The 144,179-nt window shown below is 34.1% G+C and overlaps 7 protein-coding genes, 1 non-coding gene and 1 pseudogene across 8 annotated transcripts in view; 4 read left to right on the top strand and 5 right to left on the bottom strand.

The window, feature by feature from the left end:
- Positions 1 to 1,070: 1,070 nt before the first annotated feature.
- On the bottom strand, positions 1,071 to 16,619 carry LOC123678901 (EF-hand domain-containing protein 1-like). The gene is made up of 10 exons (XM_045616167.1): positions 16,472 to 16,619; positions 13,716 to 14,069; positions 10,917 to 11,072; positions 10,165 to 10,328; positions 8,261 to 8,426; positions 7,243 to 7,607; positions 5,478 to 5,602; positions 4,448 to 4,753; positions 3,236 to 3,469; positions 1,071 to 1,406 (listed from the first exon to the last, which is right to left on the bottom strand). The coding sequence occupies exons 1-10, from the start codon at positions 16,517 to 16,519 to the stop codon at positions 1,081 to 1,083; spliced, it is 2,244 nt and encodes a 747-aa protein (XP_045472123.1). The 5' UTR covers positions 16,520 to 16,619; the 3' UTR covers positions 1,071 to 1,080.
- Positions 16,620 to 20,297: 3,678 nt separating this feature from the next.
- Positions 20,298 to 72,308, top strand: LOC123678902 (CD109 antigen). The gene is made up of 19 exons (XM_045616168.1): positions 20,298 to 20,703; positions 26,331 to 26,523; positions 26,936 to 27,169; positions 27,479 to 27,729; positions 28,289 to 28,619; positions 28,774 to 28,959; positions 29,055 to 29,276; positions 29,694 to 29,828; positions 29,887 to 30,159; positions 31,192 to 31,246; positions 31,302 to 31,512; positions 33,071 to 33,375; positions 34,619 to 34,779; positions 34,861 to 35,258; positions 39,356 to 39,575; positions 42,851 to 43,375; positions 45,875 to 46,050; positions 71,262 to 71,551; positions 71,611 to 72,308. The coding sequence occupies exons 1-19, from the start codon at positions 20,648 to 20,650 to the stop codon at positions 71,814 to 71,816; spliced, it is 4,428 nt and encodes a 1,475-aa protein (XP_045472124.1). The 5' UTR covers positions 20,298 to 20,647; the 3' UTR covers positions 71,817 to 72,308.
- A 13,726-nt stretch (positions 72,309 to 86,034) lies between these two features.
- On the bottom strand, positions 86,035 to 95,688 carry LOC123678903 (protein I'm not dead yet-like). The gene is made up of 5 exons (XM_045616169.1): positions 95,192 to 95,688; positions 93,991 to 94,180; positions 93,345 to 93,820; positions 90,168 to 90,548; positions 86,035 to 86,422 (listed from the first exon to the last, which is right to left on the bottom strand). The coding sequence occupies exons 1-5, from the start codon at positions 95,546 to 95,548 to the stop codon at positions 86,138 to 86,140; spliced, it is 1,689 nt and encodes a 562-aa protein (XP_045472125.1). The 5' UTR covers positions 95,549 to 95,688; the 3' UTR covers positions 86,035 to 86,137.
- Positions 95,689 to 98,855: 3,167 nt separating this feature from the next.
- Positions 98,856 to 111,151, bottom strand: LOC123677440 (Golgi apparatus protein 1). The gene is made up of 8 exons (XM_045613948.1): positions 109,705 to 111,151; positions 108,548 to 108,894; positions 105,164 to 105,890; positions 104,048 to 104,233; positions 103,478 to 103,738; positions 100,580 to 100,850; positions 99,544 to 99,650; positions 98,856 to 99,450 (listed from the first exon to the last, which is right to left on the bottom strand). Exons 1-8 carry the CDS (start codon positions 110,866 to 110,868, stop codon positions 99,286 to 99,288), a joined length of 3,228 nt encoding a protein of 1,075 aa, XP_045469904.1. The 5' UTR covers positions 110,869 to 111,151; the 3' UTR covers positions 98,856 to 99,285.
- On the top strand, positions 106,083 to 106,153 carry Trnaa-agc. Its single transcript has one exon. It is a non-coding gene; the product is annotated as a tRNA-Ala (tRNA).
- A 724-nt stretch (positions 111,152 to 111,875) lies between the features above and the next one.
- LOC123677442 (inosine triphosphate pyrophosphatase) lies at positions 111,876 to 112,670 on the top strand. The gene is made up of 2 exons (XM_045613951.1): positions 111,876 to 112,364; positions 112,420 to 112,670. Exons 1-2 carry the CDS (start codon positions 112,013 to 112,015, stop codon positions 112,647 to 112,649), a joined length of 582 nt encoding a protein of 193 aa, XP_045469907.1. The 5' UTR covers positions 111,876 to 112,012; the 3' UTR covers positions 112,650 to 112,670.
- A 7,193-nt stretch (positions 112,671 to 119,863) lies between these two features.
- On the bottom strand, positions 119,864 to 121,369 carry LOC123677441 (ankyrin repeat domain-containing protein 18B-like). Its single transcript, XM_045613950.1, has one exon. It carries the CDS (start codon positions 121,253 to 121,255, stop codon positions 120,101 to 120,103), a length of 1,155 nt encoding a protein of 384 aa, XP_045469906.1. The 5' UTR covers positions 121,256 to 121,369; the 3' UTR covers positions 119,864 to 120,100.
- A 9,469-nt stretch (positions 121,370 to 130,838) lies between these two features.
- LOC123677937 lies at positions 130,839 to 133,307 on the top strand (annotated as a pseudogene).
- A 2,515-nt stretch (positions 133,308 to 135,822) lies between these two features.
- Positions 135,823 to 144,179, bottom strand: part of LOC123678180 (ankyrin repeat domain-containing protein 18B-like) — a 9,187-nt gene continuing 830 nt past the window's right edge. The window contains exon 2 of the mRNA XM_045615048.1: positions 135,823 to 137,333. Coding sequence (XP_045471004.1) covers positions 136,120 to 137,333 — 1,214 coding nt within the window. The 3' untranslated portion in view covers positions 135,823 to 136,119. The remainder of the gene's footprint in view (positions 137,334 to 144,179) is intronic.

A 144,179-nucleotide genomic window follows, 5' to 3' on the forward strand; every position in this document is an offset into this window, starting at 1 on the left:
TTGCTATGTGTTTGGTGGGATTGGCTGGAAATTATTCACTATGAGCAATATTGTTAACTCATAATTGTACTGTCAACAATTGGACCTTCTAAAGGAAGCAATCGTCCAGAAGCGGCCGGCTTCAGCCAATACGAGATTAATTCTGTTATATCAGGACAACGCCAGGCCGCACACATCGATATTGACACGCCAGAAGCTCCTTGGACTTAGTTGGGAAGTTATTTTACACCCACCTTATAGTCCGAACCTGGCAGCAAGTGATTACCATTGCGGCGTCCATGGCGAACAATTCTTCTTGTGACAATCAACTGCCTCAATTTTTTACCAATGAGAACGAGGACTTCTATGAGAGAGACACAATGTATTACATTCAAAATGACATCAAGTTATCGAATCACTCTAATTATGGTAATTAAAGATTTAAAGCCTTGTTTTTCATGCAAAAATAATTGTGGGTTGTGTTCCTCATACGGTGACTATCAAGTAGTTCACGGCCATGGAATTTAGGGAAATAAAAGAACGGGATAAAAATACGTATTCAATTTATTTCAACCCACTAAAAGAGTTTGAAGAAGATGATCATTTGTCTAATCGATTCTTAGGGTCGCTGGACACTTGGGTCGTTGTGGCTCGGTCGCAGGTAGTTTTTCGCCGGTCGTGAACAGATGTGAAAATCTTTAATCTTCTTGTTGTCGGTGCAAGTGTGGAACATATGTGGAAGTTGTAGTTTCCCGTAGTCTGGTCTGAACTCAATTGAATTATTCGCCCTGAAATGCCGAGTTTAATGGGCATTCAGGCTGTTTTCCATTCGACCGTTCGCAACGCCTTTCTACGGATCCCTAAGGGGTGTGGCTTTGATTATTCCAAGTTTTTACACCGAGTTCTTCTGTTTTAGGATTTTCGTTCTCGGACGGAATATTTTCGAGAGAATCGATAGATTCCCTACATAATGGATTTATTTTCAATACACCTTGTATATATCGATTTTTAAATAACAGAATAACAGAAATAAAATAACTGAGTAAATATATTTATGTAAAACATGAATAAATGAAATAAAACAAAATTAATTTCCAAAATTCAATTTTTTTTGTAATCACTACAGTCGCAAGTGGTCTTTTCTCTTTTCAAATCACAAAGATCCTCACTATCTCTAACACAACGATCCATATCGACATTAAACCTGACTTTCCTAATATTGCACGGATGAGGAGGCAATTCTGGAGGATTGACCATCAAGGGACCTGTCCTTGGAGGTCTTTCGTTGCTTTCTATATCTTTAGGTTCTTGACATTCTATTTGTCCACTCTTTTTACAAATATTATGGTGTTTCTTCAGAATATTAGAATAATATTTTTCCAATTTTTCTTCGGGCGTGTCGATGTGTTTTGGCGTGTAAACTTCTCCTGAAAAAATACCATATCAATTAGTTTTTATCATTTCTGAAAAATATCTTGAAGATGAACAAGGTATTTTCTTATCTTTAAATTATTCCAAATAATTTTGAATCCAAATAACTTCTATACCATGTTTTTCTCAGTATTGTGGTAAGGTTTGAAATATAAGGTGTATAACTTTGCGTCCGCTGTTTTGCAATAGATGGCTGACGCGGTAAGTGGTAATCGAAATAAATATGACGTAGATGTCGTACAATAAGCTTAGGTATTTGTAAACATAACGACATCGAAATATTAGTCGATTTGTATTATAAAATTATTCTTGATAGAACATGTCAGCTTACCAGCCAAATTCTAGTCCTTTGCGCGAGGTTTTAATTTTCTGCTTTAATATAAAAAAATCTGCGGCTGAGGCTCATCAAATGCTCTCAAATACCTATGGTGAGGCCGCTATTAGTGAAAGAACGTGTCGAGAGTGGTTTCAACGCTTCGAGTACGGTGATTTCGACGCCGAAGAACAGTATGGCGGTATGGTAGAGTGAAGGTTTTCGAAAATGCAGAATTTGAGGGATTGCTTGATCAAGATGCGTGTCAAACCCAACAAGAATTGGCAGGATCATTGGGAGCGACGCAACAAGCCATTTCAAAACGCCTTAAAGTCATGGGAATGATTCAGAAATAAGGCAATTGCCTTATTTCTTTATTTACGGTACCCAATTGGGTACCGTACAAGTTGACGCCGAGAGATGTTGAACGACGTTTGTTTGCTTGTGAACCAGCTGCTTGCAAGGCAGAGACGGAAGGGATTTCTGCATCGCATTGTGACTAGATACGAAAAATATGTTCATTACGATAATCCCAAGCACAGAAAAATCATGGAGATATTCCGGCCATGCTTCCACGTCGTCGGCCAAATCGAATATTCACGGTTCCAAGGTCATGCTCAGTATTTGGTAGGACCAGCTCGGTGCAGTGTATTCTGAGTTGTTGAAACTGACTGAAACAATCACAGACGATCGTTATCGAACACAATCAATGCGTTTGAGCTAAGCATTGAAAGACAAACGGCGGCAATACAACGAGAGGCATGATAAAGTGATTTGACAGCATGACAATGCACGATCCCATGTTGCGAAAAAGGTCAAGACATACTTGGAAACGTTGAAATGGGAAGTCTTACCCCACCCGCCGTATTCTCCAGACGTTGCTCCTTCGGACTATTATTTGTTTCGATCAATGGCAAACGGCCTGGTAGCAGTTTCATGAAGAAGTAAAAAATTGGATAGATTCGTGGATCGCTTCAAAAGATGACCAGTTTTTTCAACGCGGGATTCGTACGCTGCCCGAAAGATGAGTGAAAGTAGTGGCCAGCGATGGTCAATTCTTTGAATTATAAATGTATAACCAGTTTTTTACAATAAAGCCTCTAATTTCTGAAAAAAAAACGGCGGAGGCAAAGTTGTACGCCTATGTAGTATATGTAGTAAAAAAAACCCTTCTCTGATTGGCCCCTATCGTTATAAAAATTGATGTATCTTAGTAACCTCCGTATCCAAAGCAAGGATTTCTACCTTACAATGCTCATAGCAGAAGAATAGGGTCGCATACATGGTTATTCAATCACTATAGGCGTTTCAGAAGAATCAAATAGAATTGAGTTCTGAGATGGCAGACGGTTTTGGCACGAACTTTCAGACTGAAATATTTTCATCCTGATACAACAGATGCAACACCATATAGGTATATTTTGTATGAATAAGGTTCCCTGATCTAATCTTACCTTGTATATTCTTTTCCTTTTTGAGTAGCCTATGAATTCACTACCAGGAATTACTCACCTTCTGCAGATTCTTCACATATTTCTTCTTCTATCTTTCCTATGTTCACGTCGATTTTACATGGTTTTTCAGTTGTCATAATGCCATGTGGTGGAACCCTATAAGTGTGTTCCAGGCTCCTTTCATAAGCTTCTGCCAGTTCCGCTTTTTTCCGTTGTTCGTAGTCTACATCTACTGGCGATTTTATTCCATAGCACACTTCCATACTTGTCTTTTGTTCTTCCATTTCTTTTCCTGTGTGTAGTTGGAAGGTTTTAATGAATATGTTAATGATAATTATCCTTCTATACAGATAGAATAGATCTAACATAATCTGACTAGACAGATCGCTCTACCATTTCGTCACAATATCTGTAATGTTTAGGTTTGAGATGAAGCATTGTGCGAAATTCCAAGCTGATCACATCATCAGAATCATACAAATATAAGAAGAATTTTGGAAATAAAATTCTTAATATTTCTGTGTAGAATTTCATGCTGTGATGAGGAAAGCTCTAAAGTGAAGATTCTGAACGCTCGTTATTCATACGCCAATTGCATTCTTGGAGATCACACAACTGTATATTAGTAAATGTGTAGGTACATCCCAATAGGCACAGGTACGTTAATGTAATGTCGTGAAATAGTTGTGTAATCAACCGTTTATTATCAGTAACGTTCATTTGCTCGAAGTATTATATCAATATTTAACGTTGTTTTTAAACGTCCAACTACGGTTTTATGACGATATCAACAGAAACGTTGATCGAACACTAAAATATAGAGATTATTTTTTGAGATCATTGATAGGATCCTCAGTTTCTATAGTGGAGGACTTTGTCTGAAGTAAATAAACTCGAAGCTTATAGCACGCGGGGTTCTTTAGAGGTAACCCATCCAAGTTCTAATCACGCTCGGCGATGCTTGGTATTCTAACGTGAACAGACAATTTCAGTGTGTTATGGGTGACTTTGCTGGACTAGCAAAGAGTCACTACAAGTGTCTTTATGTAGAAATGAACGAAAGCTCGGAATCTTCTGACTTCACGTTAGTGCCTGCTCCCCTTCTGAAAGAATTTTGAAGAATTATTGAAACTTTTTCAGTGAGAATTTTTGGATGACGATCTGCAAGCTTCAAGAAGAACACTTTGAAGATGTGGAGGATTGAAATGTGTTGCCTTGAATGGCCATGTTTTATCATTGAAAATAATCGATAGTTTGAAAAGAAACGTACCTATGGCATCTCTTTCTTCTTTCTTTTCTTGCTCAAGACTCTCTTGGATTTGATCCTTGATATCTTCCTTCAAGTAACCTTTACTGAACATGTAATTTCTCATATTCTCTATCACACAACAAGGGAACTTTTCGGGGTTTCCTTGCATATATCTATAAACATATAAATCTGCACCAGTAATGACGAATCTCTGTTGAAACACGGTAATGACTGCTCCAATGTAAAAATCTCCTGGTGTGTAAAAAGCTGGGTCGAGAGGATCGGTTCCTGGCTTTACCAGATGGGTCGCTCTGAGGTATTTTCCTCCTGTAATGTTTAACAATCACTTGAAATAAGGTTGAAAAAATCCAAAAAAGGATGAAATATGAGTTGAGCGTTGAGCCAATTGAATTTTTTCGAAAATATAGATTTCTTGACTATTAGAATTGCTGAAATTTTTTTTCCTCGAAAAAGTTAGCAGATACAAACAAATTCACAGGAAAACAAAAAGTGAACGACTAAATTGTTTATATTGGGAAATTTCGTTTTTTTTGTGGATTTGTTATAGGGCTTTGATTTTATTATTTTCTTCTCTTTTCCCTTTTTTGTAGTTATTGCACCGCTTCTCACTTTGGTTCCTGCATCTCTTCAGTATTATTTTGTATGAGTTTTTTTCCTATATAAATAAATGTATATATAATATAAATTTTATAAATATTGTGAATATTTTGGATTGAGATTAACTCATTATATTATAGTGCATTTATTTTGGATCGAACCACATAACATAAGCCTAGCTTGGGTGTTTGGTCCAGATAGATTTGTATATTTATTTTGTATAGGCTTTCCTGAGTAAATATCGAAATCGAACGCTTTTTTGTCGTTTTTTTAAATGACCAAGGGTGCAATAACGAAAAAAAAACGTTATACGCACTAATGTTTATTAAACTTTTTTCATCGTCTGTCCCTCCAATCTAGGAATACCCTGAATTTTGAATGAGATTCATAAATCATTGTGAAAATTGCTGTGAGAAATACATGATAAACTTACCAATGATGCCTGAGTTATGTATTGGAGGCTCGTGAATCTTACAAGTTCCATCTCCCAATGAGTAAAGAAGTAAGAACTTACGAATAGTGTCTTCAGGATGAATATTTTCCATCACCATTTGATACCTATGTTGAAAAAACATGTTATCATCATCAGTAGATTAATATGCTCAAGCCAGTATGTGCAAGCCAAATTCGGCTATTGTCTGAGTTCACACGTTTAATTTAACTTGAGCAAGTCAAATCGAAGGGATTCCACAAGAGTCTCGTCAGATGTAAGTTGTGAAAAGTAGTTTCATTGGTGTGGGAGAAGTCAACCAGAAGAAAGATCTACGCAGAAGACATATCCAAGAGATAACTCGATTGCGTGAAGACGTCACACGCCAGTATCAAGTTGGATCGATCTTCACGATCAATCCTAAATCATCATGAGAATCGACACTTGACAGGATAACTTCGGTAACTGTAGATACACCGAAATCGAGTAATTGATATACCGATATGTACCACAACATATTTTTCAATGTCCAGCGGAAGTAACCAGCTACAATACTAGCTCAAATTTTTGCGTCATCAAAGAAGAAAGAACTCGGCGATTTAAAGATGAAAGGTATCCATATGGAGGTATAAACACTAAAAACAGCGACGGACCAAGTATGGACCTCTTGGGCACACTACTCAAAACGGACCAAGCGGAAGAATCCATCCACACATCTATCTTCAGCAACCGCTGCTATTATGTTTGTAATTACCCATCGACCAGGGACGAAACCATGTTGCTCTTCAGGTATTACCTTGTAGTCGAGCAAACATTTGGTCATGGTTTTACCTACTACGTATTGCCTACAACAAGCCAGGATGAAAACAACACATCGTCCTGCATAGACGTTGTCATTATCTTGTTAAAAGGGACAGCCTCGAAAAAGCTGCAGCCTAAGGAAGTATGTTATGTAATGTGTAAATATTAAATACAAAGTGAAATGAAGCCGTATTATCTAAAAAAGAACCCAGACGTGCACTATTGCGGATGAACATGATACCTAAGTGATATATGAGTCAAATAAAAACTATTTTGTCAACATTCTAGATAGCACAATACTTTACTCATCTTAGAACTCAATTTAAATCTTCATCTATAGTCCAGTCAATTGCTCTGCATTTTCCTCTACTACTACTGAACCTGTTGAAAGGTTTGGAATTACTATTGTGCTGCAGCTTCTGTTGGTAGTAGCGATGCCATATTGAATGTATTTATTTATATGCTAAGTTTTTGAATCATGCATACCTTTATTCGTTTAAAGGCATGTTTTTCTTACTCTTCTCATTATTGTGACCGTATAGTTCAAGAAGAAAGCAATCTCCAGTTTTTGCAATGATCTCTGGATGTTTAAATGCTTAAAAAACCTCGTAGGAATTTGGATTTTTTCGGAGTATGGTGTGGAAATGAGTTTTGATGCCAAAACACATATTGAAGTATACTCTCCTACTCCAAAACTATTGAATTCCCAAAAAAAGTGTGGATACATAATTTGTAGGAAATATGCTCCAGTTTGATATTGTATGTTCATTAGTCATTACCATTACTGTTTTTATCATAAAATGGAAAGGAGATATCAACGCGAAACTGATTTTGTGAGCCATTTTTCCCAAGATGACAGCACGAGTTTGAAAAAAAAATTCAAAATGAAAACCACCAAATGACTGGACTACTATAGTTGATTTGGGTAAATGAATCATTACGTCGAAATATTAAGACATAAACTCACCTCAAAAATTTGTTCGCATTCGATATTTGCCTAATAACGTCTTTCTTAGGTGGTTTCGGCAGGAAACTCAAAGTATTCTGCAAGGAGTCTTCAAGACCTCCGATACCGTTATGAGGTGGCATAGGCTTCTCCAAAGGCTTAGGCTTTTCTTTTTCGATCGGCACTGCTGCTTTCTGTTCGATGCAGAGCGCTTGTCTGTAATAGTTTCTGGTGTAAGGATCGCAGTCGTAGAGTAACATCTTCCGCCCAAGGATGAAAATGGTGTCCCCTACTTTGAGATCTACAGGTTGATAGAACTCGGTCACCTCGGCGTCAGATAGCTCCAGATATAGGGCTGGATAGTTAATTGGTATATCTGTGTATATCTGGAATTGAGGTCGAGAAATCAGAATCCTTTTTATAAAGGTTGAGTCAACATCGAAATATTGAATATTTTGGGGATGTCTTTTCAGCTAATATTTATGGTACGAACTCGGCCGGAGAATTACGGTATTTCATTACAGGACTCTGCATCTTCAATAAGGCAAGTTAATGACCCCTGCCTTATACACCTCACACCTGTATAGAAGATCATTTTGACTTTGCCTGTGAACGGTTTGATATAAATAATGTACATAAAGTAAGGAATAAGTTCATTATCTGAAAAAGGAAAAGCTTTTTCTTGAAAGCTTTTCGAAAAAATCCATAAAATAAATTCATTATCTAGAAAAGATTCTATAGATGATGAATTTATTCCTTAAAAATATGTACACACTGTATATTCCGAGCAGAGCAGTTCTTCCTAGTATAAAGCATTGTATGGTGCCATTCTACGGTTCACAAAGCACCTCTTTGTTTTTTGTTTACAAGCTCTTAAAGACCTAATTCGACATGACAATAACTTTACTTCCAGTGTGGCTCTGAATTGATTAATTGGATTCCTGCTAGAAGGTTTTGTATCAATAAGGGTGAAGCATCCAAAAGACCTAGTTCCTTATAAATATTTCAGCAAATAAACACCCAAAGTTTTTTTAATTACCTTAGGTATTTTTGTTCTTCTCAACAGCAGAGGAAATGGGTCTCTACCATCATTTTTGTTATGAAGTTCCTTGACACAAATAGTGTCATCAGCCAAGAAGTACAAAATGTCAAACTTTCTCAACTCCCCGTGTTCACTATCTCTGTCATCCCAAACAGCATTAAATCTGCAAAGTTTGAACTCATTTTTAGGTAAATGTGTATTCAGATCGAATGAGATTTGAAAATCATAAAAAGAGCTTTCTGGTTCAGATAGAAAATGCACTTCCGGAGCTTGTTCAATGTTTTGCATCTCAAACTTTAGAGCGAACACCCCCACGTGGCTGCTTAGTTCAAAACAAAATTAGAGATCTTTCTTCTTACAAATCACTGATTTTTATGGGATTTTCACATAATTCCTTGAACAATAATCTACATGGAAGAAAGTGAATATTTTTAATTTGCGAATGAAAAATAAAGAAAAATTTTTGGTGATTTCGTTTTTCGCAAAAAAATTGGTGATATGTACTTTGTACAAAGCACTGATATATTTTTGAAATATTCGTGAAAAAAACCTACCAAAATCATAAAATTATAATTTCGTGTAGGTCGTCGTACAGTGCTACCTTCTGATTATTTACTTAAAAAAAATAAATGAAGGGAAAAGATGAAGGGAATATAGAACTTCGTACACCGTACAAACAAAGTTTAGTCATCGCAGGAGCGCCAACGGGGAAATGAATGGGTACCAAAGTTTAAGGATGGGACGGTATTTCAAAACCGCGATTTTGGAACGGTATTTTTGAGTAACGTAGTCGCGCGTTCCCCAAAAGTAAAGTAACCGGTTCCAAAGTAACGATAGTTACGGCGTACCGGCACCGGACTTCGAATAATAACATCGAAAAAAATAGTACGCCAGTGCCTTTTACAAAACTAAATTCATTTATGATCACCCAAAAACTCCTGCTGTCAGTGCTTTTATTTTTTTTTCATTCATTTGCGCCATGTTCAACGAGGAGAAATTACTTTACCTTCCTGTTACTTCGTAAAAATCGTTTTTGCCATTGTGTTTTCAGTGCCTAATGGAATATATTTGATTTCCACATTTTTTTCCAGAATAAGAACTAAACAATTCGATTAATGATTTCAATATTTTCGATGTTTTTTTTCAAATATTTTTTGATTATTTCTTCGATAAAAATTGGTTGTAGCAAATGTTAATTAGTTAGTCCGAGATTACTTTCAACAATTGAACCTTATTCTCAATCGGAAATGCAGATATACTTAAAAATTCTCTGTAAAATAACGGTAAACAAAAAATCGATTCTAGATATTACTATATGTGAAATAAGTTTCTATCAATTTGTAATAATCAATTTGCCAATGAAATTCCAGATATAATTTCTTTCACGTAATACCTAGATAACCCGATGATGGTATATTTCCACTGGAGTTTACACCATCTGTTTTTAATGAGGTGCCCTTCGAAGATTCTAACCTTTGTTGTTATTCTGAGCCACCAAAACATTTTTATAGTTTTATGATTTTGTTATGCTTGCATACGTTCTTCTAAAATTACGTAGAAACTCAATAAACAATGAATTATTATTCAACAAGACAGTCCACAAATAGTCTAGGTCTCGTTTCCTTCGTTCCTCCGTCGCTGGTACTCAACTTAGTTGCAATCGCCTACGGTTTTGTTACCTATAACCACAGTTACAAAATCGCGGTATTTTGGAGCGGTATTTTTCTGGAGCGATCGCGAATGTAACGCGACTGGTGAGTAACCGGTATTCCCATCCCTACCAAAGTTTGACTGATACACGTGGTGGTAATCCCTCTTAAGAACCCCGCCTTAAAACCAGTTACATTTCATTTTGTATATTCACTCAACATATCATCTTAATTTTATTCATTCATACTCACTTCAAAATCTGTCTATCATACTCCAAAAATCTTCGGAGCTTGTTGTCTGCAGGTGGTGTCTTTGTTGTGGTTATGGGTTTCTTCAAGATTCTTTCCATTGTATATGGATCGAAAGGCATTTCTTCAGGATCGTCCATAATCAAACCTTGACTTGCTAAATATTCCTAAAAATTCAGAAAACAATTATGATTCTTCCTTAGGGGTTGTCCATTAATCACGTGATATTTTTTTAGCATTTTTTTAACTCCCCCTCCCCCATTGGTGATACGTAGTGAGGTTTAAGACCACCCCCCCTCCCCCTTCTCAACATCACGTGTATTTTTAGTACCTACAACGAATCTTAAAATTTTCTGAATATTATCTTAATTTAAATACAGGTATAAACTATAATCTTTCTTCTGAAATTAAGGACCATAATAAAAATGTCTACACCAGGTTGCAAGTTTTTTTTGATTGCCATAACAATAATAATAAACGAAGAGTGTAATCATAGGAAAAACATGTATTGTACTAGTACATGAATATATTTAATGTAGTCAAGGTCACTACACGCCGCGCCGTGCCGCTTAATATTTGTTTAAAAATCGCGCGTTTGACGAAAAAATAAATACACGTGATATCTTACTACACCCCCCTCCCCCTTGTGTGATATTTTCGTGATTTTTATCAAACCCCTCCCCCCCCCTTTCAAGCCTCACGTGATTAATGGACAACCCCTTAATGACATCAATGTCTATAAATTACTATTTCACCTTCGTGAAAACATCACAGTCTACGGTATGGTACACAATGCCGTGTATTGCTATGTCTTTTCCTATTCCTAGATCCTTCCAAGTCCAGTAATCCCCTCTATCATTCTTCAGTATTCTTGCTCTCCTTACTAATTTCCCTTGGTCCATACCAGCATTCTAGAAAATAAGTCATATATTGTCGGTAGAAATACATCTTGGTATGGTAATATCAGGCCAATTGAAAAGTCCTCGGTCTAATGCATATATAGCGGCGCTAGTATTAAATTCATATGATTTGTAGTTAGTACCAACCTTCAAACAATACGTCTCAAAAGTTGACAGTAGTCCTACCATTAGTTTGTGAGATATTGTGTTGTGAGTGTAGCTACTTTTGTTATTTAAAAAAAGATAAAAGAAAAAGAATTTGGTGTACTGATAAAATATTGCTTTTTGAAGGAAAAAAATACAGTTGAAGCAATATCTTGGCTTGATGAAGAGATTCCGAGGTCTGCACCAGGAAAATCAACCATTATTGATTAGTATGCTAAGTTTAACGTGGTGAAATGAGCACCGAAGACGGAGAACGCAGTGGGCGCCGAAAAGAGGTTGTCACCGACGAAAAAATCAAAAAAGTTCACAAAATAATTTTGAATTATCGTAAAGGGAAGTTGATCGAGATAGCAGATATTGTGAAGATATCATCTGAACGTGTACGTCATATCATTCACGAATATCTGCACATGAGAAAGATGTGTGCAAAATGGGTGCCGCGGGAGCTCACAATCTATCAAAAGCAACAACGTGTTAATGATTCTGAGTAGTGTTTGATACTGTTTAAGTGCAATAAAACTGAATTTTTGCGTCGATATTTTATTTTCTTAGAAGCGGCTTTTTTGACTGGAGCCTTCTTCGCTACTTTCTTCTTCTGTGCAGCACGTCTCTCTAATAAAGCGGCTGTCTTTGAAACAGCATGATCAGCAGGCAAGGGGGTATCACGTTTCTCTGCAAGAATCTGCTCCCTCTGTCTCTTTTGGGCTGAAAGAATAGCCTCACGTTTCAGCACAGCACTGTAAGGATTAAGCTTCAACATAGCCTTAGTGTTCTTCAGTGGATTGAGACGACCTACTCTACGATTGATCTTCTTTTGTGGAGCATGCAAGACCTTCTTGATTTCCTCAGCTTTCAGAAGCCTTGAAAGATCAGTATTGGCCATTTTAGGTTGGGGTAAGGTGAAACCTTTCTTCTCTCCAGATGGAGTTTTGTATGTACCGAAAATTTTGTCCAAACGTTTGAAAGAGGACTCAGACCAGATTCCGAAACGGCCTACATGACCACCTGGTGCCAATTTCAACAGGTTCAATTTTTCAACATTGACAAGTTCTACACCAGGAATGTTACGGAACGCCTTCTTGATACCATCATCCTTCTGGTAGACGATAAGGGGTCCTTTCCTTTGGACGCGTCTACGATTACGCATCTTACCTTTTCCGGCCCTCATTCTCTGGCTCTGGTAAACCTTCTTAACATCTCCAAAAGCCTTGATATTCCTCAGAAAAGCAACAGCTTTCTTGGTTTTGGAAATTCCCTGTATATTATCGGAAACAACCAAAGGAAATTCTGGAACTTGTTCAATAATTTTGCTCATCACCAAAGCTGGTACACCACTGGCAGCAATAGCAGCTACTAGGGCATTACGTTTCTGTTTGATGTTAATCCTACGGTGCCAGCTACGCCATGGTTTAGTGGGAGCAAACATACGACCACCTCTACACATGTTTCCGAAAGCACCCTGACCGGAACGATGAGTACCACCTCCTCTAACACGAGGGATACGAGCAACAGCCCTTCCTGTTCCCCATGACTCAGCAGATGTTTGGTGACCAGCTTTCTCACTGACGCTCTAGGGTTGTCTGTGATTCATAGAAACCTGCTGATGAACAAATGAAACAATATCAGGCCTTATTGGGGCCTAAAACACTGCTGGTAAAACGACATTGGAATTTTGAATTGGCTGTGCCTTCTCATCGAAGACACTGATGAGTGGTCGCGCTGCACTCTGCGACATTATTTCAAATTGTGTTTTCTATAAGTAACTTTACTAATATGCACACACGACGGCTAACAAATCCGCCATGAAAGGATATGTGACAATGGATGAAACATGGTTCCATCATTTTACTCCGGAATCCAATCGACAGTCAGCCGAGTGGACTGCACACGATGAACCGAATTTAAAGCGAGGAAAACACAACAGTCAGCTGGCAAGGTTATGGCATTAGTATTGTGGGATGCGCAAGGTATAATATTCATTGATTACCTCCAAGAGGGCCAGACCATCAACAGCAATTATTATATAACGTTATTGGATCGTTTAAAAGTTTAAAGGATGAAATCATTAAAAACGGCCTCATGAATTGGGCTTCGAATTGCTTCTGTATCCTCCGTATTCGCCAGATCTGGCCCCCAGCGACCTTTTCCTGTTCTCAGACCTCAAAAGAATGCTCGCTGGAAAGAAATTTAGCGCCAATGAAGAAATAATCGCCGAAACTGAGGCCTATTCTGAAACGAAAGACAAATCGTACTACAAAAATGATATCATAAAGTTGGAAGATCGATATAATCACTGTATCGCCCTCGAAGGAAACTATGATGAATAATAAAATCGAATTTTGCCAAAAAAATGTGTTTCACTATGGTAGACCGGGGACATTTCAATTGGCCTGTTATTGTCGGCAGAAATACATCTTGGTATGGTAATATATGTACCAAGTTTTTCAAATTATTCCCTGAAAGTATTCCCTAGAATCTTTTTCAACTTACCGGTGTCCTTGGTTCAATTACTGTTATTGTATCATCTGACAAAAAATAGATGAGGTTCACTTGGCGGATTCTATAATGTTCGTCTGGTGATTCCACGACAGTCTGCTTGAAGAAGGCTTTAAAGGTGAGGCATTTTCCATCGTAATGTACGTAATGAGGGATGAATTGTGGCAATGCTGCTGCCCTAGTTCTTCCATAAGTCAGAGACGGGTCATATCTTACAGGGTCGGACTTTGTGAAATATTTCGCTGTGTTTATTTCTAGCTCTCGACCTCCTATACCGACGTAATCTGTTTTTGGCAGGCTGTAACCAGCACATGTATCTAAAGTATGGCTGAGCTTGAAATTTGTTATCTGTAAATCGAATTGATGTTTAAGAATCAAACCATACTTACTCCATATACACAAAAAAGTAAAGTTTTGGATTGCACCTCTGACTATACTGTTCTAAGTAATAATGTTCACCCGTCTGTCCAAATTTTTGTCATCTTACAATGATATTCAAAATCAATTTTTGCCTAGAACGAAGCGTGGATTCAGCTGAACATGAGATCACCTACACTAAAATCACATTCGTAGAGACTTAAATTGCATCTAAGGTTCATAAGAGATTGATATATTCTAACCGACCTGATCATTTGATAAGCTCACTCAAAGGGATTGTCACTAAATAAGTAGGTATAACTGTTTTTTTTATATTCACGCGTAGTTAGAGCATTTTTCTTTCTTATTCCCCTGGTATTACTCTTTTCGATTCTAAACTTATATTCGTGTAGACCTAAATTGCATCTGAGGTTCATGTATGTGATATTTTCTAACCAGAACTTGATCATTTAATAAGCTACCCCAAAGGGTAGGTTCATACTAAATAAGTTTGAAGGTATAACGATCACTAAAATATTTAGATCATCTTGACTTTGGCAGGCAGCAGGTGATAAAAATGCATGAAATTTGGACCTAATAACGACAAAATATAAAAGCTAAAATTCATAAATGGTTATCTGGATAACTACCAGAAGATGTTTTCTCAAATGACAGCCTCTTTCCATAGTGGAAACCCTTAAACAGATATCTCCAAGGTCGACAAATTTTAAGGTCAAAGTATAAAAGCTGAAATTTACATTTGTAGGTAAGCACTCGATAATTTGACTCGATAGTTTAATCCGTAAGCCAATTTAAACATACCATATGTTAAACGTTAAAGGTACCTACATAACAATAATGCAACAAACAAACTTTTCTTGAATTCATATTGCCGATTTCCATATACAGGGTGACTGGTGACGTAAGGAGCAACAGTTCAGTGGAGATAGAGGACCTCAAAGAGAATGAGGATTTAGGGTTAAAATGTCCAATAAGGATAATGGTTTCACAGATATAGGATGATTCATGAAAAAATGATGAAACTATGAACTCCTACATCTTCGTTAAAATGGCGAATTTTTCACTGATATTGAAGATTCTTACTATACCTACACATTCTCTATTAGTTCACAAACAAAATTTTAAAATGTAAGTTGCTGGCCCGTATTGAAAAAGTTCAATTTACGTGTTAGGTGAAAAATATCATTTGGTATATAAGATAGAGAAATTGAATAGGAATTTGAAAAGAGCGAAAACTATTGAGTGATGATCAGGTTTTTGTTTGAATGGTGCAAATTTTGTATGGTTCTCAGATATGTTGAAAGCGCGGTATATTACAAAATTTTCATATCCTCTTGAAGATATATTAATTTTGATAGAACATAAACATTGATTTCGAGGTACTGGAGATAAGTCTGACTCATTTGAATACCTCCCAGAACTCCTGTTCATTTTACTGAACTGAAAAATTTGGAACATTCATCCACCTGGTATGTTTTCAACAAAGTATAGTCAACAAAATAATGTGATAATTATCAAAACATATTTTTCTTGTACAGGTAAGGTGGTGATATGAATTCCTTTTTTGTTTGGGTGGTTAAACTCAAAAAAACAACATTATTTTATTCCAGAAAGAATAACAAACAAACAACAGAATAATGAAGAAATTCTTGTTGGGATGAAATAATGTTCTTTTTCTCAAGTTACTTTTTAGAGGTGTCTCGAAAATAGGAATTCGCGGCTTGACTTAATATTCAAGCTACTTGACTTGATATTCAAGCTACATGACTTGAGCTTGAATGAGCTTGGAATCATTTCAAGTTCAAGTCAAGTAATACAAGTCGAGTACTTTATAAGTAAATACTTGACTTGTCATTGGAAAACTTCTTCTTGACTTGAACTTGAGTTTATCTCAAGTCAAGCCCAAGTTAAGTAACTCGAATATCAAGTCAAGTAGCTTGAATATCAAGTCAAGCCGTGAATCCCTAGTCGAAAAGGCTGTTGATTAAAATAACACCTTTTGATAGTTGTCCAAATAACATATGAATTTCAACTTTTATACTTATGAGTTTTGACGTAATTGAGTTCCAATACATCTTTATCACTCGTTTTATCAACCAAAGCCAAAATAATCCAAATGTTTTAGTGGCCTTTTCTGATTGAAGGAATAAGCGACAGAAACTTTCAGTATTTTACTATGTTGTAAGATGAACTATACAATACACATTCGTACCTATTTGCAATTCCTTTCTTGACATAGCAGTATTTTAGGACAGTTTGTGTTTACATCTGAATATATATAGAATGTTTTCCCAGTGAAAACTACCTTCAATACCTATAAGTAGGATTTCACTTCACATCCAGAATGATGATTGAATAAAAAAGACACTTACTGTTGGGTCAGTGAAGGTAAGACCTGGTAGTTTAGGTAAACCTGTCATTTTGAAGATAAATATTTCCTTGAAATCAACAGAAACTATCAAACTTTCTGACGGATAGTGTAACTATGGAAGTGGAGGAACTGTTTGAATCGATTTAATAATTTCGGTTATAGAGCAGCCTTGATGTGTGTGTTCCTGAAACGTCAATGATGAACTGTTCGGATTTTGTGATATGTATAGCTATCATTACAACTAGGGCAATATGAATACTATATTTCCCGGCAAAGCCAAAGGAATAGGTATATAGGCAACCAAAGGAAATGTATTTATATTTCCGGTCTTGTTATCAGTTTTTCTGATTCGAACAATATTGTTCTGAAAACGAAAAAATATTGGGTAGTGAAGGCCAAACAACGCAACAAAGGGAAATTGGCTCTCAGGGAATTTGCTCAAATTTTTATATGTTGTAAAATTAGTGATGCTGATCAAATATTTTCATATCGATGCTCTAAATTCAACCATTTAGATTAAATAGGGCGCTAAAAATAACTTTTCTAAAATTTCAAATGACCACTTTGAAGAAACTTTTCCGAATATACAGCGTGCCCTACCCAACAGAGGATTTTTTTTTATTAGAACATTAGAAAATGATCAATTGGTTATGGTTACTCGCTTTTTGAACTCGATGAGTTTCCTATTCATGGATGGAAAATAATTTTGATGTAATAAATGTTGACGGCTTGACAAATCTATTATTTCAATAATAAGAACCTGACACCAGGGCCGTCGCTAGGGGGTAGGCAGGGTAGGCGTTCGCCACGGGCGACAAAATTCAAGGGCGACATTTCAAGGTTGAACTACAAAAATTACATGTGTAGAAATTCAAAAAACCAAATGAGATTTAATTCAGTCAGCAACAACATGAAGGAATACCGACAAATTTAATTAACATCAAAAACCATCAAAGGTGCCGCATTATACATTACACTCATAAATATCCAGATGTGGCGTGATCCCCTCATAGTGCTGTTTACGGGTTATTGACGCTAAAAAAATACAGACTTATCAGGCTTATCGGCGTTCGCTTTGCTTGCCGAATTTTATTGCCCATTGTGGTTCTGGATTATTTTCTTTTCAATGGTGATTCCTCAGAATGGAATGCAAAATATAAGAAAACAATTCCATTTCATCACTTCCAACTGATCCTTCTTGAAAAATATAAGAAGTTTCATTATTTCATACCACATTCCATTATTTTATTATATTCTTCATTTTTTTCTCTAGTGTTGGGCGTGGGCGCATTCGAATTAAATAATGGTTCATCCGCATCATCCGATTGTTTTACTCGATAATCTTAAAAAAAAAACAAATTTTCAAGCTTTTTCTAAAATCGAAACTGGGCTAGGAGCCTGAAACTGCAGGGCCCTCTCTAGAGGCGTGGCAAATAATTGAGGGTGGTATTATCAACTTTTTCTGGGAAATCTGGATCACTGGAAGAACTAATTAATAATAGTAGAGGGATACGGATAGGGAGACATGCTTTTGAAATTAAAATCCATGGATTCGTGGATTCCCTTTAATAATAATTAGTAAAAGAATAATGGTCTGATTGCAGTTACTCTCTAATCACAAATTAATAAATTCTTTCCTGATTTTTTAATGAAAAATGGCACAACTAATTCTACTTCTAGCCACATCGCTGAATAGGTAATCAAATTATCTTTCATTTGATGTATTATAATCCATATATTCTCATCTGAAAAAATTTAATAGAGGGGTGTGGGACGAGAAATATCAAATTAAAAAAGCATATGATGAATTACTTTTGAACTTAAAAATCGACGGGTGCGAGGATTTTCCTTAAGTCCTTAATTCTTCGTACAAGAATTATTGACGAGTTACGTTACTTTTTTGGCACCCTGTATAAACCAAATGGAGTATGCATCAATTTTTCATATAGCTAACTCCACTATAGAGAAAAATATTTCTGCACGCACAGAAGATATACCGGTTAGGGTGAGTCCAAATATATTCAAGTTCTGATTTCCAAAAAATTTAGAGATGAAAGATTTTTTGAAAATTTGGGAATAAAAAGAGAAAAGTTAATTTCATTCGAAATTAATTCATTTTGGTTGTTCCCTAAGTAATATTACCAAATCAGATTCATAATTATTTAGATTGCTTCATAATTACGATGAGCAGCCCCAAATAAAACCGTATTTGATTAGGTCATGTTCGGAAAGTACTCGTCTGATGGATGAGATTTCTTGAACAAATGGTTATCAAGCCATCAAATTGGCTTGGCGTAGAACTGTGCTATCATATAGGATAAAATGCTAGTAATTATGGTGGATTTTACTTAAGTACGGTTAGGTACTTAAGTAACATCTGGGCGCATCCACCATAAGTACGGTTAGGTACTTAAGTACCTGATGCGTTTGGGCTTAGAGTAATATGTAGGTAAATACGTTTAAAGAGAATAAAACTTTGTGAATAATGTCAAGCTTTCGAAGTCCTCATCAATCTTTGTATCATAAAACTACACAAAACTAAATGTTAGGATAAAGAAATTAAATAATTCAATATAGCTATTTTGGTATTATCCAGGATATACAAGAAAATAGAGTAGGACTTGAATCATGATCCAGCAACTGTAAGGTTTTAGGTTATACTAAATTTCATCAAAATTATAAAGGGTGTTAGCAAGTTAGTGCGACAAACTTCAGGGGATGGTTCTGTTGAAAAATAATTACAGATTGCTATTTATCTTTTCTCGAAAATGTTTCTTATTGATATTGATTTTAACGAACGACCGTAAATCGTGGAACGCAGTAGTGAAGTCAGCCAAAACCTACCCAGGTTTGTTGAGTTACAAAAGAAGAAGAAAGGTTTTTTATTTCGAAACTGATGTTTTTGTGTTGAAGTTTTACTCACTGAAAAAAATGATACGCTACTGAGATATTTCAAACTAAGATAATTTTTGAATTCCTCTTTCAATTTGTGAATAAAATCTACCACCCTAGCTAGCATCGCTACTAGATAATTTATTGAAGAAATTTTGAGATGTTCAATTTTTTTGCATAAAAATGGCGCCTCGTATGGAAAAACGAATGTTAGATTTTTTTGTCACAAATTGAACGAGAAATTCAAAAACAATTTTAGTTTGAAATATCTCAGTGAAGTATCATTAAAAAAAAGGGATTATTATTATTATTACCCGTATGCGCGCCAATGGTGAACATAAATTTCTAAATTGCATGTCAATAAATGCGCAATAACTACCTCTTGCAACCAACCAAATGTCATTTGAATATCTCGACCGGTTTCAGAACAATAAATTAATAATAAGTTAAAAAAAAATACACCTCGTATCTCGGAATACGAAGAATTTGCTAACGAAAGTTATATAGTAAAATTCCATTGTTCACTCCATGTCGCAATTATTCACTAACACCCTGTATATCCCGTCAATAGATATTTGGAAATTTAATTATTTTATTCGATTATTAACAAGTATTTGTCAAATGTTTGGCGATGAATTAAGAAGTGCCAAATTCATCATAGATACTGAAATATTCGATAGAACAATTTACCATTTCATACACCTTATAGCTTTCATCCATCAATAGGTACAATTAACTTTCTTATACATTCTTTAACATCAACTGAATTTTTGATTTGATTCTTTTCCATATATTGATTTCCAGAGTATTAGAAGGAAATTCCCTAAAGAGGAAATTGATTTTTCAACTTTCACCAATGCGAACCCATCACTTTAGTGTGAATAAATATGTTGATTCTTAAAACAATTCTCCTTATAAGTGAACAAACTCAGAACATTTGTTCCTCATAAGAGAAAGTGGATTGTTATTTTACATTGTTATGTATTTCATGTGTAGCTGCCGATATGTAAATGTAATCACCTGTATAATGGATAGAATAAGAGCCTAGGACAAAACAAACGGTACGTAGGATTCACAGAAACGTACAAGGCAAACTTGATTTCCAGCAGCTATTTCGCATTGGTGACCAATCTTCTGATACACTTAGTTTGGATTTCTACACCTCTGCTTTGATCAACATCCCACAAATCAATATGACGAAAATCAGTGAAGTTTTTAATATTTACGTAATTAGTTCATCATAGTTTTTGTCCAGAGTTTTATATGTGTGTTGTGTATTAGAAAAATGTTAAGTGTTGTTATTTTCCTGATTTTTCTTGTCGGAAATGCTTCAGCCTTTGGGTGAGTTGATTACGAATAAAAAATTCCGATTAGTTTAAAGTTGAAGTTACATTTTGTATTTGACAAGGTGAATTCGAAATTATATTTTGCATTTTATTTACGGTATCTGCCTATACCTAAGCGATTCAGGTATGAGTCATTCTGGTAATTCCAATAAGACTCCTTATTTGATTCAAGGGACAATGTTATTAGTATTCCAAAAAGTTTGATTCGATCGATTTTATAATTGTCAGTATAAAATAAAATCGAGGAAATTCGTTTCGTCATATTCTTTTCTTCCTGTAAATTTCGGGAATGAGTCTATTTGTCATGGCAATTATCATTGTTTATATTTAGAAAAAGTGAATAATTGAATTAATTCAGTGAATTAATGGATATTTCAATAGAGTATGCAATACAAACTGTTGTTACAAATCTATTCAGCAGAAAGAGCGCTTTATAATTTACAAAAATTATACCCACATCAATATTCTACTTGATTGAATACCTAATTATAGTAGTAGTGGGCTACACCTTCAAATCAACTCCAACTATCGCTCTTTGAAATTTCTATTATTACAGATAATTATCAGCAAAATATCACATTATCTATTTTCCAGAGTAAACATTTCAATTTTCAACTATAGATCCGGTTCCGAGTTAAAAACTTGCTCTGTTTTTTTTAATTTATGAGATAGAACGATCATCATAAATAGACAAATGAAGTAGGTACCAACATTCACCAGAATGGTCAATAAAGATATCATTGCAATGAAGACATACGAAATGATATAAAAATTCAAAGCATATAATGCAATCAAAATTGAATTCATTTCTCATTTCACCAATGTAATTTCACCAATATAATGCTGAAATGGAGTTAAACAATACGTATCTATGGGTTCAAAACCAAGTAAAATTGAAATGAAAAATATTAGAGACCAATATGATGAATCAACAACAGTCCAGATAAAAAGGACCATCTTATACTGAAAAATAAAAGAAGTTGATTTCGTGAACTAAACCGGCTTCTGCAAGGCCGACGCGAGTAATTTTGGCCTTCGAAGCAAAGAATTGTTTGGTGCCCCTCAAAAAGCATCAAACCGAAATGACCTACCTCGAAACCACCACCCCTCTCAAAAAAGAGCACCTGTTCTAATGACAATACAGAACTTTCTTCTTCTGATGAATAATCTTGCAATCGTGCGTATAAAAATTAAATTCTAGTCAATGAAGAATATTGAATGCCGATGAATAGGGCGCAAGTACTATATCTGATTTTCACTTCCATGGCACTGTGTACGATCGAAGAAGTGTTACCTATCTTACCACAAGATATATAGGGCGGTAGGGCATGCAAAGTTTCATTATTTCTTCGAAGCTCAATTGGGATTACAAATGTTTTCCGCTGAAAGCATTCGGTTTTTAACAATAACTAGTTTCGAATGCAAAATCAAAGGATTTTTTCATATTATGTCGAAAGTGTGAACATTGGCTTCTAAATAATTTGAAAGCTGAAATAGAAATACATGTGAGATACATAATGATATTATCCCTCTTTCAATGAGGGTAATAGAGAATTCTGTTTATATTGGTTGGGATGCCATGTGTGTACAGGCAGCTTAGTAAAGTTGGTTTGGAGATTTTGCAGGGAATGTTGACAAATGCAGCGGAGCGGAACATCTTCATGTTGTTTTTAAGAATCAAGGTTGAAATATGTAAAGGCGGCCAGCAAACTGGGCCGAATTGCCGCCTATCAAATAGGGGCGCCTGAAACGGTTGCTTCAGTGTTTCACCCTCAACGCTGGCCCTGGGCGTCTGGGAAGAAAATCTAAATTGTTACCAGACTACAAAACAGTTAACACTGATCAAACCTATATTGAACTTTGGAGATGCCTAGTAAATTAATTATAAATATTATTTGAACAGCTCAATCGAAAATTCTTCGCGCCATGACTGATGCACCATGTTATGTTACCAATGCAACACAGCATGATGATTTGAATTTACCTTAGTCAAAGACGTGATACAAAACCGATATGGTAAATAAATGAATAGTTTGAATCATATCGGTTTTTTAACCTGGGCCTCTTTGTCATTATCTCCAATTGACCTCAGATGGGGATAAAGAGGTATCTTCATTGGAGCACTCCTGACCACGCTAAATAGAGTGTCCTTTGCTAACTGATCAGCTTATAGAATATTATTTCGATTGCTAATATACTCATCTTAAAAACTCAATAAATGAAATTAAGATTCGATCTTCGAAGGTTATTATATCGAATTCATCTCCCAAAAATAATTCAAATTAATTAATTTATTCATCATTACGCAATATTTCACTATGTATACATACAATCACTTAGAGATACACATGAGCAGGATTGATTGCCAAACATTCCAGGAATTGTAGATGAATCAAATATGCCTTCTCTTCCTTAAAACAGGACAATACTGTTTGCCAATTTTCTACTATTGTTTCTCTTGTTCCTTCATTCATCATCTCAAGCGATAAATATCGACTCACTGGTGAGAATTTCAGAAGGACCTAAGAAACCTGAATTTTTCAGGGTAGGTTTGAATTTTGAATGCCGTGGTTGAGTTCGTTAATAGTCACATCCGACTAGGGGTTCCGTAAATATGGACGTTGGAAATTTTGTTATCCTGTTAACTTCAAAACTGCATATTTGAGCATGTTAAAAATTTGCATATGGGTGTAAAATAACAATTTCAAGCTCGGTGGAATGTTTTGTTGATCACTCAACCAAAAACAAAGTAAGTCGAAGATGAAATACCTAATATTTCGGTGAAAAACTACGTAGTTGATATTTTGATGAACAACAATTTCGAACTTTATGCAAAATTTCAAGATGATTATAGCAGCATAACCATCAAAAATATAAGAGGAATATTGGAATAATAATATCCAATATTTTCAAAAACAATATCCAATAACATTTTCAAGCTTCTTTCAAACTTTCGAGAGTATAGTCGGTATCAGTATTTGCGTGTATTTATACATAGACGTACAAACTTTGCTTCCGCCGTTTTTTTTCCGAAATTCGAGGCTTTATTGTAAAAACAAATGTATTGGTTATACATTTATGATTCGAAGTATTGTCCATCACTGGCCGATACTTTCTCCCATCTTCCATCTTTCGGGCAGCGTACGAATCCCGCGTTGAAAAAACTGGTCATCTCTTGAAGCGATCCACAAATTGTTCCAATTTTTCACTTCATCATAAGACCGGAAGTGCTGGTCAGCCAGGCCGTTTGCCATTGATCAAAACAAGTGATAGTCCGAAGGAGCAACGTCTGGAGAATACGGCGAGTGGGGTAAGACTTCCCATTTCAACGTTTCCAAGTTTGTCTTGAACACTTCCGGAACATGGGGTCGAGCATTGTCATACTGTGAAATCACTTTCACAAGTCTCTCGTTGTATTGCTTGTCTTTCAATGTTCGGCTCAAACGCATCAATTACGTTCGATAATGATCGCCTGTGATTGTTCAAGTCAATTTTAACAACTCATAATATACGACGCCAAGCTGGTCTCACCAAATACTGAGCAAGACCTTGGAACCGTGAATATTCAATTTGGCCGTCGACGTGGAAGCATGGACGGAATATCTCCATTTTTGTCTCCGCTTGGGATTATCGTAATGAACCCATTTTCCGTCTCCAGTCACAATGCGATGCAGAAATCCCTTCCGTCTTTGCCTTGCAACGTTCACCGTTTTTGAAACGTTGAAACCACTGTCTTTCACTGAAAGCGGCCTCACCATAGGTATTTGAGAGCATTCGATGAGCCTCAGACGCAGATTTCTTCATATTGAAGCAAAAAATTAATACCTCCCGCAAATGACGAAAATTTGGCTCGTAAGCTTACATGTTTAATCGAGCATAACTTTGTGATGACATTACTCAACTAATATTTCGATGGCGATATGTTAACAAATACCTAAGCTTATTATATGACATCTACGATCTATTTATTTCGACTACCACTTACCGCTACAACCATCTATTGCAATACGGCAGAAGCAAAGTTGTACAGGGTGGGCAAATATGCGAGGTAAGCGGCTATATCTCAGGAACCACTCATCGTAGAGACTTGCGGTAAAAATATTTACCACTAAAGTGTACAAGAAAACACACTGGAAATTGTTTTGAAGTTCATACATCTACCGCTAGGGGGCGTAGTAGCTATCGTCGAGTAGAAAAATGAATTTTACTCGAAAATGTTTCATATGAAGTTGAAGAAAAAATATCATCACTGTATCCTTGGAAAATTCTCTTTTTGAATTGTCACTTTCGATTTTACGACATCGAATAAGAGTAGGGGAAAAGGAGAAATCTGACTGATTGAAGTGCCTGTAACTTCAGTTTGGCTCAACATTTTTGAGCAAATTAGATCTCGTCAACAACAAGATCATATCTTGTTGATTGAGGACAAAATATATTCATGATAAATTTGTTTTTGCTGCTTTCGATAGGGGGCGCTTAGTCATAAGTTCATTGTTTTGTTCATTTTACTTCGAAATTTCAAACGTAATGATAGGATTTTCTTAACAAAAACAGAAATTTCATCAAATGTTCATGAAAAAACCTGCAGGTCGCAAAGGTATAGTTTCAGGCGTTCTGAAGTTATGGCCGAAAAAAGATATTCTTCAACTGATGCACGGCGAAAAACCAAATTGTGTCTTCAAGTTCTGACAGAAACAGAAATCCCATCAAATTTGTATGAAAAAACCAGAAGGTCGCAAAGCGATAGCTTTGCGTTCTGGAGTTATGGCCGAAAGAAGACACAATTTAGTTTTTCAGTGCATCATACTATCGAAAGCAGCAAGAACAAATTTATCATGAGTATATTTTGTCCTCAATCAACAAGATATTATCTCCTAGACGGGATCTAATTTGCTCAAAAATGTTTAGCCAAACTGAAGTTACAGGCATTTCAATCAGTCAGATTCCTCCCTTTCCCCTACCCTTATTTGATGTCGTAAAATCAAAAGTGACAATTCAAAAAGATAGAGAATTTTCCAAGGATTACAGTGATGATATTTTTTCAACTTCATATGAAACATTTTCGAGTAAAATTCATTTTTCTACTCGACGATAGCTTTTACGCCCCCTAGCGGTAGAGGTATGAACTTCAAAACAATTTCCAGTGTGTTTTCTTGTACACTTTAGTGATAAAATGTTTTACCGCAAGTCTCTACGATGAATGGATCCTGAGATATAGCCGCTTACCTCGCTTATTTGCCCACCCTGTACAATAATAGAATAACAATTCCAAACTACCTACAAAATTTGGCGGTAATTAGGGCGTTAGATCCATACAAAATTCAAGCAGAATACGCGTGAAATTCAGAAAAACACACACTTGAACTCAGGAGCTCATGGGAGATTCGTTTATGTGATATTAACGCCCTTGAGGCTTATATACACCTATTAAAAGTTATTAGGCTCCAAGATTGCATAAATTAAGGGGCGCTCGAAATCTCCTGACTTCACACCAATGATTTCACATTTTCTTTTGAGATTGCGAGACATGTCGATGTAAAAATATTACATATATCCTTTCATTTTGTGATTATTTTTTTGAAGTCATAATCTTCTGCTTTCTATTTCATTTTTTTCCTACAGTTACTATCAAGCAATTGGATCAAAAAATGTGAGGCCTTTAAGTGACTACCATGCCTCTGTTAGTATAGCAGAAGCACCTGGCCCTACCACAGTTAAAGCTATCATAGAAGGAGTTTCTTACAATGGTTCTCTAGTAAATATTGAAGATGAAAAGCAGATATTGCCATTTAGTTCAAAAGTATTTTCTTTAAGAGTGAGTACATAATTTACAAAGATGCAGTTATTGTATACCTAAATAATTTGATCACTAAATTAATATTTTCAAAGTTACAATACTTTTATACAGTGGCGACGCTAGGGAGGTCCATGGGGCCCTGGCCCCCCTAAAATTTTGCTGGCCCCCTAAAAATTTGACATACTAAGGCTAAAATAAGTAAAAGATTAGCTGAACTATAATTTCGCTTTACTTTGGCCCCCCGAAAAAATTCAGTTCCCCTTGGCCACCCCTGTTTTTGAAAGCTGGCATCACCACTGCTTTTATAAAAAGATAACTGATTTTATCTTTTACCATAAAAACCTTGACATTTCGGAGTACTATAGAAATTGATATATTCCATATATTTCACTCAGTTAGACCAAAGTTTGAAATAAATTCCTACTTCCAGGTTCCTCTCATTCCTCCTGGAGCTTACAGACTTCAGGTACAAGGTCGTGGAGGTATAGACTTTATTTCATATTATCCACTGAACTACCTTGAAAAAAGCTTTTCTGTATTGGTGGAAACTGATAGAGCTGTATACAATCCAGGATCAAAAGCTTCTTTCAGAGTAATAGTATTGGATTCAGAACTTAAGCCTGTTGAGGACACTCAAACAGGACTACTAACTATAGGTGTAAAGGTAAGATAATAAGATTTGGTATTCACACACAAACGTTTTTTTTTCTCTATATTCATCATTATCAACTTTCAGTTAATTCATAATAAAAAATACACCATTCTTCACTAATTTACTAGAGTGCTTCGTACAGTAAATTACTGTTTCACAATAACAAGAACATATTATTTATTACTTCATATCAATTTCACTCGACATTTTGATGAGTAGATTCATCTGAAAATATTTTTTATTATAATAATTACTTAAGTAACTGCAATGAAAACATTCTCTTTCAAATTTCGAAATTCATTATCTCTCAATCTATTACAGGACGCCGAAGGCAACAAAATAAAAATTTGGAATGATGTTCGCATCGTCAAAGGAATATTTTCCAATGAATTCAAATTATCTGACCATCCTGTGTTAGGTACTTGGAACATCACAGTGAAAATTCACGATCAGCAGTATTTCAAAAGCATAAGAGTAGCGAAATACATCATACCTGGTTTCAGAATAGACATCAATACGAAAAAACACATAACTTTTCAAGATGGTAAAATCAGAGCGACTTTAAAAACTTTGTGAGTATTATTCAGAATATATCCATTTCACATTAATATAAACATTTTTATCAAGCAAAAATTGAGGGAATCCGATAAAAACTTATAAATCTATTATCGAATGGTAATTCTGAGGTATAAAGCTTCTTTCTCTTTCTGAGAATGAAATTATATAACTCACATCGATCATATTTGAAAGATATCGATAAGATGACCTGCGAATAACATGACAGCGCTGAAGAGTCTCATAAGGTACTACTTTCTCAGACGGGCAGAGTTCCGAATTGATTTAAATTTATATTTTATTTTGAAAACTTGTGGTGGACCCATATACAGTTTTTGTCGACTTCTTCCATTATTTATGACCGGAGACCTATTATTCTAAACACTTTCAACTTTTTATCTGTTGTCAATGGTCATACATCTGTATTACAACATTTAACGAGTTTATCTGTGATAGAAGTGATCGAATAGATTCGTGGGACTGTTTACATGACATGCTTTCTGCTTTATATGAAATTTCTTGTATAGCTTCCCGCTACTTGTACCTATCTAGTTATAACTCTTTATATTTTTCCAGTTATCATCATGGGCATAAGCTTCAGGGAGAAGCTACCATTAGTGCTTTTCCAACGATTTTCTCTCGAGTAATTCAACCAATTTTCCAAAACCCAATTCGGAAAGTTGTCCCTATTGATGGTTCGGTTGAAGTAGAATTTGACATTGACAAGGATCTCAGACTAAATGATGAATATGAAAGGAATGTCATGCTTGATGTCTCGGTAGAGGAGAAATTGACCGGGCGAAGAGAAAACGCGAGTGTAAATGTTCACATACATAAATACTACCATAGAATTGATCTCATAAAGACGTCAGATTATTTCAAACCAGGACTGAAATACAGGGCATACGTAAGTCTACACTATGTGTTGATCGTAAGCAAATCATATATTCGAAAACACAATATTACTGATGAAGTTACTCACAACAACTGTAATGAAGAAGAATTTAGTTTTTGAGTATGAATCTACTTCCAAAAACATTTCTAATAGGTATGTTTTGCAGGTAAAAGTATCTAGACATGATGAGGAACCGTTTGATCATAACAAAGAAATAATTGTGCGACATGGTTTTTCTATCAGGGATGAAGTACCAGTTGAGAGAAGGTACAAACTCAACAGAAATGGATTCGTCAAATTAGAATTTTTAGCTCCCATGAATGTTTCCAATGACACGGCATTGAGAATAGAGGTAAGTAACAAAAGGTGATGGTAGAACTTTGTGGGTCATTAGATTCGAAATACTACTTAAAATAATGATGATATAAACTTTGACTGTTTACACAGGCACAATTTGGAGATTTGAAGGAAAGGATATCACCAGTTCTAGCTGCAGTATCATTCAGCAAAAATTTCCTTGATGCTTCTCTTGAAACCGATAAACCACTGAGCAATTTGGATATAGAGGTCTCTGTCACTTGCAGCGAACCTATGAATCATTTGAATTATGTTGTTATTGGAAGAGGTGATGTGATAGTTTCGAAGACTTTGCAAATTAATAATGAGAGGGTGAGAATATTTCACATTTATTATTTGACAATCACCTTCAATATACGAAAGTCTATGGAATAATAATGACTCTCATAACTATTTGAATTCAAATCAAATCCAATGCTGATACCTCTTTTTTTGAAACCCTGTTAAAATTTATAAAATCCATAAATAAAATCATAAAGGTATAACTGAAATTTGCATTGATTATCAAGAAACAGATCAATTAATTTCAGAGACTAAAAACATACAAAGAACAAAATCCTTCTCATGGACAAAAATTTTCACGCGAAATGGTAAAAAAAATGGTAAAATCTTCTGGTATATTCAACTCCACAGTGATCTCATGCAACTTTAACCATTTCATCAAATATTTTGATATTTTCTGAACAACTGCTGGCACAGTATATTCCTCATAAAAAAACACTTTTTCAGAATATTATGATAAAATTCAAAGCAGTTCACAGTATGGTGCCTCTCGCTCATTTCATAGTCTCTTATGTCACGAAAAATGGAGAACTGATAGGAGACACTCTGGACATAAGAATAGATGGAATTCTTCAAAATTTTGTGAGAAAAGTTCGCCTATAAATACGAATTTACCTTTTCAATTCATTTTTCTTTGCAGCTGGAAGTGAAACCTAGTTCAACCGAAATAGAACCAGGTGTGGCGTTAGATATTCAAATGAAAGCAAAACCATTTTCCCTTGTTGGGTTAATTGCTGTTGATCACGAAAGTTATATGCTTGGTAGCGATTACAGCTTATCCGAATCATGGCTGACAGATGAGCTTCTTGCGTATGACAGTGCATTGATATCCGAATATTACAAAATCGGAACAGAGCGAGAATCCCGAATTCCTTGGAAACCAGGTGGTAGTAATATCCACAGTGGTGTTCAGGTGAATATCATATAAACGTATATAGAATAAAGAAATACTTTTCCGCTCTTATTGCTCTCAAAATTTCAAATATTTTGAGGTGTGAAACAAAAAATTAAAAAAAGGTAAAAGAACTAGAAGTATTTATATCACCATTATTTCTCTTTCGGAGTTTCGGAGTACCATATAAGACTCTCCAGCGCTGTCAAGTTATTCACGATGATATTTTGTGTAATAAACTTTAATTTTAATTTAATTTTTTTTACATTCATGCAAAAAGCAAAACTTTATTGAACTATATTTAGTGGAAAAAGAAGTTCTTTATTGCACTAGTGCATTAAAGTTTTTATTGCACTCATCTACATTCTACTACTGTCATCATGACAAACAAATATTTCAGCCTGAAGAAAATAACGATGTACAGTTACCAAGTACTAGTACGTTTACAGCAGTAACAAATCAAGAAGTGGATTTAAAAAGTACTTCACTACGAAATATTCATATTGAAAATTGCACCAATTGTTCATTCACTTTCAACATTGAGGGTAAAAATAAAGTTTGAGTTAAATTGTTCGTAACGTATTAGTTCCTGTTTCAATGCAAATCGATATTAATAATAAAGTATTCAAGTTGCGCTTTTCAATTTCCTACACCTAGTGCCGCACCTCAATAAATCATTTTTTGCTTTCTGCATGAACGTAGAAAAAATGTTGTATGCAACTCGTGCAAAAATTGTTTATTGCACTCGACGTGTTGTCCAACTCGGCCTAACGGCTTCGTCGGACAATTTCACGTCGAGTGCAATAAACGTTCACTTTTTGCACTGTTGCATAAATAACTATTTGTGTAATTATTATTGATTCATTATTTATTATCTATCATCAATGTTTTCATATTTTTTAGCTCAACAAGTTCGGAATATTAGGTCTTTCTTTCTAACGAATATATATTTCATTTTTTTGACATTTATTTTCATAATGAATTTCAAAATATATCTACATATAGTATTGAACTGAATACTAACCTAACTTTTTATTGCATGATTTTTTTCAGGATTCTGGATGTGATTTAGTAACAAATGCCCATATTTTAAGGAAGAAGCCAACACGTAATAATAATGAAACTTTATGCATTGTACAGATATTAATTTGAGAACGTTTCAGTTGATGATATATACTTAAGACCAACAATTTACGACAGTAGTACCGTTAAACCTGACAGAGGATTTGGTATCCCCATTCACTCTGTTACTAGGCCTCCTTTAGCAGGACCTTACGCATTCAGTAGAATACCAACACCTGTATGGAATATACCGAAGGTTTACTTACGAAATGAAATTTCTGAGACTTGGTTATTTTCAAATTTCTCTACAAGGTAAAGTTTCTATTATACGTTTCTATTACACAGGCCAACACACATTTTGGTGCCTGCGATTTTTTAACTGTTCCTGAGTAATTTTTGGATGCAGAATGTAAAAAAGTTCTCAGATTATGTCTATCAGATCTAGTTTTTGAGATTTTTTAAAAAATTGTGTATATAATTTACGTTATAACTGTTATAATATATAATATTACTATTTACAGTTAAAAAAAACAAAGACACATGGATTTAAGTATTTATTGCAAAAACTTAATTTACATAATTACATTAGTCACTAATCACATAAAAATTTTCTTTTATACGATTTTCTAGAATGGATTTTACTAGGGCAGTCTCGCTGAAGGCTCCAGCAGTAGTCCGCCATCATGTGGCTATCCCATCGTCCTTGATAACGATCTTCCATAGTTTTAATATCCTGGTGGAATCTTTCCCCCTGTTCTTCACTACAATCACCTGAGTTTTCTGGAAAACGATCTAGGTGGCTGTGGAGGTAGTGAACTTTTATACTCATGTTACAGCCGAGAATATTAAAATTTGAAAGCATAGTTTCCACTAATTCTACGTAATTCTCTGCTTTATGATTGCCAAGAAAATTTTGTACTACTTGAACAAATGAACTCCAAGCGTTAGATTCAGTCTCGTTCATTGATGTGGTGAATTGTGGATCTTTAACAAGTTGCCTTATTTGAGGACCATCAAATATACCAGCTTTTAGTTTTTCCGTGCTAATGCCAGGAAATTTACGTGACAAATACCCAAAACAATTTCCATCTCGATTTAAGGCCTTCACAAATTGCTTCATTAGGCCTAGCTTGATATGCAAGGGCGGAAGTAAGATTTTTTCTCTTGAAACCAAAGGTTCGTTGATCACGTTTTGTATTCCTTGAATCATGACATCTCTTGAAGGCCAATTTTTGTTAACCCAGTGCTCATTTTTAGCTCTGCTGTCCCAAAGGCACAAAAAACAAGGATATTTTGTAAAACCACTCTGCTGTCCAAGGAGGAAGTTAACCATTTTTAAATCAACACAAAATGACCACTGATGTTCTTCGTATTCAATTTTTCTCAAAACTAATGCTATTGTTTCATATTCTTCCTTCATGGTAGTAGAATGACCAATAGGAATTGAGCCATATTTGTTACCGTTATGTAAAAGAACACATTTTAAACATTTGACGATTAAGTACATATTTATCTCTTTATTTGTTGTCCTTTATCAGAAAAAAATATATCATTTAACCTGTAACGTATATCTCAAAAACTAGAGCTGATAGAAAAAATCTGGTGGCATTTTTGGAATCAGCACATTAAAAACATCTAAAATCAGATGTTAGATTTCTGGCACCAAATTTTTTTTTTCATTTTGTTGGCCTGTGTTATTGTTCAATATACTGGCTCCAATGAACGAAAATTATTCTTAGTATGAAGGAAAATTTTGGGGAAATACAAGTTAATGATTTCGATTTGATTCTTAAGGACAAAATATCAATGTCGTTGTTATCAATTTTTAATATAACCGATTTTAAAATTTTTCATTCATCTTATGTTGTAGATACGATGGTACTATTACCACAAGACGACGAATACCAAATAAAATGACAACTTGGAGAATGACAGGTTTTTCTCTTGATCCAGTAGATGGCTTAGGCATCATGACACCAAAACTGTATCGAGCTTCAAAATCTTTTTACATTAGTCTTGATTCACCCTATTCGATTCAGAGAGGAGAAGCTATAAATATACCTGTTCACATTATTAACAACATGGATAAAGATGTGGATGTTGAAGTAACTTTCCACAACCCAGATAAAAACTTTGAGTTCACGACTATTTCCAATGAAATCACTGCCACGAAAAGTTTGTATCAAAATGAAGAAAATAATGAACTAATCATTACCAGCTTCCTAACACAGAAAACAAGGTGAATCATGGGCTATAACGTTTATTGGGTGATTTTCGTTGAACAATTTTGAAAACTTTAATGTATAAGATGTAAGATAGACGACTGACACATGAATATTTGGCATTTTCAACAGCTTCGCTATAATTTTCGCTACAATCATCATCCCATTGAAAACTATTAATTTCCATTCTAAACTTAAAATAACAACAATGTAGCGGATCATCATCACATCTAGTAAATCAGAAAAATGCTTCATTTTGAATAGTTTCACTTAATGAAATAATTATTGATTTTTTTCGAAATGCAATGTTTAAATATTTTCAAGCATCAGAGAAACTTGGCTGACTCATTGAAAACAAAGCGTCAAGTCATTTTTTCATAGAAAAATCCCCAGCTCTGATTATTAGTTGAACAATTTTTGGCAGGAGTGTCATCTCTCAAAATTTTCAAAAGAGTTTTGCGAGTCGTTCTCTATCAATTTTTAAGGAGTGCTCTCTCTAGGGGATTGAGTTGTTTCATCCCGGGACCACTGATAGAATAATCAGAATAGCATATAAATGTTCCCTGCCATATAAACCTCCATATCCATCCCGGAGCGCGGTAACTTTGCCGTAGAACGATTGAGTTTATATCCCAAGGGTTCTGGGAAATTTGCAGCGAAGATCCACCTTAAGAAAATTTAGGTTATGTGATACTTCGATCAAAAGGTTCTTTCGATTTCCTATTCATTATTTTTGTTCATTTTGAGATTCAGTCAATTTTTTTTAGATGATATTATTTTTGGAAATATCACAAATATATTTCTCCAGAATTATTGACGCTTGTATTGGCTACAGTGTTCATAACAAGATAACAATGTTAAAAGTTTTCGTATGTAATAAAAGTTATTTTCAACATTCGTTTTCAATGAGCCACTCTGTATTTTCATTATTCAGATAGGATTCGATCATTATTGCGCTTATTACTCATCCGCATTCCGAGAAAATTAAGTCCTATATGAGATTACTGCGTTTTTCCACATGAAAATTTTATACTGGCTTGATTTTCTCTTCAGATTCATTTATTGAAAATATAACCCTCAAATAGAAATAACTACATCTATTTCATGTTAATCCAATAGGAAGTCAAACTTTATTGTCAAGAATATTACTTAATTTCTTCCATCATCAGTATTGAAAAGTTCCCTTCATTCCACAGATATTGAATCATTCCAAAGAAAACGTGTATCATTGAAAAAACATCAGAATGGTACAGCTTGGTTTATGATCACACCGCTGAAAGTAGGATCGTTAGAGATGAAAGTTTCTGCAAGTAATCCTGTCAGTCAAGATGCCATTTCTGAATTTCTATCAGTAGAGGTTAGTCAGACTACTGTTTTTCATTGATGCAATTATAACAAAACAAAATCTCAAGTGTTCTTTATAAATGACTGGTTGTAGGCTGGCGGAGAAACAGAATATTACTCCAAATCAGAGCTGTTAGATTTGAGATCACAAAAATATGTGAAGAAGCAAATGAATTTCACTATACCAAAAAATACGGTTCCAGAATCCGAAAAGATCGAAGTGGCAGCTATTGGAAACATTTTCGGTCCAACTTTGAGAAATTTGGATAGTGTTATTAGGAAACCTACAGGCTGCGGAGAACAGAATTTGTTGCATATGATGACAAATTTGATCGTACTGAAATATCTTAAAACTGCAAAACAAAAAATGCCTCATATAGAAGAGAAAGCTGTTGGTTATTTGGAAGATAGCTATCAAACGCAACTGTCGTTTAAGAAAAAAGATGGAGCTTTCAGTGTCTATGGAAAGATAAATGACGAAAGCAGTGTTTGGTGAGTAATTTCTACAAAACCATTCGAATATGCCAATGCTTATGCAAATGGATGATTTATCTTCTTCAGCTACGAGTTCTTATAATTAAGAACTCATAGCTGAAGATGATAAATCATCCAGTTGATGAGATTTGGCTATTGTGTTACAAACTTTAAGTTTGTCCTAAAACTTGTCCTGTTCTTTATCTTATTAACGAATTTGCTTCTTCTATCACCACATAACGCTCAGGTATTAGTATTTATTGGCGGTTTCATATTCAGACAAGGAGTCGAAGAGCAAAACACTGCCATAAACGAAAAATTATATCCGTTTCTATTTTGATCATATCACATATCTTTTTCGCTTTCGCTTAGTTAGAAGGCAACATACCGAAGCTCTCTCAAACTGAAACAACAATTTTCCTACAACTGCTATGAAAAGTAGCGTTTTCTGCATAGTTTACTCAATTGCAAAACTATGTATTGCGCATACTGTGGGAAATATTATTCTCCAAGGCACTTTGTCCACACCTCCCTTGGTAGACCAATGAAATTGGACTTTTGAGTCGTTTCTATGGAAACGCAATAAATTAGCACATACTGTCAACGAAGGTCATTTTGATTTGAATCAAGTCCATTACTTGAATTATTGAAATTTGTGCAGTTGTAGGGAATAGTATATTATGCAATAAGTGGGGAAAGTCCAACTTTTCTCGCGAGTGTGGAAGTTTGTGGCTCGAGCCTGAAAAGCGAGTGCCGCAAACACACGAGCGAGAAAAGGACTTTCTCCACATGTTGCACACTATACTTTCCCTAAGACTGCACAAATTTCAATAATTCAAGTAATGGACTTGATTCAAATCAAAATGGCCTTCGTTGACAGTATGTGCTAATTTATTGCGTTTCCATAGAAACGACTCAAAAGCCCAATTTCATTGGTTTACCAAGCGAGGTGTGGGCAAAGTGCCGTGGGGAATAATATTTCCCACAGTATGAGCAATACATAGTTTTGAAATTGAGTGAGCTGTGAAGAATACGCTACTTTCCATAGCAGTTGTAGGAAAAGTATAGTGTGCAACATGTGGAGAAAGTCCTTTTCTCGCTCGTGTGTTTGCGGCACTCGCCTTTCGGGCTCGTGCCACAAACTTCCACACTCGCGAGAAAAGTTGGACTTTCCCCACTTATTGCACAATATACTATTTTAGCATGATAGTTTAGATTTTTGGAGATTATTATTGTGCAGTGTGATGTGAAACACATGAAATTTCTTTCTTCAAATCTGGCCTTCATTTTATGTAACGTTTCGGCACACAAAAGCTTAATACTGATTCTTTGTTCGATATTTTCATCCCTTGTAAAAATCTCAAGATGAAATGAAAGATTCAATAACGTAACTATTAAGATTAAGATTTAATTAAGGAGGTTCCATTTCACTGTGACCTAATGATCTATTGTGCCCCCCATCAGAACTATTCTCTTCATACGGTGATTAACAGCTCGCCTTCCAGTTCCAGAGTTCTAATGAACTCCAATATCAGGGATCGCTTCATGGAGGTTAATTCCTCACTTCTACGAGTTTCGTGCCCAAAGCAGGTTTTGCGTTGACTAGCGATGGCAAGGCATTCCGTCACCAGGTGATTCGAAGTTTCTTCCTCCTCCACACAGAATCTGCACTCGTCATTTTCTGTTAGACCCATTCTTATGAGGTGTTTCCTAAGGCGGCAATGCCCTGTGAGGAATCCAGTGAGAAGGTGTAGCATATTTTTACTAAGATCCAGATACTTCTTGTATCTCGTAGAGTAAAAGTTTCGAAGAAACTTTTTGGAGTTATCCAAATCAGGAAGATTTCGCCAGAGTATTTCTCTTTCGGTTTCTTCCTTCTCCTGAAACTGTATCTTGTAGGTGCCTTTGTCTACGCTACAGAAAGGTTCCGGGCCGATGAAAGAAGTTTGTGCTCCATTTCTGGCGAGAGTGTTGGCCTCTCCATTCCTTCTAATTCCCGAGTGGCCGGGAAGCCAGATTAAAAGATTATTCTTGCTCATTTTATTGAGTTTTCTTCTGCACTCCAATACCATCTTATAAATCAAATAATTTGATAACTTTGTGTCTAATCCTTCACAATAATATATCTGTATGATATATTTAGTTTATTTTTGTCTTGGAATATATTTCAATTCTAAAATTGACAAATTTAATAATCAACCAAAAGAAAATTCAAAATGACTAAAATTGTACAAATTGAGTAAACGGTTAACAAATTGAACAACTAAATTAACATAAAGACAGACGTACGTTTCGGAATTTTTGTATTCAATAATACAATTTTTCCTCATCAGTGTTTAGTTCAACGAAATTATTGAATTTACAAACTCACCACGTGTATATCCACTTCAATTCCGAAACGTACGTCTATCTTTATGTTAATTTAGTTGTTCAATTTGTTAACCGTTTACTCAATTTGTACAGTTTTAGTCATTTTGAATTTTCTTTTGGTTGATTATTAAATTTGTCAATTTTAGAATTGGAATATATTCCAAGACAAAAATAAACTAAATATATCATACAGATATATTATTGTGAAGGATTAGACACAAAGTTGTCAAATTATTTGATTCATATTAAATATCCTTCATCAAGAAGACTCATTAAACTTTTATAATTTGATGTACCTAATCATTTATTGATTAGAGAGTCAGTATCAACCAATTGATAAATTTAAAATTTCTGAAATTGTTTATTCAATTGTAAATATCGAATTGTATATGTATTTCAAAAGAATAACAAGAAAGAAATCTATGACTACCTTCAGTAATGGCTTGCTCTGTGAATTCACTAGAGCAACCGGTACGTTAAGTTAGTTTGTAGTTTCTTATTTGCAATTTTGGTGAAGTGGATATACACGTGGTGAGTTTGTAAATTCAATAATTTCGTTGAACTTTAAGGCACTGATGAGGAAAAATTGTATTATTGAATACAAAATTCCGAAACGTACGTCTGTCTTTATGTTAATTTAGTTGTTCAATTTGTTAACCGTTTACTCAATTTGTACAGCTTTAGTCATTTTGAATTTTCTTTTGGTTGATTATTAAATTTGTCAATTTTAGAATTGGAATATATTCCAAGACAAAAATAAACTAAATATGTATATCATACAGATATATTATTGTGAATGACTAGACACAAAGTTGTCAAATTATTTGATTTATATTAAATATTCTTTATCAAGAAGACTCATTAAACTTTTATAATACCATCTTAGAATCGATGATATGGGAGCTTAGTGCTTTGATTGCAGCCTGACTATCAGAATGTATAGCTACACCATATTTCTGATCTTTCTATTGCAAGTATCTCTGTCTGAAAGACACTTAGACAGCGCTCTAGCGATATTGACCATTTGGTACCAGTCCCAAATAGTCCCGCACCAGTCCCCGTCGTGGTTTTGAAACCACCTGTGTGCCATTTGATGGTATTATTTTTAAGAATTGCTCTTGTGGACTCCTTTTCCCAATCTTTTTTTCTACTTAGTATCGTAATAAAGGTTTTTTCGATGCTAATTTTCTTTATCATCCCGTCAATTAGTCAAAGAGGACCAGGCTCTCTTAGTCTCTTATACCTAATTACCTCATTGCCGGTACCCTCCCTAGATAGTCTTAGAGTGGTCTCATAGGCCACTCTCTCTATAACTAGATGAAGAGGTGTTAGATCTGTAATGATCTCTAATGCCGTAGTTGGACACGTTCTTATAGCTCCAGTGATAGAAATACAAGCTTACCTTTGTATTTTTTCAAGGGTTTTCCTCGTGTTGATTTGACTTGCTCTAGCATGTCAGACTATTACCCCATAGGTTATTATCGACCTCACAATCATGACGTACATCCATCGCAGTATTTTTGGGTTACATCCCCAAATCTTACCTGCCAAACGTCTGCACGCCATCAAGGCAACTATAAACGATAAACAATTCAAAAGACAGATCACGTTTTTACTCCAAGAATATAGAGAACAGTTGTGCCAATTCAACGACAAAAAGAACTTCAACAATGTCTCTAATCCATTTTCTTTAATGATCTATTCCCGGTACTCTCTTGACAGCAGCATGTCTATTTATTTTTCAGGATAACCGCTTATACACTGCTCGCATTCAGACAAGCATCCGAATTCATTTATATTGATGAGAATGTTATAGAAGAGGGCTACAACTGGTTGATAGAAAAACAAGGTCGAAATGGAAGTTTCTATGAAACTGGTAATGTAATCCATAATGATATGCAGGAAAGAAGTGGAAACAGTTTACCACTAACATCCTTTGTTCTAATTTCATTTCTGGAAAATCAGGTGAGTGATTGTTATGTATATTTTCAATTTTTTTTGAAAGATTGTGGAACAACTTTCAACTATAAATTAGTAAGTACTTCAGGACTTCTATCAAGATATTCATCAAAACAAATACACTGCTCAACAATTGATAGGGATCACTTACTTGTTCTAAATTTATTTCTGAAATATTCGCTCCAAGATTATAAATTTAGTCAGATATCAGAGTATTTTCAGTTGATAATATGGTTCACTTGAGAAAAGAATGAAAAAATGGAAAGTTGGAGAGAAAAAAAGACTTTATTAGGAACACTCAAAATTCTGTGTTTGAATAACATAAAAATTTAATGATGAAACCACAAGAAGGCTGAAGTTTCGGTTAAGCTAGTACCTAGTTGGTCCCCCACGAGCTCGTCTCAAGCATTCTACCCTACGAGGCATACTTTCGATCAAACGATTTATAAAATTTTGGGGCAAATTCGTCCAAATATCCCGTAAAGCGTTAGAAAGGTCCTCCAGGTTATTGATCGGTTGTTCTAAGGTTGACAATTGTCTAGACATCTCAGACCAGACATGTTCGATGCAATTCATGTCTGGAGAGCGAGCTGGTTAGTCCATCCTATCAATAGCATGAATTTCTAGCGCTTCATTAACCAGACGACTACGGTGTGGACGGGCATTATCGTCAATTAAAATGAAATTCTCGCCCACGGCAGCCGCAAACAAAACAATTATGGGTTCAATAATCATATCGTGATATCTTTGGCTGGTCATGGTGGTGTTCTGCAGAACAACCAACTCTGTGCGTTGGTTCAAACAAATGCCTCCCCATACACATATAGAACCTCCGCCAAAAGCTGTTGTGGGTACCATAAACTGTTCTGCATACCTTCGACCTCTTTCCCTCCAAGCAAGAATACGTCCATCGGAATTGACCAAACGAAATCTGGACTCATCCGTAAATAAACATCGGCTCCAATCTTCAAGTGTCCAATTGCGGTGCTCCTCAGCCCATTGTCGTCGATGAACCCGGTGTTCCCTATTCAAACGGGGATGTTGTACCCTCCTACGTGCTCTCAAACCACGAACATGTAGTCATCGTCTTACAGTCTGGTTCGAAATTAGAACTCCTGTTGTAACTCTCAGTGATCTATTGAGCCGCGACGCCGGGTAAGTGGGATTTCTCCTAGCATTGAGGATCAAAAGACGATCTTGGGCAGCTGTTGTACTGCGCTGCCGACCTCCCCCATGAACATAAGCTACTGAGTCATTTTGGATGAACCTATTCCAAGCCCGACTCACGACACTTTGCGAAACATTCAACCGCCGGGACACTTCTCGCTGGGACAAACCTTCCTGTATCCACCGTATGATTTGGTCCAGTTGCACAGGAGCCAAACGTCTGATAAGCTGATATTGTTCTCATTTCTTCAATTATTGTCACCTTATGTGTTTGGACGAGAGAAAAAAACAGATTTAATAACAAATACCACATTGCTTTTCACTCCACCTGTAACAGCCTACAGATAATAATCGATTTTGTGAACAAGAGCCGATGAAGTGAGGAAGACTTTGATATAATCAACTCAAAACATCTTACTTTTTCCTTAGAGAACATATAATGTACAGATATTCACGAGATAACTCGAAAAAAATACAAATGAAGAGAAGTTCATAAGTGATCCCTAGCAATTGTTGATCAGTGTATATAATCCATCATTTGAATAAGTGATGAAATAAATAAAATTCATTTCTTTAGTAATGTTTTCAACTGAAATTCTTTTTTAACTAATTATTGTTCATTATTTTTAATGTTACAGTCAAGAACAAAATTCTGTATTACACTCTATCTTATTCTCATACTCAAAATTTAAATCGTAAAAGGGCTGAGATTTTTAATTAATTTTTTCGAACATTTGCCGAATATTGAATTGTATACTTTCAGGCCGTTTTTTCGTGAAAAATTGAATAATTTCAATTATAAGATGAATTTTAATAAAAATTTTAGATTCTTACCACTTTGTATAGTATATAACATTACTAGCAAGGTAAGAGGGTTTTTACTGGCGAATGGAGGATATAATTGACGAGCCGCAGGCGAGTCAGTTACCTCCTTGAGCCAGTAAAACCCGTTACCTTGCGTGTATTGTTTTATATTTTATTTCTTTCTCATTTGTAAAAAGGTTAGATAAATTCCAAAAAAATCTCAATAATTTGTCTCAAATGTCGTAAGTTATCATAGATATATATTTATATAAGTCTATGTAAGCTATGGAAGCGTTGCCATGAACATGTCTATTTTTCTTTACATTTGTTTTGGCGAAAGCGAGAATGAATGTACCAAAAGAAATTATTGAGGCAGCCAGTAGTGTAGCTTCATGTTTATTACCTGCAAAATCAGCTTCAAGGTACGAGCGAGAATACGACGACTTCAAAAAGTGGCAAAACAAAAATAGTGTGATTGGGGTAACTGAAGATGTTTTGTTGGTCTGCTTGAATCAACTATCAGCTAAATTCAGCCCTAATACTTTATCGGCAAAATGATCTATGCTGAAAAGCTGCTTGGAAATGAAAGAAAATGCCCCTGTTCGCAGGTTTGTTTTCCTCAAAAATGCATTGAAAAATATGACGTTTAGTTGTCATTTGCAGATTTCAAAAGATAATAGCGTTTCTGAAACGAAAAAATGAGCGTTATACGCCAAAAAAGGCCAAGGTATTAAGTAAAGAAGAGGCTGAACAATTTCTTTTACATGCTTCTGATGACCAGTGGTTGCTGGCGAAAATTGTAACAATATTTGGGATTTTTGGATGTTGTCGATGTGACGAAATTCTCTCCTTAAACATGAATGATGTAGAAGATATGGGAAAATACGTTATATGACGATAAAACAAAATTTTCTAATGTAAATAATACTACTAACTTGTAAAAATTTTGCAAGTTAACTGTCAGTTTTACAAGTTAGTGACTTGATAAAATAAACTTTCTTGATTAATATTGTGTTTTTGGAAACTGACGTTTACAAATGAGAAACAAATAAATTTTTTTTCGATATTAACGGAGTATCTGTACTAAATTTCTTTTCATCGGAGTTTTTTCTGTAAATCTCTTTGAAGAATATTATTGAAATAGATAATCGTTGAGGTGAAATTCTTTCTTCCTTAATGTTCAATTACCTTATATCTGTAGCATCAATGTGATTGCAACGGAAGCTTTATTGAAAAGCAACAATAAAATAGCGTGAATCACAAGTATTTTTTCTTTTGTAACAATCTCATTTCTCTTGATTCATTTGCAGAAATTCACATCCAAATATAAAAACTTGATAAACAGAGGTTTGGATTATATAGCTAGAAATATAGAAGAAACCGAAGAAAGCTACTCCCTCGCTTTGTGCAGTTATGTTTTACAACTATCTGAACATCCTTCGAAACAAAGTGCATTTAATCTATTGGACAATAGAGCTAACTATACCGATAACTTGAAATGGTGGGAAAAACCTAAACAGGATAAGGACAACCCTTGGAATAATCTTCCAAGGTCCGTAGACATAGAGATGACTTCGTATGCACTACTTACTTTTCTTGAAGAAAATCTTATAGAGGATTCGATTCCGATTCTGAATTGGCTATTGAAGCAACAAAATGACATTGCTGGTTTCTCTTCGACGCAAGACACCGTGGTAGGACTACAAGCTTTGTATAAACTGGTGATGAAATTGTCAGTACCCACTAATGTCCAGATTGAATTCACTTATTCGAAGAAGGATAGTAAAGAATTCCATATAAGTCAAAATGATGCAACAATAGAACAAAGATTCGAAGTAAGTTGTTAATAACTCTAATTTAAGTACTACTGTGTCCAAAAAGTATGGGCAAATTGAGGTTGAAACAAAAAATATGAATTGTTTATTCAAATTCCAAAGTAACAAAACATTATCTGGAATTGATTTCAGTTCTAGCGTTTCTATCGACTATCTGAAAACGTTGGTCTCAAAGTAATAATTTTATTTTAAAAGGTGAGGAAACTCAGTCTGTATCATATCAAAAAAATTCAGTTGTTAGTGTGATTTGTTGAGTTTTAAAAAAAAAATTATTTAGATCGTAAAACAATGTCCATGAGTTATTTTTTCCACAAGCCGGTATCATCGGTTAAAATAATTGTTCTCAACAAGTGTGTACGTTTTCATTCGAGATATCCAAATCAAAAACCATATAGGTTCCAATATGGATCCTTGGGGAACTCCAAATTTTATATATCTCCTCCAGTCTTATTTTGCCAATGAAATTTTTGATCTCTGTCGTCGAAAAATTTCTGTATCAAGGTAAGGGTGGTTCCTCTATTCCATATGAAATGAATTTCTTCTTCTTAGTACTCACACTGTCCAATACTTCTGCCGAATCTAGTGATATGATTTCAAATATTCAATGTTGGTCTGTTACAGATATAAGATTCCTAACAACCTCAAGAAACAATGTTACTGCTGATTTTGACCTTTGGTATCCGTGTTAATTATCATCCAACATGACATTTTCTTAAAAATATTCGCACATTTTGATCTCCACCTTCATAACCCCTAACAATAGATATATCGTCATATAGAATTAATATCACCTTGATAAGTCATTCATTAAATAGTTGTATCCACATACAGGGTGGGCAAATAAGCGAGGTAAGCGGCTATATCTCAGGATCCACTCATCGTAGAGACTTGCGGTGAAAAATTTTACCACTAAAGAGAACAAGAGAACACACTGGAAATTGTTTTGAAGTTCATACCTCTACCGCTAGGGGGCGTAATAGCTACCGTCGAGTAGAAAAATGAATTTTACTCGAAAATGTTTCATATGAAGTTGAAGAAAAAATATCATTACTGCAATCCTTGGAAAATTCTCTATATTTTTTAATTATCACTTTCGATTTTACGACATCAAATAAGGGTAGGTGAAAGGGAGAAATCCGACTGATTGAAACGCCTGTAACTTCAGTTTGGCTCAACATTTTTGAGCAAATTAGATCTCGTCTGAAAGAAAATGTCTTGTCGATTGAGGACAAAATATACTCATGATAAATTTGTTTTTGCTGCTTTCGATAGGGGGCGCTAAGTCAGAAGTTCATTGTTTTGTTCATTTTACTCCGAAATTTCAAATGTAATGATAGGATTTTCTTAACAGAAACAGAAATTCCATAAAATTTTCATGAAAAAACCTCAAGGTCGCAAAGCGATCATTTCAGGCGTTCTGAAGTTATGGCCGAAAGAAGATATTCTTCAACTGATGCACTGCGAAAAACCAAATTGTGTCTTTAGGTGCTGACAGAAACAGAAATCCCATCAAATTAGTATGAAAAAACCAAAAGGTCGCAAAGCGTTAGCTTCAGGCGTTCTGGAGTTATGGCCGAAAGAAGACACAATTTAGTTTTTCAGTGCATCAGATGAAGAATATCTCTTTTCGGCCATAACTCCAGAACGCCTGAAGCTATCTGTTTGCGACCTTTTGGTTTTTTCATACAAATTTGATGGGATTTCTGTTTCTGTCAGAACCTAAAGACACAATTTGGTTTTTCGCAGTGCTTCAGTTGAAGAATATCTTCTTTCGGCCATAACTTCAGAACGCCTGAAATTATCGCCTTGCGACCTTCAGGTTTTTTCATGCAAATTTGATGGAAGTTCGATTTCTGTTAAGAAAATCCTATCATTACATTTGAAATTTCGGAGTAAAATGAACAAAACAATGAACTTGTGACTTAGCGCCCCCTATCGAAAGCAGCAAAAACAAATTTATCATGAGTATATTTTGTCCTCAATCGACAAGATATTATCTTTCAGACGAGATCTAATTTGCTCAAAAATGTTGAGCCAAACTGAAGTTACAGGCGTTTCAATCAGTCGGATTTCTCCCTTTCACCTACCCTCATTTGATGTCGTATAATTGAAAGTGATGATTTAGAAAGATAGAGAATTTTCCAAGAATTACAGTAATGATATTTTTTCTTCAACTTCAAATGAAACATTTTCGAGTAAAATTCATTTTTCTACTCGACGGTAGCTATTACGCCCCCTAGCGGTAGAGGTATGTACTTCAAAACAATTTCCAGTGTGTTCTCTTGTTCTTTTTAGTGGTAAAATTTTTCACCGCAAGTCTCTACGATGAGTGGATCCTGAGATATAGCCGCTTACCTCGCTTATTTGCCCACCCTGTACATTCAATTCGATCAACGTCCAACTTATAACCTCTGATATTCTTCGAATTCTGAAAGAAGATATTCCGTCGGCTTATAGTAGCAAACCTTATTTCTCAAAAAATATTTAATTGTGTTTCAGATCAACAAGTCTTCGAGGGAAGTTAATGTTACAGCACAGGGAGAAGGATTTGTTTTATTCAGAGTAAATTATCATTATAATAAAGATGTAACAGGTCCTTGGCCAATGTTCATTTTGGATCCACAAGTTGATAAAAATTCGAATGCCGATCACTTACAGCTCTCTATATGCATAAGGTATGAATGTTTTTCATTTCAACATTGATTCATCGGTTTGTATAAATGATACAAATGATTCGTACCTATTCTATAAATAATTAGTTCACTAAGGCAATGTTCGGATAATTTGTTTTGTAGGACATTTTTTCAAAAACATTTTCAGAAATCGACTCGATAATAATTTATTCATTTGATAGAAAAATAATAATTGATATAATAATATCATACAACTAGAGTCAAATTTACCGAGGGAGGGATATATCCACATAAAGAAATGCCATTACCACTAACACTCAAATTAGAAAAGTTTTCACTGAATTAGAATTAGCATGACAATTCAATAGAGCACATATGGTTTGAAGAACAGAAAGTTCATTCGAAAGATAAAAAATAAGGTATTCCTGGAAGAGAAAAGTTCTGGCCGTAGTCCAGCCTTCAAATGGCTGAGCTATTTGGATGGCACTTTCGTCACCTGGTCCCACAGTAAAGATAATTTAAACGTCTTCTTAAACGATCTTATTACTAAACATCGGAACATTTAATTCATTATGGAAATTGAAGAAGATCGTGGGCAACCATTTCTAGACGTCTTAATTTCAAGAATCTCGGAAGCTGAACTAGGACACAGGTTCTACAGAACCAACTCAAAAACAAGGAGTGATCAGGACACTTGTATAGAAAGATCCCGACGTATACGCGAGCCAAAATACGTCCAGGAGGAATTGAATTACTTGAGATAAACCTTCTTAGCCAATGGTTATGGTTCGAAATAAATCGAATGAGCAGTGAGACCACAACGTTAACCACATGAAATGAGGGCTCCAGAAATAATTTCCAACAAGAAAACATACTTGCTATTCCTACCATCAGTGACCGACAAAATAGGAGAACTTCTCAAAAAACATACTTATATTCAATTTACAAACTAACACAAAAAGTGCGACTAGTCTTTAAATGTTATGTTCATTAAAAACATAACACCTTATTCTGTGAACAAAAATCATCACAGATACCAAGAAACTACTACCCGTGAATGAATATCTATTGAACCCATCGAAATTCGAATAACATCAATAGATAAGAAGAAACACCAATGGTGCACACCACCTGGTTACCAGCAAAAGATCTTACACTTACTCTTACTCCTCGTCCGAGAAACCTTTGCAACGATTTTGCACGCTTCAATTCATGTTACGCTACTTGAAATTTCAAAGACGCGGTGGTTTGTCGATTCGTCGTGTGTGGTTGGTCGTCGATGAAGCGCCAACGGATGCGCGTATCTAGAGAAAGAAACAGAGAGTATTTTCTGAAAGATTTTCAATAATTATAGAGACTTCACTAAAGAATCGTACCTTGTTTAAGATTTCAGCCATTACTTGTTTAATTTGAGATTTAGAATTTCTTTATCGGCGAGAATTGTGTCGGGATTCTAGCACCTCCCGAAGAAGTACAATCTCCCTTGGGATTGAAATATCGTAATAAAGAACTTCCTTGAGATACAGAAGTTGGAATAGTACGTACGTTAAACCACTTAAGTTCCTGAAACGGAGAGAATACCTTCGTAATACCTGGCGTTATTACATCAACTTCGCTGAATGGGAATTAGAGTACTATAGCTTCCTGCTAAGATTTGGTGTTTAGAAGGCTGAAAATAATCTGTCATGAACGGGTTGGTCAGAGAATGTTGACCAATCGTTCACTTATCTCCGGTTCAGATGTTCTTTTAACCCCTGGAAGAGCGGCTTTCCAGAGGTCTCGGAGAATAATTAATTATGTAAATTCACAAAAGATTTTATACGTAAGTCCGGCCTGTCGCTTCAATGGACAGGTCTTATTAGTTGAATTTTCTTCTCTAGGGACTGGATTAATTTATTGGGTCAATGAAAATCGATTTAAATTTTAAATTAAATATAATAAAGAAAAATAAAAAATAACCAAAGTTACAATATCCCTTGAAATGTTGACTCAACGGCCAAAATTTTATAAAACAAAAAAAATGTCTCAAATAATCTGTTATTCAAACAAACGAAACAATATATCAACTTTGAATTTAGGAGAATCGGGACTACTCAAATAAACTTATTTTCATTGAAAGAAAAAAACATTCACACATCAACAAATAAACTAAAAAGTAAATAACCAAAAACTTGCCCTTATCCCACGATGCTAGGTGAGTATTTTAGGCCCTGCCTAAACCTAGTTTTAATTTTTCCAAACTGTTCACTCGAAAACGTGTAATTTCTTATATAAAACTTCACTCCCGATCCGCGAACTCCGATCTGACCTAATTTATTCCAAAGAGATTCTAAAAAAACAAATTCTAACTTTATCTCAAAAAATTCCTAGTTTTCTACTTCTGACCTAATTTAACCGTTCTTACTAAGAGACCCTAAGCGATACTTAACTTCCTTTCTCAGAGCCAAAACAATTCCTTCTTCCAAAAAACTTGAAATTCATTCAACTGTCTATCATCTACTAAATTTATTACTCTGATATTGAAAAGGAATTGTTTTGCTCTAAGTCCGGTTTCGCGACCGACGTTCTAATTCTCAACCTTTCTCAATGAGAGACCCTAAGCGATACTAACTCAAAACTCAAGCCTCATCATTCCTTCTTCATTTTTTGTCAACAGACCTTCAACCTCAGTTCAAACTAGATTTTTATGCAGACTCAGCAAGAACCATACTGCAGTGTCATATGTGACCAAAAAGCATTTACTGAACTCAGATAAGCCAAGATTTCCCCGTATCTAAATGTATTCTTCTTATCCGTGAAAGATATATCGATTTCACCAACGTAGTGTCGAGACGTCTGGAGACGGTAACTAAGAAAAGCATTGATTGGAAAACAAAACATCCTTATGCTAAGATAAGATCAGTCTAAACAAGTCGCGATCACTCTTTGAATTTAACGTATTTCCTTGGCATAATAATTCTAATAATTTCGATAATTTTCAAATATCCGCTTTACTACATCACACCCTTATCCGAAAAAGTTGTGGCATCGGATGCCATAACTTTTCCCTTACTTTCATCCTTATTAATTTAGTAGTCCTTCCTCTCCAATAATCACAATAACTGTAACTCCTATATCAAAATGATACTGACTCAAAGTAATTTAAATTTTTCATTCTTAAACTAAAACTCATCATTATCCAATATCAAACTGCTTACTAACAGATACAAAATAAAACAAAAACCTATTAACCAAACTTTTCAAACGCTAACCTTAAAGAGAAACTATATCATCTCTACCTACCCTAAGGTCTTAAAGTCTATGGTGGTATGTTTTCCGACATTATTCAATAATTCATATCAAATATTTTACTCAAATAAAATGAAAAAGATAAAATCCAAATCCTAATATGTAATAAAACAAAAAAAATCAAAAACAATCAAATCAATTCGAAATATTTTTCTCTTATGCACTTCACTAACTCCTGCATGGAGTTTGTTCACTTTTCGGGATTTCAAAATTTCACTATCGCGGCACTTTCTGGTTCCATTATACTGCTTCATTGGATTGTCTGGTGGAATGGTACTATATTTCTTCCATGGATCTCATCTTCGTCACGGAAATAACCTTTTACTTCGACATCCATCAAAGTTCTGGTGATCTGCTCTTCTTCTGCTTGATGACGATTCATTTCTCTCATAGGACTTATACTTCATAGACTGGCTAGCTTTATTTTTCCATACAAACTTTCAAATAAGGACTGTCGGTAGTATGATTCCAAAGCCATATTTAATCATACGAAATACAACGTTGAATACCATTCATAAATACTCGACTATCGGTGAGGGAGCCATTTCTCCCAAATCAAACATACTCGTCGTCCAACGACATCTACTATGCTGCTACTCATTCAGCATATTTCTACCATTTACATCTTGGTTTCAAGATTCAGGATTCTCTGAGCATCTTCTTTATCCTCAGTTCCATTGTAATCCCATCTTCTTCTTCCTCCATTTATATAATCTTCTTCAGTCAACATATCTTCTTCCTCGTCTTCTTCTCAGCTTTTCTCTAAAGCTCCTCTTTATCTAAAGCCCACTGATTGATCAACTCTCTAACCAGTTTATCGAAAAGGTGATCGTCACTTCTCAGGTAATATTCAGATGTAATCCACATTGATCTGTATTGTCTGACGTCATGATAGCATTTCAGTTTTGGACATCAACACACATAATTGGAAGTAAGGTTATTCCGTTAACTAGGATTTGATCCATCCATATTCCTGAAGATACTTCCTTCCTTGGTTGTAGACTCTTGAATTTGCAATTTTCCATAAAATATTACAAAACAAAAAAAAAATCTGTGCATTATTTCGCTCTAACTAGATATCATTATATCTCTTAAAATTTCGTAATCAATCAAAAAAAATAAAAAAAAACTCAAACCAACTAATTATATGAACATAACCACCATAAACGTTCATTGAATTTACCAAAAATGAAATAATTCCATATATTTTACTGTCAAACCCTTGGGTTGAATGTCTCCTTTATATTGTCTCAAATTATCTATTCTGATTTCCAAATAAAAAAAACTATTGCATTGAACAAATCATTAAAAATCTTTAAACAGTTACTCTCTTCTACTATTCATCTCAATCATCTGAGGAAATTGTTTGATAATAATCTTATCATTATCATAAAACTTAAAGAGCGTTCGGCTGCTGAAGGCCACTTCTATAAACTAATCGGTAATAGAAGAGGGGTGAGGATGTCGTCTCAACGATAACTATCATCACCCAGCCGAAGCCCGAACATGCCCACTCTATAGCGCTCAAAATCTCCAAATTTGAAAATTTCTGTACGCATATACAAAGTATATGCGTACTTTATTATCATTTTGAGCAATTTGTTGCCTCTAAGCCGAAAAATATAAAGCATGGTTAAGACCAATTCAAGTCATCTTGTGTCCGAGACCAAAGACACAAGAATCAGGGCATGGAAACTTTTTCTTCAGGTCGAAAAGGTTCAAAAAGACCCCATCATCCTTTTTCATACAAGACGATGTCACAATCAATAGTATTTAAGTCAAATCCAGTATATTCATCAAAAATCCGATATCCTTTACTTATATATATATATATGTCTCTCATATTATTTTTCATTTCTCATTTATAATTTCCCATCAAAATTTTAAAAAGTCTCATTATCCTCAAATCTAATATAATCAATTCATTCTTCTTACTTCATTCTATCGTCATTCCAAATTTTTAATATCCATTTACTTATTATTCCATAAAATATTACGCTATAAATCCGCCTTACTTTATTCTGTCGTTGTTCAAAATATTTAATACTCATTTACTTCTTATCTCAAAGAAAAGGTTACACTATTAATCCGCATTACTTTATTCTGTCGTCGCCGTCGTTCCAAATATGTGATACTCATTTCCAAAATAAACTGTTGAATATAACAAAAAAAAAAAATCTTTTTTTTTTTTCTAAAAGAAAAATAAAACATCCATATCCCAAAATGGGAGCCTATATCCGGTAGAGTGGCTTCCTTGGAAGAAGGAGCCACTAGAATCTCACGTTGGGCAGGGTCGACTCAATTCCCTGAGGGACCTGTGTCCCACGATACCCGCTAAATTTTGAAATTGAAAGCAAACTCTGTTTTATATCATCCACAAATTGCAAAAAAAATAATTATCTTATCTCCCGAACAGCCTACACTACACCTAACCTACAATTTTCACTTCGCTATACTTCCCCAAGTTCCCTAATCTGAAATAAAATTAATCAAATTTCACCAATATTATCAATTATCAATCATTCTACGCAATTATCAAAAGTCTCCAAAAAAAACAAAGTTTCCATAATTCGTCAAACCTAAAAAAAAATCACCAAAATTTCCATTACCTATCCAAAATGTCGAAAAATTTACCAAAATATGAATAATCTATATTACAATGGATTTATCTGTATGTACCGTTATCTATTAATCCCAACCCCATCGATCCGGTGGGCGACGTACTCTAGTCGATCTACGTAGAGGGATTTCCTCGTCCTCTATTTCCTCACTTTCTTCTTGTTCCTCATTTTCAAATTGCGCTCGGTTCCACATCGGAATCATCATTGGCGAAAATTCTCTTATCTCAGTACGCTCCTCATCTGACTCGGTATCGCTACCGTCCGTATCTACTTTCTCCGAAACGTCGGGTTCTTCTATATCCGTCTCAAATTCATTTCTAACTCTATAAAGTTTCAATCTATTTACATGAACGACTTGTTCATCTTTACCCCCGCATTTTCTTATTCTACACGTAACTGGGCCAAGAATTTCCACGATTCTATAAGGTCCTACCCAAGGTTTCGTCAATTTCTTTGATATTCCTTGTTTTATCGCTATTTCCTTCAAATAAACTAATTCTCCTACGCAAAATTGAGGGTCCACCGTATTTTCATTGAATTTCTTAACCCTATCTGTTTTCACTTTTTCTGTGGTCTGATACACCTTTCTATATACTCTTCTCAATCTTTCCGTTAATTCCGCTGCGTAATTATCGTCATAATCATACCTAACTCTATCAGATACTATGAAACTATCTGTAGGCAATACTTGTTCTCTACCATGCATGAGGAAAAAGGGACTATACCCTGTTGATGAATGAATATTTCCACGATACGCCATGACTACAAAAGGAATCCACTTGTCCCAATCTCTTTGATCACTACTTATAAAATGAGATAACATATCTTTTAATACCCTATGCATACGTTCAATTTGTCCGTTCGTAGTCGGTGCATAACTCGATGTCTGAATCTTTTTAATTCCTAAAATTTTACATACTTCTTTGAACAAACTTGAGGTGAAATTTGCACCTTTATCGGTCAATAATTTTTCTGGTGTACCATGTCTCACAATAATGTTTTCTACAAATGCCCTAGCAATCGTATCGGCTTTTTGGTCCGCTAATGGTATAGCTTCTATATATTTCGTAAAATAATCCTGAAACGTTAACAAATATCGATTTCCATTAAGAGAAGTTACAAACGGCCCTACTATATCCATAGATGTTAATTCCCAAGGTTTGGTAGTCGGTGTGAAATGTTGTAATGGCGCTTTCTTATGATGGGGAGATGTTTTTCTTTCATTACAAGTCTCGCAACTTTTACAATAATTTATTACTTCTGTTCTCATATTTGGCCAAAAAAATCTTTTCCTCAAACTACTCAATGTTTTCTGTTGTCCTTGATGACCCGCCATTGGTGAATCATGAAAATCCCGTAATACTTTTCGCACAAATTTCCGTGGTACAATTAACTTATCCCCATCTTCCTCTATTTTGTAAATTATACTATCTTTCGAAAGATAAAAATTACCGTCGATATCTTCTCCTCCTGAATTGAAATTTAATCGAACCCCTTGACAATAAGAGTCATTTTCTTGAGCTTTCCTTAATAATTCTCTGTCCCATTCCGGCTCTAAATGTTCATTTTCTTTAACATGAATAGATGACACTACCTTACTACCTGTATATATTCGCACCTGAATATCCGAATTATAAAATATAAATTTAATCATTTCCGATACTTTTTCCCATTCTAATTTATCGAGGCCGCAACCTATCATCGGCATGGCTAAATATCTATCCTCATTCTTTTCACAACTAACCTTTAAATTTCGAAGTGCATTCCATATTCCTCTATATGATGGTTTTTCGTAATAGCGATCTTTCGTTACCATATAATAAATATTTCTTTCTGGAAGATTTAACTCTGCCACTTCCCCTATATTTTTATTTTGTTGTTTAAGCATTCCTACTGAACCAAAATTTTGTTTAAATTGCAATGCGATCCCAGCCCCCATAGCCAAATCTTTAGATACACAATGGGCCAATGCCCAATTTTCTGAAACTGAAAATAAATTTCCCTCTTTGATTGAAAAATTTTTCATTTCTGGGATCGTATGTAACCGCTTATATTCTTCAAATTCATCATATTCCATATCTATAAAATTATCATCCTTACTATACATCCGACTCAACGCATCCGCATTTCCATGTAATTTTCCTTGTCGATGAATAATTGAAAAGTCATAATCAGCTAAAGTTAATGCCCATCTAGCAAGTCTAGATCCAGGATCTTTCAAAGTAAGAAGCCATCTCAACGGTCGATGGTCGGAAATTACCGTGAATTTTCTTCCGTATAAATAACATCTAAATGACTGAATTCCAAAAATTACACCAAAAAGTTCTTTCTCTGTTGTTGAATAATTTAATTCTGCCTTTTTGAAATTTCTACTTGCGAAGGCTATTGGCCTCTCATATCCGTCTCTTAGTTGACTTAATACCGCACCTACTCCTAACCCCGAAGCATCTGTTGCTACAATAAAAGGTTGACTAAAATCTGGAAAAATAAGAATTTTATCCGACGTTAAAACAGATTTCAATTTTGATATAGCATCCAAAATTTCCGAAGTAATTTCAAACTTTACATCTTTTTTCGTTAAATTCGACAAAGGAGTTATTAATTCTGCTGCATTTGGAATAAATCTTCGATACCAATTTATTAATCCTAAAAATGACCTCACTCCTTTCACTGTTTTCGGAATAGGGAAATTATGAATAGATTCTATCTTTTCTGGATCTGGAAGAACACCATTTTGTGTAATTATGTGACCTAAATATTTTACTTTTTTCAACAAAAACTGACATTTCTTCGGCTTAAGTTTCACATTCGCTTCTTTCAATCTATCGAAAACCTTCCTTATCCCATTCAAATGATCTTCCTTCCCAGTGGAATTGAAAATAATAATATCGTCTAAATAAACCATACAAATATCACCTGTAAGTCCCGATAACATAATATTCATGAACCGTTGAAACGTAGACGGTGCATTTTTCAAACCGAATGGCATCTTTGTATACTCATAGTGACCTTGAAAGGTACTGAAGCCCGTTAGAGGTATATCTTTTTCCTCCATATCAATTTGATGATAAGCTTCCGCCACGTCAATGACCGTAAACAACGCTCTCGTTCCCGACTGATAATTTTGAATTAAGTCTGAGATATTTGGCAATGGATAGTACTCAGTTTTCGTAACATTATTAAGTCCCCGATAATCAATACACATTCTTATTTTTTCTTCTCCATTCGATGATTTTTTTGTAATCAAAACTACGGGAGCAGACCATGGACTAAACGAAGGTCTAATTATTCCTGATTCTAATAATCGATCGATTTCTTTTTGTAACACTTCCCTCTGATGATAGGGAATTCTATATGGAGCTTTACAAATTGGTTGGGTCCCTGGTTCTAACGTTATACCGTGTTTCACCTTAGTAGTACTAGTCAATTTATCATTGTCGTCCAAAAAAAGTTCCTGATATTCTAAAATAAGTTTCTTAAGTTCTTTCTGTGTATCTGCACCTAAATGTCCGAAATCAAATCCGCTAAGTTCCCAACCTTTCTCTTCAAAATTTATACGACCTATTAATTGACCTTTCCGTTTTTCTTTCTCGTTCAATACTTCGCAAGACATTGCTTTAGCAAGTTTTTGTCGTTTTTCTAATGTAATTTCCTCATAAGATATATTTACTACTCGAATCCACAATTTTTCTGATTTTTTCATCAAACAATTCGCAACGTAAATGAATCCAATACCTTGCTCCAGTGGTTCACATACTAGGTCTGTCCCTTCTATATCTCTTTTCAATTTTGCTGGTACTAAAGCTTCCGTACGCGCTGGTATACTAACCCTCTTTTCCGAAATAATGTCCGTCTCCCAAAATTTATTCTCCTCATAATTTCCAATCAATTTTTCATTTTCATGAATTTTTTTCTGATCTCTTTCTGGCATTCCTATCGTTTTGTCCACTTTTATTTTTTCAATTTCCGCTATACCTTCCACTTGAATACCGATATCCCTCATCGCTAAATTTCCTTTCTCCACGTAATTTTCCGTCTGAGTACCTATATTCTTAATATTCGTCAACTTCCTATTAACCTTAAATTTTTCCAAAATATCATCTGCAAAAGTCACCCTTTTCCGCACCTTATTAACTTGTATTTCCTCTTTCTTTTCCTCCGTGTGTCGGTCCCCTATATATATACCTTCATTCAAATCTTTATTCAGAAATTTGAACTCTCTTCCCCACATAATTACCGATGGTTCGTGTTCATACTTAATATGCGCTTGATTTTCCTTAAGAAAATCCCTACCTAGTATTATATCAACGTTCCCTAATGTTTCATCATCCACTAATATAACTGTCCAATCTATCTTAAATCTTTCTGCTATTGGACTTACAGTAATATTCGCCGTACCCCAGGTACGTAAATTGTGACCCGATACGCTAGTTAGCTCGCAGTCAACACCGTATTCATTGACCTCGTCTCTTGAGATCAATCCCCTTTTTACGAGAGACACCGCTGCCCCTGTATCTATCAAACAAACACCTATATTTCCGTTGATACTTAATCTAATCAAGTGGGGTACGTCATGCATTCTTGCCGAATTTACTTCCGGAATGACCATGACCGTACGTTCCCTAAATTCTCTACTAGGTAGCCGCCCTTTTGGCGAACGCAATCCGTTCTGCCTATTTACATATTTGCAGCCTCCGTCCCGGCGGAAGGACTTTGGCCATTGGAGTTTAAATTCTTTCTTTGAGGAAAAGGTGAAAATTTTTGTTTTGGGATCGCACCCGTTGACGAACTATTATTTGACCTATTAAAATAATTATTTCCAAAAGAATATCGCTGGTCCCTTCCCTCAGCCCCTTGAGGCTTTTTACTTTCATTTTCAACACTTCTATTTTCATTTTCATCTCTTCTATTTTCATTGTTAAAATTTTGTCGTTTACTAAGCTCAACTTTTCGGGCATTTCCGGGACATTCTCTCGCCCAATGTCCCAACTTATTACACTGAAAACAAGCACTTTGAATTTGTTTCCTTGATTTATCATTATCCCTACAATCTCTCGAAAGATGGCCTAATCTGCCACACGCAAAACATCTTTTTTGAAAATTTTGTCCTCCGTTCTCCCGATTTATTTGAATACTTCTACATACTTTCGCTGAATGACCTTTCTTTTCACAAAACTGACATACTTCTTCTGATTTTATTGTCGATATTTTCATATTAGCTAATCTTCCCTGTAACATTCTATTTGTTGTCTCATGCAAAATGACCAATTCTTCCGCTTTTTCCAAATTTAAATCTTTTTCCCGTAATAACAATATTCCAATCTCCCTCATTACGTCTTTCCGTAATCCTATTTTGAACTGATTCAGAATCAAATCTTTATTTTTCTTTCGCAATCCTATTTCCTCATCCGCTTTTGCCCCGGCTAAATCTTCATTTAATAATTCTGCGCCAATGGTTTTTAATCTGGTACAAAATGAAGATACATCCTCATCTTGTCTTTGTATACATCTACTCAAATTCCACTGACATTCTCCCGGTAATTTTTGCGACGTAAATTTTTCAATTAGTCTCAATTTTAGTTCTACATAAGTTAATGAATTTAAAGTAATATCTGATTTAAAATAGCTGTATGCTTCGCCTACTAACTTTAGTTTCAATAGAGTGAGGGTTTCGTCCTCACTCCATCCTTCTAATTTTGCCCTTAGTTCCAATTTATCAAAATATCTTAAAACTTCTTTTCCTGAAAAATTTTCTAAGGTAGTCGACATCATTCCTAGCGAATAACGTTGCAAATTTACTATTGCCGGATTCACAGGTGGATTTCCGCCTGGCGCATTAACTGAAGTAGCGCTATTAACAGTACCAGGTAGAGGAGGTGTAATCGACATTTTTTTTTTTTTTTTAATTAAATTTGAATATCAAAAAATAATATAAATGATACAACCAATACAATATTTCACCTTCACCCTTATATTTGGTATCCCACGTTGATCAACTGTCTGACCTTTTCCTGAAAATCCCTAAATTTCTTTCTAACACCGAAAACTGTAAATTCCAAAACTAGCACAAACCTGACTTCAATGTCTACTTGAAACTCTTTTTCAAATTTTGAAAATTAGAGTATAAACCAAAACTTACTTAAAAGAAAATCACTTCAATTAAAACAAATGTCTCAAAACAAATACCTCTAATTAATTATGAAAATTATTTATTCACTTCTACTTATAGATTTAGAAAATTAACGTTCAACGAAATAAATTAACTAAGTATAATTCAGGCCCAACAGCTGATTTTCTCCAACTTCCTAAATAACATACCTAAATATAACAAAATCAGAATCCGACACACTCCTCCACCTCAACAAAATTAAATGTTTTCACCCCTGATAAAAACAACAATACGCTCAAAATAATTCAAATTCCAATATATTAATCATACACAAAGAATACAAGGTCTATTCATCCAAAAGTCTCCCAATTCAACAGTTTCTTTCTCAAACTTTACTCTAATACTTCAATATTATCAATCCTCAAAATTTCAACTACCAAAATTTAACTTTTTGAAAAATATCCGATCCCAGTCAAAAAAAAAATTATCTCTTAAACTATCACCAATTTGTCATATCATCCCAGAAAAATAAAAATCAACTAATATCCCTTAAGCTGTCACCAATTTGTCATGAACGGGTTGGTCAGAGAATGTTGACCAATCGTTCACTTATCTCCGGTTCAGATGTTCTTTTAACCCCTGGAAGAGCGGCTTTCCAGAGGTCTCGGAGAATAATTAATTATGTAAATTCACAAAAGATTTTATACGTAAGTCCGGCCTGTCGCTTCAATGGACAGGTCTTATTAGTTGAATTTTCTTCTCTAGGGACTGGATTAATTTATTGGGTCAATGAAAATCGATTTAAATTTTAAATTAAATATAATAAAGAAAAATAAAAAATAACCAAAGTTACAATATCCCTTGAAATGTTGACTCAACGGCCAAAATTTTATAAAACAAAAAAAATGTCTCAAATAATCTGTTATTCAAACAAACGAAACAATATATCAACTTTGAATTTAGGAGAATCGGGACTACTCAAATAAACTTATTTTCATTGAAAGAAAAAAACATTCACACATCAACAAATAAACTAAAAAGTAAATAACCAAAAACTTGCCCTTATCCCACGATGCTAGGTGAGTATTTTAGGCCCTGCCTAAACCTAGTTTTAATTTTTCCAAACTGTTCACTCGAAAACGTGTAATTTCTTATATAAAACTTCACTCCCGATCCGCGAACTCCGATCTGACCTAATTTATTCCAAAGAGATTCTAAAAAAACAAATTCTAACTTTATCTCAAAAAATTCCTAGTTTTCTACTTCTGACCTAATTTAACCGTTCTTACTAAGAGACCCTAAGCGATACTTAACTTCCTTTCTCAGAGCCAAAACAATTCCTTCTTCCAAAAAACTTGAAATTCATTCAACTGTCTATCATCTACTAAATTTATTACTCTGATATTGAAAAGGAATTGTTTTGCTCTAAGTCCGGTTTCGCGACCGACGTTCTAATTCTCAACCTTTCTCAATGAGAGACCCTAAGCGATACTAACTCAAAACTCAAGCCTCATCATTCCTTCTTCATTTTTTGTCAACAGACCTTCAACCTCAGTTCAAACTAGATTTTTATGCAGACTCAGCAAGAACCATACTGCAGTGTCATATGTGACCAAAAAGCATTTACTGAACTCAGATAAGCCAAGATTTCCCCGTATCTAAATGTATTCTTCTTATCCGTGAAAGATATATCGATTTCACCAACGTAGTGTCGAGACGTCTGGAGACGGTAACTAAGAAAAGCATTGATTGGAAAACAAAACATCCTTATGCTAAGATAAGATCAGTCTAAACAAGTCGCGATCACTCTTTGAATTTAACGTATTTCCTTGGCATAATAATTCTAATAATTTCGATAATTTTCAAATATCCGCTTTACTACATCACACCCTTATCCGAAAAAGTTGTGGCATCGGATGCCATAACTTTTCCCTTACTTTCATCCTTATTAATTTAGTAGTCCTTCCTCTCCAATAATCACAATAACTGTAACTCCTATATCAAAATGATACTGACTCAAAGTAATTTAAATTTTTCATTCTTAAACTAAAACTCATCATTATCCAATATCAAACTGCTTACTAACAGATACAAAATAAAACAAAAACCTATTAACCAAACTTTTCAAACGCTAACCTTAAAGAGAAACTATATCATCTCTACCTACCCTAAGGTCTTAAAGTCTATGGTGGTATGTTTTCCGACATTATTCAATAATTCATATCAAATATTTTACTCAAATAAAATGAAAAAGATAAAATCCAAATCCTAATATGTAATAAAACAAAAAAAATCAAAAACAATCAAATCAATTCGAAATATTTTTCTCTTATGCACTTCACTAACTCCTGCATGGAGTTTGTTCACTTTTCGGGATTTCAAAATTTCACTATCGCGGCACTTTCTGGTTCCATTATACTGCTTCATTGGATTGTCTGGTGGAATGGTACTATATTTCTTCCATGGATCTCATCTTCGTCACGGAAATAACCTTTTACTTCGACATCCATCAAAGTTCTGGTGATCTGCTCTTCTTCTGCTTGATGACGATTCATTTCTCTCATAGGACTTATACTTCATAGACTGGCTAGCTTTATTTTTCCATACAAACTTTCAAATAAGGACTGTCGGTAGTATGATTCCAAAGCCATATTTAATCATACGAAATACAACGTTGAATACCATTCATAAATACTCGACTATCGGTGAGGGAGCCATTTCTCCCAAATCAAACATACTCGTCGTCCAACGACATCTACTATGCTGCTACTCATTCAGCATATTTCTACCATTTACATCTTGGTTTCAAGATTCAGGATTCTCTGAGCATCTTCTTTATCCTCAGTTCCATTGTAATCCCATCTTCTTCTTCCTCCATTTATATAATCTTCTTCAGTCAACATATCTTCTTCCTCGTCTTCTTCTCAGCTTTTCTCTAAAGCTCCTCTTTATCTAAAGCCCACTGATTGATCAACTCTCTAACCAGTTTATCGAAAAGGTGATCGTCACTTCTCAGGTAATATTCAGATGTAATCCACATTGATCTGTATTGTCTGACGTCATGATAGCATTTCAGTTTTGGACATCAACACACATAATTGGAAGTAAGGTTATTCCGTTAACTAGGATTTGATCCATCCATATTCCTGAAGATACTTCCTTCCTTGGTTGTAGACTCTTGAATTTGCAATTTTCCATAAAATATTACAAAACAAAAAAAAAATCTGTGCATTATTTCGCTCTAACTAGATATCATTATATCTCTTAAAATTTCGTAATCAATCAAAAAAAATAAAAAAAAACTCAAACCAACTAATTATATGAACATAACCACCATAAACGTTCATTGAATTTACCAAAAATGAAATAATTCCATATATTTTACTGTCAAACCCTTGGGTTGAATGTCTCCTTTATATTGTCTCAAATTATCTATTCTGATTTCCAAATAAAAAAAACTATTGCATTGAACAAATCATTAAAAATCTTTAAACAGTTACTCTCTTCTACTATTCATCTCAATCATCTGAGGAAATTGTTTGATAATAATCTTATCATTATCATAAAACTTAAAGAGCGTTCGGCTGCTGAAGGCCACTTCTATAAACTAATCGGTAATAGAAGAGGGGTGAGGATGTCGTCTCAACGACAACTATCATCACCCAGCCGAAGCCCGAACATGCCCACTCTATAGCGCTCAAAATCTCCAAATTTGAAAATTTCTGTACGCATATACAAAGTATATGCGTACTTTATTATCATTTTGAGCAATTTGTTGCCTCTAAGCCGAAAAATATAAAGCATGGTTAAGACCAATTCAAGTCATCTTGTGTCCGAGACCAAAGACACAAGAATCAGGGCATGGAAACTTTTTCTTCAGGTCGAAAAGGTTCAAAAAGACCCCATCATCCTTTTTCATACAAGACGATGTCACAATCAATAGTATTTAAGTCAAATCCAGTATATTCATCAAAAATCCGATATCCTTTACTTATATATATATATGTCTCTCATATTATTTTTCATTTCTCATTTATAATTTCCCATCAAAATTTTAAAAAGTCTCATTATCCTCAAATCTAATATAATCAATTCATTCTTCTTACTTCATTCTATCGTCATTCCAAATTTTTAATATCCATTTACTTATTATTCCATAAAATATTACGCTATAAATCCGCCTTACTTTATTCTGTCGTTGTTCAAAATATTTAATACTCATTTACTTCTTATCTCAAAGAAAAGGTTACACTATTAATCCGCATTACTTTATTCTGTCGTCGCCGTCGTTCCAAATATGTGATACTCATTTCCAAAATAAACTGTTGAATATAACAAAAAAAAAAAATCTTTTTTTTTTTTCTAAAAGAAAAATAAAACATCCATATCCCAAAATGGGAGCCTATATCCGGTAGAGTGGCTTCCTTGGAAGAAGGAGCCACTAGAATCTCACGTTGGGCAGGGTCGACTCAATTCCCTGAGGGACCTGTGTCCCACGTTACCCGCTAAATTTTGAAATTGAAAGCAAACTCTGTTTTATATCATCCACAAATTGCAAAAAAAATAATTATCTTATCTCCCGAACAGCCTACACTACACCTAACCTACAATTTTCACTTCGCTATACTTCCCCAAGTTCCCTAATCTGAAATAAAATTAATCAAATTTCACCAATATTATCAATTATCAATCATTCTACGCAATTATCAAAAGTCTCCAAAAAAAACAAAGTTTCCATAATTCGTCAAACCTAAAAAAAAATCACCAAAATTTCCATTACCTATCCAAAATGTCGAAAAATTTACCAAAATATGAATAATCTATATTACAATGGATTTATCTGTATGTACCGTTATCTATTAATCCCAACCCCATCGATCCGGTGGGCGACGTACTCTAGTCGATCTACGTAGAGGGATTTCCTCGTCCTCTATTTCCTCACTTTCTTCTTGTTCCTCATTTTCAAATTGCGCTCGGTTCCACATCGGAATCATCATTGGCGAAAATTCTCTTATCTCAGTACGCTCCTCATCTGACTCGGTATCGCTACCGTCCGTATCTACTTTCTCCGAAACGTCGGGTTCTTCTATATCCGTCTCAAATTCATTTCTAACTCTATAAAGTTTCAATCTATTTACATGAACGACTTGTTCATCTTTACCCCCGCATTTTCTTATTCTACACGTAACTGGGCCAAGAATTTCCACGATTCTATAAGGTCCTACCCAAGGTTTCGTCAATTTCTTTGATATTCCTTGTTTTATCGCTATTTCCTTCAAATAAACTAATTCTCCTACGCAAAATTGAGGGTCCACCGTATTTTCATTGAATTTCTTAACCCTATCTGTTTTCACTTTTTCTGTGGTCTGATACACCTTTCTATATACTCTTCTCAATCTTTCCGTTAATTCCGCTGCGTAATTATCGTCATAATCATACCTAACTCTATCAGATACTATGAAACTATCTGTAGGCAATACTTGTTCTCTACCATGCATGAGGAAAAAGGGACTATACCCTGTTGATGAATGAATATTTCCACGATACGCCATGACTACAAAAGGAATCCACTTGTCCCAATCTCTTTGATCACTACTTATAAAATGAGATAACATATCTTTTAATACCCTATGCATACGTTCAATTTGTCCGTTCGTAGTCGGTGCATAACTCGATGTCTGAATCTTTTTAATTCCTAAAATTTTACATACTTCTTTGAACAAACTTGAGGTGAAATTTGCACCTTTATCGGTCAATAATTTTTCTGGTGTACCATGTCTCACAATAATGTTTTCTACAAATGCCCTAGCAATCGTATCGGCTTTTTGGTCCGCTAATGGTATAGCTTCTATATATTTCGTAAAATAATCCTGAAACGTTAACAAATATCGATTTCCATTAAGAGAAGTTACAAACGGCCCTACTATATCCATAGATGTTAATTCCCAAGGTTTGGTAGTCGGTGTGAAATGTTGTAATGGCGCTTTCTTATGATGGGGAGATGTTTTTCTTTCATTACAAGTCTCGCAACTTTTACAATAATTTATTACTTCTGTTCTCATATTTGGCCAAAAAAATCTTTTCCTCAAACTACTCAATGTTTTCTGTTGTCCTTGATGACCCGCCATTGGTGAATCATGAAAATCCCGTAATACTTTTCGCACAAATTTCCGTGGTACAATTAACTTATCCCCATCTTCCTCTATTTTGTAAATTATACTATCTTTCGAAAGATAAAAATTACCGTCGATATCTTCTCCTCCTGAATTGAAATTTAATCGAACCCCTTGACAATAAGAGTCATTTTCTTGAGCTTTCCTTAATAATTCTCTGTCCCATTCCGGCTCTAAATGTTCATTTTCTTTAACATGAATAGATGACACTACCTTACTACCTGTATATATTCGCACCTGAATATCCGAATTATAAAATATAAATTTAATCATTTCCGATACTTTTTCCCATTCTAATTTATCGAGGCCGCAACCTATCATCGGCATGGCTAAATATCTATCCTCATTCTTTTCACAACTAACCTTTAAATTTCGAAGTGCATTCCATATTCCTCTATATGATGGTTTTTCGTAATAGCGATCTTTCGTTACCATATAATAAATATTTCTTTCTGGAAGATTTAACTCTGCCACTTCCCCTATATTTTTATTTTGTTGTTTAAGCATTCCTACTGAACCAAAATTTTGTTTAAATTGCAATGCGATCCCAGCCCCCATAGCCAAATCTTTAGATACACAATGGGCCAATGCCCAATTTTCTGAAACTGAAAATAAATTTCCCTCTTTGATTGAAAAATTTTTCATTTCTGGGATCGTATGTAACCGCTTATATTCTTCAAATTCATCATATTCCATATCTATAAAATTATCATCCTTACTATACATCCGACTCAACGCATCCGCATTTCCATGTAATTTTCCTTGTCGATGAATAATTGAAAAGTCATAATCAGCTAAAGTTAATGCCCATCTAGCAAGTCTAGATCCAGGATCTTTCAAAGTAAGAAGCCATCTCAACGGTCGATGGTCGGAAATTACCGTGAATTTTCTTCCGTATAAATAACATCTAAATGACTGAATTCCAAAAATTACACCAAAAAGTTCTTTCTCTGTTGTTGAATAATTTAATTCTGCCTTTTTGAAATTTCTACTTGCGAAGGCTATTGGCCTCTCATATCCGTCTCTTAGTTGACTTAATACCGCACCTACTCCTAACCCCGAAGCATCTGTTGCTACAATAAAAGGTTGACTAAAATCTGGAAAAATAAGAATTTTATCCGACGTTAAAACAGATTTCAATTTTGATATAGCATCCAAAATTTCCGAAGTAATTTCAAACTTTACATCTTTTTTCGTTAAATTCGACAAAGGAGTTAATTCTGCTGCATTTGGAATAAATCTTCGATACCAATTTATTAATCCTAAAAATGACCTCACTCCTTTCACTGTTTTCGGAATAGGGAAATTATGAATAGATTCTATCTTTTCTGGATCTGGAAGAACACCATTTTGTGTAATTATGTGACCTAAATATTTTACTTTTTTCAACAAAAACTGACATTTCTTCGGCTTAAGTTTCACATTCGCTTCTTTCAATCTATCGAAAACCTTCCTTATCCCATTCAAATGATCTTCCTTCCCAGTGGAATTGAAAATAATAATATCGTCTAAATAAACCATACAAATATCACCTGTAAGTCCCGATAACATAATATTCATGAACCGTTGAAACGTAGACGGTGCATTTTTCAAACCGAATGGCATCTTTGTATACTCATAGTGACCTTGAAAGGTACTGAAGCCCGTTAGAGGTATATCTTTTTCCTCCATATCAATTTGATGATAAGCTTCCGCCACGTCAATGACCGTAAACAACGCTCTCGTTCCCGACTGATAATTTTGAATTAAGTCTGAGATATTTGGCAATGGATAGTACTCAGTTTTCGTAACATTATTAAGTCCCCGATAATCAATACACATTCTTATTTTTTCTTCTCCATTCGATGATTTTTTTGTAATCAAAACTACGGGAGCAGACCATGGACTAAACGAAGGTCTAATTATTCCTGATTCTAATAATCGATCGATTTCTTTTTGTAACACTTCCCTCTGATGATAGGGAATTCTATATGGAGCTTTACAAATTGGTTGGGTCCCTGGTTCTAACGTTATACCGTGTTTCACCTTAGTAGTACTAGTCAATTTATCATTGTCGTCCAAAAAAAGTTCCTGATATTCTAAAATAAGTTTCTTAAGTTCTTTCTGTGTATCTGCACCTAAATGTCCGAAATCAAATCCGCTAAGTTCCCAACCTTTCTCTTCAAAATTTATACGACCTATTAATTGACCTTTCCGTTTTTCTTTCTCGTTCAATACTTCGCAAGACATTGCTTTAGCAAGTTTTTGTCGTTTTTCTAATGTAATTTCCTCATAAGATATATTTACTACTCGAATCCACAATTTTTCTGATTTTTTCATCAAACAATTCGCAACGTAAATGAATCCAATACCTTGCTCCAGTGGTTCACATACTAGGTCTGTCCCTTCTATATCTCTTTTCAATTTTGCTGGTACTAAAGCTTCCGTACGCGCTGGTATACTAACCCTCTTTTCCGAAATAATGTCCGTCTCCCAAAATTTATTCTCCTCATAATTTCCAATCAATTTTTCATTTTCATGAATTTTTTTCTGATCTCTTTCTGGCATTCCTATCGTTTTGTCCACTTTTATTTTTTCAATTTCCGCTATACCTTCCACTTGAATACCGATATCCCTCATCGCTAAATTTCCTTTCTCCACGTAATTTTCCGTCTGAGTACCTATATTCTTAATATTCGTCAACTTCCTATTAACCTTAAATTTTTCCAAAATATCATCTGCAAAAGTCACCCTTTTCCGCACCTTATTAACTTGTATTTCCTCTTTCTTTTCCTCCGTGTGTCGGTCCCCTATATATATACCTTCATTCAAATCTTTATTCAGAAATTTGAACTCTCTTCCCCACATAATTACCGATGGTTCGTGTTCATACTTAATATGCGCTTGATTTTCCTTAAGAAAATCCCTACCTAGTATTATATCAACGTTCCCTAATGTTTCATCATCCACTAATATAACTGTCCAATCTATCTTAAATCTTTCTGCTATTGGACTTACAGTAATATTCGCCGTACCCCAGGTACGTAAATTGTGACCCGATACGCTAGTTAGCTCGCAGTCAACACCGTATTCATTGACCTCGTCTCTTGAGATCAATCCCCTTTTTACTAGAGACACCGCTGCCCCTGTATCTATCAAACAAACACCTATATTTCCGTTGATACTTAATCTAATCAAGTGGGGTACGTCATGCATTCTTGCCGAATTTACTTCCGGAATGACCATGACCGTACGTTCCCTAAATTCTCTACTAGGTAGCCGCCCTTTTGGCGAACGCAATCCGTTCTGCCTATTTACATATTTGCAGCCTCCGTCCCGGCGGAAGGACTTTGGCCATTGGAGTTTAAATTCTTTCTTTGAGGAAAAGGTGAAAATTTTTGTTTTGGGATCGCACCCGTTGACGAACTATTATTTGACCTATTAAAATAATTATTTCCAAAAGAATATCGCTGGTCCCTTCCCTCAGCCCCTTGAGGCTTTTTACTTTCATTTTCAACACTTCTATTTTCATTTTCATCTCTTCTATTTTCATTGTTAAAATTTTGTCGTTTACTAAGCTCAACTTTTCGGGCATTTCCGGGACATTCTCTCGCCCAATGTCCCAACTTATTACACTGAAAACAAGCACTTTGAATTTGTTTCCTTGATTTATCATTATCCCTACAATCTCTCGAAAGATGGCCTAATCTGCCACACGCAAAACATCTTTTTTGAAAATTTTGTCCTCCGTTCTCCCGATTTATTTGAATACTTCTACATACTTTCGCTGAATGACCTTTCTTTTCACAAAACTGACATACTTCTTCTGATTTTATTGTCGATATTTTCATATTAGCTAATCTTCCCTGTAACATTCTATTTGTTGTCTCATGCAAAATGACCAATTCTTCCGCTTTTTCCAAATTTAAATCTTTTTCCCGTAATAACAATATTCCAATCTCCCTCATTACGTCTTTCCGTAATCCTATTTTGAACTGATTCAGAATCAAATCTTTATTTTTCTTTCGCAATCCTATTTCCTCATCCGCTTTTGCCCCGGCTAAATCTTCATTTAATAATTCTGCGCCAATGGTTTTTAATCTGGTACAAAATGAAGATACATCCTCATCTTGTCTTTGTATACATCTACTCAAATTCCACTGACATTCTCCCGGTAATTTTTGCGACGTAAATTTTTCAATTAGTCTCAATTTTAGTTCTACATAAGTTAATGAATTTAAAGTAATATCTGATTTAAAATAGCTGTATGCTTCGCCTACTAACTTTAGTTTCAATAGAGTGAGGGTTTCGTCCTCACTCCATCCTTCTAATTTTGCCCTTAGTTCCAATTTATCAAAATATCTTAAAACTTCTTTTCCTGAAAAATTTTCTAAGGTAGTCGACATCATTCCTAGCGAATAACGTTGCAAATTTACTATTGCCGGATTCACAGGTGGATTTCCGCCTGGCGCATTAACTGAAGTAGCGCTATTAACAGTACCAGGTAGAGGAGGTGTAATCGACATTTTTTTTTTTTTTTTTTTTTAATTAAATTTGAATATCAAAAAATAATATAAATGATACAACCAATACAATATTTCACCTTCACCCTTATATTTGGTATCCCACGTTGATCAACTGTCTGACCTTTTCCTGAAAATCCCTAAATTTCTTTCTAACACCGAAAACTGTAAATTCCAAAACTAGCACAAACCTGACTTCAATGTCTACTTGAAACTCTTTTTCAAATTTTGAAAATTAGAGTATAAACCAAAACTTACTTAAAAGAAAATCACTTCAATTAAAACAAATGTCTCAAAACAAATACCTCTAATTAATTATGAAAATTATTTATTCACTTCTACTTATAGATTTAGAAAATTAACGTTCAACGAAATAAATTAACTAAGTATAATTCAGGCCCAACAGCTGATTTTCTCCAACTTCCTAAATAACATACCTAAATATAACAAAATCAGAATCCGACACACTCCTCCACCTCAACAAAATTAAATGTTTTCACCCCTGATAAAAACAACAATACGCTCAAAATAATTCAAATTCCAATATATTAATCATACACAAAGAATACAAGGTCTATTCATCCAAAAGTCTCCCAATTCAACAGTTTCTTTCTCAAACTTTACTCTAATACTTCAATATTATCAATCCTCAAAATTTCAACTACCAAAATTTAACTTTTTGAAAAATATCCGATCCCAGTCAAAAAAAAAATTATCTCTTAAACTATCACCAATTTGTCATATCATCCCAGAGAAATAAAAATCAACTAATATCCCTTAAGCTGTCACCAATTTGTCATGAACGGGTTGGTCAGAGAATGTTGACCAATCGTTCACTTATCTCCGGTTCAGATGTTCTTTTAACCCCTGGAAGAGCGGCTTTCCAGAGGTCTCGGAGAATAATTAATTATGTAAATTCACAAAAGATTTTATACGTAAGTCCGGCCTGTCGCTTCAATGGACAGGTCTTATTAGTTGAATTTTCTTCTCTAGGGACTGGATTAATTTATTGGGTCAATGAAAATCGATTTAAATTTTAAATTAAATATAATAAAGAAAAATAAAAAATAACCAAAGTTACAATATCCCTTGAAATGTTGACTCAACGGCCAAAATTTTATAAAACAAAAAAAATGTCTCAAATAATCTGTTATTCAAACAAACGAAACAATATATCAACTTTGAATTTAGGAGAATCGGGACTACTCAAATAAACTTATTTTCATTGAAAGAAAAAAACATTCACACATCAACAAATAAACTAAAAAGTAAATAACCAAAAACTTGCCCTTATCCCACGATGCTAGGTGAGTATTTTAGGCCCTGCCTAAACCTAGTTTTAATTTTTCCAAACTGTTCACTCGAAAACGTGTAATTTCTTATATAAAACTTCACTCCCGATCCGCGAACTCCGATCTGACCTAATTTATTCCAAAGAGATTCTAAAAAAACAAATTCTAACTTTATCTCAAAAAATTCCTAGTTTTCTACTTCTGACCTAATTTAACCGTTCTTACTAAGAGACCCTAAGCGATACTTAACTTCCTTTCTCAGAGCCAAAACAATTCCTTCTTCCAAAAAACTTGAAATTCATTCAACTGTCTATCATCTACTAAATTTATTACTCTGATATTGAAAAGGAATTGTTTTGCTCTAAGTCCGGTTTCGCGACCGACGTTCTAATTCTCAACCTTTCTCAATGAGAGACCCTAAGCGATACTAACTCAAAACTCAAGCCTCATCATTCCTTCTTCATTTTTTGTCAACAGACCTTCAACCTCAGTTCAAACTAGATTTTTATGCAGACTCAGCAAGAACCATACTTCGAATTTGCCTACAGCCTGACGGATTTTCTGCAGTGTCATATGTGACCAAAAAGCATTTACTGAACTCAGATAAGCCAAGATTTCCCCGTATCTAAATGTATTCTTCTTATCCGTGAAAGATATATCGATTTCACCAACGTAGTGTCGAGACGTCTGGAGACGGTAACTAAGAAAAGCATTGATTGGAAAACAAAACATCCTTATGCTAAGATAAGATCAGTCTAAACAAGTCGCGATCACTCTTTGAATTTAACGTATTTCCTTGGCATAATAATTCTAATAATTTCGATAATTTTCAAATATCCGCTTTACTACAAATCTACAGAAGTGGTTCCATCCTAATAGCACAGTAATTCATTAAAAACTAATTCAAGTTTAGTTTATATCTCAATATTATTTGTTCAGAGTAAAAAGAATCGATTTATATGTATATTTTAATTTTATTAAATTTGTAAAAACCTGCGTAGGAGTTTTGTTGCCAAATAAACCAAACCACCTTTAGAAATTTGTCTTAGAGTCTCATGGGCAATTTTAACTTTACACCTTTGAAGATGCTTACTGCAGTAATAAGCGATACGTCAGGTGAAAAACTGACTTCTATACGGCTAGAATAAGAAAATATCAAAATATGAATGAATCGAATTGTTGTTACACATAACTCCCATCATTAGAACTATGTCAATGCTAATGGACATCACACTGACTTTTTCTCACTGAATGTTTTATATTTGCAGATTTGTAAACGAGAAAGAAAACTCAACCGATGATGTAAGGAGCAATATGGCTGTAATGGAGGTGAATTTACCATCTGGCTACATTGTCGATATCCATTCTTTGCCTAGCTTGGAAATTAGTCAAAATGTACAAAAAGTTGAATCGAAAAACAAGTTCACCAAAGTTATCCTATACTTCAATAACATCTCTAATGTTATTGAGTTCTGCCCGACAATTTCAGCATTCAGAATATACAAAGTAGCTAATCATAGACCAGTACCAGTGGTGTTATACGATTATTACGATACTTGTAAGTATATTCTCGAAAATATATTTGTTTCCCGAGATCAACTTGACTATATTTTTCAGCAAGGAGAGCAAGAATATTCTACAAACCTCCTAAAAGTACTGTTTGCGATATTTGTACAGACATTGACTGCGAATCTAATTGTATAATTTCACCCAAACCACAAATTCGACAAGAAGAAAGCAGCCAAAGAGATGATTCAGTGTCTTTGAAATTTGCTCTAATTTCTCTATATCTGCCATTACTCATCCTTTTTCAAAACTATTAGTCAGATAAGCGATCTTTAGTCGTATTTGAAAGGGCTTATTTAGATTCAAGACTCTACATCAATATATGTTATTTCATTCGATCAATTCATCTAAAAATTAAATTCTTATCTCCAGCGGAAAGAAGTTCTTGAATTTGTACAGATATGAATAATATATTCATTATTTTCATTTAAATTTAATTTAATAAACGGAATAACAGCTACCAAGAAAATTGAACAATAAACTAAAACTGATCTCCAAAAACTTGTATGAAAACACTACAAGATGAAATTTTCAACAAATGAATTGAAATAAATGATTCATTCAGAACAATTTCTTCATTTACCATCGTATTCTTGTCATGAAGAACATAATTTAAATTCTAATTTTTACCTAGGTATTTTTTTCCAGCTAATACCATTTAACTTTGTGATAAAATGAACTATATAATATGTACTTACTAATAGATATACTGTTTTATAACTTCGTTGAAAATAAAAATATTATTTTCATCCCTTGATTAATTCTAATAAAAAGCTCCTAAGATTTTTTGAGGTAGTTATAAAGTTTTTGGAGTTTCATTTTATTTATTTCCGAAATTTGATTATGCTCATTCAAGCTACGAAAACTCAAATAGGAATTCAAGACAAGGGCGTATACAGAGGGGATAATAACAAATTATTTTCTGAAAAATGAAAGAACTCGTCCCTTTTTATTTTATTTAATGTTGCTTCTCCCACATTTCACCCTCACTACGCTTGTGGTAAGTACTCCTACTAATAATAATAATAATAAGTTTATTTACCATAAACTACATACATCCACAGAGTCATTTCGACTGTACGTGGTAGGAATTCGTTTACAGGTTGCAAACTTAAAACTAAATGATCTATTCTGACAAAACATCACTTTGTGTAAAAAAAAAAAACAAGATTTTCTATTTAAGTCGTAATCGGTTTAGAAAGTCACAATCGGTATAAAAAGTCATAATCGGTTCAACAAGTCGCAATTGGTGTAATAAAAAGTCACAATCAGTACATAAGGTCACAATCGGAACAAAACATTGAAAAAATTACATACTGCTCAGGTTAATGATTCCGTGAATAGTTTTTTTATCTGTATTCAATATCCATTGTTTAGCACTTTTTTTGAATTTCACATAGTTCTTAATTAACATGAGTTCTCCCGGAATGAGATCCATCAATCTTGGGGCAATATGTGCGTAGTACCGCTGCCCAATTTTTTTTTTGCTCCTAGGCCTGCCATATCTATTTTCTCCTCTTGTGTTGTAGTGATGCTGTAATGTATCCATGGGAAGTTTTTTCTTGTATATATCGCATACAATTTTGAGAGTGTATATTTGCCGGGCGTCCAAAACTTTTGACAATTCATATATCAGGTGGATGGGGTAAGTAATTTCTTTTTGATACATTATTTTCAAAATGCGTTTCTGCAATATGTTGACTTTTTTCAGTTGATTATCATAGAGCCCACCCCATCCCAAAATTCCATATGATATTTGCGAGCTCACCAAACCATCGTATAATATATGCAAGTTTTTTCTGTCCTCCACATATCTTGTAACATATTTAAATCTATACAGCAATCCTCTCAGTTTTCTGTTTATATATTTCACGTGCTCATCCCACTTCAAATGTCGGTCTATAACAATGCCGAGATATTTTATAGAGGCTGTTTCTGGAATAGATACTGTAGATGAAATATTCAGTTCTTTGAAATTTGGTAATCCTGGGGTGTATGACGTGAACGGCAGGTATCTGGTCTTTTCTACATTTAAAGTGAGCAAATTATATTGAAGCCATTGCATAATTTCCGAAAAGTCTACCTCGCTTATGTGTTTGAGATTTTCCCAAGTTTCACCTTGATGGAATACGGCAACATCGTCAGCAAACCCAACCATTTCCCCCCTAGTCCGTAGCTCGAATAGGCTATTCACATATATCAAAAATAATAGTGGTCCAAGAACAGTTCCTTGAGGAACTCCATAAGTAACCACACGCTCTCCACTTCTATGTCCGTTAATTTCCACTATTTGTTTTCGGTTAGACAGGTAACTCTTCATCAAATTATATGCGACACCACGAAAACCATATGCATAGAGTTTATCTAAAAGTTTATCATGAGATACCGTATCAAATGCTTTCGAAAGATCTATAAAAATTCCCAAGCAAGGTTGTTGTTCATCCATACAATTATAGATCTTTCCTATCAGAGCCTTCAGCGCATCCTCTGTAGATTTACCTTCCCTAAACCCAAATTGATTTTTTGAAAGAATCTCATATTTCCCCAGAAATTTCACCATTCTTACCTTCAATATTCTTTCAACTACCTTAGCTAAGGTGCTCAGCAGTGTTATGGGTCTGTAGTTGTTTATTCTGGATTTATCTCCATTTTTATAAATCGGTCTTATAATGCCGATTTTAAGTATGTCCGGAAAGATTCCCTCAGATATATAAAGATTCACCAGATGTGACAGAGGTTGTGCAATTTCTCTTCTTATCCGTTTTAAGGTTTCTGCTCGCAATCCATCAAATCCCACTGCCTTTTTCGATTTCAACTCAGCAATTATTTTTTCCACCTCAGTAGGATCAGTCGGGGAAATGAAGAACGAATGCGACAAAAATGGTATTTCAGGAGGGATTTTTTTTGGCGATTGAATTTTCTCAGCGTAAGACCTGCCCAATGAAGTGTAGTAATTATTGAATTTCTCAGCAACATCAGTACTATCAGAGATTTCATCATCAAGAAGCTCAGCAAACTGAACATCTGGTTCGGGTTTCCTGTCATTACATAAATCTTTCACTTGGGCCCAAAGTGCCTTCGAGTCAGACTGTTCATTATGTATATATTCTTGCAAGTATTTTTTCTTTGCTCCAATTATTTCATACTTCAATCTGTTTCTGACCGATACATATTCCTGCTGAAGAGATTCATCGAGTGGTGTTCTTCTCAGCCTCATGTACAGTGAATTTTTCTTATTTATCAACTTGAGCAAAGCAGGTGTCATCCATTTCTTCCGTCCGACCTTCTTGTTATTGAATTGAATTGTCTTGGTGTTGTCTTCTATATATTTTTTTAAAATGTTAATAAATTTTTCCGTTTTATAATGCACATCTCCTTCCCCATAGATCTCTTTCCATTCCTCATTCAGCAGACCTTCCCTCAAACCTTCATAATTGGTGTATTGTTTACACGTTCTCTTACACATTTTCTCGGATTTCTTAGAGATTTTCAAATCAGCACACATAATGACTGGAAAGTGGTCAGTTATCAAATATTCCAGGACAAGTCCGTTAAGCTTATTGTGTTGTGTATTCACTCCTTTAACAAATATGTGGTCAATGCAGCTACCGGTTTTCGGACGGGTGCATCTGTTTATTATCGATTCGAACCCATAAGTGTACATATTATTCAAATATTCCTCAACGACAATTTCATCCGATAAAAGATTAATATTGATATCACCTGCTATAATATGTTTATTGCATTTTTCCGTTTTATGAAGGTAGTTAGAGATTTCTTCGTTGAAAATTTCGATTTTTATCTGGGGAGATTTATAAATAGATGTTATCTTTACTTTTTGATCTTTTTCCCCCACGTCCGTTTCGATCGCAGCTATTTCCCCAATCATCACTATTCGGCTAGAATGTTTAATATCCTCCCTAACGTAAACCACTATTCCATCATTTCTATTGTACTTTCCTTCATTATAAATACAGTTGTAGCCACTCAAATGAAAAAGTTCTAATTCGTCTATTTGAAAAGTTTCCGTGAGAATGAGTATATCAAATTTATGTGTTGAGTGCTCTAAAAAGAGAGTAAACTCTGCAAAGTTCATCAGTATGCTCCGGATGTTCATCTGTAATATTGTGAAATCTTTATCAATGGCATATTTTTTTAAATCCTCAGCATCTCCGATGACTTCGGTTACGAAATTTTCGTTCTGATATTCCCTTACGTATGAGTTCATTCTGGCAGATCGAAAAACCAATCAGATCTCCAATGCTATTCAGATAGTTCGAACGTAAAATATTGCATACATATATGAGTAATAAAAACAAGGCCAAAAACCCACTCCCAAATCTCCTCAACAAAAACAAAAAATAAAGCAATACAACAGTCCCAAATATAATAGCAATCTACCACTAGAATTAAAGAGTTAACCCCACTCAGCAGCAATAAAAACAGTGAAATTTAGTCCAGCTGAAAAGTATTTCACAGCTTTCACTACACTTAGGACAACACTTACTGTTTAGTCGGGTTATTTCTCAATTTCATTCCACGCGTGACTGGTAGCCCTGGGGAAGCTCTATTCAGGTACAGTAAATTTTTGGCATGGGTCTTTAGAGTGGGTGTTTTATTTGATGCCTGTGCAACAGCTGATGGCTCATTTAGAATAATTTCTTCATGGCTATGCTCAATCTCGGTTGCATTATCTACTCTAATTGGGGTTTCAGGGGCGCTATTCGGTCTCTTTGTAATTTCTTGCTGTTCCAGCTCATCCAAAGTATATACTTCTTCTCCTATCACCAGAGTTCTTCCTTTAATGTAAGATATGCAAGAATAATTGGCCCTTGCTTCAGTTAGATGCTTCTTGAGTTTTCCGAGGTCATCCCGCTGTTGAGAAGTCAAATCACTTTTTATGGAAATTCCAGTGCCTTTTAGTTTCTTAGCATTACTCAAGATTGCCCTCTTTGTGGAATAAGACACGAGCTCCACCTTTAAAGGACTTTCATCAGATCGTCCTAATGGATAGAAGTCACTAACATCTTCTCCCTTGATCTTAATATCTAGCAAGTTTGATAGCTTCTGACAAAGGTTATCCGCAGTTATATCAGTCGTCTTTCCTCCGATGCCAAAAATTATTAAGTTTTTCTTATTTGATGATCTCTCTACTCTCTCCAATCTTACTCTTAAGGTTTCGTTTTCCCTTTCCAAATGACTAACTTTGCTCTTAAGTTCCGTAATTTCGAGAAGCAATCTAGTTTCGCTGGCCGAAATGCTATTCCTCAGTTCGTTTTTGGTTGATATAATTTCATTTTTTGCCGATATAATTTCATCGAAAACATTTTCCAGCGTTATACTCCTTCCTTGTTCTGACATCATCAATCAAATATGTCAGGCTATGTTCACCTTTAGTTATTGCGACGAATATCAACAACTTCTTGAATGGAATCGAAAATAACACTATTATTTCTTTTCCTTTATTTTCTGGGACCGCCTACAGTTAACTGAACCAAAAATCTTTACTTAATAACCTTCTCTTCAACTTATAGTAAAATTCAAATTTAGATTCTGTAAAAACCGTATTATTTTCGCTGTTATTAGTCAGAGATATCACAATGCAACCGCTTTGATCGAGTATACATGTAGTACATGTAAACCACAATATACAGTGAAACTTTGTCAAAGTATTTTAATTTCAAGTAAAGGGTGTTTTTTTAGAGCTATAGAACTTCAAATTGCAATAAAACAACGATGGATTATTCGATTGACATGAATTTTATTTATCCGCAAGATAATCTTGTGGCATTACATTTTAAATATGATTTCTGGCATATGACCGCCACGGCTGGCTCGGATGTAGTCCAATCTGGACGTCCAATTTTCGATTACTTTTTCCAACATTGTGGCCGTATATCGGCAATAACACGGCGAATGTTGTCTTCCAAATGGTCAAGGGTATGTGGCTTATCCGCATAGACCAATGACTTTACATAGCCCCACAGAAAGTAGTCTAGCGGTGTTAAATCACAAGATCTTGGAGGCCGTTCACAGGTCCAAAACGTGAAATTAGGCGGTCACCAAACGTGTCTTTCAATAAATCGATTGTGGCACGAGCTGTGTGACATGTTGCGCCGTCTTTTCGAAACCACAGCTCCTAGACATCATGGTTGTTCAATTCAGGAATGAAAAAGTTAATCATCATGGCTCTATACCGATCACCATTGACTGTAACGTTCTGGCCATCATCGTTCCAGAAGAAGTACGGACCAATGATTCCACCAGCCTATAAAGCGCACCAAACAGTCAGTTTTTTTGGATGTAACGGTGTTTCGACATTCACTTGAGGATTAGCTTCACTCCAAATGCGGCAGTTTTGTTTGTTGACGTAGGCATTCAACCAGAAGTGCGCTTCATCGCTAATGGACGTAGTGCGCGATAGGTATTCCGCACAGAACCAGTATTTTCGAAATAAAATTGCACTATTTGCAAGCGTTGTTCAGGCGTGAGTCTATTCATGATGAATTGCCAATCCAAACTGAGAATAAATGATTTGACAACTGTTAAATCGGTCGCCATCATGAACAGTAATGCCAACTTAAAGTTATATACCTCGAAAAAAAAACACCCGTTATATTTAATAGATGCAGTAGTACCTTAACATTTATATGCAGCTCCTACTGCAAAAACGTTCTATAGAGGCTAGCCCGAAAGCTGGCGTTACAGGCTGTGAAATTTTCGGTAGAACGGCATAGCTTGGGATATAAACCAAACCGTTCTACGGCAAAGCAAAGTCATTCTCCGCTATCGAGAGGGAAAGTATATATGGCAGAGACTACCGAGTTGCCATATTGATGATTTTCATCGTTGTAACCTTCTGAGAGAAGATGACGCACCTTTAAAATTGGTTAAGAACGCCTCCCAAGATCCCAAATTACTTGCAAATTTGTTGATTTGCAATTGATTACGAAGAACTCGAAGAAATCGGAAATTTGGAAATAATTGAGATTATTTGAATTAATTATTATTCAGAGAAGGAATATACGTTAAATTCAAAAGAGCTGTCGTGACTTGTGTAAACTGATCTTATCTTAGAAGCAGGATGTATTCATTTTCGATTATTGCTTTTCCTGGTTATCGTCTCACTGCGTTGGTGAAATCGATATATTTTTTAGGGATAAGAAAAATAATTCAGATACGGGGAAATCTTGACTTATCTGAGTTCGATACATGTGAAGAACCATTATGGTCGTTCCCAGATAATACAGCAAAAAGTTCGTTAGGCAAAATCGAAGTATGGTTCTAGTCGAGACAGCAGAAAAATCTAGCTTGAGCTGAGGTTGAAGGTGGGGTCTGTTGACGAAAAAATGAAGAAGGATAAAAAAATTTTTAATGATCTAATTGGCATGGTATCTTGGGCAATTTTTGGGGTGGTTACGATTTTGTTGAGGTTTAAGAAGGAAATCAGTATTGCTTAGGGTCTCATATTGAGAAGGATTTAGAATTCGAACGACGCGTCGAAGATATTTTCAATTTATTTTTGATCAGTAGCGATCCAGTAATTACAAGCAAAGAGAAAATAAAAAAAAGGAAACAATAAAAAATTCCAAGGGCTTGCAATTGTTGAAAGTTTCATCATCAGAAGAAGAAGAGGAAGAAGAAAAAATTTATAATGATACCGATTCTGATTTCTAAATAATCAAAATATGTATAAAAGTTGTTTTTTTTGTTTTTCATTAGAGAAAATCATTCATTAAAATTCTTAATTTTTGGTAGCCTCGAATTATTTTCTGCCGGAAATCGAACCTCTACCTGTGGTTTTTTTTACACTTTTATTTTTTAATGGGCTTCATTGTAACTTATTAATGAATAAATAAATGATTTCTCAAGTTAAAAACAGTTTTCTGATTTTTTGCCAACATTCTGGGTATCTTGCCCCACTGTGCGACGGTCGCGAAACCGGACTTAGAGCAAAACAATTTCTATTTCAAGATCAGAGTAATATTTAATAAGGATAAGTTAAATAGAACGGTAAATTGGTAGATGAGTGAGTTTTAGGGATTTTAAGTATTCAAGAAAAGGAAAAGTTTTGGCTCTGAGAAAGGAAGAGTCAGGTCAGAAATAGAAAAGCAGGGATTCAATTTTTGATAAAGTTTAGATTTATTTTTTTTTGGGATAAAGTTATAAAATTTGTTTTGGTAAGAAATAGATTAGCTCGGAGTGCGTGAATCGGGACAGGAGTTATTGAAAAGGAATTACACGTCTCGTGTGAAAAAGTTAAAGAATTAAAACTAGGTAGAGGCAGGGCCTATTTACTCACCTAGCGGTGATAAGGGGCAAGTTAACAATCTTTTGGCTATTTAATTCTTATTTTTTTTTATCTGATGAAGATAAGTTTATTTGAGTAGTCCCGATTCTCCCAAATTCAAAGTTGAGTTATTTTGTTTCTTTTGTTTGAATAATAGATTATTTGAGACATTTGTTTTGAATCTCAAATTTTGGCCGTTGAGTCAAATATATACAAATTTTGTGGATATTGTAATTTTGGATATTTATTTTTTGCTTAATTATACACTGATCAACAATTGCTAGGGATCACTTATGAACTTCTCTTCATTTGTATTTTTTTCAAGTTATCTCGTGAATATCTGTACATTATATGTTCTCTAAGGAAAAAGTAAGATGTTTTGAGTTGATTATATCAAAGTCTTCCTCACTCCATCGGCTCTTGTTCACAAAATCGATTATTATCTGTAGGCTGTTACAGGTGGAGTGAAAAGCAATGTGGTATTTGTTATTAAATCTGTTTTTTTCTCTCGTTCAAACACATAAGGTGACAATAATTGAAGAAATGAGAACAATATCAGCTTATCAGTCATGCCGAGAAGACGTTTGGCTCCTGTGCAACTGGACCAAATCATACGGTGGATACAGGAAGGTTTGTCCCAGCGAGAAGTGTCCCGGCGGTTGAATGTTTCGCAAAGTGTCGTGAGTCGGGCTTGGAATAGGTTCATCCAAAACGACTCAGTAGCTTATGTTCATGGGGGAGGTCGGCAGCGCAGTACAACAGCTGCCCAAGATCGTCTTTTGATCCTAAATGCTAGGAGAAATCCCACTTACCCGGCGTCGCGGCTCAATAGATCACTGAGAGTTGCAACAGGAGTTCTAATTTCGAACCATACTGTAAGACGACGACTACATGTTCGTGGTTTGAGAGCACGTAAGAGGGTACAACATCCCCGTTTGAATAGGGAACACCGGGTTCATCGACGGCAATGGGCTGAGGAGCACCGCAATTGGACACTTGAAGATTGGAGCCGATGTTTATTAACGGATGAGTCTAGATTTCGTTTGATCAACTCCGATGAACGTATTCTTGCTTGGAGGGAAAGAGGTCGAAGGTATGCAGAACAGTTTATGGTACCCACAACAGCTTTTGGCGGAGGTTCTATATGTGTATGGGGAGGCATTTGTTTGAACCAACGCACAGAGTTGGTTGTTCTGCAGAACACCACCATGACCAGCCAGAGATAATAATAATAATAATAATAATAAATCGTACTTTATTTCAAATCATATTACATAACAAAATCATGAAAATGAAGTGAAACAGTGTCATATATATATATTTTATCCCGTATAACTTGCCATATTATAGGGCTCTAAATTTAATAGGAACTTGTATATTTTCTTCTTGAAAGTTCTGGTGTCCTGAATTGCTTTTATATTGCCAGGCAATGAATTGAAAAGTTTCAGGCATCTGTATTCCACTTGTTTTTGGCTTGTTGTTAATTTGAATTTGGGAAATATGTAGTCCAAACTTCTAGTTTCGTGGAATGATTTTTCATTTCGATATTTTTGGAAAAGATGGTCGTTTTTCTTCATAAACAACAAGCACTCATGTATATATAAGGCATATATTGTCAGTATTCCATTTTTCTTGAAGTAAGTTCTACATGATTCATTGTATTTCAGATTGTTTACTATTCTAAGTGCTTTCTTCTGCAATATGAACAAATCTTCTATATTCGATGTTCCATAGAAAATCATTCCAAATCTCAGCCTTGACTCTATCGTCGCGTGATACAGAGCTTTCAGGGCTTCATATCCAATGTATCGTGCCATTGTCCTCAGGCCATAGATATTTGTTCTTAACTTTCCGCTTAAGTAATTCACGTGTTCATTCCAATTTAAATTCGAATCAATATACATTCCTAGTAACTTGGTGTGTTCTTCTACCAAATTGGTATTTTGGTTTATACTTAAATTTCCGCTATTCATGTTAGAGGGTGTGAAAAGTACCAAACGTGTCTTTTCTTTGTTGAGTACTAAGTTGTTCATCTCAAACCAATTTTCACTCTCTTTTATCAATTTTTCGCTCATCATCCTTAGTTCTGAAAAAATCTTATGAATAGCTAATAGATTCGTGTCATCCACATAATTTGCTGCAATCACCTGCCCTTCTTCAACTCCAAGGCATTCATCAAAATCATTTATGTATATTAAGAAGAAAAGGGGGCCAGCTATACTACCTTGCGGAATTCCCAAAATGATTTCCTCCAATTCCGAATTGAACACTCTTCCCTGTGACTCCACTTGTACCATTTGTTTCCTAGATGCAAAATATGACTTTGCCCATTTCAAAGCCGGTCCTCGTATGCCATATTTTTCTAATTTTCTCATCAACTCATCTACACTCAAACAGTCATATGCTTTAGTCAAATCCAAAAAAATTCCCATTGCATATTCCTTGTTTTCAAATGCTTCCACTATTTTCGATACAAACCTGAAAATAGCCGTTTGAATCGATTTTCCCTTTCGATATCCATGCTGACTTTCCTTGAAGAACGCATTTTCTGTTAAGAAATTCATGATCTGCCTACAATACGCTATTTCTAGTATCTTTGAGAAGCTTGGTAAGATGCTTATTGGCCTGTAATTTCCGTATTCATTAACGTCACCTTTTTTATGTATTGGTTTGACTATTGCTATTTTCATTCTTTCTGGAAAAATACCACATTTGAGGTAGTTGTTTATAATGTGATTCATAGGTTTAACTATTTCCTCAGCTGTCTGTTTTATTATTTTGCTTGATATTCCATCATATCCACTTGTATCTTTATTTTTCAACGACGTTATAATTTCTTTGGTTACTTCTAAATTTATTGGTCTCAGTAACAAGGATTTATTTTCTTCCACATACTGGTATTCACTCCTGTTTCTTGTTATATTTGCTGTGAGTCTTGTAGCTGCATTTATGAAAAAGGTGTTCATATCATTGACAATATGGGTTGGATCTCCATTCACTTGAAATTGATTTGTTTTCTGAGAGTTATTCATTGATTTTATGAAAGACCACATAGTTTTATTTTTATTTTCAGATGTTTTGATTTTCCTGTCGAATTTATCTTTTGTTCTCCTTTTCAAATGATTATCATATTATAATTTTGTTTTTCTATACATTTCCCTGAACGATTCATCGTGTGTGCTTAACGTTAGCAGTATATCCAATTTCTCTTTAATGGTTGCAGTTTCAGGATCCATTTTATCCATTTTTGGTTTTCCTCTCACTTTAATTTTTTTGATTGGGAATAATTTATTGAAAATTTCCTTGTATAACGTGTGAAAGTGATCAAACTGGCTATTTATGTCTTTCTTATTAATTTCATACAGAGAATCCCAATTTTGTTCTCTCAGTGCATCCTTGAAGAGTTGAAAATTTCTCTCTGAAAACATACGTCTGTATTTGAACTTCGTTTCTTCCTGATCAATGGTGAATACTATTTTTTGGGCTGTGTGATCGGATATGTGTGCATCAAAAATCCTGACTTCATATAGTAATTCACTATTTGTAAAAATACCATCAATGCATGTTGCTGAGTTCCCTGTTATTCGGGTCGGTTGATTAATTGTCTGCTCTACATTATATGTCCCCATCAAATCTAGTATGTTGCGTCTTTTACTTGATTTTTTTTCCATATTTATATTGAAATCCCCTGCTATTACCACTTTCACATCTTCATTGTGTAATTTTTGTAAAATTTTTTCCATACCCTCAGTCAATATATCATCATTTCCGTCATTGTATACAGCGACGCAGACCTGTTTACTTTTTCCTATATAATATTCAACTGCCACACATTCAAATTTTCCTTTTTTTGAGATCTTTTTGATGTCTTTCCTCTCCTTTACTTGAAACCCATTTTTGGTGTAAATGGCTACTCCCCCATGTTCTTTTTCCGCCCTGCAGAAGTGTGTTTGCAATGTAAAGTTTGCTATTGCATGATATTGAAGCTGTTCTTCTGTCTTCCAATGTTCTGATATACACAACACCTTCACTTCCTCATTCTCCTTCAGTGCTTCTTCTAAAAGTTCTTTGGCATTGCCTATGGATCTAACATTTTGATGTAAAATCCCAAATTTATTAGACATATTCGGATGTTCATTTTGTCTTTGTGTATTTCTTTGTGATGTACCAGCAGGTGTATCTACTAAAAAGAAGGTTCTTTTTGTATGTTTAGTGTTTGTAGGAATTCTCTATGTTTATCAAAATCAAAACGTTTGACCCCTACTCCATTTGGCCAGAATTCTGAGCTATATAATAAATCTTTTTTGTCTATCGGTGCAGTGACAACATATCTATTCAAACCATTTCCTTTCACTGGAATTTCTTTAGTCCAAACTTCATTATCGGTAAGTCCAGTTTTTTGTTTGATATATCCATGTACTTTTTCCTCGGAGCAAGCTTTATTTACTCTATATATGTAAATCCAAAGTTTTTTCTGAACTCCCGCGAAATCATCATTAGTTGTCTCATTGCTTGTTCCTATTGTCCCCATTCTTTTCCTGTTCGGTCTTCTTCTCTGGTATTGTCATTGGTATTCTTTTTCATGATTCTCCTCATTGCTTTTTTCATTCTTTGCCATTTCTATTTTGGAAGTTTTAATTGCCTTTATTGGTTGGGTTTGTAATCTAATCTGTTGTTCTTGGATTGAAACCTGTTTACAGTATATTTGTTTACGTTGTGTTGTTTGACTTTCCTTTCTGGGTTCACTGGAACTACTTTCTCTTGTGCCTACTCTGTCTGCATATGATTGATCAGTTTGTTTACGTTTGTTATCATCCGTTATCTTGATGGTTGGAATTACGGCGCAGTTTGTATCTATTTGATCTTTACTAACCTCTCCTAACTTTTCTTGAAGTAGTTTATTACTCAATGTTAGGACGTTGTTTTTATCCCTCATTTCTTCCACAAGGAGCTTCAGGTAGTGTATTTCCACTTTTAGGGATTTGTACTCATCCTTATCACTTTCATCTTCACTTTTCTTATCGCAGCATTCAATCATTCTTTCGTTGATGATTTTCACATTTTTCATTCTTTTTATGCAGCTTTCGTGGAAAATAGCGAAACACCTATTGCATATGCACACCTTGCACGACTTTGAACAGCATTTGAACACTTTTTCACTGTTATTTTCACAATTATTTGCATAATCATCAGCCTCTCTATCAGACACGTCCGTCTCGTTCGACGCCATATTTTTGAATTTTTGATATCACGATATGATTATTGAACCCATAATTGTTCCGTTTGCGGCTGCTGTGGGCGAGAATTTCATTTTAATTGACGATAATGCCCGTCCACACCGTAGTCGTCTGGTTAATGAAGCGCTAGAAACTCATGCTATTGATAGGATGGACTGACCAGCCCACTCTCCAGACATGAATTGCATCGAACATGTCTGGTCTGAGATGTCTAGACAATTGTCAACCTTAGAACAACCGATCAATAACCTGGAGGACCTTTCTAACGCTTTACGGGATATTTGGACGAATTTGCCCCACAATTTTATAAATCGTTTGATCGAAAGTATGCCTCTTAGGGTAGAATGCTTGAGACGAGCTCGTGGGGGACCAACTAGGTACTAGCTTAACCGAAACTTCAGCCTTCTTGTGGTTTCATCATAAAATTTTTATGTTATTCAAACACAGAATTTTGAGTGTTCCTAATAAAGTCTTTTTTTCTCTCCAACTTTCCATTTTTTCATTCTTTTCTCAAGTGAACCATATTATCAACTGAAAATACTCTGATATCTGACTAAATTTATAATCTTGGAGCGAATATTTCAGAAATAAATTTAGAACAAGTAAGTGATCCCTATCAATTGTTGAGCAGTGTATTTAAGTTTGAAATGGGGAAAGAAAGTCAACTGAAAAGACCTGTCCATAGAAGCGGCAGGCCGAACTCACAAATAACACCTTTGTGAAGTTGTATAATTATTAATTCTCCGAGACCTCTGGAAAGCCGCTCTTCCATGGGTTGAAAGAACATCTCAACCGGAGATAAGTGAACGTTGGTCAACATTCGGTGACCAACCCGTTCATGACACACCAACCTCACTGCCACGTTCACTTCAAGAAATAGGCATTTCTAAGATACTAATGTACTGATATATACGATTAGAATAAGCGAATTTTAAATAATAAATGATATCAATCAAAAATGCAATAATATATTATAATTTAAATAGAGAACAAATATATTCCTAACAGAAATACTTATTCCATATTTGCTCACTCTGTATCTGCTAATAATTCATCCTTCTTCCGTCGTCGTTATGCCAGCATCTAGACCCATATAAGCATCCAATGGAAATTTATTGATATCCATGAGGAATGGCAAAAATACTGCGAAGATGAGAAGTAGCACCAAATAGGAAATTATGGCCACTCCAATTCCTGCCTTGATCAATTCTATTGTTGGTAAATTTATATGACTGGCGATCAATGCATTCGGCGGAGTTGAAACGGGAAAAAGGTAGGCAAAAGAACATGCGATGGTAGAAGGCCACATTATGTATTGTGGGTGAACATCAGTAGCCTGCAAAAAATGTAAAGAAGGTGTTAATTGGAATAATCGACAAAATATCATCTCTTCTCTTCCTTGATTCCAATAACTATGAAATTGATTATAAGAAAAGAGTGTTTGGAAGGATGGCTAATCAAATTGGACCCAGAAAAACATTATTTTTCTCTAGTGACGGAGATTATTCAAACAGTTTAGCCACTTCCAAATATAACCAGCACCTGGATTATATATGCTATCCAAAAGGGTAAAAGGTGCTTGCCAAATTGTCTTCGCTGTCCATTTATCAATTCAGATCAAACTTATCTTATACAGAGTGTTTCATTGGGAAACGGAAATACTTCACAGGTGCACAGGTGGCACCAAGACGGTTCTGGATATACCACCCGGTATATTTTCATCATATTTGGCAAATATGTTCCTAATTGAGAGCCCAAACGTTTCATGCAATAACCGCCTTGAAAATCCAGGTCTGGGTTAACAAAAAATTATGAATCGTTTGAATCCCGGAAACAACACCCTGTTCATCGGCATTTTGAAAATCTGTTTCAATATTCGGAAACACCACTTAAAACTGAACTGAGACATGTACTTCAAGTTTTCGCGCAGACAGTTTTACTGCACAAATTTTCAACGTAAAAGTGAAGTTTTTAGGAACTTGGATAACTGAAAGTAGTTTGAAGTGACTTTTAACAATGAATTATCAAAAATATTGAATCCATAATTATTTCAACATTACTTTGTAATTGATTTTTACATTGGTTTTCCTTTTTATAGCTGTATACTATTTCAGTTTCTATTTATTGAGAATTGAGTTGCATTAGGTTGATATCGTATATTTTGAAACAATTATGAACAAAAAACATAATAACAAAATAATTATAAAAATAACTATAAAAACGGCTCGAAATGTCCTCCATTTTGATCTGAACATTTTCTTGCTCATTTCAGAATATCTCGAACTGCTTTCCGTATCACATTTGGATTGTTTTCCATTTACTGGCTAGCCTCTTCTATTTTTCTGATTAGCTGATCCCGAGTATTGATTTCAGAGGAATAAAATAACGATTTAATGTGACCCCAGACATAATAATCCACCGGATTCAAATCAGGGGATCTTGAAGGCCAATTATGAGGGCCTCCCCGACCAATCCATGAATTACCGAAATTGTTATTTAAAAAGTGAAGATGAAGTACAAAGTAATGTTGAAATAATTATGGATTCAATATTTTTGATAATTCATTGTTAAAAGTCACTTCAAACCACTATCAGGTATCCAAGTTCTTTAAAACTTCACATTTACGTTGAAAATGTGTGCAGTAAAACTGTCTACGCGGAAATTTGAAGAACACGTCTCAGTTTAGTTTTTAGTGGTGTTTCCGAATATTAAAACAAATTCCGATGGATAGGGTGCTGTTTCGAGGATTCAAACGATTCATAATTTTTTGTTAACCCGGAACTGGATTGTCAAGGCGGTTATTGCATGATACGTTTGGGCTCTAAATTAGTAACATATTTGCCAAATATGAAGAAAATATACCGGGTGGTTCGTTTGATATGGCCTCAGAAAGAAACGGGCAAAATTCATTAAACACCCTGTTTCTCGGCTACGAAGACAGTACGACCCAATAAATGGGGTATCTCCAGAACCGCCTTGGTGCCACCTATGCATCTGTGAAGTATTTCCGTTTCCCAATGAAACACCCTGTATAAAACCATTATCCATCCCACTGTAATTTATGCTTCAACATATTGGGCTTTCGCACCCTCAGCAATGAAGTTGAATAAGTTACAAATTCTTCAGAATAAATTCCTCAGGACCGCCTTCAATGCGCCCTTGTTTGTTCGCAATACCCAACTCCATCGTCAGACATACCTACCGCTGTTGAAGAAATTTTTTCATTAAATCACTCTCAAAACTCTTGGGAAGGCGATGAAACAACCCAACCGATTAGTCAGAGAATCCCTCGACTACCACGAATCTTCTTGAGTCAATAAAGACATTTTTCTCTCTCTCATTATCTGACTTCAAGAGCACCGAAGATCCCACACATGTTCCGCCAGTGATTATATCTGAATCTGATACAACTAGGCGCCGAAAGTACCTTCGACGAAATATTCAAGTAACCAACGCAAATAACCCTGTCGTTAGAAGGAAAAAACATAATAAATAAGGGACCCAATAAGTTGGGTTGTTATAAATTATATAAATTTGTGTATCTGTTCCATTTCCCTTATTTGTCTTTTGCTGTGTACTGTTCGTAGTCAAGGGCAATCAAGCCACAGCTTCGTCCCTCCTCCTCTAGGGTGGCGTCGTCGGTACTGGCAGGGGTGTGTATAGTCGTTCTTTGTTAATGAGAGAGATGGCGTTGTAGACTGCGCAATTCTCATCACCCTATGGCAAAGTAACCACGCCCCGCTATGGAAGTGTATATGACACAGACCACTGAGTTGCCATACTGATGATAATTCCATCAGTAGTCCCTGTAAAAACACCTCATCCTCAAGCTACTGAGAGAGACTGTATCATGAAAACAGGCTGGAAACACCTCACCTTATATCGGGTGTCCCAAGGTGAGTGGCCTATTAGATTATTATGAAAACTATTGATGGTAAAGATTTCAAATTTTGTGGATAGATATTTGGCCAGTTAAGGTACATTTTTAAAATAATTTCACATTTCTAGTGTTGCCGGATACACGACAATTTGGCAACAACTTTGTTATTTTGAATGGGACATCCGGTATTTCTATTTTTTGTATGATACTCCATAAAATATTAAATCTATTCACTCTTACTTTTCCATCCCTATCTCAAATGGTTTTTGAGTTATTAATTATTTTTCGAAATTTTAGATCAATTTGGCGTATTACGAAAATGACTCTAGTTCGCTCAATATTTGAGATTTAAGTCAGAAATTTTGCGAGTCGTTAGATATTGATCTGATCTGTGTCACTGCTTTTGAATTATGGTTGTCAATAATACAGGACGGACCAAAAAAAATCATCATCTGCCAAGTTACAAAATTGTAAAAAGTCTATTTTTTCAAATTAGACACCTAGTATATTTTTCAATTTTTGGAATCAGTACAACAAATTCTACAATCTTTCTATTCACTTACACAGACTTTTTTACTATTTTGTAACTTGGAAAATGATGATTTTTTTTGGTCCGTCCTGTATTATTGACAACCATAATTCAGAAGCAGTGACACAGATCAGATCAATATCTAACGACTTGCAAAATTTCTGACTTAAATCTCAAATATTGAGCGAACTAGAGTCATTTTCGTAATACGCCAATTTGATCTAAAATTTCGAAAAATAATTAATAACTCAAAAACCGTTGAAGATAGGGATGGAAAAGTAAGAGTGAATAGATTTAATATTTTATGGAGTATCATAAAAAAAATAGAAATACCGGATGTCCCATTTAAAATAACAAAGTTGTTGCCAAATTGTCGTACATCCGGCAACACTGGAAATGTGAAATTATTTTAAAAATGTACCTAACATGGCCAAATATCTATCCACAAAATTTGAAATCTTTACCATCAATAGTTTCCATAATAATCTAATAGGCCACTCACCTTGGGACACCCGATATTCTCATAGTTTTCTTTCTGAGCGGGAAATGAAAGGAGAAAGATGATATTGCAGCTACCATGAACACAGATCGATACTTAAACAAAAATGGGCAGATTTAAATCTAATTGACTAAAAGAAGAAACATGATCTAGTCTTAAAATGCGTGTTTCACCTTTGCAACTGTAGCCAATATTGGTATCAACATCACACATACAGCAATATTAGTGGTCAGTTGGGTCATTACTGTAGCCACAAGCGCTGAAACAGCTAGAACACCAAATGGAGAATATGTTTCCATTCCTTCTAGATCTCTGGTCATTCTTTCACTCAATCCACTTTTGTGGCTTCCTTCGGCGATGGCGAAAGCTGCTCCTATCACAAATATCAATGACCATGGGAGCCGCCTCAATGCGTACTTCCATGTCAACAGACCGTTTGAGTGACTCGTCGGTTTTTTTTCTTCTTCGGAACTAAATATGTAGAAACATTTAACAGTTCTAGGCACTAGGAATATAACCAGTAGAATGGCGATCGCAGCAGTAGCATCTTTTACCTGAAGAAAAAACCAAAAATTATTGAATCGGTTCAATTTGAATGGCAACATCGGATCGTTTGATCAGGCCCGGTCTGGCTCCATTGGAGGCCCTCGGCTAGATGCTGATTTGAGGCCCCCTTCAGGAAATAAGACGAGAACCTCCCCCGGCAGCGAAAACGTGCTCTTGAATAATTTTTAATTCTGAAGTTACACGCTTGTAAAGGGTGTTTTTTTTAGAGCTATAGAACTTTAAATTGCAATAAAACAACGATGGATTATTCGACTGACATGAATTTTATTTATCCGCAAGATAATCTTGTGGCATTACATTTTAAATATGATTTCTGGCATATGACCGCCACGGCTGGCTCGGATGTAGTCCAATCTGGACGTCCAATTTTCGATGACTTTTTCCAACATTTGTGGCCGTATATCGGCAATAACACGGCGAATGTTGTCTTCCAAATGGTCAAGGGTTTGTGGCTTATCCGCATAGACCAATGACTTTACATAGTCCCACAGAAAGTAGTCTAGCGGTGTTAAATCTCAAGATTTTGTAGGCCAATTCACAGGTCCAAAACGTTAAATTAGTCGGTCACCAAACGTGTCTATCAATAAATCGATTGTGGCACGGGCTGTGTGACATGTTGCGCCGTCTTGTTGGAACCACAGCTCCTGGACATCATGGTTGTTCAATTCAGGAATGAAAAAGTTAGTAATCATGGCTCTATACCGATCACCATTGATTGTAACGTATCGTTTTTGAAGAAGTACGGACCAATGATTCCACCAGCCCATAAAGCGCACCAAACAGTCAGTTTTCCTGGATATAACGGTGTTTCGACATACACTTGAGGATTAGCTTTACTCCAAATGCGGCAGTTTTGTTTGTTGACGTAGCCATTCAACCAGAAGTGCTCTTCATTGCTAAACAAAATTCGCTTATGAAAATCGGGAACAACGGCAATCTCCTCTTGGGCCTATTCGACGAATCTATGCCTTACTTGATGATCGTTTGGCTGAATTTGATGAATTGCCAAACCAAACTGAGAATAAATCACTTGACAGCTGTTAAATCGGTCGCCATCTTGAACAGTAATGCCAACTTAGTTATATACCTCGAAAAAAAACACCTTTTACAATGCAAGTCCACTCGAGTCTTCAACTACAGTATTTTCTAGAAGGCCCCCTTGGCCGGGGGCCCTCGGCGATCGCCGACCTGGCCAGACCGGGCCTGCGTTTGATGTATGTGTATATTGGGCAAATTGAAAAGTCCCCGGTCTGATGCACAGAAAGCTAGTATTGAATTCATATGATTTTCAGCTAGTACCAACCTTCAAACGCTCGTGAGAAAATTTGACTGCAGTCCGATCATTAGTTTGTGAGATATTGCGTTGTTAGTGTAGCTACTTTTGTTATTTGAAAAAAGATGGAAAAAAAAAGTTCATCTTGGCTGGATGAAGAGTTTCCGGGGAAGCACCAGGAAAATCAACCATCATTGATTGAAATGCTGAGTTTAAACGTGGTGAAATGAGCACCGAAGACGGCGAACGCAGTGGACGCCCAAAAGAGGCTGTCACCGACGAAAAAACCAAAAAAGTTCACAAAATAATTTTGAATGACCATAAAGGGAAGTTGATCGAGATAGTAGACATTGTGAAGATATCATCTGAACGTGTACATCATATCATTCACGAATATGTGTGTGCATGAGAAAGCTGTTTGCAAAATGGGTGGCGCGCGAGCTCACAATCGATCAAAAGCAACAACGTGTTAATGATTCTGAGTGTTTGAAGCTGTTTAAGTACAATAAACCTGAATTTTTGCGTCGATATGTGACAATGGATGAAATATGGCTTCATCATTTCACTCCGGAGTCCAATCGACAGTCAGCTGAGTGGACTGCACACGATGACCGAATCCAAAGCGAGGAAAAACACAACAGTCAGCTGGCAAGGTTATGGCATCAGTATTCTGGGATGCGAAAGGTAAAATATTCATTGATTACCTCCAAAAGGACCAGACCAACAACAGCGATTATTATATAGCGTTATTGGATCGTTTAAAGGATAAAATCGTTAAAAAAACGGCCCCATTTGAAGAAAAAAAGGTGCTGTTTCATTAAGACAATGCGCCGTGTATCGAATCAAAGAAAACAATGGCAGCATTGCATGAATTAGGCTTCGAATTGCTTTTGCATCCACCGTATTCGCCAGATCTGGCCCTCAGCGACTTTTTTCTTTTCTCAGACCTCAAAAGAATGCTGGCTGGAAAGAAATTTAGCGCCAATGAAGAAGTAATCGCCGAAACTGAGGTCTATTTCGAAGCGAACGACAAATCGTTCCACGAAAATGATATCGAAAAGTTGGAAGATCACTATAATAGCTGTATCGCCCTCGAAGGAAACTATGATGAATCATAAAATCGAATTTTGCCAAAAAAATGTGTTTTACTATGGTAGACCGGGGACTCTTCAATTGAAGATTCAATATAATTTCCATAGAAGGAAATGATTTTCAATTCATTTCATTTTCAGATTTTTTCATTGATCTAGGTTCAATTGCAGAATATTTTCTGAATAAAAAAAATAGTTTAGTGCACATAAATAAACATAATCATAAAAATTTCTTATCTGAAAATGGAGGCTCCCGTCTTTAGAGATTAAAACAAAAATGTCATTCTATGTGTCCCTGAATTCCTTATAAGTACAAAAGATGTGCTACTATAGTTGAAATAGTATTCAATATGAATTTCGTAAAAACTGGATCAAAGGTACCAAAATACTAATATATTTTAATTGTTCAATTCCATTACCGTTGTGCCAGATGATACCCAAAGATCTGCCCAGCCAGGAAAAAATTGTGGTTGCCTCAAAACCCATAACAAAATTGCAGTAACAAAACATATAGCGACTGCTATCTCGTGGAATGATATCCAACCCATAGTTCGAAGTTTTTCCTCGATATAAGTTTTTGCAGCCAAAGTATCTTCCGTTGAGGCTCGAAATTCTTGAGCAGCAGAAGAATTCGGCCTGAAGAGGCCCATGTATAAAAGTTCAATCCAGATGAAAGTTAAGAACGTTGTTATCAACATAAAGGGTACACACAACAAGAGCCAATGGCCACTATTAACCTTGAGGTTTGGGTAAGTTGTTTCATAGATGCCCTTGTATGCCAAATTGCTAGCATTTCCAGTTAGATATCCAGTACCACCTATTGATGCTGCATAAGCTATTGTGATAAAAAATCCCATGGTTGATCTTGTTGGACGCCTGGTCTGCTCACCTGGTCCTACGAAGCAAAAAAGAATTTTTTGATATTATAGTAGGTACTGAGATATTTCGAATAAATCTCATCATTCCTCCATTATTGAAATTGCCTATGAGTTTTTTTTTTGAAATTTTTGAATTGGAAGTGAATATCATATTAAATTGAAATCATTGCATATTACAAATCCTCACCTTCTTCATCTTGTTCTTCGGGAACTTCCTCCTCATATATTCTACCTATACCATGTTCTTGAAGTTCCTTTAGTGTTGTAAAAACTATAGGTATCATCAAGGCTGTAGTTGCAGTATTAGAAATCCACATTGATATGAACATTGTAACACATGTGAATCCTACATGAAGTTTTCTCGGACTAAAACCAATCTGAGAATAAAACATATCCTTCATGTTTGAACCGACAATATAAAACCTCTAGGCCACTATGGTTAAGTTATGACTTGTCCCGCTTTCAATTCAAAAATCTTGTCTCTTATACCCTTTGGCGAGACATTTTCAGCCAATTTCGAAGGTCTCTCCCTCTCTCTTGGGATTGCGAGAGATGGCGTGCACAAAGTCACTACATCCCCAATATCCCGAGTTGTCTTACTAAGTGTATTTATTGAAGCGCAGAATTGTAAAAATTATTGGAAAAAAAATCTTTATAGCTCTTAAAGATTTTAAACACAAAAGTTGACAATAAAATGTAATATCAACACACTGCGCCACCACAGCCTACAAGAACACAGAAATGTATCGGTTGACTTGCCTCTCGGGGACTTCCCGATCAATAAAAATACACGGTATTAAAAAATAGAGATACCCCCGGTATATAACTCTGAGGTTATTTCTTATAATTTACGTATCTTGCTAGATTATGTGTGTTCTACAGTTTTTATCTCAGATATTCATTATTTTGTTATTATATTTTTTCCGTTATTCAAGTTAGACCTGTAAACTATAGAAGTTATTTTCTTCAAAATCGGCCGTTAGCTCAGTAATAAAAGTTATTATAACTTTTGTTTCTTATTCTCCAATATATTTTTCAGTAGAAGGAATATATTACAAGAGTCTCAATTTTTAAAATTAAACAGAAACAAAAGAATATTTATTTAACTAGAAATTTAAATAATACATAATCTCGATACCTTTTTCAAATCTAATTAAAATCGAGCCCTCTTTGTTTTATATGTGAATCGAGTAAGAACGACTCGGGAAACCCCTTTTCACGTATCTAAATTGAGGCAGATGGGCGCGGGGAATCCCCTTTGGTCGCAATCACCGATAGAGAGCGCACCTTAAAAATTGTCTGGAACATACTATACATAATACATATAATCCGAAAATTATTTCAATTAATTCCTGGGATTGAATAATTAAAAAGCACGTTTCACTTACCATCTTGATGATATGAAGAGAAACTCTCAGCTGTAAATTACTGCATTGAACAGCCAGAGCTAGCATATAACCAGCAATTAATAAAATAGTGGGTTCTGTTATATAGCACCCTACAGTCTGCCGAGAATCCAAGATTCCCATAGACGGAAAGAAAGCAATAGGAATGAAACTGGTGATTGGAATCGGAAGTGCTTCTGTTATCCAGAGTCCTGCCATCAGGACTATCACATAAATACATCTATTTGGAATATTGTCATAAATAAGGAAAATAGGAAGAAGAAGTAAAGGGTAGATAATTATGAAAACAGCCTTCCAGTAAAACTTCACAGCTAACCAAAGATTATTTTTGAAACTCATCACTTTATATAAATTGACTGTCACAGAACTCTAGTTGGCCTAAAATACTTTATAATTATTCCTCATGTATGCACTAAAGGTATAGTTTTAACACAAATTTGAATTGAAAATATAGAATTTCACTTCTGACATAACTATCATATTTTAGAAAACTATGATCGAGTTGGTTATCTTTTTTTTCTCTGAATAACTGAGGTTTTTATTTTGAAAGCAAATTTTAGTTGAGTAGCTCTCTTCGAGGATATTCAGAATCCTTCAAGTTTAGAACAAGAACTTAACTATGATTGTGCGTTGAAGATTAATATCTGATTGATAAAAAAACTATATTAAGAAATACTCTATACCTACTTGTTGTTGCTTAATGCGAATAATATGGAAGGATAAAATTGGATATAAACACGTACCTAAACATTAGAGATTATTACTCTGAGAGTTTAACCAATTTTATGTCGTTTATCGTTGTAGTAACTCTTTGCTTGCCCGAGAGATGGCGTCGTGGGATGCCTATACCTCGGAAGATCTAAACAGCTTGGTAAATATATCCATATATATATATATATATATATATATATATATATATATATATATATATATATATATATATATATGGATATATTTACCAAGTGATCCCTGCCGAATTACTTTCCCCATAACAGATATATATATCTGTTCTAAACAGCTGTATCTAAACAGCTTGGTAAATATATCCATATATATATATATATATATATATATATATATATATATATATATATATATATGGATATATTTACCAAGCTGTTTAGATACAGCTGTTTAGAACAGATATATATATCTGTTATGGGGAAAGTAATTCGGCAGGGATCACTGAGTGTTCAACTGACGATTCCATCGGGATGAAACACTGTAATCCCTTGAGAGAGGGCGCACTTTCGGAAATGGCTTGAGAACGCCGTGCCATTTTGTAGTGAGGGAATACGTTTGATATAGCCAATAAAATTCCGAATCCATTATTGTGAATTCATGTCCTAAGATATTTTGATGAGTATTTTGGCAGAGATAAATATATAATTTTTTGGGTATTCAATGAAAATTACTCTATTCCTATTCACAATAGAACTACTTGTTGAAATATATTAGTAATTAGAATATGTGATCAATAAATTCATCTCTTTCAATAGAATGCAAACTTCACTCTTATGTTGTTCTGCAATAATATAGTTGGCCCTTACTACATTTGTAGGTTACGGGATGGTTTTAGTTACAAAGCTCTATTTTAGTACTACACCGTTTCTGTCATTCACTTTCATTGATTTTTATTACTGACAGTAACATACAGGGTCTTTCACGAGGAACCTCACCCATATTTATACGGGAAACTACTGAACGTATTTTCATGAAATTCAGCACTTATAAGTATTTCACGATGCTGATGAAATCTAAAATATTTTCAAGGCATGCGCACCTCCGTTTTTTCCGGAAATGACGTCAACTTCCGTTTTTCAAATTAGAACACCATTTTTTTATTGCAGAAATAGATTCCTTAGAAAATTTCAAGTTATTTTGATGTAACATTTTTCAGTTTTGGTTGGAAAATTCTCTCTGAGCGGAAAAATTCGAAAAAAAAATCGAAAATAGAGCTCCGCTGAAACAAGAATAACTTCGAGGTTTTTGAATGGAAAATTTTCATTTTTGGGATTTTTCAAGATGTAAGATTGATGTATCCACTTTAAAAATCGAAATCGCGATTCATGATACAGGGGGTGAAAAAATCGCTTTCAAAGTTAGGGATGACAAAATCGTGAAAAATCAATTTTTTCAAATTAGAACCCCATTTTTTTATGGCAGATATTGAATCTACGTTAAAAAATGATGTGAGTGTATGCATCACACCCTTGCCCTAAAGTGGATATTTTCTGAGTTATTCACAAAAAACTGTTTTTCGTCTTGAATTTTCAGCTATTTCTTTTCCCTTCACGCCAAAAAGATGAAATTTTCAGGAACTGTTACTTAAACCATGTTTTAGATTTTACTACCCTAATATGCAAGAGAAAAAAGTTACAGGTTGTTCCTAAATAGATGGCGAATTTTGATTCGAATTTGTATCGGAAACCTCTTTATTTCAACTAATCGGCCATCGGTTTTCTCTCCAGTGATAAATAAATAATTCTTTATGAACCATATGCAAAAACTTACCATGTTTTACATTCTTTTTTTTTAATGATAGATATCATTAATTACATCTGCCAAATTCCTCTTTATTCAGTAGCATTTTGTGTTTACTATTAATTTGGTGATAATTCGTATTAAGTTATAAAATCGATCACTATGCCTAATTTTACCAATGAAGGTTATTTAAATCTCATTCTACTTCATGGAGAATGTAATAAAGTTGTAGATAGAACGATTCGACTGTTCATTGAGAGGTTTCCTGACCGACCCAGATTAGTTGAAATAAAGAGGTTTCCGATACAAATTCGAATCAAAATTCACCATCTATTTAGGAACAACCTGTAACTTTTTTCTCTTGCATATTAGGGTAGTAAAATCTAAAACATGGTTTAAGTAACAGTTCCTGAAAATTTCATCTTTTTGGCGTGAAGGGAAAAGAAATAGCTGAAAATTCAAGACGAAAAACAGTTTTTTGTGAATAACTCAGAAAATATTCACTTTAGGGCGAGGGTGTGATGCATACACTCACATTATTTTTTAACGTAGATTCAATATCTGCCATAAAAAAATGGGGTTCTAATTTGAAAAAATTGATTTTTCACGATTTTGTCATCCCTAACTTTGAAAGCGATTTTTTCACCCCCTGTATCATGAATCGCGATTTCGATTTTTAAAGTGGATACATCAATCTTACATCTTGAAAAATCCCAAAAATGAAAATTTTCCATTCAAAAACCTCGAAGTTATTCTTGTTTCAGCGGAGCTCTATTTTCGAATTTTCCCGCTCAGAGAGAATTTTCCCACCAAAACTGAAAAATGTTACATCAAAATAACTTGAAATTTTCTAAGGAATCTATTTCTGCAATAAAAAAATGGTGTTCTTATTTGGAAAACGGAAGTTGACGTCATTTCCAGAAAAACCGGAGGTGCGCATGCCTTGAAAATATTTTAGATTTCATCAGCATCGTGAAATACTTATAAGTGCTGAATTTCATGAAAATACGTTCAGTAGTTTCCCGTATAAATATGGGTGAGGTTCCTCGTGAAAGACCCTGTATAAGGTGTAGCTAACATCATTCATCAATAGCTCAGCTGTGTTCTGCATACATTCTAAATAAATTAACCCAAAGGAATTATTGTTGAAAATAATTAGAGGTTATTGATAAATCTTTTTATTGGGCTATCAAAAGAGGCAACCCTTTATAGTAACAACTCAATAATATTGTTCCATAGAGGCAAAAATAAAATAAACAAAATAAATAATAAAATGTTATTCGGCATTTACAATCATTTCTATTTAGTAAGCAATAGTTGGACATTGCACAAAAATGGAACTAAATCAGAGAGAAAGGAAAGTACTATTGTGAATTGTTTTTGTTGTGATTCCGTAACTATTGTTCACTGTTTAGACCCATCGAAAAATAAATGCTAAGAAAATTCGAATTCTCAAATATAAATTGCATAATAATTTCAATTGTTATAAATTTCTTAAGACCCTAAAGTATGAAAATATTTCACTTTTTTCACTTATCCCTTACTATATCAACACTTTGGTTTTCCAACAGTAGTTGAAACTCGTTGGTTTATTATTTATTCTTTATCAGCATGTGTCTTCGTGATACCCTTCCACAAAACATGCCCACTACGAAAATGGATCCAATCATCATAAAAATGACTAAATAAAAATAATGCTTCGAAGGGGAAGTCACAACTTGGTAGTAAAGTTGATGAAGATTTTCAGGTGGAGCAACCTGAAAATGATATTGATGCATAAATTAGTATAAAACACAAAATAACAAACTCTTGTAAACAAATTGGCCAGGGTTTTTTTCTGTTATAATTACCTGAGCTGCATTTTCATACATTTCCAATCTTTTGGACAACATATCCCGGCAATCTGTAGATAATTTCTTCGGAGAGTTCTCTTTCAATGTCTTCAAACATCTTATATCTGAAAAGTAAAACGATTCTTAATATGAAGTTCAAATTCACAAGTTCAATTATATGCTTTACAGTATGTAGATATATGGCTATATAGCAGCAAGCTTCCCATATTCTTGAGTATAATACTGACGCAATCCCTGGTTATGCCTTTCATGTCAATTTAGAGGCCTAATTTCGAATATGGCCTTGTATATCGCCGAGAATTTCAGAGCGGTTACTAGAGGTTTTCAATGTTTCGGGTAACCTGCTTCGTATTTAAGGACCGCTTGACACTTGTCAATGGTCAACTAAATTTTTCATTGACAGAATTTTGGAGGTTATAAATGGTTGATCCTTTTTTAATTTGTAAATAACTAATAGTTATTAATGGCTCTGAAGGGTATTTGTTTCATAATTAAAATTATAAAGTTTTTGAGTGTTAAAAGTTATGGAAAATATTCATAAACAATAATCTGAAAATTAAAATGACAACTACCAACCCGAGTGGGCGTGGTTACCGAACTTAACCAGAATAAAAGTTCGGTTGTTCCGCTGACAGATAACTTACCGAATTTTGAGGAATTTGACATATACGGGCCACCAACTTACTAACTATAGTAACCAAGGTGATATACGGACCATACCCTTCATGTCTTTTTCTGAGCTGAATGATAAAACAAGAATTGAAATTATAAAACGCATTACTTATAACTTACTCCTTCCTCATTTCAATTTTCACGTCAAAGAGATAAAAAATGTGTTGATCAACTTGTAATTTGACATTTCCAGGAGAAAAGTTTTGTTGAATTCATACCTGACACAGGCTTCAAAAACAGGCCTGAAGGCATGTGTATTTCAAGCACGAACCGTCTCGCTCAGAAGTAAACACCAAAAAGATATAGTGTATTAAAAGGTTTATCATGTTTACAAAAACTAATTTCTAAAAGATATACTCACGCCGGCCGTTCCCTTGAGGAATTTCACCACAAAATTTGATCAAATCTACTGAACACGCCTGTTGCAACGGCGGATCCACTTGGATATCAGCTTGAGATTCTTCTATCATATTCGCAACTTCATTCTGACACATTGGTGTTGGTATTTTTTTAGCTATAAGTGCTTTCTTCAAGCATTCTTCGATATTATCGTGTTCACCCAATATGCACACTGTATCCAATTCTGTTTTGCAGACTGCTCTCAGAAGTGGATTGAGGTTGATATCTAGAGCCTTGAAATTGGTGAAAGTTTTTAGTCTGATTGGAATACAATCATGTTTGATTCATCAGAAATTTAAATACAGCATTTGTCTAACAGAGGCATAGGAAAGTCTGGATAGAAAAACATAAAACTTAAAACATAGTTTACCCTATATTTTTAAAATGTAGGATGGAGATATCAGAATTAGAGATCATCAGAAAAAGGAAGAATAATAGTAATAATATAATATTAATAGTAATAATAATGATCATTCTTTTAGGGTCTAACACTTTTAATATCCATGAATGGAACGAAGAGCATCCTAAGAACAGTGGAGATGAAAATTCTGAAAAACATTAAGATCTATTTGTAAAGTGAAAGATATAGTGAGATGGGAAAGAGAAGAAGAAATTGGCGAGACCACGTAAAACGAATGGACTAGCGTACATTGGTAAGGGTGGAAAACCAGCAGGCCGAAATACATTAGGAAGACCACACAAAAGATGAAAAGATAGTTGGAGTTCTATCTTCCAGGAAGCCGGACCTTAAAGTGGTAGCAACAAACAGACCTTAACATCTACTAGAAGAAGAAGAAGACTTTTAATCGCCCTGATAATTCTGAAACTCATGTACAGTCCATTCAGGAATTATTGACATCCCGGGTGGCTGTGGAAAATCGAAATTAAGTTGGTACTGGCGCATTCAGTAACATTTTGAATTGCAGATTTCGGGTTGGCATTGGAAATGTCATTGACAGGAGGTTAGATTGTTCAGTTTGTTTGTGTTTTGGTTTTGTTCCAAGAAATTTTGAAACTGAAAAGTTGTATCAATTTCAAACACACATTGATCAATTTATTCGAATCTTTCTAACAGTACTGTTTTAAAAAATAAGGCAAGTCATTACAGCCTGGATTATTAGTGGAAGAAAACCTATGCAATACGATTTCACCTTCGAAGAATCATTGAATGATTGTTATATCAGTCTGGATAAAATTTGACTAAAAGGCATCTGGATTTTAATAAGTCAAAGACAACATTACATAAAATTAATTGGTTACAAGTTCAAAACAGTTAATAAAAAGAAAATTCTTAATGATATACAGAAAAATATAATAAGTTGAGTACGATTTCATGGTGAATACAGAGAATAATTGCAGCAAAATGTGAAATTCATTTATCTGGAGGAAACTTGAATATTTGAAAATGGCAGTCTTATTCAACAGTGAACTCTAGTAAGAAAACAAAAAGTTTTTCAAGTATATTCAAGGGTAAAAGTAGAAGGAGCACTATTTATAATGCTCGATTGATGGATTTTTACCTGGATGTTTTGTTTTGGCAGTGGTGATCATGAGGATTATATAAATCTATGAAGGGAGAATTATTTTATAATTTGGTTGCCAAATTAATATCTTTTCAGCAGATATTTGGAATAATGTGTTCTCAAATGATGAATTTCAAAAATTCATGGAGCATGACTGAAGTTATATTATCAAGCTATATGAAAAAGATCTGTAAACGAAGTCTTGGCATTGCATATATAGTTTATTTCTTTTCTATTTTGAAATTAAGTATTGTTATACCTGATTTTTATTCTTCAATGAGTAATCCATATATCTAATAAACTTTAATTGCTTTATAGAATTTTTACTGAGTATTCAATTGAAAAATATATTCAGAAGAGTAAATTTAAGAATTTCTTTACCTTTCAACCACTTAATGATAATAAAAGAATGCAATAAAATTTCAAAATGATTCATGTAATTTAATTGTAAATAGTATAAAAACATTTCAATAAAAAAAAGAAAACTTGAGTGTACAAATAGTATCTATATTTTTCATACAAGTTTATCAATCATTCATGTCATGAACAGTTTCAATAAATAGTGACTTTAGAAAGTAATTTACACATCGACTGATAAATTGGTTCCAATTTTGAAAGTTACAGTACAACTGTGATGTTAAAAATCTTCATATACTAAATGGATTATTTGAATTTTATTTCTGTCTTATTATGATATTGCTCTTTCATTCACTTAGCTACACTATTTAAATTTATCAACCAGTTTTTTCTGTTTTCTTCACCAGTTTAGACACCACAGTTAAAATGATCCATATGAGTTATATGATTAGAATTTTGCAAGTAGGATGGTATCCAGTGCCCATCAAGAATGCAACAATTATTGAAGAGCCTTTGGTGAAAAGGAATATGCATATTTAAATGATATTTAATGGGATCATCCATTGGTGATTCTTTAAGGAATTGATATCTCTTCATTGGATTTCCTTGAAATGTGATATCATTCCAATATATTCACATTATAGAACCTGAATTCCATTTTATAAAATCATGACTGTATGCGCCCCTTCGTAATTTAGAAAATTTGGGATCTTTGGAATAGAAAAATTATGAAAATAATATAAACTGATTATTTCTATGATGGATCATAGCAATTTTTAGTGATATTTTTGTAACTAGAAATAAAGCCGCGACTAGACGTTCATGGCCTACTTCGATGTCAATAATTCCTGAATGGACTGTATGTAATCCTTTTCAGTGTAATTGTTGCATAACCTAGACAGTTGAACATATTAACTGATGTTCTTGAAATTGCTTTTTATATTACCCAACAGAATAATAAACTTGTTTCATTTACATACTTGTTCTCTCAGAATATGAGCCATCTCCTTTTCGCATTTTTCCGAGAGTTTGAATTCCTTGAATGCTTTCTTGAGACAATCCATTGTGTTATTATAAAAGCCTGCATCATGTTTCACAACTTTCTTACATAACTTATTCATATCTGTTTTACAATGTTCTTGGAGAGATGGATTCAGGTTATAATTAGTATCTTGCTCAACCATTCTGTGTAGAACGATGATACGGCACTTCTTATTAAAGCCTGGTTCGTCTTTATTTTTCTAAAAAAGAAAATACTATTATACCATAAAGATGCATCTTTAAATAGTTTATGTAGGCTATGATTAAAATAGAATTTGCCATTTTCTTTGATGAAGAGTGTTTTACTAGAAAACTATAGGACCCAAATAGAAAATTACAAGCTTTTCAATTTAAAACCTTATAATGCGTCATATAAATTTCAAATATTAAATTTGACTATTTTATTACATGCTTTTAAATGAGGATATATCTAAATATCTTTATTTCGGTTGCACAATATTATTGAATAACAATTTCTGGTAGATATATTAATGAAATCAGGTATTTACTTTCAAACATTCAAGAACATTGTCCTTGTCATGATGTGGACAGAAGATATTTATGGTATCGGCACACATAGTCATCAATGCATAATCGACAGAATTATCTGAAATTTCTTGTTTCTTAATTTTAAACACTTCCTTCTCACATTTTTCTGATAGTCTTTTGAAGACTGACTGTAGACATTCTAATACCTAAAACAAAACAAAAAATCATAGGGAAAAGTATTATAGAGTAATATCAGTCAATGAGTTCTGAAGTTATTTATTGTCTAATCAAAAGATGCTGAATAGGAGGTTACAAAAATTGTTTGCGAGGGTATTTAACCACAGGCGAGAAAAAAAAAAAGAACTTTTTTTTCTGATTATACACCACTGCTGAAATTTCATTATTGCTAAAAAAAAACTCAAAAGAAATATGGACCTAATATAACCTGCACTTTGGCTTGAGAGTCAGCAATAACTTTCATTTCATCTTGATTGCATGGTATAAAAATAAAATTTTAATTCTTCTGTTTTCTTCTTCGCCTGTATGTGTATACAGATAACGAAGCTACCTTGAGCCAGTTCCTCATTTGATATTTAGGAATTTAATAATATGAAAGGTACTTAATTTACATTCACTTTTTCAACTTCAATAGATAAAAAGTTGAAATATCAACTTAAACAAAATTATTTTTGAAAAACTATTCAAAGTGATATTTTTATATCTCATAAATAGAGGTTCCTTAATTTTAAAGTTCCACCACAAAGCTTCCTTTCATCAATTCATAAATTAAGAAAATATAAATAACGACCGTTAACAAACATGTAAAATAGTGGCAAATACTAAATTGTAGCATGATAAGCGCCACAACTACAGTTCTTAGTTTTCTTTCCCGATATGTAAAAAGAGAGAAGATCTTGACAAAATTACATAATAGAATGAAGGATATTATATAAGTTATTTGGATGCTCAATGGATCTTTATCACTGAAAAAATTAGATATACTTATCAAATATATGTCATGTTACCAAAACAACACTGCACCATGATTGTATTCATCTTACGTTAAACACATGATAAAAATCAACTCTACAGAATTTATGAAATTTCATAAAAAAATATGATTTGAAAATTCTAACCTGCGCATTTCCATGTTCAATTTTGGGGCAGAAAGTTTGAATATCTTGTTCACAAGCAGCCTTCAACTTTGGAGTGAAATCAATATTTTCCCTCTGCTGAAATAATTGGGCTTTTACTTGTTGTCTACATTCTTTAGGTATTACACTCCTTTCTCCTTTTATGGTATCATTTGTGATTTTTTCGCTCAAACACCGTATCACATCAACAAAAGATTTTGGATTTGGACAAAATCTCATGGCATGCTTTTTGCAAGCAGCCTTGAACTTGTAAGAATATTTATAGTTTTTCAAAGAAATTATTTGGAAATGTTCTATACTAGCTCTACAGGCAGGTTTTTCTTTGATTACAGGATCATTTTTATGGGCTATAAGACAGTCCATTTTTTCACCTTCATCTCTTTTGAAATCACATAACTGTTTCAATTGGTGTCTACAATGACTCATAATATAATGGTTCAATTCTACATTCCTGCCTTCAATTTCGGTGAACATTTCGACTGCTTTTTGGCATCTTTCAGAAAGATTATCCAAATTTTTCTGCAAACACATCATTTCCTCTCCTTTTTTAGTTTTATCATAGCAAAATTCTGATAAATCTTCCAAGCAGGGTTCTTCTATTTCTGGGTATAAATCTACACTCTGTGCCCTTTGTCTCATAACTCTTTTAACTTCTTGCAGACAATTTCTACTCAATTGGAGATGTTGGTTATCTTCAAGATAAGCATATCTGAAAAAAATTAATGATTATAGACATATAATAGAGAAAGACCACTGATATCGGTGTACTGTAACAAGGAGAGAAGAGTTAATGGGAAAACATTGGTTTCGAGAATTGATTATGTGCGTGTTTTCTCATGGTAATAATTGATTCTTAAATGATTTACTAAGTACGTAAATAATGGTTTTAACGTAATCACCTTCCTCGGTGGCTTAGTGGTAGAGTGCTGGACAAGCGATTCGGAGGTGCGGGTTCAAGTCCCGCTCGAAGAGGTACTTTTTCCAGAATTGAAAAATTGTTTGATAGCCATGAAATGGTTTCAAATGGATTTACTTAGTGTTTGTTGTAATTCTTGTGCTAATTTCACAACTAATTAACAATATCAAATATGCCTGCTTCAAGTGTAGCTTATAATTGTTTTGTTAGATCTAAAAAAGGGTTGGACGTGAATTGTCATGGGTAAGCAGAGATTATCGTTTATTTTCTTGAAAAATTTACAGGTTTCTGAAAATGAAGTGCTGAGACAAATGGGTGATGTAATAATGAGGAAAAACTTAAAAACTTCTGCCACAGCCGTAAAATGTATTGTAATCACTTTAAAACAGAGGACTATTACATCAATCCCTATGAAGCGAAAGTTTCGCAGGAAGGAGCCATAAAATTATGATATTCAGTACATGTGTTACTACAATGATAATTAATACTATACAGCAAATGCCCACCCTTCATAGATCTGAAGTTATGATAAAGGGAAAATAATAAACCCTTGTATAAAATTCGCCGCACTTCTTTACACCTCCAGAGTAAAGGAAGATGTATACTATTGCAACGTAAACCTGAAATATCCTCCTTTGATACAAAAAGTACCACTTTCTTAACCAATAACACTCAATATTTTCTCAGTCTATTTCTCAAAAATATTTGGGCTATTTTTCTACAGAAAACATATATAAAATTTTAAGAATTTCATAAATGTTCTTTTGTAAGTATTATTTATCCCAAATTTTGGATTCGCTAAAGTTTAGTTACACTTGTAGCTACATGATATAAAATATAAATTCAATCATCTTAAATATTTTTTATATACTGAACTTTCTGAAAACTCTGGAGTAGAAAATGAAAAAATATCTTCTTTCAGATAGGACTCAATGAAATTCATGAAAATCTGTCACATACAGTTCCTAAATGTGATCCATTTAGCTATTTCGATACTCTTCCCATCCAAAAACTCAATATTTCTAAAAAAAAAAATTAAAAAACGCGTTATTCCTATAGCTAATTCGTATCTTTTGCCATTAATTATTATCCTTCACAACAGCTCTCTGAAAAGCATTGTAGAAGTCACATAAGAGCCAGTCCATGTCATTATACAGGGTGATTCACCGGGATGGCCTATTAGACGTTTATGGAAAACTAATCATAAGTTATCCAAGTTTTTTCTGTTTTCAGGAAGTCACAGACTACTCCACACAGTGAGGATTGCGGTTTTTCCCCATTTAAGTTTCTTCCTCAATAACTCTTGAACTTGAACTATTCATTTTAGTTATACGGTTTGCCTAAGTAACCCCCACTATTTTTGTACATAGAATCTACTGAAATAATGAAAAATATAGGTTCTAATTTGAAAATCTTGATTTTCGATGAATTTGAGTTGTCCTAGTTCATGATCTTTTTATGAACACCTTGTGCATTTTTGGTCTAAACCGCAGTCTTATAATATAATAATAATAGTATTTGCAGAATCAAAAAAGAAAAAATTTTGCGAAATTGTAATTTACGTAACAAGTCCGGAAAATATGGTTTTTTTGGACGAATAGACAAAATTCCAGGACTCGCTTACGCTCGTCCTGGAAGTCTGTGAGTCCAAAAAAACCATTTTCGGGCGTGTTGCGTACAATATTTTTTCGGCAACCATGTAAAATAACACTGTCGCTGCTGCTTTCCATATTTTATTGCGATTGCGATCAAAAAACATGCAAAGTTTTGACAACTAATTTCATATGAACTGTCAGGCGATATCTCGGTTGCTATGGATTCTATGATTCTTTTCCGGCCTAGTCCGGGAAGTACGTACTTTCAGGACTAGGCCGGGAAATGCTACTTTCTCAGAGGAGAAGCAACCGTCCGGGAAGTGCTCACTTCCCGGACGGTTGCCGAAAAAAAGCTTTTTCTGCCGAAAAATTCAACTAAATGTGAATTCCCTTCGCCACCATTAACTCATGAACCATTGGGTTTTTACCCAATGTATGGCATATTGCCGAAATTGCTATCTTATGATGCAATAATAAACTGGGTGTGCTATTTGATTTGAACTGAGGAAGTAGTAGTCTGTTTCAGGTTTAATCGGAAGTTGTAGAGATCTGAAAATATTTTAGGGAGAAAGATCATTGTCTCAAACCCCAATATGCAAATTTTCAGCTCAAAATTATGATTATTTTTTCATAAACGTCTAATAGGCCATCTTGGTGAATTACCCTCTATGTATGTCTATGTGATTATCAAGATTAAATTATTCCTGTGTTCAATTGCAATTCATTTTCGGTTCTACAATAGATTTCAATGCCAATCAACAAGTTAATTGGTAAATCAACCCACAGTTAGTGAATCATCAATAGATTTACATACTATCCCTGTTATGTTAAAATTACATTATAATGGTATATTACCTGTAGAGACATGGTAGGACTTGGCTGTCAAGTGAAGGATTAATCTCATTAGCCCATGATCGACTAGCATGACAAATGTTGATGGCATGATCTTTACATGCCCTATAGAGTTGAGGATCTAGCTTAAAATCTCTTGAGACAAAATACTGAATTTGCATCAAAGCATCTTCGCAAGTATCTAACATATGTTCATCACCGATATTGTCCATAAGACATGACATAACCCTGGCATCGCCGCCTTTAATATCTCTACAAAGAGTTTGTACTACTGGAAAACAAGCTTGGTATAAAACAGGATCAACTCTCCAATCTTCACCTGCATCTGTTTCTCTAACCAATTGCTCCAACTGTAAAAAAAAATTATATCTAAATTCATTACTTATCTGAAATTCACGAAATACTATATTGGAGTTTTTTAAAAACAACATTTATTTAATTAACAACAAAAATAAATATATTGTGTTTGCGATCATACAAAACAAAGCAATAAAAATATAGAGAAAGATCCCTGGGCCAAAAGATGTCACTTATATTCTTATCAACAAAATTTTAGCATCAGACAGTATTTTTTTATATTGTGAAGGACTCGATTCTTGCTAATTTGAATTGTAGGCCGAATTAGAGATATCAGGCGTTAGAAGTACATTTATTGTGTTAATTTCTCTTGAATTCTGTCTGATAATTTTTATGTATATAGCACACAATTTAATCAAAATTTGCTAATCTGTATCAACATAGGACAAATTTCATATAAAATAACTTATCCTGGCTTAGGAAAAAATACCTGATATCTCTAAATTAGCCCATTAGCCAAACACTACACATTTTGTTAATAAGAAAATAAGTAACATATGGCTGCCTTTGGATCATGGACTAATAGTTTTTCAGAAAAATAGGACTGCTAAACAATGCTTCAATATGGAAGTATCAATGAAGTAGTTATTTTAATACATAGTAAAAGTAATCTTCAAACTTTTAAAAATAATTTACTACCTCACATTCAACTTCAACAAAGTCACAAAGCTCCCACCACCAATTTAATTGATGATCTACAGCCACATTTCAGAACTAAATATTAATAGGGTGTTAAGAACATTCATATTAGAGAAATTGAACAAAAAATTACTAATAATAATACTATTGTAACTCCTACATACAGCTCTAACACAGGTATTTGAAATTTTCCTCTTGGTGTGCTTAGATATTCTAGCATTTTCCATTAGACAATGAATAGTTTTTCCTCCAATTTCCACTCCAAAACATAATGTTTTTATTTCCAACTTACAGTCAGTTACAATTTCAGGAGAGAGCCTATAATCTGCCATCAGCATTTTTCGATGCTCCAACATTTCTTTTTCACAATCGTGATCTAACTTACTTCCATTTTTGTGAACACCCTCTAAGCACAAAAGTATTTGAGCTAAACGAATTGTTTTGTCATTTGACGTTTGTTTACGACAATGGGTCCTCCTTATATCTTCTCTACAAGCCCTCATCAAGCCTTTGCTTATTTTGTAATCTTGGGAAATTAATTTTTGTCTTCTAAATAAGTTTGCAATACACAAAGATGATAATTTAGCCTGATCTACTTGCATTAAACATTGAAAAACTCTCCCACCTCCAGCTATGAATTGAGAGCAATACCTCAAATGATCCTCTTTGCAAGCTATATATAATTCATGATCCATTTTAATATTAGTTGCTTGTATTTCAGCAAGGTTGAGCACTTCTTTTTTACAGGAATTACTGATATTTTGAATATTCATCTGAAGACATACAACTGTTTGTGCTTGGGATAAACTGTAAGTATCTATTCGACCACATCTAAGTTTTTGAATATCTTCTGTACACTCGTTTATAAAAGAAGGAATTAGACGAAAATCTTGAAATACTATATTTTCTAAGTGGCCAACAGCTTTGAAACAGTCATCTTCATGAATATTTTCTTTGTTATCCACAACACATTTTAAATAAAAACTATCTTCTTTCAACTTACAATTCAACTGAGAAAAATCATTTCTACAATGAGGTTCTAATAATTTGAATACATTATCATTTGAAATAAGTTCTCTTTCTCGATCCCATATTAAATGCTGGCACTCTAGAGTTAAATTTGCTAACTGAACTGGGCTCAAATTTTGTACACATTCTAGAGTCCCTATATCACTAAAGGGACCTTGGTCAATATTATTACTATCACAATATTTCACCAATTGAGAGCAGACTGGTTCTTCCAAAATGAGCTTTCTCTCTTTTTGACTTGGCAATTTTCCAAGTGATGTGGTTATACATAATATGAAAGTGAGAGTTGAAAAAATCATGGCTAGAGTTTCAATTTATCAGATATATTCTTAAATGGACATCAAGAATTTTTCTGGCATCACATTGCACAAACTGAAACTGCAGTCGAACACATCAACACAGAAATTTCATATTTTACTATGCTGTTCTCATGTAATTCCTTTTGGAAGATTATTTTAACTCCTTGACTAATTGTTTTTCCTATTCAATATTCACTATTAGGAGCCGGCGTAAACAAATGAGATATAGGGCACTTCAGCCTGCCGTCAGTTAGCAGCTGTCAACAATGCAGTAGTTGCAGGATAACCTCAGAGGATAGGGATAACCAAACTCCAAAGAGCTATTAATCTATAGACCAAAGATTAATCTTTGCTATAGACCTTGCCTTTGAGTATAGAATACCTATTTTTATTTATTACTAGTTATTTTATACTCAAAGATACCGGCAGGTGAGGCAGAGCAGAAGGCAGAACTTGCGAGGAATCATTAACGGTCTACACGTACAGGATAACACTTGTCTTGTAAAACAGACACACACACCTTTTAAATACATTATTGTGATAATATTTGTTAGAATATTCACCGATTTAATTAATGTTTTCTCATACATTGCACAACAAAGCAACTTTTCCTTTCTAATCAGGAAATAATTTAATTGAATGCTACTTAGAAAATTCTGAAGTCTGAACTAGCCGTGTTCTAGGAGGTTTTTTCACCTGATGTTTCGTTTGCAACTAGACATAGTCAGGGGTTTCTAAGAATCTAAGTTGTAAATTCTTCACTAAAAGCTAAGAGGTTACTCCGAACCGATTGTTGTTGGATGGTATGGCAACTATACTTTCTTTTGTTTTGCAAGAGCTCCACGCATTCGTTTGGGATGGTAGTACGAACAGCCATGATGTAAGATTCTTTATGATGAAAGCCCACAGCCCCACAACCCACATCCAAAAATATTGGGCACTAAATGAATAAGCTGATTGCTGAATATGAGAAAAAGAAAATTAAGATTATTCTGTGAGCAATGAATAACCATAACCTCATTGAAAAAAATAATTTTGTTCGTGTTCAAATAAGTCATTTTGAAAATTTGGTAGAACAAGAACTTCTCTAACTTCTCTATTCATAGACTGTTTTTTTTTTTCAATTTAACTCTTATTTAAAAACATGAAACGTAGTCTTACTTTTGTAACAGGGAATGCTAAAAAATTGGAAGAATTGAAACAGATACTTGGATCGTCTTTCCCCATAGATATTATAAGCTCTAAGATTGATTTACCGGAGTTACAAGGAGAGATAGATGAAATTTGTAAAAAAAAATGTTTGGAAGCTAGTTCAATGGTGAAAGGTCCAGTAATTGTAGAAGATACGTGTCTCTGTTTCAATGCTCTCAAAGGATTACCTGGTCCATATATTAAATGGTTTTTAGGTAACCTAGGACCAGAAGGGTTATTTCGACTTCTTGCAGGTTTTGACGACAAAACTGCACAAGCTATATGTACTTTTGCATATCATTCAGGTAAAACATCAATATAAACTAACTCGTTCAAGATGCATTCGATTATATTATTCAGGTAATGCACTTGAAGAAGTTGTATTATTCAAAGGAATTACTGATGGTACGATTGTAAATCCAAGGGGGTCTAGAGAGTTTGGATGGGATCCTTGTTTTCAACCTGAAGGCTTTAACCAAACTTATGCTGAAATGCCAAAAGAAGAGAAAAATAAAATATCTCACAGATTTAAGGCTTTAGATTTACTTAGAAATTATTTCACCAAAGAATCAAATGTAATTAAAATCTGAAATACATGAAATATAATTAGAGAAGTGTGAGTTTCTTCAAATGAAAAAGCACAACATTTTTTGATGCTATCCCTGAAAAAATCATCATTGCAAAATTAAATTTTTGAAAGAATTAAATCTTTAGAAATTGACATGTCCTCAATATTTTTATTATAGTTAACTATAATATTCTAGGTATATTATCATCAGAGTAGGTATCAGAGGAAAACAGAGCAGACACATAACCATGTGGCTTACAAATAAATTTCTTGTATATACAGTATGTTTGTCAATGTAGTTGTTAATTTCAAACAAGCTTAGTACAGCCCGTACGTGGATGGAATGTATCCATTCATATGTTTTGTTAGTGAAATGGAATAACCTAATTTATTCATACGAAGGAATATTTAGTTGTATCAAAAAATAATGATTTGATTCAATTGATTACTATAAAATAAATTATTTTGAACCAATTAATACTGTATATGGTTTTAAAATAGCAATTTTGTGGAAAGATGTTAAACCTAAAGTTCTCACAACAAAAAATTATCTTGCAATTCTTTTCAGAGGAATAATTGATTTCCCTATTCTAATAATGATTTGTTCAGTACAATTAAATTTTCAATTGAGGGTAAAGATAGGCCATTTCAGCATAAAGTTCAGATATTTAGATTTACGAAATATTATTAAAAAATCATATAAAATAAATCATATTTATTAACCTCAAAAATATATACTTTTTCTTTTACATTAATTGTCATATGTATTCGTATACATCGATGTTTTTGATTGTGGTTATCAGAAATAGATAAAAATATATGAAGAACTGGACTGCCGAAGGTGAAGCTCGTAATAATTATGACGGCCATATTATCGGTAGGGTAAATGATTATAATAATAAACAGACTTTATTCAACAAATGTACATACATTTGCCCTGAAAAGGTGAATTGTAGATGTAAGGTAAAAGAACCAGTGATCTAGTATTCGTCCCAATTACACAATTTTCCGTTTTATTAAATATCTAGAGACATCTAGCTTTTAAGTGATTAATTATGCTTAAAATTCAAAATGTGATTATTTTGTGTTATCTACTTTAGTTACAATAATGTGGGTAACACTGTTGTTTTAACAGGGTTGAAAAAGTCGAGTTTCAGAAAGTACCGGTTTACAGTGTTTGCTAAGCAATTCTGTTAAGGTAGGTGGTAACATTATTATTGCTACTATAGATTCCCAATACCGTAAAATGAAGTTTTTATTGATTATTTCGGGAATAAAGTAACAAATAACGTTATTGCTAATGAAATTCGGAAGTAAACTACCGAAAAACATAGTAATTCTAGTGTGACGAACACAGGTACATTACAGATAGAATATGTCTTAGTAACCGTCGAAATTGACGAATACTGGGACATTTATCGTTAAGATCAAAGTTGCATAAAACAACTTTGTTCAAACACAATGACTTAGCTCTTATTCGTATAATTATGCTGAAATTCCAAAGTTTACGAGGATCAGTAATCGTCATAGTGTTTTATGAAAGACTTGTCGAATTGAAAAGCTTAAAATCTTATGACGATTATAGGGACTTATACCTGACGAACTCTGATTTTTTTCAGATATACGCAACAAAAATTCAATCAAAGCGGTTCAGATATTCGGAAAATGATATGCATAAAGCTCTTTTGGCTGTTGAAAATGGAATGTCTATCTATTCAGCCGCGAAGGCTTTCAAAGTACCAAGAATGACATTATCAGACAAATTAAGAGGAAAAACACCCATTATAAGAAAAATGGGACCTCCTTCCATTTTATCCAGCGAAGAGGAAATGTTATTGGAAAAATGGATCCTTCATCTAGCATCTGTTCGTTTTCCAGTAACTAAAGAACAACTTCTAGATAGCGTTCAAATATTATCAAAACAATTAGGAAAGCAAGACAAATTTCCAAATGGCAGAACCCAACTTGGAAAAACAGGAAAATCGAGAGGAAAGTGATTTTTCTGCAACACTATACAACCAGCCTTCACAAGAAAAATTAAGGAAACTACCAACATGCGAGCCACCACCATCAGAAGCCGTTATAAAAGAATCTACAATAATGGAAGAATTTCCAACACCTTTTAAAAAAACTTTATATTGGCCTTCCACATCTACCACAAGTTCGAATCCTCAAAGAAAAAAAATAAAGAAAAGGTGCCTGCCGTGGCAACTTCCATGGAATGGCACAGTATTATTCCAAGAAAGAACAGGAAAAAGAAGACAAAATTAGAAAAATTGAAAAAAAAAAGAGAAGAAAGTGCAAACAAAAAACACGAGAAGAAAATAGCAGGAAAAAAGAAGCTGTGTAAGGATACGAAGAGAAAAACAAATGTTTCCTTAAGATGATATTGCAAAATATGTGAAGGGGAACCTGAGAAAGATATGATACAATGTTTATCCTGCAAATGTTGGATCCATGAAATATGCGCTGGAGTTTCTAAGAGTCCTAAGAAGTTTAATTGTTCACTTTGCAAATAAAGAAAAATTAGAATAAAACGTTTTTGCGATGATTGTCTGTTTTTCATATAGTTTATTGATTCAATTTCCTTATCCTTTCTGACTGACGGTCATTCCGACATTGCTGTGACGAATACTAGGATAGGTCTAAGTTGGATATGACGATTACCGGGTAAAATCCTATAATTTTATTATTTTAATTATATCTTTGGTTCAAAATAATTTTATTGGATAAAGTTTGTATCTTTCATAAAATGAAGATTCTGAGGAGAATATATCAAAATTTTGAAATCTTTTGGTGATCGCGATGTAGATTTACTAGAAATATCAATCTGTGAATTGGCTTAAACTGACGATAACTGGTGCTTTTACCTTAATGATTATATCATCGTCCCTTATTACCATCTGTGAATTTTGCATTCGTCATCGGTATACACTTACCTGTTGTTTTCGTTTTTTTGTATCATATCCGTCACAAAATTTCAATACTGTTCTTATCGAAGAACTGAAGTGAGTAATTCGCATCGGAAAATTAATTGTCTGGGCTGTGTTGTACAATTTATTGTGCTTCATTCAAATTGCAATTTATTTGTAAAGACATCAGTTTTGATTTGACTATATCTATAGGCTGCTCCTAAATTGGAGGTACAAATGAAAATGTCAGATTTCTCGAATCATTTCAAGTAAAAAAGTCCTATAACATGAGTGTGCAATCGCTTTGTTTTTGAGATACAGGTGTTTTTCTCTCATAGTACCTTCCCTTCACAAGATATTTGACTTCAATTGGCATATACAGGGTGTTTCAAGTTCGACGGCCTATTAGACGTTTCTGGAGAACGGGACCGATTTGAAATCTGAAAATTCGGAATATGACATTGTTCATGATTTCAGCTAAAATATTTTCGAAGTTCCGGCACTTCCGGTTATACAAGAATTAAAACAAATTTAAAAAAAAAAACTCTTTTTTTCATTTTATGTCTTAGATATTATCGAGATTTCCATTTTAAATTACTCTTTCCTAAAGTTATTGCGTTAGTCCTTATAGTTTTCAAAATATTAAGGAAAAACCGAAAAAAACAGAATTTCCATAGTCACTATTAGATACGTGAATTATTTTTACTGTGAAAATCCTATGCGTAGGTATACTCAATTCACTTTCTCAAACTAGAGTAATGAAGGAATATCGTGCATATCTTGAACTTGAGAAATATCATCACAGGGTGTTTCAAAAATTGTGAACAAAATTTGATCATAACTTTCGATTTTCAAATTAGAACCCTATATTTTTGTGATTTCGTTGGATTCTACGGTAAAAAATAAGGGTAGTATCCAAACATGTTTATGCTCTTAAATTCAATAATTCAAGAGTTATTCCAGATTTTATGAATTTATGTTATACGTAGGGTCAATTTTATTCGATATGTTTCCAGACAGACTCGCAATAATACTCTATGACCATAGAAATTTAAATATCTAATTACTTTACATGTGACAGGCATTTTCATTATCAAAGCTTCACAAATTGAATTTTCGATATTCAAATGACAAAATTCTGGATATACTTTTCTCTAATTATGTGGCAAATCAGTTCATTTTCGGCACATCTCGTGGAACAAAATAGACTGGAACGGATTTTTCTATTATCTGTCAAATTTGTGATACAAAAAACTGATCTGCCAACCAACATTTTTCAATGCAAAAATCACTAATAGATATTTATAGAAATTTCCGTTAATTTCAATAAAAAGGCAGTGAATGCGGGAATATAATGTTTAAAGCTCGTACAGAAATATACTTCCGAAATATCTTCTCTTCAATTGGTGGTGAATGTGGATATTTCTGATTGAATGCTCGACAAGTTCTCGAAACAATTCTGTTGCATTCACCGAGGATATAGAATAGTAATAGTAATAATGTTTATTTAATGATTAGTCTACATTCAAAACAAAATACAGTCATTTTACAATGTAAGAAAATATTGAAAGAAAAAAAAAAAAATCGTGACATGAAACAAACAGAAATCAAATTTTCTCGAAGGTGAGCTCCCGGAGGATTAAACCTTGTGTGAGAATTAAAAAAAAAAAAAAAAAAAAAAAAGTACAAGTTTAAAAGTCTTGACGTAATTTCCACGAATTCTCAACAGACGGCAGATTAAAGGTGCAACACGAGTAGACTGACGACTCCAGGACTACTGATTCGGTATGTTATAGGTGTTCTTTATGTCGATTATACTGGCTATGAAGTGTCTTGACTGACTCAGGATCCAACTTTTTATTTTCTTCTTAAATGCAGTCATTATACTAGGAATCTTCAAAACTTGAGGGATACCATTATAAACTCGAGGCGCAAGAAACAGGTGTGATCTCTGACCCCTCGTCCCACATGAGGTCGGCAATAATATGAGCTGTCCTCTATTTCTGGTGTCATGACCATGCTCATTGAAACTTGCAGACATAATGTTCTTCCTCTGGTGAACCGCAAGCGCCAGGAAAAACAACTGCCTCATATCCATTACAGCGGCAATCCTGAAGAGCTCGTCAGTTGGGAATCGATAGGGCTTGTTCAATATGATTTTCAAAATCCACTTTTGTGTTATTTCGAGCTTGTTTAAATGAGTTTTAACAATTCCTCCCCAGCCCAGCAAACCATAAGTCAAATGAGGCTGCACCAACACCAGATATAATGTTCTCAACAATTGGGCATCGCAAAACCTTCTGAGATTTTTAAATTTCTGTATTAGAGTTCTCAATTTCTGGACTATTTTGTTAATTTGTTGTTTCCATCTAAGATGTTTGTCCAACACAACACCCAGGTATTTTACCGTGTCCGCTGAGTGTATCATGCAGTGATCGTCAACCACCAGTGATGTAAAAGTGGGGCAAAATGCGACAGAGTTGCTGAAAGGAACGAAAACAGTTTTTTCCATATTCAGAGTCAAAATTTTAGATCGTAGGTATTTTGATATTAAGTTGAAGTTGAAGAATAGATCCAGAATTTCATTATTTGAATAAAGAGGATTTATATCGTGAAATTATAATCTTCTAGCTTCAATAATGAGTACACCTGTCATTTTGAAATAATTGCATCTTTTAATTTCTCTAATTCTGTGGTTATTCCGTTCATTCTTCCACATCTTGTAGAACAAAATCGTGCGAGAACATATCAGAAACGCACAGTTTTCATGGTTATATTTTATTATTCTATGTTGGTATTCCGAACTTTCCGCCACGGCTTTATCTGTCAATTCATCAATTTGCCTTAAAGAAATCAGTTCTGCCAACCAACATTTTTCAATGAAAAAATCACTAAAATATATTTATGGAAATATTTCATTAATTTCAATGAAAATGCAATGAATTAGAGAAAATAATGTATAATACTCGTACAGAAGGCTCATTCTACCACTCGTTCATTCCAAAACTCGCCACTTCGTGGCTCGTTTTTGAATTTTGAACTCGTGGAAGAATATCAATGCCTTCTGCACTTGTATTATAAATAACTATTCTATCATCATAGAATACTGATTTGAAACGCACTCTAGAAACAGATTGAATGAAATTGACCCTAATACTTATAACATAAATTCATAAGATCTCGAATTAAGAGCATAATCATGTTTGGACACTACCCTTACTTCTCACCGTAGAATCCAACGAAAACACAAAAAAATAGGGTTCTAATTTGAAAATCGAAAGTTATGATCTAATTTTGTTCACAATTTTTGGCACAATATTTGAAACACCCTGTGATGATATTTTTCAAATTCCAGATATGCACGATATTCCAACATCATTCTAGTTTGAGAAAGTGAATTGAGTATACGCATAGGATATTCACAGTAAAAATAATTCACGTAATTGTGACTAAGGAAATTCTCTCTTTTTTACGGTTTTTTCTCAATATTTTGAAAACTATGAGGACTAACGCAATAATTTTAGCGAAGAGTAATTGAGAATGGAAGTCTTGATAATATGTGGGACATAAAATGGAAAAAAATAATTTTTAATTCTTGTATAACCGGAAGTGCTAGAACTTCGAAAATATTTTAGCTGGATAGAGCATCATGAACAATGTCATATTCCGAATTTTCAGGTTTCAAATCGGCCCCGTTCTCCAGAAACGTCTAATAGGCCGTCGAACTTGAAACACCCTGTATATTCCAAAAAACTCTGGTTCAGTACTATATTTTTTCGTTTGTTGAAGTTTTGTCGTATCTGTAATTGATTTCGAGAATAAATTTCAAACAGCTCTCTATAGTAATTTTCAGGAAAATCCAAATTATCCTATGAAGATCCAGTAAGGTAGCTCTGATGAATAGATTAATTATAAGTTTTGGTATTTATTTACCAACTCTTATTGATTTTCTAAGAAGGTAGCGTACTGTTCAGAGAACAGAAGTCGAAAATTTTGATCGCTTGTTCAAATTATCATATTTTTTTCATTAGTTTTTGCACAGGTAAATTTTTGAATCAATAGATATATAAATCCAGTTTTCTGAACATTAATCTGAAGTCAAAACTTCCTGGTCTATGACAAGTCATTAAAACAGAATAAACTTCCAGAAAAATACCATTTTTGGAACAATTTTCTTGAAGGAACGAAAATGCTCATCAAAAAATAAATGCATATTTGAAAGGTTAGGATTTGCCTTTTCGATAGGTATGATATTGAATTTCTTCACCAAATCATTGAAGAAGAAAATCTGAATATAAATGGAAAGGAAACGAAAACATTGGGAACAAAATGTATTTCTGAATCACAAATATAAAAACAATTGAAAAAGCTTAATTATAACTGTGAACTTTATTCTTATATTGATTTAAAAAAATGTTATCTAAACATAACTAATATTGCGATCTATATACATATATACACATAACACACAAAATTGTAGAATCAGAAATATACATATCGAATAATTCAAATAAATTATTTCATAAAAATACCTATAATCTAGAAAAAATAGTATCAATAACTATATTTTCACATGCTGTTGCAAAAATTTCATTTTTTCTTGCTTTATCACTTTCTGTTTATATTCAACAATTTTTCTGATTTTTCTTACTTCATTATTCTCGCTTTCTTCCAACTGGTTGGCCTTCCGTTTATTCGAAGAAGAAGCTTCCTCGGCGATAGTTTCTTGCGGTAGACATTTTTCATATTTATAGTATTCTTTTGTTGGAATGTATCTCAAAATTTCTTTCATGCAATAAAAATTCAGCCTTCCGTTCGAGATCACACTGAGAAATTTTAAAGCATTTTCTTCTTCGTGAAATATTTTCAACCCAGCCTGAAATTTGCTTTTAAGTCTTAGACCGTAAATTGGAAATTCTTGTTCATTGAATGTGATCATGGTTGACCTCAGAATTGGGTTATTGCAGAGTTTGGATATTTGATTTCTATCCGAGGTGAGGATTCTCAAATAAGAACAATCCAATCCGAATATTTTTCGAGACTCCAAATGGTACAATTCTTTTCTACAAGCTACTTCCAAATCAAACAATATATAATTATTACTTGTAGGGTTGAAATCCATTTGGCACTTTCCACTGACATTTAAAAGAACTAGATATTTCAAAACAGTTCGTCTTCTAAAGTGGCAGTCCATTATTACATCAAAGAACGTTTTATTTTGAGAATTAACTATTTTCACGTCAATTCCACTTTCCATTAGTAAATTTAAAAACGGGATGAACTTAAATATATCACAATTGTACATTAATGTGTGCAGAGCTGTATTACCGGATTCGTCTTGTAAGTTGATCTTAGCTCCTCTTTGGATCAGTAATTTGGCACAGGATACTGCTTTACGTTTGTAGTGAAACTTGGCAAGCAGATGCAAAGGTGTGAAACCAAATCTGCCAATTGAATTGATGTCACAACCAATGTCTAATAACATTTTAAACATTTCTAAGTTTATTCTTTTTTCTTGACGACATAGCTTATGAAGTATAGTGTCACCGTTTTCATCCCTCACTTTGAAGTCAGCTCCTACTTCTAGAAGAATTTTTACTTGCTCCATCAGGTTGTCTTCAACTGCGATGAAAAGCGGTGTTTCCAAATTATAGTTCTTCACTTCACAATCGACACCGAGCTTTAAAAGAGATCTTGTGATGTGTGGTTCTGCCATTGCTACTACTATGTGTAAGGGAGTGTTACCATCGCTAAAGAATCGATAATGTTCAATAGATTCATATTTAAGATCGTAGAATTTTTTTAAGAATGGCAGGAACAAAATGATCAAATCCACATCTGAAATAAAATGAGTAAATTAAGTATATCTATGAATCTATGATATTTTTCGTATGATCAATTAATATTTTGTTATAGCTTATAATTGTTAATAGCCATTTTTGTCTAATGGAGAATATAAAAAAGCCTTCAACTAGTGTTGGCATAGGATGCAGAAACACGAGATTAATGATCAATAACAAATATGAAGACTCTTGAAATGATAATTAGTTATACTAAGTGAGAAGATAATAGGGTGATCCGCCGAGATGGCCTATTAAACGTTTATGGAAAACTAATCATAATTTTGACCTGAAAATTTGCAGATTGGGATTTGAGACGAAGATCTTTCTCCCTGAAAATGGTAGCGATGAGGACCCATATTTTTTCGAATATTTCGGCAGGAAAAGTTTATTTAAAAAACATTTTTTTTTTCGATTCTGCAATTACGTGTTATTATAAGACTGTTTGCGGTTTGGACCAAAAATGTATAGGGTGTTCATAAGAAGATCATGAACTTGGTCAATTCAAATTCATTAAAACTCAAGATTTTCAAATTAAAACCTATATTTTTTATTATTTCAGTCGATTCTACGTACAAAAATAGTGGGATTTACTTGAGAAAACCCTATACCTGAAGTGAATACTGAATCGACTGAAATAAAAAAAAATATAGGTTCTAATTTGAAAATATTATGAGTTTTGATGAATTTGAGTTGTCCAAGTTCATGATCTACTTATAGACACCCTGTACATTTTTGGTCTAAACCGCAAAGAGTTTCATAATACTACGTATTTGTAGAATCGAAAAAAAATTTTTTTTTAAAAAAAGCTATTTCTGCCGAAATTGTCATAAAAAAAAGCTATCTAATGATGCAATAATATACTGGGTGTGCCATTTGAAATAAGTAATTAGTAGTCTGTTTCCGGTGTAACCGGAAGTTGTAGAGACCTGAAAATATTTTAGGGAGAAAGATTATTGTCTCAAACCCCAATATGCAAATTTTCAGCTCAAAATTATGATTAGTTTTCTATAAACGTCTAATAGGCCATCCCGGTGAATCAGATGAACAAGAAAAAAAAAGAAAATATAACATATTATCGAATATGCGAATATGGTTAATTAAATGGAATATCAAATAAATGGCAGAAAGGGCCCGGCTATTCTTTCTACATAAGAGGAGTCTTGAAATATTCGACAGAGAAAACCGCCAGTTTTTATATTGCAAATGAGAACATAGTTCGAAGTTCGTTTAATTTTGAAAAATTATTAATAAAAATATCTATCATATTTGACACTAACCTACGATGGATCAAAATATTGATGTCTCATTTAAAGTTTAAGTAACGTTGGGTAGAAATTATCAGTGACGATGGGACACAGTAACTAAGCCTACACAAAACAAAACTGCTTTTTATAACTCATATAAGCTCTAAGCTCTGAGAGGTCTAGGAGAGTCGGGATAGAAAACATAAAACAGAGAATATGAGAAGTGCTTCACGATGAAAAATGTTATAAATATTTAATGATATCGCAAAATTAAATTCGTTAAAAATATATCAACTCACCTTTAATTTCTATTACCAAATTGATTAATGTATTGTTTCTATTATCATCTATTGCACAAGTTGTCGTTGGATCTGCTCCATTTTTTAAAACACAGGATATCACTTCGAGGTCTCTCTTCCTTCCAACATTTCCTTTCATTCTTTTCTTCACTAACTCTGCCAAATACCAATTCAAAAATTGATGATTCATCTTTTCAGATTCAATATACTCAACAGCATATTCAGCTGAACATGTGTTTACAAAAAAATCCAAAAAACAATTTACTGAAATTTTATTTAAGAAATTCATGATGTCTCAATTTTTCGGCACAAATTCAGAATAGATACCAACTAGTTCTGGTTCAGATAGCAACTGAAGCTTTCAGGAAAAGTGGTTCTTATATATTACAAAATTCAGGTAGAATTTTGAAAAGAAGAAGAAATATACTGATAATGTTAATTACATGCAATTAAATTTCAATTTTGTACATACTAGTCGTTACATTTCAAGAAATACAGATTTTTCAAAAAGTGATTAATATTCAACGGTTAACTGAAACTTCAAAACAATCATATCGTCATTAAGTACTCTGAAAATACGGAATGATCGTTTACGGGTAAAAATTTGAAATAATTGTAAGATAATTCCAAAATGTTTCATAATTGAGAAAATGTCATTTTCACTTTAGCTACTCCTCCCTAGAATTTTACATACTAAGGCTAAAATAATTACAAGATCAGCAAAAAATGAATTTAACTCAATTTCTAAATTGAAGTTATCTAAAAGTTCACCTCCCAACCCAAAAATCGGGTCTGTAACCACGTCTGAACATTTGTAATCCACAAAAGAAGTTCACAATTTACTCTTTAGAATGTGTAGAATCCATGAATAGAATCGAAAAAATCCATCGAAGGTTTTACACGAGAAATATAATTTTAATTTAATTCCTCCTATCTTGAGTACGAGATCCATAATTTTTTAAGATTAAATATCGAAAAAATGAAATCGTAAAAATTGATTTCTCAACTTGCCTACAAAAAAAAATTAAACATATTTTATATAATAAATCAACTTATTTATATCGACTATAGTAAATTGACTACCACACCCGATGTCCTCGAATTGTTTATATAATAAAGCCCTAAACTTGATAGTTTTGCTGTAACTTTTCTTTGAGAATTAGATATATTCATTACGCTGTACTTCGGCGTATTTTTATATTTTGTTTATCATTTTGTCAAAAATCCATACATTTTTAATACGAAATACTGAAGTCAAACATAAAAATCAGTTGCAAAATAGTGGAACGAATGTTCGTACATAATTTCGTGAAGATCATATAGGTAATTGGGATTCTAAATTTAGTAGTCAGTTATACCAAAATTGAACACGGGAAACAATAATCATTTTTTTTTTTTTGATCTGACAACCGGTTATGAACCGCAGAATATCTTTCAGGGAACTGAGGGAACGGATCTATTTATTTCCAATTTTTTCGGTTATTACCGAGTAGGGAGAATCAAAGATATGACAGTATGTAAGAAGATGCAAAAAGGACGACATTTCGTGAAAAAATTCCATGATGCTCACAAAAGCCCTTTTTCATTTTTTTGGGAAGAAAGAAGTTTCTGTGATCCCTTATTCTGATATCGATAAACAACGATACTTATTTCAATCCTACCTTGTCCTCTTCTCTTGTGTCTTGGAGTTGTTGCCTCATCTCTACCAAAGATGATTTCTATATGTAGGAAATCTTCTAGTTCATTTTCAGATCAAATAATCCTCATATTGCTTAAATTCCTACCTGAGAGATAATTCTGAATATTTCATTCATAAGTCTCAATATTGCCCTTGTACATCTTTGTGTTTAAAAATCTCTCAAGTGTAAATTTCATGATTTTAACTGGAATCTTCGTACGAATATAGACTCTAAATGGATGAGCTCATAAAGGCTAGTTCTCGGTCATATTATTCACCCAAATAGCTGCTTATGGTCGAAAATTAATTCATAGATCTAAATATTGCTCCTGTTTACCCTTATGTTTGAAAATATCTACAATATGTAACTTGTCAAAACTTATTTTAGTCGTTCTCGAAATGAAGGAAAAACTCAGGGGTATAACCTACACGTTAAATAGAGTATTGATTCTTCAAGATTCAGTAGAAGAATATGGTTTATAAAGCCCCAAAAATGATATTAATTCAATTTAATGGAATGCCATCATTACTAACGGCATTTTTAACAAAGTGAACTTGATATACCTACTAACAAAATGAATTAAATTAGAAATTATTTGTATACAAGAATCTAATCTTAACAAAAGTAAACCACTAAAATTGCAAACTTTAATTATATTTAAATAAATAATAATTTATTGATCCTGTTGGACCCAGTGTTGGGTATAGGATAAGTCATATCAATACAAATTTACAAATCACTACAACAGATTTCTGTCATCTAAATACTCCTCAACACTATAATATGCCTTACTAATCAACAGCGATTCAACAATTTTCTTAAAACTTAATGTATTCATAACTTTCACAGAATCATAAATAATAAAAATAAAAAAATGCAGAAGGAGGGCTGATTATTTACTAATTTACTACATATATAAAAACGTTTGAACCGGTAGAAATTTCAATTCATACGATAAACTCTGAGTCACATACAATATCCCTTAACGACGTCATCATAAATCATAATCATAAATTATGACATTACAACGGACACCAAAGTCCCATAGACACATCCGAAACTGAATAGCTAATGGTTTTGAGTAATAAAGTAATAATAAGTATAGGGAAAATAGTATAGAAGCCCTTAAGGCTCATTTAGGCTACTTATTCGAATATTGCACTCAAAAAACCTAGCCACCTATGACTGGACTGGATCTTCGTTGATATCTAGCAAAAAACTATGCATAATTATTCAACAGATCTATTTAGGAACAGGTAATACTGAACACAGTTTACTGTTGTCTGTACATAAATGTAGAAACGTTCGTTATTCTTTGGAAGTAGGGAGTATCCTTATTTTCACAAAAAAATTGTGAATTGATCATGTGAATTTGAAAAAAATGATTACGCCATAATAGCCTAAAATTATGGCGTAATCATTTTTTCAAATTCACATGAGATTTGCTGTTTTCACGTACTGCCGGTATGAGAATAATGTAGTAGTAGAACGCATGACTTCTCGGTAATCTGAGGAGCAAAATATTCCGGAATAGATTAATAATTTAGTTTGAATAGAACCTAAAATTATTATGTTATTCGAATTATTCTGAAGAATTTATTTGCGATTGGGTTCTGCTAGCTTAACCATAAAGCTAGCAGAACCCCGGGTTTTTAAAAAAAAGTTAATTCAGAAATTAGGTAATGGGTTCAAACGTGAGCCTAAAAAGAGCCTAAAATTACTGTGCAATCAGATTTTCCCCAAGATATCGATTAGCTTGGTGGTTCTGCTAGCTTAACGTTAAGCTAGCAGAACCCACGATTTCTCCGACAATTCAGGAGCAAAAAATTTTTGGATAGGGTAATAAATTAGCCTAAAATGAGCCTGAAATTATGGCCTAAAAAAAAATCGAAAATTCTAAAGTGGTTCTGCTAGCTTAACGGGGGTCTCTTACCCGCCATCTGTTATTTTTGCATCCATCATCGGTAAATACTTATCCGTTGTTTTCGGTTTTTAGTATCATTCTCGTCATAAAATATCAATAGTGTAGTTACCAAAGAACTGAACTGAGTAATTCGCATAGAAAAATTGTGTGGGATGTGTTGTACAATTTCGTGTTTCATTCAAATTGCAATTCAATTGTGAAGATATCAGTCTGGAATTGACTATATCTACACGGTGTTCCTAAATTGGAGGTTCAAATGAAAATGATGTATTTCTTGGATCATTAAAAAAAGTCTATTACATGAGATACAGGTGTTAAAGTTCAAGTTTTTTTCACTCATAGAACCTTCCCTTCACAAGATAATTAATTTGAATTAACCATAGATATTACAATTTCAGTTTTCATCATGTTATATGCTTATTTTGAATGCAAATCCAGGGTGATATTTTTTCTGGAAGGGTGCCTGATTATTTCCTTCAGAACTATTTTTTGGTGAACCGCTGGTAGTTTAAAAAATGTAAAAAAAACTCAGGTCCAATACTACACTTTTTGGTTTGTTATAGTTTTATCGTATCTGCTATCGATTTCGAGAGAAATATTTCAATCAACTGTTTAGTAATCCTCAGAAAAATCCAAATTATTATAAAGATCCAGCTAGTAAGCTGTAATGAATTAATTGATTATAATTTTTGGTACTTATTTACCCTTTCCGTAGCGAAGATTGATAAAGATTTGATAAGCTGATATTAGTATCGCTAAAAAGTACAGCACACTATAGAAATACTATGTATTTCGAAAGCAAAGCGTTTGCGGGATTATATTCATGGGACTTTTTATTCCTAAAATTATACAAGAAATCTCGCATTTTCCTCTGTAACTCTTATTTAGGAACATCCAGTATAAAGAAAGAACAACCAAATTGGTCATAAAAAAATTAATTCGAGTAATTTGGTTCAAACTTCATTATCAAACTTTTTTTATCACATTACAGATATGAGTAAACGTTGTCGTCAAAAAAATTTTTTCGATTACCCCCCCAAGAAAAAAAAAAGATCTACGCCTTTGCCTCTCCTGGAACTGTTCTTCTTCTTTCATTGACTCTGTCTGGTCCCTCTGACGTTGGCGATCACCATTCACCATGGCAAAAGCTGTACGGTAGTCCGCCAAGCGAAATATTTCACCAACCCCTCTTATCTCGGTCCAATCCCGAACTGATCTATCTTGATAACAAAAAATGGCCCCCTTCTGAAAAGGTACCTAGATAACACAATTTTTTCCATAAATTTTCCTAAAAATTTCTATACTTTTCACCCAGCTAATCAAAGAACTCTGTCTACGACAAATTTCATGATAACTTTACAAACTTTCAAATCTCCGAATCCTTCACAATTCAGATACTCTGACCAATATGCGATGATACCTGAAGTGAATACGGCATCGATGATTAAACATCAATTAACTTTCTCAACAGATTGGGGCCAATTCATGGAATCAGTATGAAATACCTAAACTTTAAATGGGAAATTAAATTCAGTAAATAAGGTAGGCAAATGCAACTTGACAAAAACTATCAAATCCAGCCTGTATAGATATTCTAATAAAAAACTTATTCTACCGGATAAAACCGAAATAGACTTTCCATCTTATGTGAGCTTAAAAAAATCTTCAACGAAATTATAACAAAGATTCTTACCGGACAATAAAGAAATTCAGTAAATCAAATTAGAGAAATAATCAGCTCTCTCAAATCAAATCAATGGAAAATTAAATTTGAATTTAAAAATAAATTTTTCCCTAAACACAAAATAATTGCAATAAACTATCGACCCACAAGCCTTTTATCAACGATGTTCAAAGTTTTCGAAAAAATCGTTGAAAACAAAACATGAATTAGAAAATGAAAGCTACAATAAATAATCTAATAAATCTTATCACATACAACAAAATCCCAGCAATGTTAAATTTAGATATTGGAAAAGACACCGTTTGGCACAAAGAATCAATTACAAATTACAAACAAAATCACCCCCATACATCATTTCAATTATACATTCATATCTGACAGGGGTTGGATATATAAAGATAATGTCATTGTTTGATTGTTCAAAAAACGCAATCTCCATCACAGCAGGGGTCCCACAAGGAGGTCTAGTATCCCCAGTGCTACATAATTACTATACTAACGATATACCGCAATCAATACAAACAAAATTGAAAATATTTGCAGACCATGCAGCAATTATGTCAGAATCGTCGAATCCTAATTTAGCTAAATATATTCAACAACACAGACTAATTGGTGAAATACAAATGGAAGGTGAAAGTCAATTCAAGGAAAATTACACTGACTTATCCATTTCACCCATAAAATAAATCCAAAAAACCAAAAAGAAATAACGTAATATTAATAAAAATTGAAAAAACAGTTGAATAGTTGGTCCTTACACTTTAACAAAAATGAATTGGAATCAACATGTGATACATTTTTGAAATCAGCTCAGCTAGAGTAATCGGAAAATTGAGACAAAACGGGGGTGTTCCATTAAAAAAAATTTCGGTTACGTCATTACTCGAAAGTAATTCACCCTGTATATTAGATTATTATATTGAAATACGGCAAATTAAAATAAAAAATCGACGTGTTTCAGGATTATTTCTTAAAATGGTCTGTTGAGCTAAAAATTAATTTGTTCCATACTTTACGGACACAGTGTATACAGATATTCACTCATCAACGAAATAACGAATATAAACACTAGTTGATCAGCGATCCAAAGCGTCCTAGAAAGAATTAACACTATCACCAGAGATTACTCTGAGAAATAGTCTGTTCCAGTTCCAGGCCAGGAACATGCGTTTGGAGATGAAATGTTCCTTTGCTGGGTGTCCAAAATTCTCACGATAAAGCTTGATGTTATGACCACGTAGCAGCAGATCATCGTTCAAGTGTTATGAGTGACCTGGTGTCGTAGAGTTCGGCTAAGTGAAGTTTCAAGTAGTGATCAGAATTAGTGATATACGTTACAATCCGTATCGAGGGTCCGCCCTCACAAAAAGCTCTGTTGAACGCCTAGCGCGTATCAACAAGACAACTGATATGGATAACATGACCTCTTTGACGGTGAACTGGAATGAAATTTCGGAGTTCCAAACTCCAACTAAAACGGCAAAACCTCCTTAAAAAAATTAGATTATATCTTCAAATTCATTTGAGGTACAGGATCCCGAATCAGAAATGGAAGTTGAAATCTCGGCCTCAGTTCCAGCCCCAAAAATAATCCAAACTCCGGTAGTGAAAAAGTGTCCACCAGTGATAATCACACAGAAAATAGAGTCTTATACCAGATTTCACCAGAAATTGAAATCAGTGATGAACAATAAATACACAATAAGGTACAACAAGAATGACATTAAAATAACCAACTTAGAAGAAAGAGATCACAAAGCATTAATAGCAGCCCTCAAAGGAGACGACATGAAGTATTTCTTCCATACTCCTAGAGATCAGATAAGGAAAAAAAAATAGTAAAAGCAGCCAGCTTCATGACGGAAAATTACATCATACAAGAATTGGCCAGAGACGGAAAATTTAAAGCCGAAGACATTCAATGCACAAATATAAGGGAGGAATCCAGATCCACACTCATTTTTAGTGAATACCCAATACCCAAGGACGGTCAAATCCAAGATTTAAAAAAATCAAGGAAATAGACCATGTGAAGGTACATTGGTAAAAATACTCCAAAAAGACGAGGATAACGCAATGCTACCGCTGCTAGAAGTTCGGTCAGGGATCGACAAACTGCAACCGCGGACCGAAATGTGTTGAATGCATGTGAAAAACCACATGACAACAGAGTGCTCAATTAAAACTAGAACCAACGATGGAATCCAGTGCGCGAATTGTGGACGCCCGCACACAGCTCACTACTCCAAGTGTCCCGAAATGTTAAGGTATGTTGAATTAATGAAAACAAATCGTCTCATATTACGGAATCGAATTCCAAAATTACTGAAAAGCGAACGCCATCCCTTTCAATTAATTCTATCAAAAAACCCAATCAAGAAATATCTTATGTAGACATGGTCAACAGAAACCTGCCAACATATTCTCAACAAACAAAAATTTCACCGGAATCTAATTCAGATAATGTAGATGAATTTCAAACGCTCCTGAAAGAAATCCGCGAACTGAACTCAATATGCAATTTAGCTCATTTAATCTCAATCGTGAGAGAAATGAAAGAACAATTTAAAGCCACCGTTTCGCCATTAGACAAAATTATGATACTCCAAAAATTGTCTGAAAAATGGTTTATAAGGCCCAAAAGAAAGACATCAACATAATTTCCTGGAATGCCAATGGTATTACAAACAAAGTTAACGAACTGTAAATCATGACTAATGAAATAAAATCGGAAATTATTTGCATACAAGAATCTAGACTTAATAAACGGAAACCGCCCAAAATTTCAAATTTTTACTTCATAAATAAACCCAAAACAACCAGTGGAGGGCTCTTTATTCATTACAGGAAACATCTCAAACCTATTGAAATTCTGAGTCACAGGCTATTCAAATTGAAAATGTTACCATCATACATTTTTATAAAGGTCATCAAACACCAATGGATATCTCAGAAATTGACTATCTCTAAGGCCTAGGTAGCAAAGTAATAATTGCGGGCGATTTCAACAGTAGAAACCCTTCTTGGAATTGTACTAACTCTAAACGTAATGGCACCATCATTAAGGATTACCTACTTAGACAAAACAAATTTCATTTTAAACTTCCCAAGAAACTCTTTCTCTTATTATCCGACCCATCAAAGTTCACCCTCTACAATTGACTTGATGTCAACAAAGAACCTGCAGATTTCTCAACCTTTTTCTATTCAGGCATTATATTCAGACCATTTTCCGGTATTAGCAACAATTCCCAAAATAAATTCAAGCCCGCTGCATAAAGAAGAAATAAGTTATTTCACAAACTGGAAACTTTTCAAACAATTAGTTGATCAAATTCTAAATTTAAATTCTAACATAAATTCCGAAAATGACATAAACAAAAACATTTTCAATCTCACGAAAACAATAAAACTTTGTCTACATCCAGCGACAAACAAGGCTACTCACCCGGATAATAACCATTTAGAATTACCCCCGTATGTGCGGGAACTCATTAAAATGAAGAACAAGATAAGAAAAAGACTGCAAAGAAATTACAGTGTAGTTTTATATCAGGAATATAGAAATTCAGTTAATCTTATTAGAGGTATAACAAACTCTTTAAAAAGTGAAAAATGGGGAAATTTTACGAAAAACCTAACAAACTCCAACGAAATGTGGAAAATAATGCGTTCGATGAAAACAAATCAACATGGGGCTGGAATTTCAACCTTGCATGGAGCACAAGGTCTAATTTTCGATAACTACTCCAAAGCTGAACATCTGGCTGAATCCTTTTCAAAAAATCGTTAAAGAAACTTTTGAATCTTTCATTAACCAAAATTATGATCTTCCTCCGGAATTACTTACTTCCTCAACCGAAATTCGTCATATCATCAGATCTTTCAAAAATAAAAAAGCACCGGGCGAAGACAAAATTAATAACAGAACACTTAAATTCCCCCCAAGAAAAGCCATTGTTCAGCTTTGCTACATATTCAACAGCTGCCTCAAACTTAATTACTTTCCAAATGAATGGAAAAATGCCATAGTTCTCTCCTTTCCCAAGGCAAAGAAAGATCGTAAGTACGCGGCAAATTATCGACCTATCCGCCGTCTGCCAACCTTGTCAAAGGTACTTGAGAAAATTATCCTCAACAGGATTAAAGACCATGAAACTGAACACAAAGAATTGATTGATGAACAATTCGGATTTAGAACTTCCCACAGTACCATACTCCAAATTAGGAACAATAACAGATCAAATAACTAAAAATTTCAATTACAAAAAAATACAGCCATGTTAAATCTCGATATTGAAAAGGCATTTGACACACTCTGGCACGAAGGCCTCATTTTTAAATTACTCCAAACCAAGTTTCCACCTTTTATATCATAATAAAAATAATAAATTCATATATTACTAGCCGATCATTCCAAGTTTTTGTAACAGGGAATGCTAAAAAATTGGAAGCATTGAAACAGATACTTGGACCGTCTTTCCCCATAGATATTATAAGCTCTAAGATTGATTTACCGGAGTTACAAGGAGAGATAGATGAAATTTGTAAAAAAAATGTTTGGAAGCTAGTTCAATGGTGAAAGGTCCAGTAATTGTAGAAGATACGTGCCTCTGTTTCAATGCTCTCAAAGGATTACCTGGTCCATATATTAAATGGTTTTTAGGTAACTTAGGACCCGAAGGGTTATTTCGACTTTTTGCAGGTTTTGACGACAAAACTGCAAAAGCTATAATATGTACTTTTGCATATCATTCAGGTAAAACATCAATATAAACTAACTCGTTCAAGATGCATTCGATTATATTATTCAGGTAATGCACTTGAAGGAGTTGTATTATTCAAAGGAATTACTGATGGTACGATTGTAAATCCAAGGGGGTCTAGAGAGTTTGGATGGGATCCTTGTTTTCAACCTGAAGGCTTTAACCAAACTTATGCTGAAATGCCAAAAGAAGATAAAAATAAAATATCTCACAGATTTAAGGCTTTAGATTTACTTAGAAATTATTTCACCAAAGACTCAAATGTAATTAAAATCTGAAATACATGAAATATAATTAGAGAAGTGTGAGTTTCTTCAAATGAAAAAGCACAACATTTTTTGATGCTATCCCTGAAAAAAAAAACATTGCAAAATAAAGTTTTTGAAAGAATTAAATCTTTAGAAATAGACATGTCCTCAATATTTTTATTGTAGTTAACTATGATATTCTAGGTTTTTTATCATCAGAGTAGGTATCAGAGGAAAACAGAGCAGACACATAACCATGTGGCTCACAAATAAATTTCTTGTATAAACAGTATGTTTGTCAATGTAGTTGTTAATTTCAAACAAGCTTAGTACAGCCCGTACGTGGATGGAATGTATCCATTCATCATGTTTTGTTAGTTTATTATCTTGCAATTCTTTTCAGAGGAATAATTGAATAATGAACAATGATTTGTTCATTACAATTAAATTTTCAACTGAGGGTAAAGATAGGCTATTTCAGCATAAAGTTCAGATATTTAGATTTACGAAATATTATTAAAAAATCATATAAAATAAATCATATTTATTAACCTCAAAAATACATACTTTTTCTTTGACATTAATTGTCATATGTATTCGTATACATCAATGTTTTTGATTGTGGTTATCAGAAATAGATAAAAATATATGAAGGACTGGACTGCCGAAGGTGAAGCTCGTAATAATTATGACGGCCATATTATCGGTAGGGTAAATAATAATAATAAAAAATCGACTTTATTCAACAAATGTACATACATTTGCCCTGAAAAGGCGAATTGTGGATGTAATGATTATATCATCGTCCCTTATTACCATCTGTGAATTTTGCATTCGTCATCGGTATACACTTGTCACTTACCTGTTGTTTTCGGTTTTTTGTATCATATCCGTCACAAAATTTCAATACAAAATTTCCGTTAATTTCAATAAAAAGGCAGTGAATTCGGGAATATAATGTTTAAAGCTCGTACAGAAATATACTTCCGAAATATCTTCTCGTCAATTGGTGGTGCATGTGGATATTTCTGATTGAATGCTCGACAAGTTCTCGAAACAATTCTGTTGCATTCACCGTGGATATAGAATAGATCCAGAATTTCATTATTTGAATAACGAGGATTTATATCGTGAAATTATAATCTTCTAGCTTCAATAATGAGTACACCTGTCACTTCGAAATAATTGCATCTTTTAATTTCTATGATCATAGAATACTGATTTGAAACGCACTCTAGAAACAGATTGAATGAAATTGACCCTACGTATAACATAAATTTATGAATTTATGTTATACTTTCGATTTTCAAATTAGAACCCTATTTTTTTGTGTTTTCGTTGGATTCTACGGTGAGAAGTAAGGGTAGTGTCCAAACATGATTATGCTCTTAAATTCAATGATTCGAGAGTTATTCGAGATCTTATGAGATCTCGAATAACTCTCGAATCATTGAATTTAAGAGCATAATCATGTTTGGACACTACCCTTACTTCTCACCGTAGAATCCAACGAAAACACAAAAAAATAGGGTTCAAAATGAAAATCGAAAGTTATGATCTAATTTTGTTCACAATTTTTGGCACAATATTTGAAACACCCTGTGATGATATTTTTCAAATTCGAGATATGCACGATATTCCAACATCATTCTAGTTTAAGAAAGTGAATTGAGTATACGCATAGGATATTCACAGTAAAAATAATTCACGACTAAGGAAATTCTCTCTTTTTTACGGTTTTTTCTCAACAAAACTATGAGGACTAACGCAATAATTTTAGCGAAGAGTAATTGAGAATGGAAGTCTTGATAATATGTGGGACATAAAATGGAAAAAAAAATTTTTTTTGAAATTTTTTTTTTCAATTCTTGTATAACCGGAAGTGCTGGAACTTCGAAAATATTTTAGCTGAATAGAGCATCATGTACAATGTCATATTCCGAATTTTCAGGTTTCAAATCGACCCCGTTCTCCAGAAACGTCTAATAGGCCGTCGAACTTGAAACACCCTGTATATTCCAACTCTGGTTCAGTACTATATTTTTTTTATTGTTGAAGTTTTGTCGTATCTGTAATTGATTTCGAGAAAAAAATTCTAACAGCTCTCTATAGTAGTTTTCAGGAAAATCCAAATTATCCTATGAAGATCCAGTTAGGTAGCTGTGATGAATAGATTAATTATAAGTTTTGGTATTTATTTACCAACTCTTATTGATTTTCTAAGAAGGTAGCGTACTGTTCAGAGAACAGAAGTCGAAAGTTTTGATCGCTTGTTCAAATTATCATATTTTTTTCATTAGTTTTTGCACAGGTAAATTTTTGCATCAATAGATATATAAATTCAGTTTTCTGAACATTAATCTGAAGTCAAAACTTCCTGGTCTATGACAAGTCATTAAAACAGAATAAACTTCCAGAAAAATACCATTTTTGGAACAATTTTCTTGAAGGAACGAAAATGCTCATCAAAAAATAAATGCATATTTGAAAGGTTAGAATTTGCCTTTTCGATAGGTATGATATTGAATTTCTTCACCAAATCATTGAAGAAGAAAATCTGAATATAAATGGAAAGGAAACGAAAACATTGGGAACAAAATGTATTTCTGAATAACAAATATAAAAACAATTGAAAAAGCTTAATTATAACTGTGAACTTTATTCTTATATTGTTTTAAAAAAATGTTATCTAAACATAACTAATATTGCGATCTATATACATATATACACATAACACACAAAATTGTAGAACCAGAAATTTACATATCGAATAATTCATATAAATTATTTCATAAAAATACCTATAATCTAGAAAAATTAGTATCAATAACTAGATTTTCACATGCTGTTGCAAAAATTTCATTCTTTCTTGCTTTATCACTTTCTGTTTCTATTCAACAATTTTTCTGATTTTTCTTACTTCATTATTCTCGCTTTCTTCCAACTGGTTGGCCTTCCGTTTATTCGAAGAAGAAGCTTCCTCGGCGATAGTTTCTTGCGGTAGACATTTTTCATATTTATAGTATTCTTTTGTTGGAATGTATTTCAAAATTTCTTTCATGCAATAAAAATTCAGCCTTCCGTTCGAGATCACACTGAGAAATTTTGAAGCATTTTCTTCTTCGTGAAATATTTTCAACCCAGCCTGAAATTTTTTTCTAAGTCTTCGACCGTAAATTGGAAATTCTTGTTCATTGAATGTGATCATAGTTGACCTCAGAATTGGGTTATTGCAGAGTTTGGATATTTGATTTCTATGCGAGCTGAGGATTCTCAAATAAGAACAATCCAATCCGAATATTTTTCGAGACTCCAAATGGTACAATTCTGATCTACAAGCTACTTCCAAATCAAACAATATATAATTATTACTTGTAGGGTTGAAATCCATTTGGCACTTTCCACTGACATTTAAAACAACTAGATGTTTCAAAACAGTTATTCTTCTAAAGTGGCAGTCCATTAATACGTCAAAGAACGTTTTATTTTGAGAATTAACTATTTTCACGTCAATTTCACTTTCCATTAGTAAATTTAAAAACGGGACGAACAAAAATATATCACAATTGTACATTAATGTGTGCAGAGCTGTATTACCGGATTCGTCTTGTAAGTTGATCTTAGCTCCTCTTTGGATCAGTAATTTGGCACAAGATACTGCATTATATTTGTAGTGAAACATGGCAAGCAGATGCAAAGGTGTGAAACCAAATCTGCCAATTGAATTGATGTCACAACCAATGTCTAATAACATTTTAAACATTTCTAAGTTTATTCTTTTTTCTTGACGACATAGCTTATGAAGTATAGTATCACCGTTTTCATCCCTCACTTTGAAGTCAGCTCCTACTTCTAGAAGAATTTTTACTTGCTCCATCAGGTTGCCTTCAACTGCGATGAAAAGCGGTGTTTCCAAATTATAGTTCTTCACTTCACAATCGACACCGAGCTTTAATAAAGATCTTGTGATGTGTGGTTCTGCCATTGCTACTACTATGTGTAAGGGAGTGTTACCATTGCAAAAGAATCGAAAATGTTCAGATTCAAATCGAAGATCGTAGAATTTTTTTAAGAATGGCAGGAACAAAATGTTCAAATCCACATCTGAAATTAAATGAGTAAATTAAATATATGATATTTCTCTTATGATCAATTAATATTTTGTTATAACTTATAACTGTTAATAGCCATTTTTGTCTAATGGAGAATATAAAAAAATCCTACAACTAGTTTTGGCATAGGATGCAGAAACACGAGATTAATCCTGCGGAAGGATGATTTTACATTGGTAAATATGTTGTCAATGAAGACGGACGGAATGAATGTCGATTTGCGTGCTAATCCTCACAAGTGTGGTGGATGTAAGAATTCGGGTGTGAAAAGTGGGCTAAAATGCAAAATTTGCCCTAAAGTATTTCACCGTAGTTGTGCTTTGAAAATCAAAAAGTGCTGTGATGAAGATCTTACAACTTTCTTCGATTTAAAATCTGACGAAGAGGAATATCCGGATTTTGAAAATCTCGATTCCGATGTACACATCACAGGCAATTCTTCAAATCGAGATTTATTACTGAGAATAATTCAGGAACTAGAGAATAAAAATCGTTTACTTGAGGAAAATGCAAAATTATTGAAATATAAAATCTTAACATTGGAAAACGATTCCCGGGTATGTAGCCAATGTGCAATGAAGAAATCCCACATACGTAATGATAAGATAATCAAATCAGATAGGAAAACTGTAAACACCGACACTGGCGAGACCGCTAAAGTGTCAAATACTGGTAGTTATGCGAGTGCTGCAACTCGCGATCTTGCGTCAAGTATAATTGTGGAAGGAAGATTTGATCAAGCGGTGAGATCAGCCAATACGGGTCTCCCCCAAACTAAATTGAGTAAACAAAAACAACCGATTACAATAAGTCAGGTTAATGAAGCAGTTCAAAAAGCTAATTCTAAAATAACAAATATTAAAATTGCCAAGAGCGATAATTCCAAAGACATTAACGGTGATGAATGGAAAACCGTAAAAACAAAAAAAAAACAAACAGAAGAAATAGACCAGCTATAGTGGTCGGAGAGAGTACTGAGTCTCCTACAATTCAGGGTGTTGAAAAAGTCAAAGCATTCCACGTATCTAGGCTTAGCCCAACGACTTCTGTAGCAGATCTTCAGAATTTTCTTGCCAAAAAGTTCACTTATGTGAAATGTGAACTCCTTAATTCACGTTATCCTGAAATATATGCCTCCTTCTTGTAAAACACAGCGAACTTGATAGAGTTAAAAATCCTGCAAATTGGCCAAACAATGCAAGCGTTCATTATTTTTTCCCAAGTCGAGTGAAAATCTCCGAGAAGTAAAAATGGATTATCAACCATTCAAAATTATTCACGCAAATGTTCAATCCTTATTCAACAAATTGAACAATCTGGAACTTTTATTTGAGGTTGAACGCCCTTTTATTGCTAGTGTGAACACTGGTGTAATAGCGAAATAGTCATGTCTATTCACGGATATATTCAGGTGGCCTCCTTTTGTCGTGAAACTTATGGTCATGGGGGTGTTGTCATATATGCAAGTGATGGTCTCCAAGTGAAAGATGTTGGAATCTCAAAGTTCTCAGTGGAAAAACAAATTGAGTTTTGTGGAGTGACGGTTACTCTTCCAGATATTATAAGGTGTGTGAATAAGTGTTTCCCGTTTTTTTTTCAAATTTTGAGCCTTTATTGTGAAAAAATGGTTACAAATGAATTATTGAAAGTATTGGCCATCGCTAGCTACAACTTTTCCCCATCTTTCTGGCAACATACGAATCCCGTTGCGAAAAAATTCGACCGGTTTGGCCTCTATCCAGTCATCCACCCATTTTTTGGCTTCCTCGTAGGAATGGAAGTGCTGGTCAGCCAGGCCATGCGTCATCGATCTGAAGAGATGGTAATCAGACGGAGCAATGTCTGTCCTATACGGCGGGTGGGGTAGGACTTCCCAGTTGAGCGTTTCTATGTATGTTTTCACCGGCTGTGCAACATGTGGGCGAGCATTGTCATGTTGCAAAATAACTTTGTCGTGCCTGTCGGAGTATTGTGGCCGTTTTTCTCGCAGTGCGCGGCTCAAACGCATCAATTGTCGTCGATAGACCTCGCCTGTGATCTTTTCATTCGGTTTCAGAAGCTCATAGTAAACCACACCTAGCTGGTCCCACCATATACAGAGCATGAGCTTGGCGCCATGAATATTTGGCTTGGCCGTCGATGATGATGCATGGCCGGGTAGTCCCCATGATTTTCTTCGCTTCTGATTATCGTAACGGATCCACTTTTCATCGCCAGTCACGATACGATGCAGAAAACCCTTTCTTTTATGTCGCTGAAGCAGCTGTTCGCAAGTGAAAAAACGCCGTTCGACGTCTCTCAGCTTCAGTTCGTACGGCACCCAATTTCCTTGGTTTTGGATCATTCCCATGGCTTTCAAACGCTTGGAAATGGTTGTTCGGTCAACTCCCAATGCTTCAGCAAGTTCTTCTTGCGTTTGACACGAATCTTCATCAAGCAAAGTCGCCAATTCTTGATCTTCAAAGATTTGCGGCCGCCCGGAACGCTCCTTGTCTTCCACGTCGAAATCGCCACTTTTGAAGCGTCGAAACCATCCGCGAACACTTGAATCATCGACACAACCTTCTCCATAAGCTTCCTGAAGCAACCGAAGCGCCTCGGCAGCAGATTTCTTCAAATTGAACCAATTAAATGAAACTTCCCGCAAATGACGTCGACTCGGCTCAAATTTCGACATTTTCACGATTTCAAAAATTTATGATGCGAGAAAATTTCAACTAATGTGTTAGTGTGGAATTGTTGACAGATGAATAAGCTTTGATTATGACATATGTAACCATTAAATACTCGCACAGTATTGGTGGCGCCATCTCTTACAAAAAACGGGAAAGACTTATTCACACACCTTATAAAATTTGTGTAATAATAATAAGTGCATGCATATAGAGTTCCTGATGGGGATTTTACTCTCTTCCTCGACAGCACTGTATTAAGGTTGCTGATAGATTAGCTCTTTGCGGTGATCTCAATATAAATTATTTGAATACTGCATGCACACGTAAGCATCTTCTTGATGATCTATTATGTTGTTTCGACTTAAGGGTCACCTCCCTAGAGCCTACTAGAGTTTTTACCAATGTAAACAATTTAACATCTACTTCTAAAATAGATTACATTCTTACTGATGCCAGTTCGAGATGTAAAACTAGAGTAATTGAGGGTCATGTTGGTGATCACAAAGTAATTGTTTCGGAATACCTTTTAAAACCAACTCTAAATGTTGAATGTAATTATAAGCAGGCGTCAGTCAGAAGTGTAACAGCTCATTCTCTAGTTAATTTGGTTGAGTATATGTCTAATGTATCTTTTGATCACATTTATTCGTACATGAATATTGATGATTGTTTCAATGAATTTTTCAATATTGTTAATTATTGCTTAGAAATGACATGTCCTATGAGGCAAGCAAACTGTAAGTTTAGAAATGGTAAGGGCTGGATTAATACGAACGTTATACAAGCCAGCAAAGACTTTAAAAAATTTAGGATTGTTGAATAAAAATTTGAATACCCAAAATTCTTGTGAGATCTATAAGAAAGCAAAAATTGAATTCAGAAAACTACTTAAAAATACTAAGTTTGATTATTATCATGATATGTTAATAAATTCATCAAATAAAAATAAAACTGTATGGGATATTGTCAATCGGGAAACTGGACGGAAAAAAAATTCTCGTCAGAACATAGAGCTTAAGCATGATGGAAAACTATATTCGGAACCTGCCGAGATTGTTGATATCTTTGCGGATTATTTTTGCTCTATTGCCCAAGTGAGTCTACAGGATCACTTTGGTTGTTCACCGTCACTGGCATGTACTACATCTTTGCAATCACTGAATACGTTCTTCTTCTTACCAGTTGTTGGAGACGAGGTTATAAGTAGTGTCATATCCTAGAAGAATAAAAAAAATTCTGATGTTGATAACATTTCTGTAGAGATATTGAAATCCATAGTGAATATTGTTGCTGATCATTTTGCACATATAATTAATTTATCTGTCAACACTGGCAAATTTCCTTCATATTTGAAATCGGCTTCGGTCGTCCCAGTGTTTAAAAAAAGCGACCCTTGCAATATTGCAAATTATCGTTTTCGAGAGGATCATATACACTAGAATGATGTCGTTTCTAACACGTTTCAAGATTATTACAAACTGTCAACATGGTTTCCGTAAATGTAGATCCACTGAAACAGCGGCTTTTTCATTTATTGATTTCGTTTATAAAAAATTAGATGAAGGTCATTTTGTTGCAGGTCTCTTTTTTGACCTGACACGTGCTTTTGATGTACTGTCTCCCGAGTTATTGGAGAGTAAGCTCTATAACGTGGGTTTTCGCGGTGTGTTCTTAGAATGGATCAGAAGTTTTATTGTTGATCGTACATTATTTGTAAAAATTGGTCACTTTACATCTCACAAGAATGAAATGTTACTGGGAGTTCCGCAGGGCTCTGTTCTGGGACCGCTTTTATTTCTTCTTTTCATAAATGATTTACCGGATCATATAGGTCGTGATCTAGAGTTAAAATTGGTCATATTTGCTGATGACACATCAATGGCGGTTTCAGCGCGGAGCCCTGGGGGCCTCAGGACATTGTGCAATGAACTGATTAGTAGGTTTGAGAGTTGGTGTTGCGCTAATGCACTGATACTCAATATTGAGAAAACGGAATGTCTATATTTTCGTATTAGAAACACTAGTGGGGAACGACTGAAGATTGAATGTTTTGGTGAGCAAATAATATCTGGTGATTCAGTTAAATTTTTGGGCATTCACTTGGATTGCTCACTCAGATGGGATCGACAGGTTGAGGCGGTCTGCAAGAAATTAGGAAGCTCATTTTATGCGATCAGCAGAGTGAATGACTCGCTTCCTCTCCATTCTGTAATAAGTATTTACTACAGTTTGGTGTATAGTTTTTTACGTTATAATGTTTTACTATGGGGTAATTCAGTGGAGTCCAATAGAGTATTTATTTCACAAAAAAGAATTATACCTCTTATTTTCAACTTAGATTCTCGTGATTCATGTAGGCCTATTTTCAGACAACATGAAATTTTTCACACTCAGCTGTTTGTACATATATAAATGTTGACTATATGTTAAGGAAAATGAACACGTAATGATTAAGTTATCTGATTTTCATGGTTATTCTACTAGAAATTCGGCTACTTTGTGTATTCCTTCTCACACAACTGCCAAATTTGAAACATCTCCTGCTCATCAGGCAATTATCTTATATAATCATGTACCATCAGTTGTTAAATTATTGGGAAAGAAAGAATTCAAAAAATTAGTCAAAGGTGAATTGATTAGGAAATGTTATTATAGTATTAAGGAATATTTGATGGATAATAGCTTCCTGGTTGGGTAGATTAGAATTAGTTTTTAATTTTGTATAACCTTGACTTGTCTCATACATATTTTGTTATGTCTCAAGAGATGAATAAAATTATTATTATTATTATTATTATAATTAATGATCTAAAACAAATATGAAGACTCTTGAAATGATAATTAGTTATACTAAGTGAGAATATAAGAAATACAGGGTGATCCACCGAGATGGTATTGAACGATTATGGAAAACTTATCATAATTTTGACCTGGAAATTTGCATATTGGGATTTGAGACAATGATCTTTCTCCCTAAAATATTTTCAGATCTCTACAACTCCCGGTTATAGCGGAAACAGATTACTACTTCCTTATTTCAAATGGAACACCCAGTATATTATTGCATCATTAGATAGCTTTTTTGATGACAATTTCGGCAATATGCCATACTTTGGGTGAAAACTTAACGGTTCATGATTTAATTATATTCTTATGAATAAAAATGGTGGCGATTAGGACTCATATTTTTTCGAATATTTCGGCAGAAGAAGCTTTTTAAAAAAAAAATTTTCTTTTTCGATTTTGCAATTACGTGTTATTATAAGACTGTTCGCGGTTTGAACCAAAAATGTATAGGGTGTCCATAAGAAGATCATGAAATTGGTCAACTCAAATTCATCAAAACTCAAGATTTTCAAATTGAAATATTTTTGATTATTTCAGTCGATTCTACGTACAAAAATGGTGGGATTTACTTAAGAAAACCCTATACCTAAAATGAATACTGAATCGACTGAAATAATAAAAAATATAGGTTCTAATTTGAAAATATTATGAATTTGATGAATTTGAGTTGTCCAAGTTCATGATCCACTTATAAACACCCTATACATTTTTGGTCCAAACCGCATACAGTCTCATAATACTACGTATTTGTAGAATCGAAAAAAAATTCTAAAAAAGCCTTTTCTGCAGAAATATTGAAAAAAAGTTAGTCCTCATTGCCACCATTTTTTTCATGAGAATCCCATTAACTCATGAACCGTTGACTTTTTACTCGAGGTATGGCATGTTGCCAAAATTGTCATAAAAAAGCTATCTAATGATGCAATAATATACTGGGTGTGCCATTTGAAATGAGGAATTAGTAGTCTGTTTCCGGTATAACCGGAAGTTGTAGAGATTTGAAAATATTTTAGGGAGAAAGATCATTGTCTCAAACCCCAATATGCAAATTTTCAACTCAAAATTATGATTAGATTTCTATAAACGTCTAATAGGCCATCCCCGTGAATCAGAAGAACAAGAAAAAAAAAGAAAATATAACATATTATCGAATATGCGAATATGGTTAATTAAATGGAATATCAAATAAATGGCAAAAAGCGCCAGGCTATTCTTTCCACATAAGAGTAGACTAGAGATAATTAGGACGTCTTGAAATATTCGACAGAGAAAACCGCCAGTTTTGATATTGCAAATCAGAACAGAAGTTCGTTTAA

Source organism: Harmonia axyridis, chromosome 4, assembly GCF_914767665.1.
Source record: "Harmonia axyridis chromosome 4, icHarAxyr1.1, whole genome shotgun sequence".
Classification (NCBI taxonomy): domain Eukaryota; kingdom Metazoa; phylum Arthropoda; class Insecta; order Coleoptera; family Coccinellidae; genus Harmonia; species Harmonia axyridis.

Coding starts and splice junctions, on each gene's coding strand:
- LOC123678901 (XM_045616167.1), bottom strand. CDS start 16,519: ATGACAGGTTTACCTAAACTACCAGGTCTTACCTTCACTGACCCAACA. Junction 5,603..7,242: donor AATGCGAACAAATTTTTGAG/GTGAGTTTATGT, acceptor TTTTCAACATAG/GTATCAAATGGTGATGGAAA. Junction 4,754..5,477: donor ACATAACTCAGGCATCATTG/GTAAGTTTATCA, acceptor TAAACATTACAG/GAGGAAAATACCTCAGAGCG.
- LOC123678902 (XM_045616168.1), top strand. CDS start 20,648: ATGTTAAGTGTTGTTATTTTCCTGATTTTTCTTGTCGGAAATGCTTCA. Junction 30,160..31,191: donor ATATCCACAGTGGTGTTCAG/GTGAATATCATA, acceptor GATTTTTTTCAG/GATTCTGGATGTGATTTAGT. Junction 46,051..71,261: donor CAGCTCTCTATATGCATAAG/GTATGAATGTTT, acceptor TTATATTTGCAG/ATTTGTAAACGAGAAAGAAA.
- LOC123678903 (XM_045616169.1), bottom strand. CDS start 95,548: ATGAGTTTCAAAAATAATCTTTGGTTAGCTGTGAAGTTTTACTGGAAG. Junction 94,181..95,191: donor CTCTTCATATCATCAAGATG/GTAAGTGAAACG, acceptor TTTTATTCTCAG/ATTGGTTTTAGTCCGAGAAA. Junction 93,821..93,990: donor CGAAGAACAAGATGAAGAAG/GTGAGGATTTGT, acceptor TTTGCTTCGTAG/GACCAGGTGAGCAGACCAGG.
- LOC123677440 (XM_045613948.1), bottom strand. CDS start 110,868: ATGATTTTTTCAACTCTCACTTTCATATTATGTATAACCACATCACTT. Junction 108,895..109,704: donor CAAATACCTGTGTTAGAGCT/GTATGTAGGAGT, acceptor TTTTTTTTACAG/TTGGAGCAATTGGTTAGAGA. Junction 99,651..100,579: donor TCCTCAAGGGAACGGCCGGC/GTGAGTATATCT, acceptor TTTACTTTTCAG/ATATAAGATGTTTGAAGACA.
- LOC123677442 (XM_045613951.1), top strand. CDS start 112,013: ATGAAACGTAGTCTTACTTTTGTAACAGGGAATGCTAAAAAATTGGAA. Junction 112,365..112,419: donor TACTTTTGCATATCATTCAG/GTAAAACATCAA, acceptor TATATTATTCAG/GTAATGCACTTGAAGAAGTT.
- LOC123677441 (XM_045613950.1), bottom strand. CDS start 121,255: ATGGCAGAACCACACATCACAAGATCTCTTTTAAAGCTCGGTGTCGAT.